Raw genomic sequence first — 144,179 nt, forward strand, 5'->3', positions numbered from 1 at the left:
GAATTCTTGCCCTCCTGTTTTACCCTACCATAGTCTAAACAACTAACTAAGGTCTGTGTGTATATGTACATGTGCACATGTGGGTGTACCTATGTGTGCATGTGTGTGTGTGTGTGTGTGTGTGTGTGAGAGAGGTACCTGTGTGTGCACATGTGTGGAGGTCAGAGAGTAACCTTAAGTGTTAATAACTCAGGAGCTGCCCACCTTGGTTTGTGAGACGGGGTCTTTTACTAGGTCAGAGTTCACCAGATAGGTCAGGCCAGTCTGGAGGGATTTGTTCTCAACTTACCAGGACTGAAATTACAAGTGTGTGCCACCATGCATTTTTTCCTTTTTAAACAAGATTTACTTTAGTTTTGATTGTGGTGTGTGTATGTGTGTGTGTGAGAGAGACAGACAGACAGAGCACATCACAGAGGCTAGGAGCAAGGAACAGGTCCTCTGTGTACAGAGGAGGTTGGCGAGAGCTGGGAACCTGACTATGGTTCTCTGGAAGAGCTAAAAGTATTTGCTGGCCGAGTCATCTCTTCAGCTCCGCCTGGATACTTTTTCTTTTTTAAAAACAAACAAACAAAACCCAATCAAATGAACAGCAACAACAAACCCCAAGAAACAAAACAAGGTTGTTTCAGGCCAAGCATCTGTGGCACACGCCTTTAATCCCAGCACTTGGGAGGCAGAGGCAGGCAGATCTCTAAAAGTTTGAGGCCAGCCTGGTCTACAGAGCAAGTTTCTGGACAGCCGAGGCTACACAGAGAACCCTCTCTCAAAACAAAACAAAACCCTTTCAAACAAAGGGTGGGAGGAGGTATAAGATGACGTTCAGTGAAAGCTAACCTTGCATCCTTCCTGTGGTGTCTCATGTAGAATTAGTACCTATAGTTATCTCTGGCAAGTGATTGACAGACCCCTATCTTGAGTCACCTTCCACGTTGGGCAGTGGTAATGCATGCATTTGATCCCAGCTCTAGGGAGATAGAGGCAGGCAGATCTCTGAATTTAAGGTTAGCCTCGTCTATAGAGTAAGTTCCAGGATAGCTAAGGGTACACAGAGAAACTATCTCTGAAAACCAAAACAAAACAAACAAAAGGGCTCTGGAGTGTGCCCCCCCCCAGCCGGATCGATTTAACTGCGGGCAGTTATACTGGAGAATGAACTCAGGTTTATAGGCTGAACCTTTTCCTGAAGCCTCCTCCCTGCCTCCATTTAAAAAAAAAAAAAAAGATTCTCTCTGCATAGCCTAGCCTGACTTTGAACTGTAATCCTCTTGCCCTCGATTTTCCAGTGGTATTACTACAGGCACGTGCAGAAATTAGGATTCAGAATATATATGTTTCTATACATATGTTTACATACATCTTTTAATACTACACCAACATCTAGTATGCAATCCTTCTTGTCAGATGTCTATTTGTATGCTGTTACATGCCATTAGTATGTTTTATTTTTTGGAGAAATCGTCCCTGGAGCATTCTAGGACTGTATCCTGCTTTTCCCATTATTGGGCAGCCTATGTGGTGAAAGAGGCAGTAGACTCGAGGACCAGCAGACCTATTAAAATACTGCAATTATTGCTGAAAATGTAGCCGTCCCCTACACGGCTGAGACTTTTTTCTTTCTCCTTCCTACCCTCTGCCTAAAGTGGCTGTCACACCAGTTCCATCATTTCAAGGTCTGATCACTACTTTGCTATGCACTGAAAAGAGAAGGCTTCTTTTAAAAACAGCAAGAACAGGAAAAATGGATTTTAAATCAAGAGTCTTCATTGTCTTAAGCAGGGTTTCCACTGCACAAAACAAAACAAAACAATAAAAGTTAATTCGGTGAAAAATTTACATCACCTAGGGCAGAATCCTAATAACCAGCGTGAGACGAACAGCGTCCTGAGATTAGGGAACACGAATGAGTTGGCGCTGATGAGGTGACAGGAGCCTTAGCTCTGCACCGACCTGGAGACCTCCCCAGGGAGAAGATTCTAGTCTTTCTCTCGGCCCCGAGACTGCGCCTGCGCGCCGCGGGGGGCGGGGTCCTGGTCGCCATCTTGGCGCGCGCGGGCTTCCCTCCCGGGCCGCCCACTGGAGTGCGCTGTGTTCCGCTTCCCGTGGCATCCCGCTGAGGTAACCCGCGGCCCGGGTCCCGGCTGGTCGGTCCAGCAGGCCTCCCCATCGCCGCGATGCCCTGCGTGCAGCTGCCCGCCAAGGAGAGCGCCCTCTTCAAGCGCGTGCTGGTGAGCGGCGGCCCAGCCGACCTCTGCGCGCTTTCTTTACCACTGAGCCGGGCTCTCCTCCGGCTGCTTCTCCTCCCCTTCCCCGCGGCGCTCCCGGTCCCTCTCTTCCCCCCGCGGCGCTCCCTCCAAGTCTCTGTATGGCGTGCGGGGCTGGCCCCGCTGCGGGAGCTTTCCAGAAACTTCCCTGGCAAAGCCGCCCCGCAGAGCAGTCAGAGCTGTTTCGGGGCGGGCTGGGCCGACCACCGCTGCTTGGGGGTGCGGGGAATTGGAGCCCGCGAGCCTAGGGAGCCCATGCCTCTGGGCGGGAGAGTTTGCACGTTCGTGCTGGCCCCGTTTTGGAAGCAACTTGCCAGAAACTTGCTTCTAACTGGTCCTTGTGCTGAGAGCTGCAGAGACTTTGCGCTTGAGACTATTTACGTGGCTTTGAAATAAGCCTTAATAATAACAACAACAACAACAACAATAATAGCCTTGGTCATGTCAGACCCATGTCAAGCGTTTAAAAGATGTTCGGTTTTACGTTTTTTAAATTTTACTTAAGACGTGGTCACTCTGTAGCTCTGGCTGGCCCTGATCTCTCCAGGCAGACAAAGCTAGCCTAGATTTTCGAGCTGCTCTTTTTGCCTCCTGAGTGTTTGGCTAAAAGGCATTTGCCACTATGCCCAGACAAGAAGTTTTTCTCTGGGAGGTGTGCCAGCATATCTGCCACCTTGGCACCTTTACCGTTTTCCAGATTATATTCTTTGAGGGAGGAGAGAGGTGACATGCTTGTCAGTATGGCCTGGGGCGCTAAGATTTAGAAAACAATTATGAGTTAACAGCTGTGTTTTCTAAGATGCCCTTTAAATTTTGAAAATGTGGTACTTGCAGGGCAAGCTTTTAGATTTCAGGGTGAATTCATATTGAGAGCACATGGCTGAATAACAGTTAGCATTAATGAACTTTACTGTAAGTAAAACTGACCATAGAGTACTTCATTGCCATCACCTGACAAAAATTTATAGTAGTACTGGTTGAAGCCAACAGAAACTTGACATAGTATTGAGAATGTTAGCAGTGATCAATGTACAAGTGGACTGGGGGACTTTTTTGTTTTGTTTTGTTTTTGAGATGGGCATATATCTCAGGTTGACCAGAGACAACCTTGAACTCATTTTACAGTTCTGGATATCACATCTAGCCTTGGGATGAATAGTTCAGATCTCAGTTTGATACAGTTAAGTAGAGAAGCATGTTTGGCAAATAAATGACAAAAAGTGTTCACTCCTTTGGTGACTGTCAAAGATCAGTATTATTTAAAGAACACTTGATACTCTTCCTCCGAAGTTTCTCCTGCTATATCCCACTGTCTTTGTTAATTGTCAAGTGAACCTCTATAGTCAAAGTTGGATCTTTAAAAAATTTTTTTATTACATTTATTTGTGTGCATGTGCACACACCATGATGTCTGCAGAGCTCAGAGGACAGCTTTCTTCCAGGGGTTGGTTGTCCCTTCCCACAGTCATAGGCTGTCAGGCTTGGTGCAAAGCATCTTTCCTAACTGACCCATTTCTCTGGCCCTATTTTATTTTACTTACTTTGAGATTAGGTTTCAGAGTTTCACTCTAGCCCACAGTAGGTTGTATAATCTAGGATAGCCTAGAACTCAGGGCAGGCCTTTTGTCTCAACTTAACTTCCTAAGGACTGGGATTGGTTGATTATAGGAAATGAGCCACCAGGCTTGGCCACATTTAATTTATTCATATGGTTCAATATTTTTTTCTGTTACTTTTGTCTTCTAACCATTTACTAATCTTCCCAGAGCCAATCAAGAAAATTCAGTTTAAATATATTTTAATGATGACTTTCAAATTATCACCTCCACATACAAAATCTGCTGCAAGAATTAGCTATACCCTTGGTGCTGTTTTGCTTTGAATCTAGGAGGATGGTTTTATTGAATAGCTCTTGATTACTTGTCTAGCGTAAAGAAGTCTAGACAAGAATTCATCCTGGGGGGGCTGGAGAGAAGGCTCAGTGGTTAAGAGCACTGACTGCTCTTCCAGAGGTCCTGAGTTCAATTCCCAGCAACCACATGGTGGCTCACAACCATCTGTAGTGGAACCCAATGGGCTCTTCTAAAATAGCTGCAGTGTATTCATATACATAACATAAATACAAAAAGAATTCATTCTCTTAGAGTTCACAAGATGGTTCTGAAGATGGTAAATAAATAGAATGTCAGAGGCAATAGAGTGATAGCACTGTGTAGCAGATGAAAGCGAGTAATCCATAGAATGGATAGGCAGAGGTGTAGCATGGTCAAGTAGGTGAAGAGTGGCTTAGGTCATAAGGAACAGCCAAGGAAAGGTTGAGGGAAGAACGTTTTAGTTAAAAGGAATATAGTATAGAAGCCCTGCAGTGGAGGGAAAGCTTGAATACTGAGGGATGGGACATCTAGTCTGAACAGTAAAATTGATAAGGAAGTGGGGAGGAGCCTGACTTGTGTGATTCGGGAGTGAAGATGCCTTTTATGCTAGCAGTAGATGACTGATAGTCTTTGTAGCTGGACCACAGTTTGCAGCAACCGTAGGTTTGTATCTCTGTTCAGAGGTTCACTTTCCACATTAGTAAAGTGAGATACACTTTACTATCACTTTAAAGGAATTTTTATAAGAACTAAATAAAATTAAGAAGACAAAAGAGAAGTATTGGCAAAGTCGAAGAGAAAATGGAACCTTTGCACATTGTTTTTGGTAATGGAAGTCAGTACTGCCAATATAGAAAACAGTGTGGTGGGGCAGTGAGATGGCTTAGCAGGTAAAGTGCTTGGACCAGAGTTCAATCCCTAGAGCCTGTAGAAAGGTAGAAAAAGAGGACCAACTATATAAATTGTCTTCTGATCTGTACACACACACACACACACACACACACACACACACTTAAAAAAAACTATATGGAGGAAGTTTCTAAAAGCAAACTAAAATAAGAATACCCATAGAATTACCATATGATCCTGCTGTCCCGCTGCTGGGAATATCCAAAGGAATTGAGATCATTATGTTGGAGAGCCGTCTGTAGTGTTTATTGCAGCACTCTTCAACATCATGCATGATAGCCAATGACTGGAAACAATCTAGATGCCCTTCAATTGATACATGGTTAAAACACTGTGGCACATACAATGAGATAGTAATCAGCTAGAAAGAATGAAAATATAGTATTTTCAGCAACATGGCTGAAATTAGACATGGTAAGTGAAATAAGCCAGGCATAGACAGACTCTTCAGGGACTTGAGGGCCCAACCAAAAAAAGTTGATACCAGAGAAGTTGAACAGAAGTAACCAGAGGTGGATCCGAATGACTGGAGGAAGGCACTGGGGAGAGTCGTTCAGTGTGTACTAAGTCACAGTTATGTGGCTTTAAATTTCTCTCTTCTGTTTCAGTGTTAGTTGATGATTATGCATCTATTGAGTTTATTCTTCATTTATGTCTTTATCTCTTATAATAGTGGAAATGCTATGTGTCAAGGCATATATAACTGCACTTAATGCTGTGATTAATACAAACAGAAGAACATGTCATCACATTTTAAACTTTGGATCTTGAATTTATATGATATGAAAATTGCTTCATTATTTTATTTTATTATTTTTTTATTTTTTTATTTTTTTTCGTTTTTTTGGATTTGGTTTTTTCAAGACAGGGTTTCTCTGTATTGCCCTGGCTGTCCTGAAATTCACTCTGTGGACCAGACTGGCCTTGAACTCAGAAATCCGCCTGCCTCTGCCTCCCAGAGTGCTGGGATTACAGGCGGGCGTGTGCCACCACCTCACGGCACTGCTTCATTATTTTATAAAATAACCTGCTGTTTCCTTTTAGAAATGTTATGAACAGAAGCAGTACAAAAATGGCCTCAAGTTTTGCAAGATGATTCTTTCGAACCCGAAGTTTGCTGAACATGGAGGTACTGTCTCATCTGTTGCAATGTTGCTTTGGGAGAATATAATTCTAAAACTAGGCAGGACTTTTGACAGTGAGGGAATACTCAGATTCTAAAGCTGTGACTCTACACATGAATGCTTAGCATTTTTGGTTATATTTCAAGTTGAGCTGGTTTCATGCTTTAGTATATGTGGTGCCTTTATTTTTAGGTGAGGAAGTCGGTGAGAGACAGATGAGCTAATGTGCATGTTACCATCCCCCTTCAGAAGGGCTTCAGATACCAGACGAGTTCAGATTTCGAATTAATTGTTTAGATTACCAGTTATACACACCAATTCAGAAAATCTTGAAATTCTAGATTCAGATCTTGGCTCATTAGAATTTGGGACTTTTGGACTAGGGATGCTTAGTTTATAGGTTAGAGTTCTTTCATCTGTCACTCTGACTAGATTCTAATACTTCAGTTTCTTGCATATAAAAGTAGGCTCTTGTTTGCAGTATAGAATAGTGTGAAGATAAAGACATACATTTTATTCTTTGAGTTGTTTTTATTATTTCTATGTTTATTTATTGTGTGTGTGAGTGTCTACTAGTTGCATGCATTCCACAGTACATGGGTGGAGGTCCAAGAACAACTTCAGAGAATTGGTTTTCTTCTACCGTGTGGGTTCCCTGGGTTGAACTCAGGTTTTCCGGCTTGGTGTCAAGTGTGTACTCACTAAGCCATGTGGCTGCTCCTATTTACCTAGTCTTTATATAAATATGTTAACATCGATTCATAATTAGGTTGTTAGGGGTTTTTTAAAATTATTCCTTAAAAAAGTCTACATTTATTTTTTTTTCATCATTTTTACTAGTTGGGATTGTTTGTTGAGAAGATCAGATTGGTCTTGAAAAATTATGGTTCATAACATTGCTAACTACTAAGTTCTCGCAGAACACTAGGACAACTTTTAAGACCATTTAATTAGGAAAATAGGCAGATACAGTTCACCTTTCTAAAACTGTTAGGTAAATCTTTTGAAGGAAATGTAAGTTTTCATTTTATGAAGTTCTGGATGTGTGAACTCAGGTCTTTACAATTGCTCAGTATTGCCCCTACTGAGACCAAGTCTAACCAATCATAAGCTAAAGTTTTTATTATTTATTTATTTATTTATTTATTTATTTATTTGGTTTTTCGAGACAGGGTTTCTCTGTGTAGCCCTGGCTGTCCTGGAACTCACTCTGTAGAGCAGGATGGCCTCGAACTCAGAAATCCGCCTGCCTCTGACTCCCAAGCGCTGGGATTAAAGGCGTGCGCCACCACTGCCCTGCAAGTTTTTATTTTTTATTTTTTAATTTTTCTATTTTTTTTGTTTTTTTAAGACAGGATTTCTTTGTATAATGGAACACTGTTCTGAAAACTACAGTTTCCAGAGATCAGTTTGAAAATCACTGCTGCTATCTAAGTCCTTTGTGGATTTTTCAGAGAAATACTTTATAATAGATCATCTTCATCTTTCATTAACTTTGTAACTTTTTCTTGGGTTGCTCTTCTATAGTATAGTGTTATGCTGTCCAAATGCAAACTAGTGTTAATTAGCTTAAGTAGAATTATTAAAGTAAGTTTGTTGACAACAGAGAATCTGTTTAATATTGAATATGGTGATAATGATTACAACATATATTTTTAATTAAGTACAGTCACTCTTTTTGTGAGGTATAAATTAGATTATGAGCCATGCATTGGTGGTGCATTCCTTTAATCAAGGCCAGCCTGGTCTGCACCGTGAGTTCAAAGCTAGCCAGGGCTATACAAAGAAACCCTGTCTTAAACAAACAAACAAATAAACAAACAAACAAAAATTAGATTATGATTGGTTAGAATTGGTCTCAGTGGGGTGGGGCAATACTTGATGGTCAGTGTGCTTCTGAGCAGTTGCAAAGACCTGCATTCACCTATTCAGAACCCATGTAAAAGCCAGGTATGGGGTCTGTAATTCAGTGCCTTAGCAGTAAGCTGGGATGTGGGGATAGGAGAATCTCTGGAAGCTCGTGGACCAGCTAGCCTGGCGAAAAGCAGAGAGATCCTTCTTTAATAAAGTAAGTGAACATTGAGGAATAGCATCTGAAGCTGTCCTCCGATTTCCACATGCATGCCTGATGGATTCACCTGCACTCACATAAACATATAGACACCAAAGAAAGGAACTGGCCTTGAGAAAGTATAGAATTACTGTACATTTAATTCAAAAGGACTGGGATGCCTGCTTTGTTAGGATTTTCAGAGGACAATATAAATCCCTCCATATAGAGTCTTCTAAAGGGTAGAACTCTATTTCAGTCTAAGGCATTTTAGAATAGGACTTAGGTTAAAGAAAATCTGTTCTGTATTGAATATGGTGATAATGATTACAGTGTATGTATTTAGGTAGTCTTTTTGTGAGGTATAAATTAGATTATGATTGGTTAAAATTGGTTTCAGTTTGGGGAGGAGATGCTTCAAGCCAATAGTAAGTTCTGCTTTATCATTTGTACCTTTGTGATGAAGATAAAAGCCGGGGTAAGAGTAGTTAGTACTTCAGTAGATCTCAGGTCCTAGATAACAAAGTCCTAGGGGAGTAACTTGAATCTTTGATTTGTAAACAGATTAAAATTATTTTTCAGAGACTTTGGCCATGAAAGGGTTAACATTGAACTGTTTAGGAAAAAGAGAAGAGGCATATGAATTTGTTCGTAAAGGACTTCGCAGTGACGTCAGGAGTCATGTCTGTATCCTTTTGCCTTAGTTTCATGGATTTGTTTTCATTTACTTGTCTTTTCTAATTCAAATTTTACAACTTTTCTGTGAATCATTGAAATCTTAGGAATTTTTGTTTGTTTCTTTTGTTTTTTTGAGACAGGGCTTCTCTGTGTAGTCCTGGCTGTCCTGGAACTCACTTTGTAGACCAGGCTGGCCTCGAATTCAGAAATCTACCTGCTTCTGCCTCCCGAGTGCTGGGATTAAAAGCATGCGCCACCGCTGCCTGGAAATCTTAAGAATTTTAATGAAGTCTATGTATTTACCCATTACTCATCATCAGTAATTAGCAATATTTTGTTCCTTATTCCTTTTTGGAGTATTTTAAAGAAAATCTTCATAGAGAAACAGAGACCAGTTCTTGCCTTAAACATCCATGAATTGATATTTCCCTATTTCAGAAAATGAATTTTAGTTTTTTGATCTATATAAATATTTGTGTTTCTTGATTTTTTTGTAAGTTTTAGAAGAAATTTTTTTTAAAAAAATATTTATTCATTTATGTTACATACACTGTAGCTGTCTTCAGATGCACCAGGAGAGGGCATCAGATCTCTTTACAGGTGGTTGTGAGCCACCATGTGGTTGCTGGGATTTGAACTCGGGACCTCTGGAAGAGTAGTCACTGCTTGTACCCGCTGAGCCATCTCTCCAGCCCTAGAAGAAAATTTTAATTAATTAATTTATTTTTTTGGAATTTTTTTTTTTTGGATTTGTTTTTTTTTTTTTTTTTTTTTTTTTTTAAAGACAGGGTTTCTCTGTATAGCCCTGGCTGTCCTGGAACTCACTCTGTAGACCAGGCGAAATTTTTAATTTAGAAGAAACCTATTTTAAAATAAATTTATCTGTATCTGTAGCTCAGTAGTAGAATGTTTGCCCAGTGTGTGCAAGATGTCCTGGGAATAACCCCCAGCGCTGCAAAACTAGCAAATGAAAACCAGTCTTTATTTTGTGTCAGGAAAAACTGGTTCTTTAGCTTGAATTCTGTTAACAGAGACATAACATTTACTTCACTGAATCTTTACAGTACTTTCCATTTGCTACTATTTCAACATGTAAACCACTTTTAAAAAAAACGTTAAAGAAGGATTTTTGGAATTTTTTCATTTCCTATGTTCATGTTGGTCTTTTAACTTATTACCCTTGTGTATCTGACATTTAATTCATGTCAGAAGGCTACTATTTGCCATGCATAGTCTCTGTATTCTCACATATTTAACTTAGGGGTCTCTCAAAATACTAAGTGGTTATTTTCTTATCCCAGAGTTTACCCTACAGGGTAGAGAAAGGTTGTATAAGTATGGCTGTTTTGGGGGCTTGGCATAAGATAAGCTAAGAGAATAAAACTTAATTTTGTGTCTTTTAATATCACTAGTGAATTAAATGGTGGCTATATTACTTAGAATTGGGTAATATCTACACTTATTTTAGAAAATAATGACAGTCTTTATTAAGTGAATTTTGAGATTGTTTGGTTACAAAAGTAAGGGAATTGAATCACCCAGCTTGAATAGTCAAGGGTTGGCTGTTTTTATTTATCCTATTTGCCTGTTTCTAATTGTCCTTTCCCTCCGATCCAGATCATTGTGAAACAGATTCCAGATGAAAAAAAATTTGAGGTTTTTGCATAGTATATCTTAGTGTCTGTGGATGTCTGTATTTCCTTAACTTGATAGGTTGGCATGTATATGGCCTCCTGCAACGTTCTGATAAGAAGTATGATGAAGCCATTAAGTGCTACCGAAATGCCCTCAAATTAGATAAAGATAACTTGCAAATCTTGAGGGATCTCTCCCTATTGCAGATTCAGATGAGAGATCTTGAAGGTTATCGAGTAAGTAGTCTTAAATGTACTTTTTAAATACAGGGGTTTATTTATTTATTTATTTATTTATTTTGAAGAATGGGATTGAAGGTGTGTGCCACAACATTTGGGGTAAGGATTACATTTTTGATACCATGTGAATTCAGAATGCAGTAAGCCTAAGACAAGATTGTTATACCTATTTAGACTGTCCTATGATAATAGTTACAGAGTCCTCATTCTTGAGCACTAAATAAGGGTAAATTGAGATGGCTCAATGGGTAAAGACACTTGCCACCTACTTTTATGACCTGAGTAGCATCCCTGGGACTTAAACTATGGAAGGAGAGAACAGACTTCTGAAAGTTGTCTTCTGGTTCCACAGGTGTACTATGGCACATACACATTCACTCATGCATGCACACAAACACACACAATTTAAAAAAAATATATTTTCTTTGGTGTAAAAATATTATACTTTTTATATTATATTATTTTGTTTTAACATTTTTGCTAAACTGAAAATAGATTTGACATTCAGCTTTTACTGAAATCTCGAAGATTACTTAGCTTTTTTTAAAGTTAGTAAGCATAAAATAATATGTAAAGGTTTGCCATGAAGATCCATTTTTCTCTTTAGTTTTGTAAATGGTATTGTGTCTGTCTGTCCATAGGAGTTTAGGTACCTATGGAGGCTACAAGAGGGCACTGGACTCCATAGAATTAACACTGTAGGCCATTTTGAGTTGCCCAGTGTGCGTCCGGGAACTGAACTTGGGCCCACATTAGTACTGTGTTTGCCAGAGACAAAAACTGACCCATACTTTAATGAAGGAGAGAGTGACAGAGAAGTGAGAGTGAAAGTAAGATTAAAATGATGTAACTTGATGTTCTGTGGAAAGGGGCCAGACATGGCTAAGGATCTGAAAACGGTGGTGGCCTCCTTTGCACCACTTGACTGCCGTGGAACAGTCAGCAAAGTTAAAAGACATTTTTTAGATTCAGTTTGCCGAAAACACTGAGAAAGAAATGAGCTACTTTTGGGAGCTAGGGTCCCTGTGGAGAAGTTGGATTTTCTGCTACCTAACCTTGGTTTTTCTAGGGTATCCATGGAAGAGTTTCTGATATTTTATTCATAATATTACAGAAATTCAGCTGCTTCATATTGGCAGTGGGTATTCCATTGGAGAGCCCCATAGCGTCTCCCCTGTGTCCGCCCTGTACTCGGGACCACTTATAGCAGTGTAAATAAGCTGGGCTCATTTGATATTTCTAAAAATCTAGTATAACCAAAAGGTATCCTAATTTTATAACAGCCTCACAGTAAGGACTACGAGACACAGACAATTTAAACTAGAAATGTGAAACACATCTTTTATCATCTTTTAGAACTGATACTTGTTGATTGAAGTAATTACAGTGTCATTAAAGATTATTACAATTCAGATGAAATATAAGCATGTTAGATAAAGAAAAAATATTCTTTCCTAGGAGACAAGATACCAGCTTCTTCAGTTGCGCCCGACACAGCGTGCTTCCTGGATTGGATATGCCATTGCTTACCATTTGCTGAAAGATTATGATACAGCGCTAAAACTATTAGAAGAATTTAGACAAACACAGCAAGTAAGAACTTTTATATTTTTTCCCTAATATTGCAGACTAAAATAGTTGAGTTTTACCTTTCAGATTTTCTTAGAAAAGTATGAAAAAATTGAAAAATATTTCAAAATAATTAGGAAAAAAGTATAAAATTCCCAGTATTAAATAAACTAATTCTTAAGTTTTATGGGCAGTAATCCCAATATTCTGATAGATAAATAAAATATGACCGGTAATGGATCTTATCTTGTAGGTTGTGTTATGGGTGCATAGTCCTGGGTCAATCCTCAGAATTAGAAAAAATAGTAAAATGAAATGAATTTGGAAGTTGGGGGATTGTTTTTATGACATATATTACTTTAGTTGTGAATATGGAAATGGTATGTGTGTTTTTGTTTTATGATAATGTATTTGGAATATCTAGAACACTTACCTGTTTTATAAAGCATATTAGCTCATTTAAATGTTAACATTTTTTTATAATTGTTAGGTTTTACTTAAAAAGTAAAATATATAGAAGTAGCTTAAGTTTTTCCTGCACCTTTCCAGAGGTAAGCACTAATCTGAAATTAGTATAGAGATTCCTTTTCATATATGCATGCCATGCATAAATCTGTAAAAGATACAGACTTGTTTATATATTTAAGAATTTACCTGAGAGTTTTTGTTTGCTTGTTTGTTTTTAAGGTAGGGTCTCATAGTGTAGTCCTGGCTGGCCTTGAACTCAAGATCCTCTAAGCTTACCTTTCTTGATGCTGAATTCTCTGGCATCTGCTTCTTTGAGCATTGGATTACAGTTGTGTGTGCTGACAGTACTCCGCTATGCCCTGTTTCACAGTATTTTCTTGAAGAAATTTTGTATAAAACTTTGCTAAATTTTATTATTGGTTCTGTTTTTTCTTTAAAAATTCTTGGCAGATTCCTTAAGATCTGTCATCTACTTTTATATCTGGATCTAAGATCTGTTCCTCTTCATTTAGCCTTATAAACCTGTTTTATTTTAAAGATGGAATTAATCATTTGTTAACCTATATTTAACTGCTTCTGGATTAAATCTGCTAATGAATCCTGAGTAAAAAAACAATTAAAGATCTGTAACTAATTTATAAGATGATTTGATTGTTTTCTTCTAGGTTCCTCCCAACAAAATAGCTTATGAATATAGCGAACTGTTACTATATCAGAATCAAGTGATGAGAGAGGCAAATTTATTTCAGGAATCTTTGGAACATATAGAAACATATGAGAAGCTGATATGTGATAAACTTTTGGTGGAAGAAATTAAGGGTAAGTTGATTTGGTGGTGGTGGTTGTTATTTTGTTTTTTGTTTAATTTTGTTTTATTTAGTGGCCCTTTAATTTTTGTTCGAACACTTAAGTAACCCTGTGTATTTGGTGGCTGTCTAAGCATTTTGTTACTAAATCATTATTAATTTAATCACCATGACATTCTTTTGATGACGGGGGGTACTGAGGAGCTGTTGTCCTCTTGGTAATATGTAACATTTTCTGACTTGGGTTTCTAGTTATTTTATGTATATGAACGTTTGTATGTATGTTTGTATGTATGTTTGTGTACCATGTGCATGACTGATGCTTTCAGAAACTTTCATAAGTGTTTGGTCCTCTGGAATTGGAGGTTTTGATGGTTGTAAGCTGCTGTGTGGGTGCTAGAAATTGAACCCAGGTCCTCTCCAAGACTAGTCTATGCTCTTAACCACTGAGCCCATATCTTCAGCCTCTAGTTGTTTTTTGCCTGTTTAAGATTTGTTTATTTTTTTATTATTTTTTTTAAAGGCCTTTTGGTTTTTTTGTTTGGTTTTTTTGTTTGGTTTTTTTTTGTTGTTTTTTTGTTTTTTTGAGGCAGGGTTTCTCTGTGTAGCCCTGGCTGTCCTGGAACTCACTTTGTAGACCAGGCTGGCCTTGACCTCAGAAATCTGCCTGCCTCTGCCTCCCAAGTGCTGGGATTACAGGCGTGCGCCACCACGCCCGGCTTGTTTATTATTTTTAACTGTGTAGATGTGTGTGTCTATATGTGGGTATAATAGGTGAGTACAGTTGTCAGGGATGCAAGAGGCATTGGATTCCCTGAAGCTGCAGTTATAGTTGGTTGGTTGTAAGCAGCTCAGTTTGAGTGCTGGTACTAAACTTAAATTCTCTGCAAGAGCAATACATGCTCTTAAGCACCTAGCCAGCTTCCTAATACCCAACTTAGAAATTTATTATAATTAATATGAGTATCAGTATTAGTGATGACACTTTTTCAAATTATCAATAAAATATAATCAAGTATTCTCTTTATTTTTATTATTCTACTGCCTGTAATTGATGGAAGCAAAGAAAAAGGGAATTATTTTTCCTTCTTGGTATGTTATTGATATTTTTGTGATTAAATATTAATATTAATCAAATAAACAGGCAGTTGTTTCTCTGTGGCTTTCTTTGTCTCATAGCATTAAGAAAGAATATAGTTGGGGCTGGAGAGATGGCTCAGCGGTTAAGAGCGCTGGCTGCTCTTCTGAAGGTCCTGAGTTCAAATTCCAGCAACCTCATGGTGTCTCAAACCATCTGTAATGAGATCTGACGCCCTCTTCAGGTGTGTCTGAAGATAGCTCAGTATAGTTAGCTATAACAATAAATAAAATCTTTTAAAAAGAAAAGAAAGAAGTTATTACAAAATAAAGTAGTTATTACAAAATAAGTATGATACAGTGACATTGGTGTCATTTAAAAAAATCTTGTAAGTAGCTTTATTATCACATTCATTCATATGTTGGTAGTAAAGATTTGTGGAGCTCTAATCTTGAATAAAATAACCAGTTCTCAATATGGCTTATAGAGGTGGTGGGCTATGTTATTTTTTCCAGTGAACTTTGTAGGTCCATTTAATATTCCTAATGTCATTTGTAATCATTAGTTTATTAAGATCCTTTCAAAAATTGTGAACGTTAGTAGATTTTCAGTTAGTTGATGATCTATGTGCACTGTTTTGTTCTGTGTGTGCTTTCTCTGCTCCATGGTAGTAGCAGGTAACATGTTTATGGGAGAGAACATACGCTGTTGCCAGTTATATATGGGGTAGGCAGGACAGTGATTTGAAATATAGTTGTGCAGGAGTAAACATGTTAGGGCATGTTTACTGTTTCTCTATTACCCAACAGCTATGTCTGCGCATTTTGTATCAGGCCTGACTACTTGCTCACGTTCACAAAGTGCTATGTGTGATGTAATTATACCTAGTTTAATTTTATTTTGGAAATTGATTATATAAAATGGAAAAATACTAAGAATAAATTATATGCCATCGACCCCAGTATGATGAATGTTAAGTAATATCACAGAGAGATTCCCAAGCCTTTTTTTTTCCTTTGAATTTGGTTCCTTGGGGAATTTGGTTCCTTGGGGAATTATTGGGAATGGGAATTAATGTGTTGTATATTCATTTAAGAGAAGCCTCTTTTACCTTAGTTTAAGTGTACTTCCCATCGTGTCTAAAGGCTTTTAGAGCCTTATTTTCCAGACCCACATGCGATTTTTGTAAAAAAATGTTTGACCCTAAAAGACAGTGAATGCACTTGTCAACATGGCTTATTTGGTTGCTTGCTGTGAAATATGTTAGATAATTGTGCTAAGTTAACCTAAACAATTTTAATGATCTAGAAAAGAAACCAAGAGAATGGACAGTTATTTAATACAGGAGCTCATCAAAGAAGACATATTTAAATTTTACAGTAATAAGGTTGGCATATTTCATTTGGATGATTTGCCAGTTGGATTTTCTTGTTTTGCTTTAGTTATATCCAAGAGGCCATAAAAATATGTATAATGAAAAGATACTTTTTTTTAAACTAAGAAGTTAGTATCTGTATATATATTTAGGGAATGGGAAGGAGTCAAAAATGAAAGTGGTTTATTTCTGAAGTCAAACTATATATTAATTAATATATAACATACCCTAAGGGAACCACACAGAATTGAGGTTTTCCTAAAATATTTGTTTACTAATAATGCTTAGAGAATTCTCTTGGGTCAGAAAAGTAATGTTTAAGTAAAATGTATCTTTTAATTAATTTTAGGGGAAATGCTGTTGAAATTGGGAAGACTAAAAGAAGCCAGTGAAGTATTCAAAAACTTGATTTTTTGGAATGCAGAAAATCGGTGTTATTATGAAGGCTTGGAGAAGGCCTTGCAACTCCGTATGTGATGATTCTCTCCTACTTCCTTAACTCGCTTTGAAGTGTGCTAAAATGAAAACTGTACTAGTCTCTAAGAATGGATAATTTTAGCATTAACAGTTGTTTTTCCATGTAATAAAGTTACAGATTATATGTGGGCATGAAAATTAACTAAAATGTTCATACTTAAATAACAATGCTAGTAGATGCTTTTAGATTCCTTGTTTGAAATCTTTTTCTCTTTTTAAAAAAAATTTATATTAGGGTCTGTATTAATCAGGGTCTCTAGAGGAACCAAACTGATAGAATGAATATGTATTTATATAAAATTGGATTTATTAGAGCAGCTTGCAGGCTGTGGTCCAGCTATTGAACAATGGTTATCTCCTGATAGAAAGTCCAGGAATCCAGTGAGTCCAGTTCATTCCATGAGGCTGGATGTCTCAGCTGGTTTTCTTCAGTACATTAGAATCTGAAGAACTAGACTCTGAACTTGCCAGTGAGACTAAGGGTCATTTAAGAGTTTAACAAACAAGACTCAAGCATGGTGATACATGTCTGTAATCCTAGGAAGCTAAGGTAGGAGACTTAATAGTTCAAGGGCAGCCTGAGCTATGCATTAAGACCCTCTTTCAGAAACAAATACAGGCCTGGAAAGAGGCCTCAGTGTATAAAGTGTTTGCTGAGGAAGTGTGAGTGCTTGAGGTTAGATATCCAGAACTCTTGTAAATCTAGACTTGGTAATGTTTGCTATCTCTGGAAGCTTGGTGGCCAGGTATGCAGTGTATGCAGCAGTGAACAATAGACCCTGTCTCAAACAAGGTAGAAGGTGAGGACTAACACAAGAGATTGTCCTCTCGCCTCTTACAGATACCATGCCATGCACATGCCAGCACTTACACATATGAGCATGTAAAAACATACATATACACATGTCATACACATACTCAAAACACAGAAAAGCTAACTAAAGAAATGAGGAAGAAAATGAGCATTTCCTTTCTGGAAAATGCATAATTAATATTATATCACTAAAGATCTTAGACTTTAAATATAATGATTGAGTGAAAGAATACTCACTGAGGTTATATGGTATAGAAAGGCAATATAAAAATCATTCTTTTACTTTCAAGCCAAGTCAGTTTGTGGAAAATGAAAAATACGTATCTTGAAATTAGACAGTTGTGACAATTTTGAGAACTCCTGAGGTTGTTATTTCAAATTTTATCTAACATTTGTAGAATTAAATGTTGGTAGGAACAGTTACTATTCCTAAAATCATAGTTATAATTTTATTTCGTTTTGTTTTATTGAGACAAAGTCTTGTAGCTTAGGCTAGCTTTGAACTTGGTATATAACTGGGATTGACCTTGAACTCTATTCTTCTGTTCCAAGTTCTAGGATTATAGGCACATATCACCAGGCCCAACTTAAAATGCTATTTATTTGCAGAAAATGTGTCTGAAATAGTTACAACATTTTAAAATTTTTCTTTAAATAGACCTTTTTAGGAAAATGATTAAAATTAAAATATTGACTAAATATTTTTCAAAAACAAAACAAGAAATGACATGTATTCTGGTTGGAAATTTAAAATAACTGTGGCTTTTATCTTTAAATGCCTAGTTATCAACTAATGCCTTGTCACTAGAGAAAAACGAGGAAGGTTTATTTTGGCCCACCCTTAGGCGTGGGGCTGGGGCAGTGAAGTGGCTAGTGACAGGCAGCAGAGGTGATTTACATGCGTACTCAGCTAGCTTTCCCTGCTCCCATTCCACCCTTGGAGTCCAGCCCGTGGTGCTGCTGCTCATAGTCTCTGGGTTTTCCCTTGTCTGTTTAACCTCTTTTGTTGCTCTCAAAGTCAGACTTAGAGGTTTGTTTTAGGTGGTTCCAAGTCCATTCAAGTTGGCAGTGAAGGCTAACCACCACAGTGGCATAGCAATTAATAATAGAGTCCTTAAATGTTTTAGTAAAATAAGTGTACCATAGTTCACATTTTAAGGTGCTTGACAGTGTAAACTATTGCTTTTAGAACTACTTATACCACCTATGCTTTTAGATTCTTTCAGGTGTTTCCCCCATGGTAACTTCTGTAGTTCCAGCTTGTTACTTCAAATAGGGTGTTAAAATAGTACTATGTTACTACTAATTTAACTACATATGTAAGACTTGTTTTTATCTGGAGTGCAATGCAGAAATATCTCTTTTTCTTAATATACTTAGTAGCCTTCATTAAGTATTTTAGCTAAAGGTCCTTAATGTTCTGTGAAGTCTCTAAATTGTTAACAGAATATGAAAAAAAAATTCAGAGATCCCCATTTTAAAAAATCTAACCATATTAGCACTCCAAAACATAGTACGGGGGGTAGACATGAGTCTACATAAATTCCTTCAAATTACTCAAATCTTACCAGATAACGTCTTCAAATACAATCTTTTATAATCTTGATACAAATAGCTCATTTACTGTGAAGATAACCTGTTTGCATTTACCAAGGACTGATTGATTGTTTGATTAGAAACAGTATCTTCAATATAGCCTTAGTTGTATTGGAACTCCTATGTAGACCAAGGCTAGACTTGAAATCAGAGATACCCACTGTCTTAGTCAGGGTTTCAATTCCTGCACAAACATCATGACCAAGAAGCAAGTTGGGGAGGAAAGGGTTTATTCAGTTTATACTTCCACATTGCAGTTCATCACCAAAGGAGGTCAGTACTGGAACTCAAGCGGATCAGGAAGCAGGAACTGATGCAGAGGCCATGGAGGGATGTTCCTTACTGGCTTGCTTCCCCTGGCTTGCTAAGCTTGCTTTTTCATAGAACCCAGGACTATCAGCCCAGGGATGGCACCACCCACAAGGGGCCTTGATCACTAATTGAGAAAATGCCCCACAGCTGGATTTCATGGAGGCACTTTCCCATGGTAGCTCCTTTCCCTGTGATAATTGCAGCCTGTGTCAAGTTGACACACAAAGCCAGCCAGTACACCCACCTGCTCCTGCCTCTCTAGTACTGGGTTTAAAGGAATGTGGCACCTTGCCTGGGACTATGGGTTATTCTTAAAAATTGCATTTTTTGATCTGAATTATTACTATTATTATTATTATTATTATTATTATTATTATTATTATTTTGGTGTTTTTTGAGATAGGGTTTCTCTGTGTAGCCCTGGCTGTCCTGGAACTCTGTAGACCAGGCTGGCCTCGAACTCAGACATCTGCCTGCCTCTGTCTCAAGTGCTGGGATTAAAGGCGTGCACCACCACCACCCGGCTGAATTATTATTTTCTTTAAAGATTTATTTATTGTTATATGTAAGTACACTGTAGCTGTCTTCAAACACACCAGAAGAGGACGTCAGATCTCATTACGGATGGTTGTGAGCCACTATGTGGTTGCTGGGATTTGAACTCAGGACCTTTGGAAGAGCAGTCTTAACTGCTGAGTGATCTCTCCAGCCCGATCTGAATTATAATATACTTGAAACATTAAAGCCTAAATAGATTTAATTTTTCTTTAAAATATTACTATAGGTAGTTTGATATTATAGTATCTCTATAAATTATGCAGGAATTACATGGTTTCTATTCTGGATATAGTATGTCATTCTTCTGTGGATTTTCTTTATGGTACTAAAAGGTAAATGATTCTTGGATGGAATTTATTACATCTGTTATGTTATTTAGGATAAATAGTTTCCACTTTAAGGAATATTCTTTTTTTGTGTTGTTTTAGACTGATCTATATTTTATGTGCGTGAATGTCTGCTTATATGTCTGTACCTGGTATTCAAAGATGCCAGAAGAGGGTGCTAGATCCTCTGGATTAGAATTAGAGACACTATGTGGGTGCTGGAAATTAAGCCCAGTTATTTTGCAAGAGAAACAAGTACTATTAATGGCTGAGTCATCTCTGTTGCCTCTATAAAGAAACTCTTTTAATAATGTTTTTTGTTTTGTTTAGTTTTGTTTCATATGGAGTTTCCTTGAAGATTTTTAAGTGTCAAAGAAGTTGAGAAATATCATTCATTTTTAAACTAAAACATGAGTACAATCCTAAAACTGTTATTTAAGCTTAATAGGTACTGTAGACTTTTAGGGGGAGGCCCCATCAGTTTAGAGGATTTATATAAGATATATTGTAAATAATAAGTTATAAAATGATTTTCTTTTTTACGGGTTGGAAACTAAGGAATAGAGGAGAAATGCAGCTTCACTGTATGACTTGATGTAAGTGATTTAGTTGAGTGGTATGTAGAATTTGTAGTCAAGAAAAGATGGTTTGGTTTTTCCTGGAGATTTGGTTTCAGAGAATAGTTTTAAGATGTGGCACATGCATTTAATCCTAGTATGTGGGAGGCAGAGTCAGGTGAATCTCTGAGTTTAGTGGCTGAACTGGTCTATATAGGGAACTTTTAGTCAACCAGGGTTATGTGGTAAGATCCTGTCTAAAAAAACAAACAAACAAAACAGGAAACCACATCCACCCTGCACGCATCTACATATACAGGATAATGATTTCCTGATTTTAGTATTTTTACCACCACAGTTTTAAATGATTTTTTTTTTACAAAATTGTGAGCAGCTTTGATACCAACAATGCAATTTTTATCTTAAAGTTCATTACTGTTTTAAATAAAAGTTATGATACTATACTCTCACATTTTTACTGATACTAGGTTCTTTAGACGAGAGGCTTCAGATTTATGAAGAAATTAGTAAGCAGCACCCCAGAGCAGTTTCGCCGAGAAGATTACCACTGAATTTTGTCCCAGGTAATACTAGGATATCTTTGTACTGCTAATAATACTTTTGAAATTAGTAGATACCATTAGTGTTTTAAGTTTTCTTTCTCTTCTAGAGTTTATGTCTGTCTGTCTGTAAAAGTAACTTTCATTCTCCTGCTTAATTGTTGTCTCTGAGGCTTACTGCCTTCATTTGCTAATGTAGCCTCCATAGAATCTTATCTAGGCCTAGAATGTCTTGCCTCTGACTGCTGAATAACCTCGCCCTTTCCAGTTAGTCAGCTGGGCTTAGGCAGGCAGACATGTCTGATTTCTTCCCTACAGTGATTATTATAAGTCAACGAGGAAGAAGAGAGATGATTGTAAAGTGAGTAAATAGTAAAAGTAGTTTGTTTATATAGTTACAAATTAAAGGAGTAAGTGGCCTTCTTTTCTGCCACTGACTACCAAATTAATTTGTTACTATGCTACCCTTGTTTGGGCCATATCATAATGCTTTTGATACTACTTGGTGTAGTCTAGGTTTACTTGAAGAAACTAGGTGTAGTGGACTCAGTCCAAGAACATACACAAAGTAGAAATATGCATATTTTAAGCCACTGCCTCTTACTGTTACCATAATATCGCTAATTCCTCTGGTTGTCTGAGGAAATGCTAGGGAAATAGGATAGAGCTATTTTTGGTTTTAAGGGAAGTACAGATCTAACTATAAATGTTAATGTTAGTTTGTGGCTTTTAAAAGATGAATGCATAGGATTTAATATGAGATTAGAAATCTGAAAATACTATAATAAAGTTTTCTTTCATTTTCTTGATTATTTAATGATATTGCTCATGTGCATTTTACTTAGTGTAGTCAGCTTAACCCAATAACCAATCTAGTCTGTTCGTTTGGGATTGCTGCGATTTATTGTGCAATGTTATTATTCTTATTCACAAATGTATATTGGCATATGATACCGCGTAAAAAATGTTTAATTTGTGTGTGTGTTAAATGGGTGTGGGGTGGGGTTGTCTGTGTGTATATGCTACAGTGTACATGTGGAGGTCAGCTCTGTGTGTGTGTGTGTGTTAGATGGGTGTGGGGTGGGGTTGTCTTTGTGTATATGCTACAGTGTACGTGTGGAGGTCAGCATTGTGAGTGTGTTAGATGGGTGTGGGGTGGGGTTGTCTGTGTGTATATGCTACAGTGTACGTGTGGAGGTCAGCATTGTATGTGTGTTAGATGGGTGTGGGGTGGGGTTGTCTGTGTGTATATGCTACAGTGTACGTGTGGAGGTCAGCATTGTGTGTGTGTTAGATGGGTGTGGGGTGGGGTTGTCTGTGTATATGCTACAGTGTACGTGTGGAGGTCAGCATTGTGTGTGTGTTAGATAGGTGTGGGGTGGGGTTGTCTGTATATGCTACAGTGTACGTGTGGAGGTCAGCATTGTGTATGTGTTAGATGGGTGTGGGGTGGGGTTGTCTGTGTGTATATGCTACAGTGTACGTGTGGAGGTCAGCATTGTGTGTGTGTTAGATGGGTGTGGGGTGGGGTTGTCTGTGTATATGCTACAGTGTACATGTGGAGGTCAGCATTGTATGTGTGTTAGATGGGTGTGGGGTGGGGTTATCTGTGTGTATATCCTACAGTGTACGCGTGGAGGTCAGCATTGTGTGTGTGTTAGATGGGTGTGGGGTGGGGTTGTCTGTGTATATGCTACAGTGTACGCGTGGAGGTCAGCATTGTGTGTGTGTTAGATGGGTGTGGGGTGGGGTTGTCTGTGTGTATATGCTACAGTGTACGTGTGGAGGTCGGCATTGTATGTGTGTTAGATGGGTGTGGGGTGGGGTTGTCTGTGTGTATATGCTACAGTGTACGTGTGGAGGTCAGCATTGTGTAGCTGGCTCTCTTTTTACCATGCAGGCTCTAGAGATTGAACCTGGGTTATTAGCTTTGTCAACACACACCTTTACCCACCGAGTAATCTTACTGACCCATGTTTTTGTCTTTAATGAATGAATAGGCTCAAGTCTTACTGTCATTAGGTTTATATATCTTCATTTAAAAGTAGATTTCTTTGAGAATCTTTCCCTCCTCTCATCACCTCTTCCCTCCATTCCCTCCCTCTTATCCTCTTCATTTTCTGCCATTCTGCCGTTTTCTTCTCCTTTTCCTTGTCTTTCCCAGTCTGGTTTCCAGTTAGCCAAGGATGGCTGTGAATATCTAATTCTTTGTCCCCACCTCCCTAGTGCTGGGAATAGAGGCATTAACAGCCACAACCTGTTTATTGCAGTGCTAGGGATAGAATTTAAGGCCTTTGTGCTCACAGTGGATGCTCTTACCAACTAGGATACATTTTTATCCCCTTTGAATGTTTCTGTTTAGAAAAGAGTGACACCATCTGCTTCTACCACAGCACGCAGGAGGATGTTAGGAAGATGTTAAGGTTGGTAGGAGCCAACCTGAGCTACAGCAAGCTTCTGTCTCATAAAACAACCAAAAATTCTAGAAATTTTTGTTACAGGTAGCAATAATAGGAAATGTACTTGTTTGATGTACAAGTAAGGTGTATATATACACAGACAACCCCACCCCACACCCATCTCGTACACCTTGATAGGGCATTTATTATTTCATAGTTAGTTCAGTCTAATATGTAACATTCTTTTAGTGTCATTCTCTAGAAGATGTTCTCTGTTGTAAATACTTGTAAATTTTTATAACAATCAGTGCTATATCACCAGTACCTGAAATAATGCTAGGGGGGTAGTAGGATGCCTGACACATGACTGAGGAATGAACAGATGTTGAAATTGCTGAAGCCACTGTAGTGTTTAAGAAAATAATTTGGTTATTTCTTGAATGTAGTACTGTCATAGAGTATGTGGCCAACACTGTATCTGTTGTCTTGAGGAGTTCAGACCAAGTTTATGTTCGGGAGAGATTAGGAAGACTACTTGCTCTTGTGATTATAGTCAAGTAGCCAGTAAATTATACTTAGTATTGCATCATCATTTCATTTGCCTGTTTCTGAGTATTCCTTGAAGGTACTTTGAATGGAAATTAGAAGTGTCAACTGAAACATTGCTATTATGCTTTTTTATGTGACAAGATAGTGCTGACTTTGGGGGCTTAAATCTGATGGCAGAATAACTGTTCTGAAGGAGCTTTTATCTGTTCAGTTCTTTAAGAATTGACTCAATCAACCACAGTTTGCTTTTATCTCTAGGTAAAAAATTTCGAGAACTTATGGATAAGTTCCTGAGACCAAACTTCAGCAAAGGGTGTCCACCTCTGTTCACTACTTTGAAATCTTTGTATTGTAATACGGAAAAGGTAAGTTTGGTTTTTATGCAGATTTGCTATTATTACAACAAGATTTCTATAAGCTATGTTATGATTTAATTATTTTCTCTATTATACCAAGTTTCCCTTTTTATCTTCTATACCAAATAATTGTACCTGATATATCAGTTCTATATACCGAAAGTATATGCATATAGTATAAGTGATAACAAAGGAATTACTGTGCTGTAAAGTTTAGAGAAAAGAAAAGTATTTTCAAGATACTGAGATATGCTGAGCGATGGCGGTGCACCTCTAACTCTAGCCTGAGGGAGGCAGAGCTGAGGTCAGGGCCATCCTGGTCTACAGAGCAAGCTCTGGGTCAGCCAGTACTACAGAAAGAAATCTTGTCCCAATAAAAACAAAAAGAAAAATGATATACAGCCAGATGTGATGCAACACACTTGTAATCCTAGCCCTTGATAGGCTGAGGCAGAAGAATTGTCAAGAATATGAAGCTAGCTTGACTTTCACAGTTAATTCCAGGTCTGTCTGGGCTACATAGTGAAACCTGCTCTCAAACAACAACAGCAAACAGCAACAAAATAATAATAATAATACCAAAACAAAAGTCATTATATATTTCACAGTCTAGGGTTTTTTCCCCTCCCAGTTTGTAATCATATTAAAGTTAGAATGGATAGTTGAATTTAACAGTAAAGTACCATTAGGTCAGTGGAATAGGAGTGACTAGTTTTAATTAATAGTTTAAATTCTAATAGGTCTAATAGTTTTAGGAGTTGGAGTGATGGCTCATTCAGCAGTGTAGAACTTGCCGTATGAGCATGAATGTAAAAAATGGGCATGGTCTCAAAATCCAGTACTGGGGAGATGGAGATTCCGGGGGCTTGTGGGCCAAGTGGTCTTGCATAAGTAACTAGTCCCAGGTTTCAAACAACAGGGCACATGCACAAGCATCACACTCATATTCTCTTTCTCACATTCATACTCTCTCTCTCTCTCTCTCTCTCTCTCTCTCTCTCTCTCTCTCTCTCTCTCTCTCTCTCTCTCTCTCTCTCTCTCTCCTTCATATACATACCCTCTCTCACCCTCCCCTCATGTGCATCTGCATACAAGTAAGTATGGTAAAGAAACTGTCTCTACACTTAAGTCTTAGTTTTAAATTTGAAAGATAAATGGATAATTAGAATCAGATAGGACAGCCAGGTGTTGTAGCACATACTTGCAGTTCCTGTTGCTTAGGACATAAAGCAGGAGGATCACTTCAGCTTAGGGTCTGAGACTTAACTTATGCAATATAGCTCCCTCCCCACTAAAAAGGGGAAAAGAGCTAATAGGAAGAAAGTTATACTTTATTCCTAAGCATTGTTTTTTACTTACTAAGGTCTGAAATATTGTGGCTGGTCTTTTTGTAGTCAAACATTTTAAAAGGCACTGTTGGGTATTAAGGTTTCCATCAAATTTCTTTCAGGTCATTTAGGTTTGATCCATACTTTTAAAAGTAATACTTGTGGGTAATAAAATGTTGGAAATAAGATCATTGAAGAGAACATCTGATTGGCTCATGAAACATTGAGGTTCCCACTCAAACCATTTTTGATTTTTTTCTTTTTTTTCTTTTCTTGGAGTCAGGGTTTCTCTGTGTAGCCCTGGCTGTCCTGGAACTCACTCTGTAGACCAGGCTGGCCTCGAACTCAGAAATCTGCCTGCCTCTGCCTCCCGAGTGCTGGGACTAAAGGCGTGTGCCACCACCGCCCAGGCTCAAACCATTTTTAAACCACAGTGGTGGTGAGTTATTATAGTCCTCTCAAGTTCCATTTGTAGGCAGGTTCTAGTGTAGTGGAATCATAGCTTGTTGGGAATTCTAACTCTGTCATTCATCTGTTTGAGCTTAAGTCCTAAAGACCTTAAAGGCCACACAAAGGCCATGCTTTAGGAAGTTACCTCTGCAATAGGCACAAATATTTTCCCAGGCTGGATTTTAATGAAGCTGTAATAGAGTTTCTTTTAATTTAATAATTGAAATTTAATAGAGTTCTTTAGTCGTAATCAGATATAACTGCTTGAAGAAAATACTTAACAGGAGAGGATGGTTGGAATTAGAAGGTTTAAAGTTTGTAAAGTGTTTGAAATATTGTGTTGGTTTCCATCACTGTGAGAAAAATCAGTGATAATCAGCTTCAGATAAGGAAAGGCTTATTTGGGTTCATAGTTTTATGTATATATAAATATATATATATTTATATATATTTTTATATATATATATATATATATATATATATATATTTATATATATATATATGCACACTGTTGCTGTCTTCAGACACACACCAGAAGAGAGCGTCAGATCTCATTACAGATGGTTTTGAGCCACCATGTGGTTGCTGGGAATTGAACTCAGGACCTCTGGAAGAGCAGTCAGTGCTCTTAACCACTGAGCCATCTCTCCAGCCCCATGGGGGGTTCATAGTTTTAAGGTTTGGTCTGTGGTTTCTTGGCTCTGGCAAAACTGAATGTCTTGGTGAGGGGAATGTGTAAGGAGCAGACTTGATTATATAATGGCAGGCCAGCAGAAATTGAAAAGGGAAGGGAAATGGCTGGAATATCAATATACTATGAAAGACATGCATTGCCAGTGAGTCACCTTTCCTCACACATAGGCCTTTCCTAAAATTGCTGGTGTCTTCCAATAGTGACATCAGTTAGGAATTAAAGTAGAGGACCTAAGTTTGAATTCCAGCACCTAATTAAAAAGCTAGGTATAGCTGTGCTTTCCCATAATTCTCAAATTCTCAGTGTCCCATAGTCTAGCTTGATAAGTGAGCTAGTTTACTGGGAAACACCCTGTCTAAAGGTAATAAGGCAGAGTGACAGAGGAAAATACCAGATGTCTTGTTCTGGCTCTATTCATGTACACCTTCACACTCAGGTACACATACCACACACAACATACACCTCGCACACAAAGTAAGCTTTTAGTATATAACAAATGGATGGGCTGATTTTTACTATTACATTTTACCTGCTTGATATGGAAATAGTGAAATGAAGTGGGTTCCTATGAGAAAAACTTAAATTTTAAATTATTTCTGTGTGTGTAAAGTATGAGTACGGGTGTGCACATGCCAGGACACCCTGGTGAAAGTCAAAGGACAGCTCTAGGAGTTGATTGTCTTTTTATCATGGGTTCAAGGGGTTGAACTTGGGACATTGAGCTTGTGAGGCAAGTCCAGACCCACTGAGCTGTTTTGCCAGTCCCAAATTGTCATTTTTGATAAAAAATTTTCTGGTGCAGTCTCAACTATGTGATTCTGGCTGTCCTGAAACTCACTGTGTAGACCAGATTGACCCTGAACTCAAGGAGGTCTGCCTCCGCCTCCGGAGTGCTGAGATTAAAGGCCTGTTCACTATATCTAAATTGTTAGTTGTACTTAAGTTATTTAAAATTGGTTCAGAAAGTGTGCTTTAGTCCAGAACCTTATGGTAAATCCTATTTAAAATCCGTGTTGGGGGTTGGAAAGATGGTTCAGCAGGTTAGTGGCTATTGCCAACAAGCCTAATAACCTGAGTTAGGTTCCTGGGATACACATGATAGAATAAGAGGAGACTCTTGGAGGCTTCCCAGATAACCTCCACGTGTGCTATGATCTTGGCTGGGGAAGGGAATACCAGCATGCATATACACACAAAGAAAGTAAATATGAAAAAAAATTAAATCTATGCTAGCTACAGTGGTTAGCCAATCAGTAGATGGCACTGTAAGTTAATTGAAAACAAAAATAATTGTCACATTCTTAAAACAATTTGAACACTAAATTTCTAAGCCTGAAAGATATTTTAAGTTGCAAGTATTCTAAGAAAGATTGGTGGGATGGTTATGCCTCCTCTCCCATTACAGGGGCATTTAGATCACAGGCACATGCTATGCAGCCCAGCTTTTGTGAGAGCTCTAGGATTAGTAGGGTTTGCCTACCGAGCCGTCTCAGCTTACCTTCTGCCTTTCACAGCTGATTGGTATTTTGGTTTTATATTTTGTCAATGTTGAGAATACTGTTCTACGTAAATATAAAGGACAAAATGACAGAAGTATATTCATGGCTTTTCAGAAATATTTGGAAATTTTGTCCTAATCTCAAACCAAAATTCATTGAATTCTTTTTTTAAGATTTATTTTTATGTGTATGGGTGCTTTGCCTGAATGTATATCTGTGAAACACATGCATACATGGTTCTCAAAGAGGCCAGAAGAGAACATCAGATCCCTGAAACTGGAGTCAGAGGATTGTGAGCTACCTGAGCCAATGCTTGGAACTGAACTCTGGTCTTTTGAAAAAGCAGCCAGTGCTCTTTACTCCCGAGTCATCTCTCTCGCCCCCGTTGAATGTTTGTTTGTTTGTTTTTTTTTTTTTTTTAAATTTTTAGTGAAACTCATGTTAGTAACTTACATATGCATACATGGTTCTCAAAGAGGCCAGAAGAGAACATCAGATCCCTGAAACTGGAGTCAGAGGATTGTGAGCTACCTGAGCCAATGCTTGGAACTGAACTCTGGTCTTTTGAAAAAGCAGCCAGTGCTCTTTACTCCCGAGTCATCTCTCTCGCCCCGTTGAATGTTTGTTTTTTTAATTTTTAGTGAAACTCATGTTAGTAACTTACATAGCAATTTAAGAATTATTCTTATAATAGAATCCAAAGACATAACTAATATTTGATCCTTAGAGGCTGAGGAATGATGGTAAAATATTGAATGACTTTTTGCAATTAAGTCATAATGTTGCTATAAGAACAGGAATGATGGTAGGAAAAATATTGAATGACTTTTTGCAGTTAAGTCATAATGTTGCTATAAGAACAGACATTTTTGTGTATAAAAATGTGTAATCCATAGCATAGTTGTCTTAGTTTGAGCAAAGGTGTTTCAGGCAGCGTGTGTTGCCGTGGTGTGCTGTGGTGTGCTGTGGTGTGGTGTGATAGTTAGCAGTGCAAAGTGTTTCTGTTGCACGGCGAGAGATGCCCAGCATTCACTGGTGTCTGGGCTCTTTGATTTGGATCATTGCACATTCAGCAACCTTTAAACATTACCACCTTGAGTCTTCCACATTTGTGGCCCTGGAGGCTACAATCCACAGTTTAGTAAGTGTTAGAGCAGTAGACTATACTCTTCTTCTCTGGTTTTTGTTTTGTTTGTTTATTTTTGTTTTCTTCTTCTTTTTCGAGACAGGGTTTCTCTGTATAGCCCTGGCTGTCCTGGAACTCACTCTGTAGACCAGGCTGGCCTTGAACTCAGAAATTTGCCTGCCTCTGCCTCCCAAGTGCTGGGATTAAAGGCGTGCGCCACTACTGCCCTGTGATTCTCCTGTTTCAGTAGCTGCTGCATCTTTCTGTATTCATCTGTATTCAGTACCTATTATATCAGCCTACCGTCCCTCACTCCTCTGGACCTCTAGTGAAAATAATTCTGTTCCCATGAAGTCAGCTTTTTGGATTTCACATCAGAGACACACCTCTTGTCTTCCAAGACATGAACTTACTGTGTAGTCTATGTGGGTCTCAAGCTTACCACCCTCCTGAGCGCCTAGATTGGGTTTGCACATGCACACATACTCCCCAGCCTCAAATAGTAGTTCAGTGGACATATTGCCACTTGCTTGTAATCCCAGCAGTTAGAAGGATGTGAAAGGAAAGATTGCTTTGACTTTGAGGGCAGGGCTATGTAGGAATTCCAGACCCGCCAGTCCTATATACCTAGACTCTATTAAAATCAACCCAAAACAAAGTTATTTAAACTAAACACTCATTAGCTTTAAAGGATCATTTTAGCCAGTTTCTACTAATGCCACATTTTCATTAGATATGCTTGACTGTATTCTTTTGTTTGTTTTTATTTCATTTTATTTTATGTGCTAGATGTTTTGCTTTCATGCATGTATGTGTACTATGTGTATGTAGTGCTCTCAGCAGCCTGAAAAAGGGAACCAGATCCCCTGGAACTAGAGTTATGGACAGTTGTATAGTAAGCCTGAGAAGTGTTTTATTTTCGTTTCCCTCCACCCCTTTGCAATAAAGGGTTGGGCAGTGATGTGATTCATGGCTCCATGGATGCTATTCTGTGACTTTGTGTGGTACCGGTTAATTGGATTCAAAATGAAGACAATTAAATTATTCTGTCTTAGCAGAATGCATGTAGACAGTTCCTTCTACATGCTGTAGCTACCAAAACCTGCTCTGGACTTTATGATGCATGGTCTATTCTTCACTGGCAGGGAATGTGGGAATGGTACAGTTATACAATTCAGCTCATGAAAGAGGCATGGGGAAAGAAAATGAATTTAATTGTTTTAAAAATCAAAATATTTTAATGTTCCAATTTTCATAAAATAGTAAGCTGTTTTAGACCTTGCTTTAGCAGTATTTAGATAAGGAAATTAGAAGAAAAGACCTCTAATTGTATTATGCACAGATTCTACTTTCTGCTCTGAGTTAACAATAGTAAACAAAATAATAGAGTCATTAAAAAATATGTTTTGTTTGTATATGAAGTTTGTACATGGTCCTGAGTTTGTGCCCCTGTGCATGCAGGTGCATGAGTTGTGTGTGTACATGTGTTTTCCTCAGTTAGTCTCCATTTTATTTTTTGAGACAGGGACTCTAGTTGAGCCTAGAGCTCACTGATTTGACTAAGCTGCTGGCCAGTGAGTTCCGGGGTCCGCCTGTCTCCACCCCATCAGCTTGGTGGCACAGCTGCAAGCTGTGTGGCTATTGCCAGCTTGTGTGAGAGTGCTGCAGTGAACTCAGCTCTTCATGCTTAAATGGGACAAACTCTCTGACTGACTGAGCTGTCATTTTTAATGTGTAAACTTTTAAACTTTGGATCATTTCACTTTTTTATAAGTAGTGACATTTTGTAAAATCTAAACATTTTTATAGTGGTTTCTAAGCTTACAGACCAAAACAGGGAAACAAAGACAATTATCATGCAAGTGTGGTAATTTGTTCTTAAGAATGTCAGGATTCTGGAATTGGGAACCTAGTTCACTGGTGGATGCTTTGAAAACCCTGGGTTCATTTTGATCCTCAGTTCTGGTATTGGGGCAAGGGAAATGGCACCAAAGCCAAACAAACTAAAAAATTCCTCAGGCTTTTTCTTGACTTGAGAATTTACGGAGGTGTTTTTGCTTTTTTCTTTCTAAAACCATTAATACAGACAGCAATGCATTTTTTTTCTCAGTCTTCTAAATGTTCTGATTGGGAGATTGGAGAAAATAGTATTTTAATTCCTATAGTTTAGTTAACTTATGTTTTTGGAATGTGTTGTTTTAGGGCTGTAGAAATGGTTTAGTGATTAAGAATACTTGACGTTCATTCTAAGGACCTGAGTTTGGTTCCCAGCATACATGTCATACAGTTCAAAAGAAGCACAGATTCTACTTCTTGTTCCTTACTGGGGTTAACAATAGTAAACAAAATATAGTTTAAAAATATGCTTTGTTTGTATATGTCTTGTTTGTACATGTTCCTGTGAGTTTGCCTTAAGTCCAGTTTCAGGGGATTGGGTGCCCTCCTTCAGTCTTTCGAAGCATCTGCATACAGATGTCTTACACACAAACTGACACACACATATCAGTAAAAGTAAAATGCAAGTTGTTGTTCCAGTCACATCAGTCCACAAGTAAAAATGCCTTCAGTGAAGCGATTTTAAATTTTAAAAAATATGTTTCTTTAACAGGTTTCAATAATCCAGGAACTTGTTACTAATTATGAAGCTTCTCTTAAAATGAATGGCTTTTTTAGCCCTTATGGTAAGTTTAACCTAGACTAAATTAGAATTTTATTGCTCATTTCAATCTAATTTTAATCACAGAAATACTATTTTACATTTATTATGTGTGTGCTACATAAATGACTAATTCAATGGTTTTGAATTAGTAAATGAAAGTATTTTTAGTGTTATTTCATTTAAAATTTTCATAATCTTTTTGGCTGGGAGTTAGCCTTGGTTAACAAGGAAAACAGACTTAAGAGGTTGAATGGCTTGTCCAATATTTAGTTGAATTAGAACCCTTTTCACTGAATCCTTAAATTCTCTACTTTTCTATTTTATTAATTGTAATCATCTCTGATTTGGCTCTTTGACTCTCTGTGGAGACATGTAAAGGAAGACAATTTGATTTAGAGAATCCTATAGAAGGCATAAAGTATGGGATAATTTCTTTAGGTTCTTCATGTGTCATTTTCAAATTGCACTTGGAGTTTGGAGTTTTTTGTTTCTTAATTTCTGAATTAAAAAATATGAATGTTTTACCTGCATGCATGGTGCTCCATGGAGGCCAGAAGAGAGAGCATTAGATCCTTTGAAACTGGAGTTTAAGACAGTTGTGAGCTGCCATGCGGATGCTGGGACTTGAACCTGGGTTCTCTGGAAGAGCAGCAAGTTCTCTAAACTGCTGAGCTATTTCTCCTAACTCCACACCATCACCTTAAAGTATTTTAAGGCAACGTCCAAACATTATTTTACCTGTAAAGACCTTAATATGCATCTTTGTTTAAAACACACAAAATTAACCTCATATGCAATACCTGTCCACATATATATTTTTATCCCGCTGTCCAAAATTGGTGTTTAATTGGTTTATTTTAATCTACTTTAATTGGTTTACCTTAATCTAGTTAAGACCCATGGTTTGTATTTGATGGGTTTTGTGTACTTTTAATATATTGTATGATCTCTCTTTCCTTTAAGATAAAATGCCTTTTGTTGAAACTCATTTGTTTTGAGATCCAAGAAAGAATCTCATGGATTTGACTGATTTCTTTCTCTTGGCATCATTGTGTGTTTCACTGTCATTTCTTTCCTTTTTTTTTTTTTTAAAGATTTGTTTATTTATTATATGTAAGTACACTGTAGTTGTCTTCAGACACCACAGAAGAGGGCATCTGATCTCATTACAGATGGTTGTGAGCCACCATATGATTGCTGGAATTTGAACTCAGGACCTTCAGTAGAGCAGTCAGTGCTCTTAACCTCTGAGCAATCTCTCCAGCTCACTGTCATTTCTATTTCATGTAACATTGGTAGTGAGATTAATAGATTTCAGTTGTTTGAATATTTCACAGATGGTGCCTTGTGTTTGAGGTTGTATCATATCAGAAGGCTTGAGGCATTCTGGCTATCTCTGATGCTTGGTTTCTTATCAGGCTGATGTTCCTGTTATAAAGTTCCTCTGACCTAAGGCTTTAGGCAATCATTGAAGATTCCTTATTTCATTCTTACTCCCCATCTATTAGCTGGGCAGGCCAGGTCGTCAGTTGAACCCAGGGCCTTATCTATGCTAGACAAGTGTTATGCCACTGACTTATAACCCCAGTTCTGAATTTATTTTAAGAAACCTTCCTTTATATACTTTGGTCTCCTGAATTAGATAGCATATGTGGAAGAAAAATATTTGATTTTTTTTGTTCTTATTTGCATTTTTCCTGCATTTCCTGAAAATTTGCATTTTTCTATTGCCATGACAAAACACCATGACCAAGGCAACTAACTTTTAAAACAATAAAAAAAAAAACCAACAAACACTTAATATGGGTTTATGGATGGGTTTATGATTCTAGAGGATTATAATCCATGACCATTAAGACAGCGAACATGGTAACAGGCAGGCAGACAGCCAGACAGGCAGACAGGCATGCAGGCAGACAGGCATGCAGGCAGACAGGCAGACAGGCATGGTGCTGGAGTAGTAGCTGAGAGCACTAGGCAGAGAGAACTGCCTGGGAATGTCATGGGCTTTGAAACCTCTAAGCCAGGTTCTCTAACAAGGTTGGTCACACCTCCTGATTCTTTCAAATAGTTTTAGCAACTGATGCTCAAGCATTCAAATATATGAGTGTATTGGGGCCCATTTTCATTCAAACCACCACAGCTTTCTAATTTATGTTTCAGTGTGTTTGCATTATTGTCTTGTCATTTGATTAGTTGCCTACATATGCTAGGAGATCTTCTGTTGAGATAATACAGCAAATTCGCTCTGCTTCACTGTAGACATATCTGCCATTCTGCAGGCCATTTTGATTGTTTCTTAGTACAGTATAGGGAACAGAATAGAGCTCAAATAACATATGTTCTGTGGCTGCTTTTGTTAGCTGACTTTGGCCTATGTGCCCTAATCTTGGATTTCTGGCATATCCGATTTTTATTTTTTTAATCTCATGGGGTATATTCTTTGAGTCATATTCTTTTTGTTTTGTTTTTGTTTTTCAAGACAGGGTTTCTTTGTGTAGTCCTGGCTGTCCTGGAACTCACTCTGTAGACCAGGCTGGCCTCGAATTCAGAAATCCACCTGCCTCTGCCTCCCAAGTGCTGGGATTACAGGTATGCACCACCACGCCCGGCTGAGTCATATTCTTCACTTCACCATATTCTTCACCAGAGCCAGGATGCTCTAGCTGTGTTAAAGCTTCTACTGCGTGTCTTAGTTAGGGTTGCATCTGTGAACAGACACCGTGACCAAGGCAACTTTTTTTTTTTTCATCAAAACAGACATGTTGATCAATGGAATTTATTTGAAGGGCCAGAAATAAACCCACCACCTCCTAGGGGCACTTGATTTTTGACAAAGAAGCCAAAAGTCCATAATGGAAAATATAGCATCTTCAACAGATGGTGCTGATCTACGTTGATGTGTGCATGTAAAAGAATGTGAATAGAGCCATATTTGTTAGTCAGTACAAGCTCAAGACCATGTAGATCAAAGGTCTCAACATAAAACTGGATACAATAAATCTAATAGATGAGAAAATGGGGGAAAGCTTTGAACACCCTACTACAGGAGAGTTTCTGGAACAGAACACTGATAGCTCAAGCAGTAGAACAATTAATAAATGGGACCTCATGAAACTAAAAAGCTTCCATGAGGCAAAGGCACTGTCAAAATGACAATATAGCAGCCTACAGAATGGAAAAAGATCTTCACCAAACCCCCATCCCACAGAGGGCTAATATCTAAAATAGACAGATCTTAAAATATTCAACAAATTGAATAATCCAATAAAAAATTGTATATAAAGCTAAACAGAGAAGGATGTAACAACAGATTTGCATCATGGGAGTTTTCTTTTAATTTTGAGACATTACTCTACATAATATATTTACTGACTTCCAGAGGCTTCTACATGTATGGGTACACATCATGTGTACTGAATGCATAGACATTCATTTAAACATACAGTTTATTGCATGCACATGAATAACGAGGAAGAAGAAATGAGATGAGAATTCAGGTTATCTCTTCTGCTTCCTTTTCCACTAGTCAAATTCTTTTCTGTAGAGGGGCTTTTGCATTCTCAATAAGATAGTAATAATGTTCATATTACTAACCATTTGTCCCAAGGCCAGTTTCTTTTTCTATTGTCCAAAACCCAGCATCTTTATGGAAAAAATTTTTTTACTGTTCATGAACCACTTCCAAATTCTCATTGGTAACAATTCTGTGAAATCATGCAGTACTCCAAAATTAAAAGGGGATTTTTTGCTTAAAAACACCTTGAAGATTTTTTTAACTGTTCATTTGTTGTTATGACCAAGCTGAACATATATAAGAATATAAAACGAATGTTTATCCTCTGGAAAACAACTAAATGGTAACTGCAAGAAGCACCTGCCAATGCAAAATGAGATATGCAAATAGGAATAGTGTCTCATGACTTTCACTACAGTCTCTTGGGAAACTTTGTAATGTACAGTACCCGTGGAACGGAGTAATTCTAGACTGTGTGCAACATCAAAGCAGCTTGACTCTGTGTAATGACTTTCTTACCCAGTGCCACAGTCAGTGTGAAGAACAGCACCTTAGAGGAAACCCTAATGTCATGTAAAAGATAAAACAGGTGAACTTCAGGCTTCAAGGAAATATTATTGGGTAATTTATCAAAACTTTTTGCATAGTTCCATAAATCTGATACAGTTTTTTTTTTTTTAACACCTAGTATATCTCATGCTTTGGAATATTTTCAGCAAAGTACTTTGACTTCTGACCTACAGCTGGAAAACTTCATAATCTCTAAACTTTATATACCATACCCACTTACTACAGGATCTCAATGCCTAGAGGTCAGAATCAACCTGAGCATGGGAGATAACAGTTGCTAGAGCCCTGACCCTGTAGAGCCCTGACCCTGTAGAGCCCTGACCCTGTGGATCTAGAGCTCCAGGAGGACTATGGGCATTCATGACAGAATCCCTCTGTTCTGTGTGCCTCCTACCATACCTCACTGACCACTCTCACCTTGGATGGTCAAGATCCTGAAACCCTTACATACAATTCCTAAGTGACCAAGGCAACTTTTAAAAGGACATTTAATTGGGGCTGGCTTACAGGTTCAGAGGTTCAGTCTATTATCGTCAAGGTGGGAGCATGGCAGTGTCCAGGCAGACATGGTATAGGAGGAGCTGAGAGTTCATCTGAAGGCTGCTAGAAGACTGGCTTCTAGGGTGTTAAAGCCCACACCACAGCGACACACCTACTCCAGCAAGACCACACTTCCTAATAGTGCCACTTACTGGGCCAAGCCTATTCAGACCATCACACTATGCTAATTGAGACAGCGAGACACTCTTGTGGTAACCCTTGTAAACTTGGAACGCATTCCCCTGCTTCTGTTATATGTGTGCTAGGAGCACAGATTTTGCACATGTGGGCTGTGTGTAATATGGCAGTTCTTGCTTCTGAAGTCATGCAGTGGTAGGAAGATAGTTTTCTCCAAGTTCCTTTTTTTGATTCTTTTTCTGGTTCACTGCATTTTCCTTTCAGCCAGAATTAGATAGATTGATTTTTCTCTAGTACTGTTTATTTGGAAGTAGTTAGGGGTTAGAAGTCTCTTAAACTACGATTTTATTTCTCTGCATGGCTGTCACCTTTGAATTTGATGTCACAGAGTCATACCTGTTTCTGTTGAGACTGATCATTTTTGCTAAACTTTTGCTCTTAATAATAGCAATGGATTTCATTCTGAATTGTGGAGAGAAAACTTTACTTAGCATTCTTCCTATAACAATTTAATATTTGTTTGATTGCAGAGAATGGGGAGAAGGAACCCCCAACAACTCTAGTCTGGGTCCAGTATTTCCTAGCACAGCATTTTGATAAACTTGGACAGTATTTTTTGGCTTTGGAATATATTAATGCTGTGATTGCTAGTACTCCAACTCTAATAGAATTATTCTACATGAAAGCAAAAATTTACAAGGTAAGTTTTTAATCTTGATTTTTGAATAGTTGGAATTGGGTCATTTTCAAAAAGACTTGAAGTAACAGTAACTCCTAGGATTCTCTGGCAGTTTTTTCTATAGTCTAATAATCCTAAAGAATTCTTTATTGTGTAATCAATGTTAGCCATTTGGTTCAGTTCTTAGTTTTTAGTTAATTATGTCAAACTGACAAAATCATGTCAAACTTTGAACCATTTTTATACATTGCTTTCCATTTCCATGACACTCCTTTTCTCTTGCTCATAAATGTTTTTTCCTAATGCTTCCTCTCCTGCAGCATATGGGTAATCTCAAAGAAGCTGCACAGTGGATGGATGAAGCACAGTCTTTGGACACCGCTGATAGATTCATCAATTCCAAATGTGCCAAATACATGCTTCGAGCAAATATGATAAAAGAAGCAGAGGAAATGTGCTCCAGGTTCACAAGGGTAGGGAATAACATCTAAGTATGGAATCGCCTGAGTTAGGAAAGTTGAACTTCTCTGATAAGTTTGTTGTTAAATTCATAAGAATGCCTATTTGTTAATCTGTGTTCTAACTATGGTTTCTTACCGTGATGTGCTTGTGTGTGCTCCTGGCTACAAAATTCAGTCTGTGCCTAGGTATGGTGGTGCATACCTTTAATCCCAGCATGCAGGAGGAAGAAGCAGGCTGATCTTTGTGAATTCAAGGCCAGGCTGGTTTTCATAGTGAGATCCATAGTGAGATGACACCATGCCTTAAAGTAAATAAACTTTAAAAATTTAGTTTATATCTCAAGTATGTTTTCTTTATAATGTATGATTTCTCTTTAATTTTCTATTAAGTCATCTTCAAATTGCTCAGATTTCTTTGTATTTTCTGTTACAGTATTAACTTTAAGTTGTCTAATAGTTTGGCTAAATATTTGTCCTATATTTTTCTCCTTTATCATCTATCCCTCTGTTATTCTTTTAAAAGTAAAGATGAAATTGCAAAGATAGTCATTTGTGTTGAAAAATATTAAATGACATCCATAGCTTACAGTGCACACACACCAGTTTCAGATGGACTAGAGAGCTAAGTATAGGAAACAAACTCTCCAGATATTTGGAAGGATTCAGCAGAAGTCTGTTTAGGATATAGAATGTTCTTTATGCTTGAAGGGGAAGAAGCACTCTTTATTTTCCAAAGGAGCAAGACGGCATAGATAAGGGGAGAAAAATTTTTTCATTCTTTCTAGGGTTTTGTCTTAGGATTTATATTGCTGTGAAGAAACCACGACCATGGCAGCTGTTATTAAGGACAGCATTTAATCGGGGCTGGCTTACAGTTCAGAGGTTTGCTACATTGTCATCATGTGGGAAGCTTGGTAGGACACAGGCAGACATGCTGCTGGAGTTTTGTACCCCAATCAGCAGACAGCAGGAAGAGAGAGTGATGCTAGTCCTGGCTTGAGCATCAGAGTCCTCAAAAGCTCAGCCCCAGTCACATATACTTTTTCCAATTAGGCCACATTTCCTAATAGTAACATTTGCTGTGAACTTATAGGGGCCATTTTCATTCAACCACCGCTTTTTTCTATTTATATTTATTTGTATGTCGTTAATACACTGTTTTCCTACCTTTCTGCACTTTAGTGATCATCTTTTTTAGTTATTTAACTCTTCGAGACAGACTCAAGTAGCCCAGGCTGGTCTACATCAGTGTGTAGGAATGATAATCTTGAACTGATCCTCCTGTCTCTACCTTCTGAGTGCTAGGGCTGCCAAATTTGTCCCAACATGCCCAGTTTTCTGTGGTGCTGTGGGTTGAACTCAGGGCTTCATTTATAGTATGGGAACACTCTACCAACTGAGCTACAGCATTTTCAGTTCTACTAATTAAATTTTTATTGGCATATGATAGTAATGTGCATTAATGGGATGCAGTGGTTATTTACATGAACATGTATAACATGAACTGATCAAATTCAGTCACCCTAGAAGTGTTTCAAATAAAGTGTGAATAGCATTGATATATTTGACTGTATTATAATTTAAGTATGTGTTTAACAAAATAGTCTTATATAAGTTAGAATTAGACAATGTATCCAGCCTATGATGATGACAAAATCTTTGGCAAGAACTTTGGGGCTGGAGAGATGGCTCAGTGGTTAAGTCTATGAGTTACTCTTCATGAGGACCTAAGTTTTGATTTCTAACACCCGTGCTAGATGACTCAACTTCTTGGATGCCTCTGATCTCAGATAACCATATACCCATGATTAAAACTAAAATAAATCTTTAAAAGGAAAAAAAAAGAAATCCTAAGAATTCACTGAAGTAAATGTCTAATACACACTAAATGAGACATTGATCCCTAGTAGGGAAACCATATTTACAAGTTAAAGATCTGAGTTTTCAGTTAAGACTTTGAGATGAACAGTCTGCATCTCAAAGATAGACATTATATAGTAAGAAGAAGGCTCAATGCTGGATGACAAAAAGGTACTACTGTGTCCTGTGGTGCTGGGGCATCGCTGGAGCAAACCCCTCCCCCTGCCATGCACATATACATGCTGAAATGTTAACTAGATTCTAATTGTGTTTTGATAATTAGGAAAACTCTTATAATTGAGACTCTGCAAGAATAGCATTGCTTACTATCAAATAATACTTCTACTTGGAAAAATGCTCTAGAAATATAAACGTAAAAAAGAAAAAAGTCACAAGACACTGAAAGGAAGGGCAGAGGAAAGGAGTAATTCACAGAAGTGGAGAATGGAATAACTAAAACTTGTCTTCTTTAGTAATCAGCAAAGTATGATTAAAGTGCTAATAAGCATTTTTGTACTCATAAAAACAGACTGAATTTTAAAATCTGACATGACTAATTATTGGCAGGTGATTTGGTGATTTTTACACACACACACACACACACACACTAATGTGTTCTCTCTTTTTCACTCTCAACTTTTATTGAAGAAAACTTGTTGATTGCTATAAAAATAACCTTTTTCTTTCCTCCTTTTAGATGCATTGCCCTGATATACAATATTTGCAGTAGTCCTAACAATTTATTTACTCATAAAGGGAAATAGAAAAATAGCTTTAATGCTTCTGAGTACTAAGCTAAGTGCTTTATATACATGATTTCATTTAATCAACAGTTTTGTATATCATCAGCTACATGATACAATTAAAATGTTTAGAAGTCAAATACTTCCCTGGCCAAACTACCTTGCTAGTTGTCATTTGGAGCCAATACTTTGCATTGGAAGTCTTTAATTCTAAGCCCATGTTTTCTTGTTTTTTGTTTGTTTGTTTTTTGTGCTAAATGGAAGTCAAAATAATTTTATTTATTTATTTATTTATTTATTTATTTATTTATTTAATATTGCAAATGATTTCCCCTTTTCTGGGTCCCCACTCCCCGCAAGTCCCATAAGCCCTCTTCTGTCCCCCTATTCTTCCCTCTACCCCTTCTCACTTCCCTGTTCTGGAATTCCCCTATACTCTTTGAAGTCAAAATTATGTAACCATAGTGGAAGCTCTAGTAAGTAGTGTGTCTGAAGCTGAGATGTCATAGACTCAATAGCATATACAAAGTGGTACACGCAGTATTGGGAGAGGGTTATTGATGGATAGTAGGGGAAAAATGAATCAGAAAAGTAGTAATATTGCTTATGTTCACATAGCACATACTCAGGTGTCTGATGTTTTACAGAATAGTAACTGAAGCTTGGAGAGAATACTCAGATGGCCCTTGGTCATACTGTGGTTCTCCACTCCGTCATCACAGGTGCCAAGGTGAGAAGAGACTAAAACAAAGAGGCATGAAAATCATTAGGCTTTTAGAGAAAGACACTGTCTGGAAGGTGGAAGTAGGGATTAGAATTACACAAATGTGGGTGCTCGTGGCCAAACATTGGACTGAGCACTGGGACCCCAATGGGGGAGTTAGGGCAAGGACTGAAGGAGGAGCTGAAGGGGTTTGCAACCCCATAGGAAGAACAACAGTATCAACCAATCAGAGCTCCCAGGGTCTAAACCACCAACCAAAGAGTTCACATGGAGGGACCCATGGCTCCAGCTGGTTATGTAGCAGAGGATGGCCTTGCCGGGCATCACTGGGAGGGGAGCCCTTGGTCCTGTGGGCCTGATGACCCAGGGTAGGGAAATGCTAGGGCACTGAGGCAGGAATGGGTAGATGGGTGGAGGAGCACCCTCATAGGGGCAATGGGGAGAAGGGAAAGGGGGTTTGTGGAGGAAAAACTGGGAAGGGTGATAACATTTGAAATGTAAAAAAATAATATAACCAATAAAAAATTAATTTATAAAATTTAAATTAAATTTCAGTCCAGCAATTTAAGCTGACAGCTAACATGTAGCTTCAGGGGCATAGGAGATCGAGAAACAGGTCAGTCTGAGTGAGTGAGTGAGTGAGTGAGTGAGTGAGTGAGTGAGTGAGTGAGTGCGTGACATCTCCCATCTACAGATCGTTCACAGTGTAGAATTACAGGGAATCACATGTGCTTATTCAGTAGTTCTGTATGGTAACGTTTTTACGATGACATAGTTTTTTGTGAAGATTGAGTCAGAAAATGGAAAATACACATAGCTGTAAAGGAGAACGAAGATACATCTTTTTAAATCTGGAGATAATAAATTTTTAGACTTTAGACTTTTTTTGAGACAGGCTCTTGCTGTATAAGCTCATGGTGGCCTTACACTGACGTGCTTTTGTCTTTACCTCCTAAGCAGAGGGACGTTTAATGAATTCCAAGAATTGAATTGATAATGGAGAGTGGGCTAAAGGGACCAAAGACTGAAAACATTTATGAAAATGTTTTCATAAATATACTTTGGTTATCTTTCTTGAAATCACACAAATGTTTAAAATAAATATATTCCAACCAGTGGCAAAAATATAATGCCCTACATTGAAGTTAAGAACATATATATATGTTCTTATACTTACCTTTAAGCCTGAACTAACAAATATTTGGAACAATTCCAGGTATCTCTCTTTCTGTCTCAGGCTGATTTTGAACTCAAAATCCTCCTGCCCAGGTGCTGGGCTGATAAGCATGCACCACCATGCCCAGTGTTGCTTAGTTTTAATAACACGTGGCAGAGGAGAGCTGGAGAAGTAAGACTTGTTCTAACCAACAGGTGCATGAGCAGAGAGGTAGCTGCCCACAGGAGGGAGGTGGGGACTGAACCGTGCTGAGAAGGGTGACGATAGCCTTAGATCTTTGCAATAGTGATCTTGAATCAGCAAGAAAGTGTTAAATAGCAGAAAGACAGAGAGGGTTAAAAGAAGATGCTATTGTTTTAAAATAGTTAAAATAAGAGCTTTGATGCTTAGAAATAGTCTTAGTCATCTGGAGCCCGTTCTGTTAAACTAGCGAGCGTGCCAGTGGAGCAGGGCTGCAGAGATGGCTCAGCGAGGAAGGTGCGTGCCACCAGGACCCGCAGGTAGATCTCTAAGACCCAAAGGGGAAAAGCATTGCCTTCCTCAAATTGTGCTCTGACTTCCAAAAGTGCCTTGTATGTATGTATACACACATACAAAATAGATTAATAAATCGTTGAAAATATCACAAGCTTCAATGTTACTTATGCTCATTGCATATATTGGTGTAATACTTGTGGTCAGAGTTGGAAAAGAAAAGGTCAGGATTTTTCTTGTCAGGATTTGAACCCAAGGCTTTAAACTTAAATGTACATTTTTTTTAAAAATGTGATTTGGGGAGTGGTTTTTTGCTTGCTGCTTTGTGTTTATGCACGTTTCTGTTTCAGGAAGGAGCATCTGCCACGGAGAACCTAACTGAAATGCAGTGCATGTGGTTTGAGACGGAGTGCATTTCTGCCTATCAGCGCCTGGGGCGGTATGGGGATGCCTTGAAGAAGTGCCACCAAGTAGAAAGGGTGAGTCGTGAGGGCGTGGGCTCCGCTGCCATCTGTCAGGGACAAGAAAAGCAGGGCACCTCTGCACTGGATCGTCTGCCTCTGCTGACTGACAGCTTCATTTGAAAACAGGTCTTTATATTTAGTATTGTGAGTAATGTGGAGTAAATAATTACTTTTTTGATGCTTTTGACTTCTGAAGAGAAAAACAAAACAATTTAGTAAAAGCAGTTTGTGCTATCACTGATATACATTCACGGTTTCTCGTCCCTGATCCGGCCATTACTTAACTTTTCATCAGCAGCCTAAGAGGACACAGAGCTGGTGGCAGCCTCTTTCCCCTAAGTGTCAGGATCTGGTCCACAGTCAGCCTCTCTCCAGTTCGTCTTCCCAGGATGTTTGTTTTCCCGTTCAATACCCTGTATGTGGATTGGCCAGTTCACAGGCTTATTTTATTACTTGCTTTTAGAATTGTGTGTGTGATATGCCTTAGCGAGGGCACTTTTCTTTTCCTTTGTGTGAATTTTTGTTTTCCTGTTCTTTGTCATCTCTGAAGCACTCTCCTTCTACATGGACCACAGGAGGAAAGGAGCCGCAAATGCACCCCTGAGGCAGTCCTCAGCAGCCCTCAGTTGTGGGGCACTCGGCACCACTCTTCCCCTGCTGACGCAGTATAAAACCACAGGCGTCGTAGTCAGGTGAGCCTGATGTCTGCACCGTGCAGTCACTGTGGCCTTCTTCCCATGTGGGACTCCTGAGCTTACCCAGAGGACGGCTCTGTCTTAGGGGGTGGCTTTCCATGGGAAGTGGAACTAGGATTATACTAGAACCTTTATAGAAATCACCAAAGTTTGCTTTGTTTTTTGTTTTTGTTTTTCTTGCCCTTTGTATATCTAGGGGAAAGACTTCGCATTTTCCCTTTGAGGATTATAAGCCTCTTGGATTATATGTTAAATATCCAAACATTGTAGTTTAAATCAGGTACCTATTTCTGTGGTGAAATTGTAGGACAGAATTAGGACTGGTGGTGCAGGCCGAACTCGGGAGGATCATAAGTTTGAAGCTAGCCTGAGTTGCAAATGGTTTTCAACGGCAACCTAGGTGACATAGTGAGATGTTGTCATAACAAAAAAGGGACAGGAGATGGATTGGTGTATAAATTGCTTGTTGTACAAGCCTGTTGACTTGAATATAGATCCCTGGGATCCCTGACACCTGAACATGGTGGTGTGTGTCAGAAACCCCTGTGGTGAGTTGGGAAGTGGATAGGAAGTGGAGACTGGAAAGTCCTGTGGAACTTGTGGGGCCAGCTAGCCTGGACAGACAGCAAAAGAGACACAGAAAGCAAGAGAGACACAGACAGCAAGAGAGACACAGACAGCAAGAGAGACACTGACAGCAAGAGAGAGCCTTAAAAAAAAGGCCTAGGGGCTGGAGAGATGTGACCGGTGTTTGATGCCCAGCGCCACATGGTGCTTTCTTCCTATCTAAGTCTAGGGTATCTGGTGCCATCTTCTGACCTTCATGAACACCACACATGCACATGCTGCACAGGCATACATGCAGGCAAAACACACACACATAAAATACATAAAGGGGAATGAACCAGCAAAACAAAAGGAAGTGGAATGTGAGAACACAGGTTACCCTCTGATTTCCACATATGTGCCATGGTACATACATGCCATCATATACAAATGTGAATACAAACAATAACACAAAGACGAGCAGAAGCTAGCAGGGGAAAATACTGACTATTAGTACTTTGTGTCAGTGCTCCCTAGAGTCTGCCAGTTAAAAAGCCTCCTGCTTGTTAAGGACATTTCATGTGCCCATTGTCAATGGGATGTGGCTCTTTTGTTTTGTTTTGGTTTGGTTTTTTTGAGACAGGGTTTCTCTGTGTAGCCCTGGCTGTTCTGGAACTCACTCTGTAGACCAGGCTGGCCTCAAACTCAGAAATCCGCCTGCCTCTGCCTCCCAAGTGCTGGGATTAAAGTTGTGTGCCACCACTGCCCGGCTGGGATGTTGCTCTTTACTGAGCATTTACAGATTAGTACTTTGAACAAGGATGCAACTAGAGACATATTTATTTTTCTGTAGAAGTTTAATTTAAATGTTCGTAGGCTTGTTATAGTTGGAACCTTTGTGACTTAAGTCCCATTCTTCTTAATATTAATTCCTGTGTTGCTTTATGATATTCAGTATTTCATATATTGCCAAATTATGTTGAATATATCTTCTGTAACTGTGTCATTAAGTTTATAGTGACTTTCGCTGGGTAACATGAATAAAATTCTTAAATAACTTCTAGTTCAAAAAATAATTTAATTGATTTCTTTAATAATTAATTAAAGTATATTTGAAGGAAAAGGTTATGTTAATTACCAGAGATTAAAATGTAGAAATCAATACCTTCTGGTCATGTGGCATAATTATTTTTATTTAAAAATATAACTATCTTTATTCAGAGTTTGCTATTGGATTTCACTCTGTGAAAAATCTGAAACATAAGAAAAGTGCCACTTCTCATGTCACTTGTGATGATTATTTTAATATTAAAAATAAAAATGCTTAACTCATGAATAACATGCATATTCTACATATATCTAGAAATGTGTTTAGTTTAATAAGTCCATTAAATACTTAATGACAGATTTCTAATAAAATTAATAATTACTAATGTCATTGGAAAAGACTTAAGAGTATAAATTTCAGGCTGGTGTGCTGGGGAGATGGCTTAGTGGTTAAGGTACCTGTTGTACATGCATAAGGTCTGAGTTCAAATATCCAGCACGGACACAGGAACAAACAAACAGCAAAACCAGGCATAGAGGCACACATCCGAGAGGATGAGGCAGACAGACCCCTGGGGCTTCCTAGCTAGGTAGTCTAGCCGAAAGTGAGCTCCAGCGACGACAGTGAGTGACCTTGTCTCAACAACCCAGTGGGGGGACAGTTGAGGAAGCTCCTCCCTTTAATATTTCTACATGAACCCCCAGAGAAAAGTACACACACACACACACAGGGGGGACAGTTGAGGAAGCTCCTCCCTTTAATATCTCTACATGAACCCCCAGAGAAAAGTACACACACACACACACAGCACTTGCCTTGCTAGTGTAAGGTCGTGAGTTTGGATCCTCTGAATCCATGGGGAAAGTATGGTAGAATGATGTGCTCCTATAATCCCAGCAGTGATGGAATGGGTTGCAGAGACAGGTGGATCTCTGGAAGCTACTGGATCTGTTAGCCTGACCAACATGACAGATTTCTGGCCAGTGAGAAACACTGAGTCAAAGGCACCTGAAAACAGACATCTGTGCATCTTCAAGAATGCCCATATGCCCACATGTGCACAAGTATAAATTCAAAGATGATTTTCTTTTTTTTGAGACAGGGTTTCACTATGCATGTTTTCCTAACTTTCATGTAGACCATGTTAGCCTCATACTCAGATATCTCACTGCCTCTGCCTCTTGAGTGCTGAGATTTAAGGCATGCACCACCACACCCATCTTTCAAACATGATATATAACTACTTCATAAGTTAATTTATACCTAGCTTCTTATATTTTAATAAGGAAATTAATACCGATCGCAAATAAAATTTTGCATTTTATCTTTTAAATAGAAGTTAAGCTAAGAATAAGGGACAAGTATTTGTGCTTTAACAATTTCAATCAAGGACTCTCTCATTAAAAGCAGTTTTGGCTTTCACATACTGTTTTGACTTCTTAGAAATTGGAGTTGAAATTTTAGCATTCTGGAATGGTCCATAGTACCTTTTCTGTCTTCATTTTGGCCCTCTCAGTGGATTTTATGATTATATGTAAAGGTCATGTGGCCCAGTCCAATCTGATGCTTAAGTTTTTTAAAAAACAAAACAGCTGTTTTGTGTTTAAATATTGACTGGGATCTCTTTTTAGTGTGCTGGCTTATAATTGGGTCAGGGCAATATATATTGCATATAATATTATATTATTTCTTACTGTTTATTTACTCTAGGATTTCTGGCTGAATAAGACATACATCTTTTTTAAGTTTTCACAGGCTTTATAATCACAAATTCTTTACAACAAAAGGATTTTTCTTTCTGTCTATCTACCTATCTGTCTATCTATATCTATATCTAACTATCCATCTATCTGCCTATTCATCCATCCAATCCTATCTATACACACACATCCATCCATCCATTCATCCATCCATCTACCCACCCACCAAACAACACCCATTGTCTTAGTCAGGGTTTCTATTCCTGCACACACATCATGACCAAGAAGCAAGTTGGGGAGGAAAGGGTTTATTGAGCTTACACTTCCATGTTGCAGTTCATCACTAAAGGAAGTCAGGACTGGAACTCAAGCAGGTCAGGAAGCAGGAGCTGATGCAGAGGCCATGGAGGGTTGTTTCTTACTGGCTTGCTTCCCCTGGCTTGCTTAAGCTGCTCTCTTATAGAACCCAAGAATACCAGCCCAAAGGTGGTACCACCCACAAGGGGCCCTCCCCCCTTGATCATTAATTGAGAAAATGCCCCACAGTTGGATCTAATGGAGGCACTTCCCCAACTGAAGCTCCTTTCTCTGTGATAACTCCAGCCTGTGTCAAGTTGACACACAAAACCAGCCAGTACACCCACCCACCCACCCACCCACCCATCCATCCATCCATCCATCCATCCATCCATCAGCCAGCCAGCCAGCCAGCCAATCATCCATCCAATCTATCCTATCCACACATCCATCCTTTCATTCATCCACCCACCCAACAACACCCATCCATCCATCCATTCATCCATCTATCTATCCACCCATCCACCCACCCACCCATTCATCCATCTATCCACCCATCCATCCTCCTCTTTGCGCAGTACATCCTGACTGCGGTTTCCCCTCCCTCCACTCCTCCCAGTCATGCCGCCTCCCCATTTCACAATTTTTTTCCTTTTTTTTTTTTATTCGATATATTTTTTATTTACATTTCAAATGATATCCCCCTTTTCTGGCTCCCCAGTCCCCAAAAGTCCCATAAGCCCCCTTCCCTTCCCCTGTTCTCCCACCTACCCCTTCCCACTTCTGTTCTGGTTTTGTCTTATACTGCTACACTGAGTCTTTCCAGAACAAGGGGCCACTCCTACGTTCTTCTTGTACCTCATTTGATGTGTGGATTATGTTTTGGGTATTCCAGTTTTCTAGGCTAATATCCACTTATTAGTGAGTGCATACCATGATTGATCTTTTGAGACTGGGTTACTTCACTTAGTATGATGTTCTCTAGCTCCATCCATTTGCCTAAGAATTTCATGAATTCATTGTTTCTAATGGCTGAATTATACTCCATTGTGTATATATACCACATTTTTTTGCGTCCATTCTTCTGTTGAGGGATACCTGGGTTCTTTCCAGCTTCTGGCTATTATAAATAGGGCTGCTATGAACATAGTGGAGCACGTATCCTTATTACATGCTGGGGAATCCTCTGGGTATATGCCCAGGAGCATTTCACAATTTTTAAGAGCAGACACTTTGTTGTTTACTCTGTTGAAAGTCTTAATTGTCTCAGTCAAGGATTCAGAAACATAACAGACAGGGGAGGGCTGGAAGAGGGCATCACCCAGTCCCTGAATCAAGTCAGAGTCTGAAGTTCTGATGGCGCTTTCCTAAGTCCTTGTCAACTAGTCTTACATCAAGCTCATCTTTTTCTGTTTTTTGTTTTGTTGAGAGAGGGTCTTGCTATGTACTCAGTGCTAGCTTCAAAGTTTTTGGTCAAGCCTAATTTTGACCATCTGCCAACAGTGGCTGCCAGGCAAGGGGAGAAAGGGGTTAAGATTATTTATTTAGTTGCTTATGTAGTATTCTGTAGTACCCCTGTTTATTCCAAAGCAAAATATCAACAAACCATAGCTGTAGTAGTCTACTTTTTCTGATTTTATCTAGCTTCTAAAGATGTTTTTAAACAATCAAAAGCTATATAGAGTAAGTAAACACCCAGGTTTGCCTGTGGTTGAGTGGTTCCAAGACACAGTGTATTCACTGGAAAAATTGGGAAGATTTCTGGTAAACCGGGCTAAGCTGGTCACCCAGGTTATGGATGACATCAACTGGAGAGAGGCAGCCTGTGGGCTGTTACTGACAGAGAGGTGGGTTAAGTGGTTGTGGGTTCAGATTCCTTCTGAATGTGACTTAAAATCCATGTCACTGACATTACTAGAAATATCTTTTGAAGCTTGTCATCCCTCCCTCATGTGTTTCTCAACTTGAATAATGTTGTTCAGTCCCTTAGATGTTTTCATCTTACCGTGTTCCATTGATATAGCCTTGCTCTTTCCCTTAGCCAACTGTGTTGGATTTCAGTGTGTTACTCTCATGTCAACCTGGTCTACATTAAGAAGAAGCACTAACACCATTAGGAAGTATGTTAGCCTTTGATTTTTAAAAAAATAAATTGATGTCATTACTTACTAATTTATTTCTGAAAATTTAATTTTCAAATATATCATTAAAACATGATTTTCTAATAAGTGAACTAATATGAAACATTTGTTTTTTCCTGTTACTCATCCACTGTTACACTTTTATTCTTTTTAGAATTCTTTTCTTAAACTCTTAGGTATTTAGTGTGATTCTGTATATATAGCATGTTTCTAATTACCAAGATAACTAAAAGTATCAAGTGGCCAGGAATAATTGCTATAATGTGTCCTCTACAAAGTTACTAGCCCACCTCAGCACCCCGCCTCTGAGGGACTGTGGAGTACTTCATTTTCTATATGAGTAGAGTGGGGAAGCAGGGGTACAAATACATGTAGGGGTCAAAACTAAACCATGAAATTGTTTTGTGTACATATTGGAGGTGGATTTTCTTCTTTTCATAAAAGCAGTTATTGCTTAAGCTTTGGGGTTGGGGCAGTGAGTCATTTAGAAATCAGATGAAAGTGTTGAACTTACTTCTTAGGAAGAAGTTACTATTTTTGTTATTACAAAGACTTAAGATACAAGAATATTGAATATGCATACGTTAATGGGAACGTCTTCACTAAGAAAAAGTTATAATGCTGTCTTTGTAATAGCACTTTACTAATGAGAATAAACTTTAAAATGTGTTGCTTGATCAGTAACCTTAAGAAACTGCTATATAGATTTATTCCTAGCTTAGATTAAATAATTAAGGCACTAGAAATCAAAGACGTGTGCCTGATAAGCTCCTTCCTTCCAGTTGGTAGGTACTGTGTTATGTGTTACACTCTGCAGGAAGGAGGCTTAAAGATGGTGAGTCTTGCCCTCACAAGAGCACAGGGAGGAGTAGATGAGGCAGGTTTGTAAACATTTAGTGTGAACCTGCATGCAGTTAGTTTCAGGGTTGTGTTTAGCTCTGACTTGCTGTTTTTTATTGGAGTACGAGGTAAACTATATTAACAATCAATTTTGAGGGTTAAAACATAACCTGATACTTCTCTTGTGAACATAGAGTATCATCACAAATTACAATGTCAGGAGGTAGGGTGGATTATAGAAGAGCCTGTTAAGTTGAGATCAGGTGTGTCCAGAGTTTTGCAGCTGTAAAAAATGACACTGTAAGTTGGATGCAACCAGGTGAAACTGACTGTATTGTTCTGGAGACTTTCATAGTGTTTCTTTCTTATATAGTTTTCTTTTAAAAGGTAAAGTTATTGATATAAATGTAAGGGATAATCTTGTGGTTTTGTTTTTAAGCATTTTCTTGAGATAACCGATGATCAGTTTGACTTCCATACATACTGCATGAGAAAGATGACCCTCCGTGCTTATGTTGACCTCTTGAGATTAGAAGACACTCTCAGAAGACATACTTTTTATTTCAAGGCTGCTAGATCAGCTATCGAAATATATTTGAAATTACATGATAACCCTTTAACCAATGACAGCAAACAACAAGACATAGATTCAGGTAATGAAAAGATTTGAAAAGAATACTAAACTTAAGAATATTATCAGATATTAATGTATTACATAGAAAAGTGTATCAACACATGTTTAAGGAGATAAAAATGTTATCTACCCTGATCAATCATATACTGTATACTAGATCAAATTGTCTTGCCTCACTCCAAACGTTTGTATAACTAAAATAACAAAGACATGTTGTCAAATGCATGTGAAGACAGTATTGGCTAATTGATACTTTAGGGGAAAGCCAGAGATCCTTCAAATAAAGAGGGGGCTGATGTTCTTTGGCTGATATATCTCCATCCACCGAGTGAGTGGGCTTACATGTGTCCTCCTTCCCCCGTCTTTGCCCAGCTGCCCTCAATTCTTGATGTTTCTGCCTGAGCCTCCATATAGGTATGTACCACAGCATCAAATCAAGCACTGACTCTTTTGGCTTTGTTTTTAATAACATCAGTTTAGAAAGAGTATAAATGTCTGTGTGCTACTTTATTTTCAATAAATGGTAATTGAAGAAAAGGCTTTTGAGGGCTGGTGAGACAACTCAGCAGATAAGCTCTTGCCGCACAGGCCTCATGATCTGAGTTTGACTCCTGGAACCCCGGTAAAGAAGAAAACCAATTCCATTCTCCTGACCTTCATACATGCAGAAGGGGGTGCACCTCAGTCTCAGCCTCCTCTCTAACACTCCCACAAACACACTAATAAATGTTAATTAGAATATTTAATTTTATAATTACATATAATTAAATACATTTTTGTATAATTAAATGATTACATAATTTTAAAGCTTCAGGTACCTCAGAAAAAATACATGTTCTTACAGATTCTGTATGTGCTTTACTGAAAGTAAGATGGCCCTTATTGCTTGTCAGTCACTGGAGTCCCAGTGTCCACACAGAAGCCTATAGTGGTAGACAGAAACTTCAGGTTTCATTACATACATTCTCTCACCCCTGGAACATTCCAAGAGCATAGTTGGTACTTGTTTTGCAACTTGAAACTGAGGGGGGGGGGGGATAAAGTGATTTGCCTGTTATCTATTGTGTGGGTGACTCTATTTGTTTCCTTATTGTCATAAATTATGCTGGCAAAGGCAGCTAATGGGTAAAGGGCTTATTTTAACTCACAATTCCAGGGAATAATAATAGCAGGGGAAGACCAAGGCAGCAGGAACTTAAAACAACAGGTCATAGCCAGTCAAGAGCAAGGGGTGAATGCATACACAGCTCACAGCTCTTTCTTCTCTTTGATCAGTGTGGGATCCAGACCCAGGGAAGAGGGCCACTGACTTCCCACCTCACTTCACATCACTAAGACAGTCTCCCACAGACACTCCCACAGCCAGGCTAATCTACACAGTCTTGTGATTGTTGGCTGTTTCAAGCTGACACATAACGTTAAGAGGCAGGGCTTAATTGAAATTTTACTTATTAATGCAACTAACATTTACTGACTGCCTTTTGTGTGTCATGGTTTAGCTAGTCACAAGCATAGTTTCTAAAACCTTTTACATAGTTACCTCCCATTTTCTCTCAAAAGAAAGCTATAGTAATAGTGTATATTATTAAAAAGACACAAAATGAAAAGTGACAGTCACGTTTTGCACATTTGCATGTTTATAGGAAACCTGTCAGCCAAAGAACTGAAGAAAATGCTTAGCAAGCAAAGAAGAGCTCAGAAAAAGGCTAAGGAGGAAGAAGAGAGAAAGCACGCAGAAAGGGAACGGCAACAGAAGAATCAGAAGAAAAAAAGAGAAGACGACGAAGAAGTTACCAGTGGTCATAAGGAAGAACTTATTCCTGAAAAACTAGAGAGGGTGAGTTGAGGCTACAACTTTTTTTTTAATGGTAAAATTTATACTATTTGATTCTGTTCTGGCCGTAATATATTTAAATGCTTTAATAAAAAAGAAGCTACTTGGAATATTTCAAGTCATATAAGAGCACTGTGGTGCCGGGCTCTATATGCAATGGGCTATACAAAAATCTGGCTAATGCTAATTACATATAGAAATATTATAGGTCAGAGTATGGGGTCATCTAAAGGTATGTTCTAATTTGTAGAATATATCTACATGGCAAAGGGAAATTAGGACATCAAGTGGAATTTAAAGTTCTAATAAGCTGATCTTTTTTTGTTTGTTTGTTTTTTGTTTTTCCAGACAGAGTTTCTCTGTGTAGCCCTGGCTGTCCTGGAACTCACTCTGTAGACCAGGCTGGCCTCGAACTCAGAAATGCGCCTGCCTCTGCCTCCCAAGTGCTGGGGTTAAAGGCGTGTGCCACACTGCCGGCTCTATTAACTGATTTTAAGATGCAGCCATTGAAGCAGGTCCTTTGCTCTTGTATAGTATGGCTTCCTGACTGCGTGACTGTTTGCTGTTTTTGCTCTTTTCCTTGTCTTTGTTTTGTCCAGTTCTAGTGTGTTCTTTCTGTGTAATCTTATTCTATTCTATTTTATTATTATCCCTTAGAAGCCTGTTTCTTTTCTAATGAGAACAGAAAGGGGTGGATCTAGATAGAGTGGAGAAGAAGAGGAACTGGGAGGAGAGAGGGTGGAGGGTATCTGTAATCAGGATATATTATGTGAGGGGGAAAAATCTTTTCAATAAAAAGGAGATGGGACAGTTGAGATTGGTCTGAAATGTCCATATGGCCCAGCATAGTCAGACAGGACCTATCCTAGGTGGAGAAAAGCAGACCAGGATAGGGTGATGTACTGTGAGAATGACTTAATGTGCTGTTGCTGGCTTTTAAAGTAGAAAGAGAGGAATGTGGTCACCTTTAGAAGTAGAGAAAGGCCTGGAATTGGATTCTTTCCTAGAACCCATGAAAGGGAATGCAGTCCTCTGACATTTTGATTTTAACCCCATGAACAGACTAGTGTGGGGCTTATAATCTATAAAACTGAAAGAAAGTAGTTTTTAAAAAGACATGGAGTTTTTGGAATTTGTAGCAGCAGTATAATAGTCTATGAAGTCTAGAATCATGGGTTTAATATGTCTTACTCTATAAATTGTTGTGATGGTATAAATGTGCTTGGCCCAGGGAATGGCTATGTTAGGAGGTCTTGTTGTAGGAAGTGTGTCACTATGGGGGTGGGCCTCGAGGCTGTAATGCTCAGGTTCCACCCAGTGTGGAATGAGAGTCTCCTCCTGGCTGCCTTTCGATCAAGATACAAAATTCTTGGCTCCTCTGGCACCTTGTCTTCCTGGATCCTGCCATGTTTCCCACTATGATGATGATAGACTGAACTTCTGAAAGTATAAGCCAGCCCCAGTTAAATGTTTTATGTATAAGAGTTGCCTTGGTCTCTTTCCAATTAAGACAATGGTCTAGCTCTAAAAACAGTACTTTATCTCTAAGATGTTGTCAAAATGGTTATTTTGGGATCAGATTTAGAAGAATTTTTAAACTTTGATTCACTCGTTATAAATCTAATAAAAATTAAATTTTTTTATTACATTTTTCCCGCTATGATGTTTTCCTACTTATTTTTGACATTTGTAATATATAAGCCATTATCACTACTTGGTGTGTAATTTTATAAAATCTGTGGAATAATTTTAAATAGTTTTTGGTTTGTATAAAACTACCTTGATTTTTAGTTACAAAAATAATGTAGCTGTTTCTATTTTGAAAACTATTAGTCCTGTACCTTTATTAAAAAAAAAGATGCATTTTATTTTTTATGTGTTTATGTGTGTATGTAATGAGGTGGCTTATGGAGTGCAGTAGAGGGCACTGGATCTTCTGGAGCTGGAGTTAGAGGTGGTTGTGAGCCACCTACTGTGGTGCTGGGAGCTGGGTCCTCATAACAGCTGAACTTGCTCTCCATCTCCTGACCATGTTCTTTGAATGGTTTATAGGTGATAATTTTTAAATGTTTCATGCTTGTTTGGCTACATAAGAAAGTATTCAAATAGTTATATGCCTGTATGTGTAAACTTGAGGGGAATTTGGCTTGTGTTACTTGCTTTTTAAATACAAAAGCTTTCCTTTCTGCTTCAAAATAGGTTGACAATCCATTAGAAGAAGCCGTCAAGTTCCTCACTCCTCTAAAAACCCTTGCTGCCGATAACATTTATACTCACCTGCTGGCCTTTGAAATATATTTTAGAAAAGGTAACACATTGTTTTGAATTGAATTGGTTTTTTGTTTGTTTGTTTGTTTGTTTGTTTTTCAAGACAGGGTTTCTCTGTATATCCCTGGCTATCTTGGAACTTACTCTGTAGACCAGGCTGGCCTTGAACTCAGAAATCCACCTGCCTTTGCCTCCCAAGTGCTGGGATTAAAGGAGTGTGCCACCACTGCCCAGCTGAATTGAGGTTTGTGTATATCTGTTAATTGTTTTGTTTTTCATGGTATAGGGGCTGAACCCTCAGCCTCACTTGTGCTGGGCACATGCTTTTTCACAGTGCCACACACTCCTAGGCTTCAGTTAGAATTTTGATTCTGTTAGATTCCAATTTTGTGATTTAGATCAATTTTTGGTTTTTAGAGTTTTATTTCAACTTTCCACAAAGGTTCAATTCCCTTTTACTTTCCTGCTCAAAAATTTGCTGGAAAATGTATTAAAATATTACAATAAAATTTAGTGTGAGAATAGTGTGAATAATTATACATGTTGTTTACATGTGCTGGCTGGTTCTGTGTCAACACAGACTGAAGTCATTTGGGAGGAGGGAGTCTCACTTGAGAAAATGCCCTCACCAGATTGGCCTCTGGGCATTTTCTTGATTGATCCAGAAGAGTCCAGCTGGATGTGGTTCTTTAAGGTATAAGAAAGCAGGCTGAGCAAACCAGGAGGAACAACCCAGTAAGTAAAGTTCCTCCGTGGCCTCTGCCTCAGTTTCAGCCTCGGCGTTCCTGTCTTGAGATCTTCTCTGACTTCCCTGGATGATGAACTTCCAGCTATAAGATGAAATAAACCCTTTCCTCCCCAAGTTGCATGTGGTCATGTGTTTTATCACAGCAGTAGAAACCTAACAAAGAAAACAAATTTTAAAATTTTTCTTCAGAAAGCAAAAACTTGTCTTGGATTTTGCAAATTAATGTAAAATTTTCTCACACATGTTTTTTTAAAATTAAGTTCTTAAGTTGAATTTAAGTGAAGATAACACAGATACTCATACTGCATTTTTCTCTTTTGTTTTTCTGGCATAGGGAAGTTTTTGCTAATGTTGCAGTCTGTTAAACGAGCCTTTGCTATTGACAGTAATAATCCTTGGTTACATGAATGCTTGGTTAAATTTTCTAAATCAGGTAAGTTCAAGGAGATATTTATGTGCATGCAACTATGATAAGCAAATATAAGCCATCTTCCATTTATCTGGACGGGAGGAGACTGCAGAGATCTAGCCAAACCAAATGCTTGCCTGATCCTCAAATGGTGGTGTACCTGTAATTAAACAGTAGGGCATATAATTAGTGCATTTTTTTTACTAGACTATTAACATTCCAAAGGAGTAATAGAGTAATTTTAATACACACACACACACACACACACACACAGAGTTTAAAACCCTAAGTATAAAAATCTTTCAGTTGGTCCTCCCTCCAAGTACAGATGAAAACCAAATCCAAATGTTTTTGTTTTGTAGTATCTAATCACAGTAATCTTCCAGACATTGTGAGCAAAGTTCTAGCTCAAGAAATGAAGAAGATATTTGTCAACAAAGACTTGCACAGCTTTAATGAGGATTTTCTCAAACACAATGCTACCTCTCTTCAGCATCTACTTGCAGGTTTGTATTTGGAAAAGTACTCAGTCTAATTAATTTCCAAAGGAAAAAGGAAAATAGCATAAGACCAATCATAGGTTTTAATTGACCGGAGTGTTCTTGTTAAAAAGGAGAATAGAGTATATATTAAGCAGGACTCCTGGGTATGGTTCGCACAGTCGCTTAGGAAAGCAATTTGTTACACATTAGGGGCAGGGGAGATGGCTCAGCAGTTAAGCATACTGCTGCTCTTGTAGAGGACCCCAGTTTAGTTTTCAGAGCCCCACAAGGTAGCACACAACCATCCTTAACTCCAGTTCCACTAGGGGATCCAGTGCTCTCTTCTGACTTCTAAAGTGCACCAAACACACACACACACACACACTTAAAATACAAATAAAAATATTTTTTAAAAAGTTACACATTACCCATATCTTTTGGTTCTGTAGTCACACTTCTGTAAGCAACTTAATCCAACTACTACTGAGGGGTAGTAGTTTTCACCTATAATCCCTGGGACTCCACATGCTGATGCAGGAGGATGGTAAGTTTGAGGCCAGCCTTAGTCAGCTATATACACAGACCCTGGTTTAAACCAAATCATTCCAAGCAAAGAAAGCTTTCAGTGGAAAGATATCAACTGAAGTGGATGTAAGTTTTTGGGGAAAGAGAATAAACTAAAATGTATGTTCAGAGACACAGGAAATAGTAGTAAATAGAGTGGGATGCTAAGTGGTTATTTAAAGCAGTGCTTATTCACACAGTTTATAATACTAGTGAGTAAGTTGCCTTTTGTTTTTGTTTTGTTTTGAGATAAGGTCTCATGTAGCCCACGCTAGCTTTGAACCTAGTAAATAGCTAAGTTTGGGTTTAGTCTTCCTGCTGTGACCTAAGTGTTGGGATTACTCCTACCTGGTTAAAAATAACTCTTAGAATACATGTGTAATGCTTAGCAAACAGTAAATCTCAACTGCATAAAAATGTGCCTGGGGAAAAGTCTGAAAGGAAGTTTATACCAAAACTTTAACATTGACTTTGGATTATGAGTAAGGTTTTTTTCTCAAATCTTTATTGCTCTTATGCTTTTTGATAGGTTTTTTTTTTTTTTTTTGATGTATTGTTTAATATCATTCTGGTTGGCCATTTAAAGCCATGGATAACCTAGAACTTCTTACTGCTTTTACATCCTGAGTACTGAGATTATAACTGGGTGCCACCACATCCTGTTATGCAGTTCTGGGGATTGAGCCCAGCCTCATGCAAGTGAGGCAAGCAGTCCACCAGCCGTGCTGCATCCCTAGTCGTGCTACATGTACGTGTTGTCTTGAAAAGTTATTTGTATTCTGTCTTGTTATGGAAAGGATTTTAGGCAGCTTAGAAAAGCACCTAAAATGTCCAAGGCGGCATTAATGAAAACTAGATGAAAGATGATGGAAAAGGAGTTAAAGACAAAATGAAGGATGTACCAAAATTAACTGCTCTACTGTATGCCATAGATTAGAAATGGATGGATGGATGGATAATTTTAATCTGAACTTTGGTGTTAAAGCAAAAGTCTCCATTCTGACATACTTGGAAGAAATACTTACATTAATAAAAAATTACATTTCTAGGCAGGAAAGAGCAGAACTTCTCTTTAAGAACAGAAGACAGGCTGGAGAGGTGGCACGGCTGATAAGAGCATATATGCATTGCTCTTCCAGATGCTCTGAGTTAGACTTTCAACCTCTCAGCAGCAGCACCAGGTCACTCTAGCTCCAGGGGGAATTCAATACCTCTGGCCTCTTTGGCTCCCTGTACTCACATGCATAAGCCCCCACACAGAGAAACACATACATATCTTTAAAATAATTAAAAAAATATAAAGTACTAGGTGAAAGTAATAATTTTTAGAAAACCAGGATAATAGAAAACATTTCTTTTTAATAATTGTAAGAAATTTATTTTGAAAGATAAATGAAATTCTAAGGAAAAAAGTCTACCATATAAGAGTAAAACATAATGTCAAGGAGCAGCTGGGACACGAGCCTTCGGGACGCCATATGCACCAGGGAGCGAGGTGGCACCACAGCCTTCTGTGCACAGCCTGCTCTCTCCAATATCTCTCTGGAGGGGACAGCTAGGAATGCACAGGCCATACAATCAGTGGAACAACTGCTTCAGGAGCCTTCCAGGCACCATTTACACCAGGGAGCCAGGTCTACAGCCTTCTGTGCACAGACCTTGCCAAATGAGAGTTGGTGTCCCAGGAGTATAGACACAGGCTTACAGGTCCACAGTACAGACAAGCTCCAGCCAAAGACAGCAAGACCAACTAACACCAGAGATAACCAGGTGGTGAAAGGCAAGCACAAGAACCCTACCGCCAGAAACCAAGGTTACTTGGCAACATCAGAACCCAGTTCTCCCACCACAGCAAGTCCCGGATACCCCAACACACCGGAAAAGCAAGAGTTGGATTTAAAATCATATCTCATGATGCTGATAGAGGGCTTCAAGAAGGACATAAATAACTCCCTTAAAGAAATACAGGAGAAAAAAAACATACAGGAGAACATGGGTCAACAAGTAAAAGCCCTTAAAGAGGAAACACAAAATCCCTTAGAGAATTACAGGAAAACACAAATAAGTGAAGGAACTGAACAAAACCATCCAGGATCTAAAAGTGGAAGTAGAAACAGTGAAGAAATCACAAAGGGAGACATTTCTGGAGATAGAAAACCTTAGAAAGAATCCAGGAGTCATAGATGCAAGCATCAACAACAGAATACAAAAGATAGAAAATGGCCATATGTGCCATAGATACTATAGAAAAATTTTACTCAACAGTCAAAGAAAATGCAAAATGCATAAAACTTATAACCCAAACATCCAGGAAATCCAGGACACATGAGAAGACCAAACCTAAGGATTTTAGGTATAGAAGAGAAGATTTCCATCTTAAAGGGCCAGTAAATATCTTCAACAAAATTATAGAAGAAAATTTCCCTAACCTAAAGAAAGAGATGCTCATGAACATACAAGAGGCCTACAGAACTCCAAACAGACTGGACCAAACCATATAATAATAATCAAAACACCAGATGCACAAAACACCAGATGCACATAATAATCAAAACACCAGATGCACTAAACAAAGAATATCAAAAGCAGTAAGGGAAAAAGGGCAAGTAACTTATAAAGGCAGACCTATCAGAATCACACCAGACTTCTCACCTGAGATGATGAAAGCTAGAAGATCCTAGGCAGACTTCATACAGACCCTAAGAGAACACAAATGCCAGGCCAGACTACTATACCCAGCAAAACTCTCAGTAACCATAGATGGAGAAACTTAGATATTCCATGATAAAACTAAATTTACACAGTATCTTCCCACAAATCCAGCCCTACAAAGGATAACAGATGGAAAACACCAATGCAAGGAGGAAAACTACACCCTAGAAAAAGCAAGAAAGTAATCTTTTAGTAAACCCAAAAGAAGATACCCACACAAACATAAAAATATCAAAAATAACAGGAAGCAACAATCACTATTCCTTAATACCTCTTAACATCAATGGACTCAATTCCCCCAATAAAAAGACATTGGCTAACAGAAATATTTTTCATGTAAAACTTCAATTTTATCAGAAAATGTTTATAAATCCACTTTCAGTCAACTTAGAAATATTTTTAGGCTTACCGTTTTATCTGTATTTTCCATGATAATCTTCAGTTTTAACATGTTTTTCTATATATTTCTTCAATTTTATCAGAGATATTTTCCATGTAAATCTTCAGTTTTATAAAAAAGTGTTTAAAATTCCACTTTTAATCAACTTAGAAATATTTTTAGGCCCACCCTGTGTAATTTTCCATGATAATCTTCAATTTTAACATGTTATTCTATATTTTTCTACAATTTTATCAGAAATATTTTCCATGTAAATCTTCAATTCTATCATAAAATGTTTCTACTTTTTCAATTAATTTAGCAACTTTTTTGTCTACTATTTTACTCTTTAATTTTCCATGAAAATTGTCAATTTTCATGTCAGTTTTCTATATATTTCTTCAATTTTGGCAGAAATATTTCCTATGTAAATCTTCAATTTTACCATAAAATGTTTTTACTTCCTTTTTCAATAAAAAAACTGAAAAAAACATAAAGTAAAAAAACATTTTGTAACTGTAAGTTATAACATTCTTAACAAATTACTGCCAAATAATGTACATTATTAAGAATACAATGGGACTGTGAACCTAGACCATATTTATAGGGCATATATGATTGGGTTTAGTTTTATTTTAAATAGCTTTTAAAAATTACCTTCTTTATGATTATGGAAAGGTCTTTCTTTGAGCATGTATGCTTTCATGACAATAATTTGCACTTTAGATGCTTTACTTTAAGGTGCTATGCTGTTTAAAAGTACTTCTAGCTGAAATGATTGAGGGTATAGGATAGCCTTGTGAGTTCATAGTTTGAATCACATTGTTTCCAAGCACAGAAATGGTCAAATTAGTATTTTTTCAGTAAGTGTTTAATAACTGTGAAGGAAAAACTTTGATAATGTAGTTTTTAAAAAATGTTGTGTGTAATAGGTATTTACCTGTATGTATGTTGATCCACATGTATGCAGTGTCTGGAGGCCAGAAGAGGGGGTCTGATTCCCTGGAACAGATTCTGAGGTGCTCCATAGTGCTGGTAATCAAACCTGAATCCACTGTAAGAGCAGCAAGTGCTCTTACCCTCTCTTCTGACAGTTTGCTGTGGTAATTCATAGTCGTAATGTAACCGAAAGGTTCACTGAGATGTTTCAGAATAGGAAGAAATCGGGAAGAAGTGTCATAGTTGGCTGCCTGAAGCTGGTGGATGCCAGCTCTAGCCTGCCACTGATTGATTAAACACTTAAGCCACATTTGAATAGTCAGTGTAAGTCAGATGAAATGTAGCCTTGGGAGTTACTCATCTTTATAATGTCTTGGATTTCAGGTGCTAAAATGATGTATTTTCTGGACAAGTCAAGACAAGAGAAAGCAATTGCTACAGCCACTCGGTTGGATGAAACTATAAAAAATAAAAATGTGAAGGTAAGATTCTTCACAGCTTGCAGGATCTAACAAAACATATATCTGTACAACATAGTTTTAAGTGGGTCAAAGAGCTCAGCCTGAATGCAGATAAGATCTTGCCTCTGCCCGTTATTACCTGCGTGACTTCAGGCAAGTTATGGATGTGGAAGTGATACCTGTTATATAGCTGAGTTTGAGTTAACTGAAATAACAAAGCATGAGGTAAGTACCGCATCCTAGGTCATCCGTACATGCCTTTGTACACAGGACTTGAGGTTGGAATCCTATTTTACCCTCCTGAGCGCTGGGATCAGAGGGGCCTGTGCCTCCATGACCAGCTCAGAGTAGAATTGAACATTCTTTAATTGAAATGATTACTTACTGTAGGTAGGAAGAAGCAGCTGCAGTCTTACTGTGGGATACGTTGTCTTCTGTTGACTAATAGCTAAGCTACTTTATCTTTTTACAATTGGTCTTCTCTCCTTATGTCAATAGACTCTAATAAAGGTTGCTGAGGCGCTCCTGGATGGCAGCTTTGGGAACTGTAGCTCCCAGTATGAAGAGTATAGGAAGACCTGCCACAACCTCCTTCCACTTACCCCTGCTTTCCTGCCTGCTACGGACGAAGCCCTGGGGCTCAGCACTGAACTGAACCTCACAGCTGACCACAAGCTCTTAACAAACGAAATTTGAACCTTGTAGGAAGTTGCTCCTACAGACTCAAAGCTGAATCCATGTCAGGGTTTCTTTTTCACTGTACATTTTAAACTGGTATGAAATAAAATATTTGGATAGAAGTTTTAAATGGAATATTGTGTAAGTTTATTTTATGCTGTGCCTGGCCTTCAATTTGCATAGACATCTGCTACAATTACTTGTTTTTACTTAGTACAGTCTTACACTCCTGAATTATGAGTGTTGTTGCTTCTGTATTATACACTTCAGTTGCTGATTAAGGTGAAAACATCCATCTTACACTATTTTCTTTAGGTCCTAGTTTCAGAATCTGTTTTGACCTCTTGTTTAGTTGATTATTTTGAAGGGTTAACTGAATGTTAAAAAAATAGCCATATTTTCCATTTTGGTAGATAATGTGATTTGTTCCCTTTTTACCTTAACTTGTATGACTATTTCCTTTGTCTTAGCCATAAAAGTGATGCTTTATGGTTGAATAAGGATACACCAGTGTTGTGTTGATGGTTTAGAATGTGAAGACTGGTTAATTTAACCATTAAATTTATTGTGTATCTATTCTAGTCTTACAGACCATTGTGGAGGAATTGTGCTTTCTTGGTTGAGTTCTTAGAGACGCAGCCAGTGGCTTACCCTGAGAAACTTTCTTCAAGGGAGGATGATTTGGCAGAGTGAAAATTAAAACACAGCCCTATCTGTCTGACAACCATTCAGTGAGATTTTTAGATCTCTCAGATGAGAACTCAAAATACAATTAAACTATTAAATCATAGTGTTGTTGAACAGTATTTGGGGGGAGCACTTTTTGACATATCATATAATGGGATTACTATTTCTCAGTGTCTGTATGTCTGTAAATCTGATATAAACCCAGAAAGAAGATTTTATTTAGACAGTTGTAAGTAAAGTGGTTTTCCTTTATTTCTTTAGATTCATAGTTGTCAAAGAGGAAAAAAAGATCATTGTAAAATAATGTCAACCTAGGCAATGCTACAATAAATTATTTCATACATAGTTGCTTGTTTATATCTATTATTTTTATGTGTCCATATTAGAAAAATATTTTTTTGGAAAAGTAGAAACAATTATCTTAATCTTTTCAAGTTTATAGAAAATGTGATTATCAGTAGCAACTTCCAGATATGCTTTGGTGCCACAGTAAATAGGATTCTTTGATGTTTTAAAAGAATAGAAATAGGGCCAGGCATGGTGGTACACATCTTTTATCCCAGCACTAAGACAACAGGCTGGTGGATCTTTGAATTGGAGGCCAGTCCAGCCAGGGCTACATGGTGAGACACTATTCTCCACAACAAAAGATCTTCTGGGGGAATCACCATCCCTGACCTCAAGCTTGACTACAGAGCAATAGTGATAAAAACTTTGGTATTGGTATGTAGACAGGCAAGGAGATCAATGGAATAGAATTGACCCAGAAAAGAACCCACATGTACCTTCACTTGATATTTGACAAAGGAGCTAAAAACATCCAGTGGAAAAACAGCATTTTTAGCAAATGGTGCTGGATCAACTGGAGATCTGCATGCAGAAAAATGCAAATCGACCCATTCTTCTTGTACAAAGCTCAAGTCCAAGTAGATCAAGGATCTGTGAACAGAACACCAGTGGCTTATGGTCTAAGAACAAGAATCGACAAATGGGACCTCATAAAACTGCAAAGCTTCTGTAAGGCAATGGACACTGTCAATAGGACAAAACGGCAACCAACAGATTGGGAAAAGATCTTTACCAACCCTACATCCAGTAGAGGGCTAATATCCAGTGTATACAAAGAACTCAAGAAGTTAGTCTCCAGAGAGTCAAATAACCCTATTAAAAAATGGGGTGCAGAGCTAAACAGGGACTCCTCAACTGAGGAAACTCAATGGCTCTAAAGCACCTAAAGAAATGTTCAGCATCCTTAGTTATCAGGGAAATGCAAATGAAAACAACACTGAGATTCCACCTTATACCGGTGAGAATGGCTAAGATGAAAAACTCAGGGACAGCAGTTGCTGGAGAGGATGTGGGGGGAAAGGAACACTCCTCCACTGCTGGTGGGATTGCAAGCTGGTAAAACCACTCTGGAAATCAGTTTGGCGATTCCTCTGAAAATTAGACAGTACTACCTGCGGACCCAGCTATACCACTCCTGGGCATATTCCCAGAAGATGCTCCTACATGTAATAAGGACACATGCTCCACTATGTTCATAGCTGCCTTATTTATAGTAGCCAGAAGATGGAAAGAACCCAGATGTCCCTCAACAGAGGAATGGATACAGAAACTATGGTATATATACACAATGGAGTACTAGTACATTCAGCTATTAAAAACAATGAATTCATGAAATTTTTAGGCAAATGTATGGAACTAGAAAGTGTCATCCTGAGCGAGGCAACCCAATCACAAAGGAACACACATGGTATGCACTCATTAATAAGCGGATGTTAGCCCAAAAGCTCAAAATAAACAAGTTACAATTTGCCCAGCACAGGAAGCTCAAGAAGAAGGAGAACTTAGGGTGCTTTGGTTCCTCTAAGAAAGGTAACAAAATACAGGAGCAATAAGGGAGATAATGTGTGGAGCAGAGACTGAAGTAAAGGCCAACCAGAGACTGCCCTGCCTGGGGATTCATCCTATAAACAGTCACCAAACCCCAACACTTTTATGGGTGACAAGAAGTGCATACCAAAAGGAGCATGCCATGGTTGTCTCCAGAGGGGCCCTGCCAGAACCTTACAAATACAGAGGCAGATGCTAGCAATCAACTATTGGACTGGGCATGGAGTCCCCAATGGAGGAGCTGGAGGATGTTCCAGAGGAGCTGAAGGGGTTTATAGCCCCATGGGAAGAACAATGATTTCGGCCACCCAGATGCCCCAAGACTCCCAAGGATTGAACCATTAACCAAGGGGCACACATGGTTCCAGCCAAAAATGTGGCAGAGGAAGACCTTGTTGGGCATCAGTGGGAGGAATGGTCCTTGGTCAGGTAAAGGCTCAACAGAGGCCCCAAAAAAGGGAAACGGAGGAGGGGGAGATGGGAGTGTGTTGGGTGGAGGGGCATATACATGGAGGCAGGGGGAAGGAGGAGGGGGAATATTGGGAAAGGTTTCACCATTGGCAATGTAATTGCCTAATGGACATTTGTCATGAAATATTCTGGCAAGTAAGTAATTCATCTAAATACCAGCAGGATGCCATTTTCAGAAAGATGCTAGTTGACTACACTGGAAACTGCTTTCAACAGCAGCCTCTCCAAAGGGATTGGTGTGGAGGGTGGTACAGAGAGATGGCTCAGGAGTCAAGAGTACACACACGCCCAAGTTCTGTTCCTTGCACCCACTGTGGGTGGTTTCCAGCAGTCAGATGGCTCACAGCCAGGGAGCGCACTCCCTCATCCAGCCTCTGTAAGCACTTGCTCACATGCACAAACCTACACACATGGATAATAAAATTATTTTAAAAGTTTTTTTTTTAACTGTTTCCTTGGAGATAATTTAGTGGTTCTGAGAGTTCAGGGAATGTGCAGTTGAGATGTGAGTGGTCAGTTGTAGGCCCCGTGGTACTTCCTAAACTTCCCATACCTCAGCCAGAGCTGATGTGTGGGGTTGGATGGTGGGGGGTTGTGCTTGGCATTGGGATCCCCGGAACTACCATGCCAAGATCATGGTTTACCAGGCATATAACAGAAACTTAATCCAATTTAAAAGAAAAAGCCAATATAGGAAGATTTCTGTATATGTGCTGTCTTGGGGTTTCTATTCCTGCACAAAACATGACCAAGAAACAAGTTGGGGAGGAAAGGGTTTTTATTTAGCTTACACTTTTTTTTAAAGATGCTTATGAAGTTTTTTGTTTATTTTTGAGTATGTGCTTTATTTTTTATTGTTTTATTTCCTATATTCTTTGTTTACATTCCAAATGATTTCCCCTTTCCTGCTCCTCCCCCCCCCCCCCCTAAGTCTCTTAAGCCCTTTGGTGGTTTGAATAAAAATGGCTCCAAAAGCCCAGAGGGCATGTCATTACTAGGAGGTGTGACCTTTTTAGAGGAGGTGTGGCCTTGTTAGAATAGGTGTGGACTTACTGGAGGAAGTGTGTTACTGGGCATGAGATTTGAGGTCTCAGAAGCTCAAGCCAGGCTGGTGGCTCACTTCTCTCTTCCTGCTGCCTGTGGATCCAAATGTAGAACTCTTGGCTCCTTCTCCAGTCAGCCTGCATGCCACCATGCTTCCCACTGATAACAATGGACTTCTGAAACTGTAAGCCAGCCCCAATTAAATGTTTTTCTTTATAAGAGTTGCTATGGTCATGGTGTCTATTCACAGCAATAGAAACCCTAAGATAGGCTCCCATCATAAGGCAATACAAGTGTATTTGAAAGACAAACAGGTGCTGAAATAGGATTCTGCTCATAGGGCCAACTAGGGAAAAGTTTTCCCAGCCTCAGCTGTGCAGGTACTTGGAAGCTGCAGTAGCTCTGGTCTGTGGGAACCAGCTACTTTGGAATTGGTGGCACAGGTTGGCATTGTCTGTATATGGCACTGGTTTTGCAAGCATGCATTGTAAGAGTTACAGGGTCTCAGAAGCTTCAGCAACATTTGAGACAAGCTGTTGAAGACAGCCAGTGAGTAGTGGGGCTAAAGTCCCTGCAAGGAATCCCCAAGCAGGCTAGGCCTCAGTTCTAAGTTGTAGAGTGATTATAGGATGTTGAAGATGCCAGAAATATAGATGTTTGTTTGCTGGGGGAAAAAAAAGCTGTGGACTTTCAGTGAAGCTGCGCCCAAGGGAGTAGTCACATGTGCTGTGAATGGTTGGTCTGGGTAAATAGCTCTTCAGACCTCAGGCCATGCTACCACGTGACCCTGATGTCACACAGAGCTGCAGGGTTCCGTGTTTTCTCTGCGAGTGTTCAGTCTTGCTTCACTATCCCCTTGCTGTGTCTCATTCTTTCCTCTTGGACTAGGAATGGTGACCAGGAATGAATTTATAGGGAGTATGCACAACTTGTTTTTCGATTTTACAGAATTTCCAACTAAGAGAATGTTTTCGAATATCAGAAGGTATTTTAGACCTTTGAGCAGTACTGAGAACTTATTAGGAGCATGGAGACTTGAAGTTGGACTGAATATATTTTAAATTAGGGGATTTGCATTATGAAAGGAGAGCTGTGGATTGAGCTATGGTTTGAATCAGAAATGTTCCTCACTGGCTTGTGTGTATGCGTTCTAGTCCCCAGCTTGTGCTATTTCAAATGCTGAGGAGCCTTTAGGAGTTGGCAGCAGTTAAGTCATTAGGCCCGTTGAAGACAATACCGCCTCTGCTGCCTGTATGCCATCCTGTGTGTCATCATGAATGCCTCCACCCATGTGTTCTGCTTTGATGGACTGAGGCCTCTGAAACCATGATCCACAGCAAACCTCTCCTCCCAAGTTGATTTTGGGATGTATTTGGGTCATTATGATATAAAAGTAGTTAATAAGTCTATTCATGAACCTGGGATTTCACCCAAGCCTGCTAAATGGCAAAGCCAAATCAGACCCAGGGGTGGGGGTGGGGGTGGGGCGTGGCATTCTTGCCTGCATGATTCATTCCTGGTGCTCTTGCTCTGGCCCAGACCTTCACAGGTAGCCAGAGCAACTGCAGGAGCCTTAGCTGCTTTCTGGTACTGCAGGTTCCAGTTCTCCCTGCCTGTGACCTGCAGGAGCACTTCTGACAGTCCAACTCAGGGTCAAGCGGTTGAGACTTTAATGGCATGAGGGTATCAGATGTTGGCCTGTCTCGTCATTTTCCTTTCCTGGTCTTGAAGTTGTCCCAAGCAGCACCCAGTGCTGAATAATTTGCTTAGGCTTGCTAAGATTTAGTTATCCTGTCAAATGGGGGTTATAATTTCTACCTCAGATTGTGTGTGTGTGTGTGTGTGTACATGAATGTAGTAACTAACACATAACTGATGAATAAATACCAATACCTTAACATTTTCATTTATTTATTTATTTATGTGTATGTGAAAGACAAACAAGGACAGAGACAGACGGGGGGGAGAGAGAGAGAGAGAGAGAGAGAGAGAGAGAGAGAGAGAGAGAGAGAGAGAGAGAGAGAAGAGAAGAGAAGAGAAGAGAAGAGAAGAGAAGAGAAGAGAAGAGAAGAGAAGAGAAGAGAAGAGAGGAGAAAGCAGGCACACGTGTGCCACAGTTCTTGTGTGGACCTCAGAGGACTCTTGGTATTGATTTTTGCCTCCCACCATGGGTTCCAGGGATCAAGGTCATGCTGTTGTACAGATTCTGTTTATCTCTAAACACCCCATGTTTTCCTTCTGGTGTACCTTATTAGCCTGTGCTTCCTGTCTATGGTGCATTTCAGGCATTTTTCCCACCCCCAGAAAACCTCTATGGTCTGGTCTGATTGAGGAATCCTCTGTTCTGTATTTCCATCCCTCCTCCTCCCAGAAACGTTTCCTATTGTACTCTAGTAACGTACGGTTTTCATATCTATTACTATTTTACCACCCATCACAAAAATAACACCCAGCATTCATTAGGTGTCTTTTGTGCAGCTAGTACGGTGGTCAGCCCTTGGTGCACATTTTCACAACAGTCCTACACAGCAGTGCATTCATTTTTACACTCCCGATACTAACATGCTCCTGGTATATCTCTATATGTATTCTAAAAATGCTTGTTGAATGAGAAAATACTGTGTTTCTTCTTCTTCTTCCATCCTAAATGAAGTAGGTTAAAATTATTTATGATAGTTAGGAAAACAGATAATAAAGAATTTTGTTTCAAATAAAAGAAATAAAGCTAAATAAATAAAAGTTATTAATAGTATCTGCATCGCCCACTGGCAGACATTTTATTTTTTTATTGGGCCATTACTTTTCTTCCATCTTGTAGGTTTTATTTAGTTATTCTTATGTTTTGAAATTATTACATTATTTCCCCCTTCCATTTTTTCCTTCTAAACCCTCCCATATAACTCTCCTTGCTGTCTTTCAAATCCATAGTCAACTGTATTAATTGGTGTTATATGCTTATGTGTATATGTATATACCTATATTCTCTTCTTAAAAATGTATTTATTTACATCCCATATGCTGTCCCCTTTCAGTTCTCCCTCACAAAGGCTCTCCCTATCTCTCATCCCCTCTTCTCTGAGAGAGGGGGGGCCTGTGGGTATTCCCCAACCCTGGGACATCAAGGCTCTACAGAGTTAGACTTAACCCTCTCCCACTGAGGCCAGACAAGGAAGTCCCATTGGGGAACAGATTCCACAGTCAGGCAACAGCTTTACAAACAGGCCAGCTCCAGTTTTTGAGGAACCCACATGGAGACTGAACCAAATTTATCTGGTACATTTATGTCAGGAGCCTCAGACCAACCCATATAACTCTTTGGTTGGTGTGTTAGTCTCTGTGAGCTCCCAGTATTTACCAACAGGTTAAGTTGACCAACAGGGAAGACCAACAGGTTAGTTGACTCTGATGGTCTTCCTGTAGAGTTCCTATCCCCTTCAGGTCCTTCAGTCCTTCCCTCAGCTCTTCCATAAGAGTCCCTGACCTCTGTCCGATGTTTGGCTGTGGGTATCTGCATTTGTCTCAGTCAGCTGCTGCATAGAGCCTCTCAGAGGACAGTTATCCTAAACTCCTGTCTGCAAGCACAACAAGAGTATCACTAATCGTGTGAAGGATTGGTGCTTGCCCATGAGATGGGTCTTGAGTTGGGCCAGCTATTGATCGACCATTCCTCCAGTCTTGGCTCCATCTTTGTCCCTTTATTTCTTTTAGACAGGACAAATTTTGGGTTAAAAGTTTTGTGAGTGGGTTGATGTCGTTATCTTTCCACTGGGGGGTGCTGTCTGGCTATAGGAGGTGGCCTCTTCAGGTTCCATATTCCCACTGTTCGGTGGCTCAGGGAAGGTCACCGCATTGACTCATACCTATATTATGTCTTAAATACAACCTTCTCAGTCTGTATAATGTTACTTGTATTATGTTTGTAGGGCTGACCATTTGGTATAGGATAACCAGTTGGTGTGCTTTTCCCTGAGGAAAACTATTTCTCCGACTTTCAGCATTCCTTAGTTGCATGTAATTCTTTATGGAGAGTGTAGGGTTTTTTTGTTTTTTGTTTTTTGTTTTTTTTAAGGAAATTAGTAATTATAAAAATTGAAAAACTACAAAATAAATAGAGAAAAATTTTACTGTACAACCTGTGGCAACCCAAGAAGTCAACTCAGTTAAAGACTGAAGAGATTCTGATGTGACACTAATTACATGTGTTAGAAGTTTACTGGTTAAAACTCATGGTTTAACCACTAGAAGACTCGAGATTCTTATTGCATTAATTGCTAATAAGAAGCACAACTGAAGCTACAATTTGAAGTAAAAGAACAGAAATAGATAAAGCAGGCTAAGATGAGACAGAAAGAAGTAATCCAAACCAAACTTAAGCCAAACGTGACTAGTTTAGAAAGACAAGATGAGGCGGCCACTGTTGACTTTCATGTGCTCACTGCTGCAAGGTATCAAGTTATTCTAACCATAGGAAGTCAAAGACAGAGAAAACCCTACATAAATAAAACCCACATTTCTTCCAGAGGGAAAAGATAACAGTCAGCATCAAAGTTCCTTCCACGAATCAAACAGAAAAGAGAGTGGGTGAGATATAAAAGGATTGAGAAAAAAAAACTGAAATGTTGTGTCCAGCAAAAGTGTCCTTCAGGTGAGGAGAGGGCAAGGTTCAAACAAACAAGTCTGACTTGGTCCTTAGTAGATCCATCTGCTACAGCTGTTAAGCATTCTTAAGAGAGAAGGAAAACCGAACAGGTTAGAAACAAGTGTCCAGAGTGGTAGAGACAGGATAATCTAAGGCAAAATTGTCCTTTTCCTTTCTTGTTTAATTTGTAGAGCTTTCGGAATACAACAATAGGTTGGATGATTGTAATCTAGGGATTCATGGGATGGGCCATGGGGATGAGGGAAGGATGGAGGAGATGGGAGCTCTGGTCCAAGGCGCCTGTGTGACCAAGGATTTATGGTACAGTGATACTTTAAAGGCGACCAAGATCAGCTGTAAAGCTATGTTGCGAACACCAAGGCAACTACTGTTCAAGAAACGTCTATTTGAGAAAATAGAAGTGTAGTTGATCGACTGATGGAGGATGCACAGTGAGAAATGCTGCACTAAAGCCAGAGAAGGTGAAAAGGCTAGAGGTTAAAGGAAAACCTCTAGGAGGAGGAAAGTGGGGACAGGAGGTTGGGGGAAACAGAAGGATGGATGGAAGGGAGAGAGGAAGGAAGGAAAGAAAAGAGATGATAAATAAATCCAACACCATCAAAGAGGAAAAGCATACAACACACAAGACAACAATACATACAGCTGCCTGACATCCTTACTGTGCAGCTGGGGAATTCTGGTCACATGTGGATGACTACTTACCATTGAAATATGACCAGTGAGCATAGAAATCGGTTTTCCACTTTTAATTTTTTTGAATTTTTATTAGATATTTTCTTTATTTACATTACAAATGTTTCCCCTCCGAAAACCCCCTATCCCGTCCACCCTCCCCCTGCTTCTATGAAGGTGTTTCCTCTACCCATCCACCCACTCCTGCTTCCCTGTCCTGGCATTCCCCTATGCTGGAGGATTGAGCCTTCACAGGATCAAGAGCCTCTCATCCCATAGATGTCCTACAAAGCCATCTTCTGCTACATATGTGGCTGGAGCCATGGGTCTCTCCATGTGTACTCTTTGGTTGGTGGTTTAGTCCCAGGGAGTACTAGGGGTTCTGGTTGGTTCATATTGTTCCTCGTATGGGGCAGCAAACCCCTTCAGCTCCTTCAGTCCTTTCTCTAACTCATCCATTGGGAACCCCATGCTCAGTCTAAAGGTTGTCTGCAATCATCCACTTCTATATTTGTCAGGCTCTGGCAGAGCCTCTCAGGGGACATCTATATCAGGTTCCTGTCAGCAAGCACTTCTTGGCATCCACAATAGTGTCTGGGTTGGGTAACTGTATGTGGGATGGATCCCCAGGTGGGTCAGTCTCTGGATGGTCTTTCCTTCAGTCTCTGCTCCACAGTTTGCCTCCATATCTCCTCCCATGAGTATTTTGTTCCCCCTTCTAAGAAGGACTGAAGCATCCACACTTTGGTCTTCCTTCTTCTTGAGCTTGTGGTCTGTGAATTGTATCTTGGGTATTCTGAGCTTCTGGGCTAATAACCACTTATCAGTGAGTGCATACCAAGTGTGTTATTTTTTGATTGGGTTACCTCACTCAGGATGATATTTTCTAGTTCTGTCCATTTGCCTAAGAATTTCATGAAGTCATTGTTTTTAATAGCTGAGTAGTACTCCATTGTGTAAATGTACCACATTTTCTGTATCCATTCCTCTGTTGAAGGACATCTATTTTTTTTCCCAGCTTCTGCCTATTATAAATAAGGATGCTATGAACATAATGGAGCACATGTCCTTGTTATATATTGGAGCATCTTTGGGGTATATGCCCCGGGGTGGTATAGCTAGGTCTTCAGGTAATACTCTGTCCAATTATCTGAGGAGCTGCCAAACTGATTTCCAGAGTGGTTGTACCAGCTTGCAATCCTACCAACAATGGAGGAGTGTTCTTCTTTCTCCACATCCTTGTCAGCATCTGCAAGCACCTGAGTTTTTGATCTTAGCCATTCAGACTGGTGTGAGGTAGAATCTCAGGGTTGTTTGATTCTCATTTCCCTGATGACTAAAAATGTTGAACATTTCTTTAGGTACACCTCAACCATTTTGGTATTCCTCAGTCTAGAATTCTTTGTTTAGCTCTGTACCCCATTTTTTAATAGGATTATTTGGTTGTTTGGAGTCTAACTTCTTGAGTTCTTTGGATATATTGGATATTAGCCCTCTATCGGATGTGATATTGGTAGAGATCTTTTCCCAATCTGTTGGTTGTCATTTTGTCCTATTGATAGTGTCCTTTGCCTTAAAGAAGCTTTGCAATTATATGAGGACCCGTTTGTCAATTCTTGATCTTAGAGTGTAAGCCATTGGTGTTCCATTCAGGAAAATTTCCCCTGTGCCCATGTGCTCAAGACTCTTCCCAACTTTGTCTTCTGTTAGTTTCAGTGTATCTGGTTTTATATGAAGGTCCTTGATCCACTTGGACTTGAGCTTTATACAAGGAGATAAGAATGGGTTGATTTGCATTCTTCTACATGCTGACTGCCAGTTGAACCAGCACCATTTGTTGAAAAAGCACCCCCAGAGCTCCCAGGGACTAAACCACCAACCAAAGAGTACACATGGAGGGACCCATGGCACCAGCCACATGTGTAGCAGAGGATGGCCTTGTTGGACATCAATGAGAGGAGAGGTCCTTGGTCCAGTGAGAGCTCATTGTTCCAGTGTAAGGGAATGCCAGGGCAGTGTTAGTGAGTAGGGGGAGGAAGAATGGGATAGGGGGTTTTGGGAGGGGAAATGAGGAAAGGGGATAACATTTGAAATGTAAATAAAGAAAATATCTAAAAAAAATAAGAAATAGAATTGAAGAGGAGGAGGAGAAGGAGAAGAAGAAGAAAGAAGAAGAAGGAGGAGGAGGAGGAGGAGGAGGAGGAAGAAGAAGAAGAAGAAGAAGAAGAAGAAGAAGAAGAAGAAGAAGAAGAAGAAGAAGAAGAAGAAGAAGAAGAAGAAGAAAATGTTGTCTTTTTTCCTTATTTCCACTGGATGGTTTTAGCTCCTTTGTCAAAGATCAAGTGACCATGGGTTCATTTCTGAATCTATCTTCCCATCTCTGTAACAATACCATGCAGTTTTTATCACTATTGTTCTGTAATACAGCTTGAGGTCAGGGATGGTGATTTCCCCAGATGTTCTTTTATTGTTGAGAACAGTTTTTGCTATCCTGGGTTTTATGTTATTCTAAATGAATTTGCAAATTACTCTTTCTAACTCTATGAAATTGAGTTGAAATTTTGATGGGGATTGCATTGAATGTGTAGATTACTTTAGGCAAGATGGCCATTTTTATTGTATTAATCCTGCCAATCCATGAGCATGGGAGATCTTTCCATCTTCTGAGATATTCTTCAATTTTTTTCTTCAGAGACTTGAAATTCTTGTCATACAGACCTTTCACTTGCTTGGTTAGAGTCACACCAAGGTATATTATTTGTGATTATTGCGGAGGGTGTTGTCTCTCTAATTTCTTTCTCAACCTGTTTATTCTTTGATTATAGGAAGGCAACTAATTTGTTTGAGTTAATGTTTTATCTAGCCACTTTGCTAAAGTTGTTTATCACCTCTAGGAATTTTCTGGTGGAATTTTTGGGGTCACTTAATTATACTATCATATCATCTGCAAATAGTGATATTTTGACTTCTTCCTTTCCAATTTGTATCCCTTTGACCTCTTTTTATTGTCTAATTGCTCTGGCTAGGACTTTCTAATGAAATTCTAGAAATGAAACACATTTCTAATGAAATGACAATGTGTTTTTTTTCATTGAGTTTGTTTATATAGTGGATTAGGTTGATGGATTTCTGTATATTGAACCATCTCTGCATCCCTGGGATGAAGCCTTCTTGTTCATGATGGATGATCGTTTTGATGTGTTTTTGTGTTGTTTGTGAGAATTTTACTGAATATTTTTGCATTGATATTTGCAAGGGAAATTGGTCTGAAGTTTTCTTCTTTGGGTTTTTGTCTGGTTTAGGTATAAGCGTAATTGTGGCTTCATAGAATGAATTGGGTAGTGTTCCTTCTGTTTCTATTTTGTGGAATAGTTTGAAGAGTATTGGTATTATGGCTTCTTTGAAGGTCTGATAGAACTCTGCACTAAACCCATCTGGTCCTGGACTTTGTGTGTGTGTGTGTGTGTGTGTGTGGTTGGGAGACTATTAATGACTGCTTCTTTTTCTTTAGGGGTTATGGGACTGTTTAGATGGTTTATCTAACCTAATTCAACTTTGGTACCTGGTATCTATCTAGAAAATTATCCATTTCATCCTTTCATCCAGATTTTCCAGTTGTGTTGAGTATAGGCTTTTGTAGTAGGATCTGATGATTTTTTTTTGGATTTCCTCGGTTTCTGTTGTTATGTCTCCCTTTTCATTTCTGATTATGTTAATTTGGATACTGTGGCCTCTGGTTAGTTTGGCTAAGGGTTTATCTATCTTATTGATTTTCTAAAAGAACCAGTTCCTGGTTTTGTTGATTCTTTATATGGTTCTTTTTGTTTCTACTTGGTTGATTTCAGCCCTGAGTTTGATGATTTCCTGCCTTCTATTCCTCTTGGGTATATTTGCTTCTTTTTGTTCTACAGCTTTCTGCTGTGCTGTCAAGCTGCTAGTGTATGCTCTCTCCAGTTTCTTGTTGGAGGTACTCAGAACTAGGAGTTTTCCTCTTAGCACTGCTTTCATTGTATTCCATTAAGTTTGGGTATGTTGTGCCTTCATTTTCATTGAATCCTAAGAAATCTTTGATTTCTTTCTTTATTTCTTCCTTGACCAAGTTATCATTGAGTAGAGTGTTGTTCAGCTTCCATGTGTGTGGGGGCTTTCTGTTGTTTTTGTTGTTATTGAAGACCAGCCTTAGTGCGTGGTGATCTGATAGGATGCATGGGGTTATTTCAATCTTGTGCCTGTTGAGGTCTGTTTTGTGACCTTATATGGTCAATTTTGGAGAAGCTGCCATGAGGTGCTGAGAAGAAGGTATATTCTTTTGTTTTAGGATAAAATGTTCTGTAGATATTTGTTAAATCCATTTGGTTGATAACTTCTGTTAGTTTCTCTGAATCTCCGTTTAGTTTCTGTTTCCATGATCTGCCTATTGATGAGAGTTGGATGTTGAAGTCTCCCACTATTATTGTGTGAGGTACAATGTGTGCTTTGAGCTTTAGTAATGTTTCTTACTACTGTGGGTACCCTTGCATTTGGAGCAGGGATGTTCAGAACTGAGAATTTATCTTGGTAGATTTTTCCTTTGATGAGTATGAAATGTTCCTCCTTATCTTTTTTGATAACTTTTGGTTAAAAGTCAATTTTATCCGATATTAGAATGGCTACTTCAGCTTGTTTCTTGGATCATTTGCTTGGAAAATTTGTTTTCCAGCCTTTTACTCTGAGATAGTGTCTGTTTTTGACACTGAGATACGTTTCCTGTATGCAACAAAATGCTGGGTCTTGTTTATGTATCCAGTCCATTAGTCTATGTCTTTTTATTGGGGAATTGAGTCCATTGATGTTAAGAGGTATTAAGGACTAGTGATTGTTGTTTCCTGTTATTTTTGTTGTTAGAGGTGAAATTATGTTTGTGTCGATATTATCTTTTAGGTTTGTTGAAGGATTACTCTTTTTTTTTCTATATTCTTTGTTTATATTTCAAATGATTTTCCCTTTCCCGGTTCCCCCCTCCCCATAAGTCCCATAAGCCCTCTTCCCTCCGCCCATTCCCTAATCAACCCCCTCCCCTTCTCTGTATTGGCAATCACCTACAGTGCTGCATCAAGCCTTTCCAGGACCAAGTCCCTCTCCTTCTTTCTTCTTGGGAATGATTTGATATGTGAGTTGTATCTTGGGTATTAAGAGCTTCTGGGCTAATATCCACTTATTAGTGACTGCATTCCATGTGTGTTCAGAAGGATTACTTTCTTGCTTATTCTAGAGTGTAGTTTCCCTCCTTGTGATGGAGTTTTCTATTACTCTTTGTAGGTAGGGCTGGATTTGTGGAAAGATATTGTATCAATTTGTTTTTGTCATGGAATATCTTGGTTTCTCCATCTATGGTGATTGAGAGTTTTACTGGATATAATAGCCTGGGCTGGCATTTGTGTTCTCGTAGGGTCTGTATGAGATCTGCCCAGGATCTTCTAGCTTTCATCATCTCTGGTGAGAAGTCTGGTGTAATTCTGATAGGTCTGTCTTTTTATGTTACTTGACCTTTTTCCCTTACTGCTTTTAATATTCTTTCTTGGTTTTGTGCATTTGGTGTTTTGACTATTATGTGATTCAAGGAATTTATTTTCTGGTCCAATCTGTTTGGAGTTCTTTAGACTTCTTTATTGTTCACAGGCATTTCTTTCTTTTGGTTAGGGAAGTTTCTTCTATAATTTTGTTGAAGATATTTACTAGCCCTTTAAGCTGGGAATCTTCACTTTCTTCTATACTTATTAGCCTTAGGTTGGGTCTTCTTATTGTGTCCTGGATTTTCCGGAGTTTTGGGTTAGGAGCTTTTTGCATTTTGGATTTTCTCTGACTGTTGTGTTGATATTTTCTATGGTATCTTCTGCACCTGATATTTTCTCTTCTATCTTTTGTATTCTGTTGGTGATGCTTGTATCTATGACTCCTGATCTCTTTCCTAGGTTTTCTATCTCTAGAGTTGTCTCTCTTTGTGATTTCTTAATTTTTTTATTTCCATTTTTAGATCCTGAATTTTGTTCAATTCCTTCACCTGATTGGTTGTATTTTCCTGTCATTCTATAAGAGATTTTGGTGTTTCCTCTTTAAGGGTTTCTACCTGTTTACCTGTGTTCTCCTGTATTTCTTTAAGGGAGTTATCTATGTCTTTCTTAACGTCCTCTATCATCATCATCATCATCATCATCATCATCATCATCATGAGATATGAGTTTAAATTAGCTTCTTGCTTTTCTGGTGTGTTGGGGTGTCCAGGGCCTGCTTGGGTTCTTATGATTCCAAGTAGCCTTGGTTTCTGTTGCTTATGTTCTTGCCCTTGCCTCTCACCATCTGGGTCTCTCTGGTGTTAGCTGGTCTTGCTGTCTCTGACTGTGGCTTGTCCCTCCTGCAAGCCTGTGTGTCAGTACTCCTGGGAGACCAGTTCTCTCCAGGATGAATTCGAGTATGGAGAGCTGTGGCACGGGGTCAGCTGCAGGGCGCAGATAGAAACCTGAAGGATCCTATCCCAGGATCCTTGGTTGCTCCTTTTGGCTCCTTCACTGGTAGCATCCCAGAATAAGTCCTACAGGGTAAGACGGAATGGTTTGTTTCTTTTCTTTTCTTTTCTTTTCTTTTCTTTTCTTTTCTTTTCTTTTCTTTTCTTTTCTTCTCTTCTCTTCTCTTCTCTTCTCTTCACTTCTCTTCTTTCTTTCTTTCTTTCTTTCTTTCTTTCTTTCTTTCTTTCTTTTTTTTGTTTTTGTTTTTTTAAGACAGGGTTTCTCTGTATAGCCCTGGCTGTCCTGGAACTCACTCTATAGACCAGGCTGGCCTCAAACTCAGAAATCCGCCTGCCTCTGCCTCCCAAGTGCTGGGATTAAAGGCGTGCACCACCACTGCCTGGCTGAAATGGTTTGTTTCTTAACAACCCAGAACACTCTAAACAAGCATTGGGTATTTTTTCCCCCACAAAGACCAGGTCCCTGATACTAGCTGAGTATCTTATACTTCATCTCAATTTTGACCCTGACTGCCTGAACTTAGTAGTATCAGCTACCACAGATTAAGGGCTCCAGTCCCACAAGTTGGCTGAAGTCAAGACATCCAGTGCTTCTTACTGACTGGCTGGAAACCAGAGGCCCATGTTCCTCACCTTCAGCTGGATCATTTGTTAGAATGGTCCTAGAGCTCAGGGAAGCATGCACGAACTTGTCCCTTATAGAATATTAGAAAGGATGCAGATGTTCAGTCAGAAGTGAAGAGAGATGTGGGAAGAAGATGAGAGTAGAGACATCGCTCTTTCACAAGTTTGGGGTGCTCCACTCTGCTAGCACTTCCAGAGGTCTATGGGAACCTAGGAGGCTCCCATTAGGTATGGTAGACTTAAAATTGGCCATTGGTAATCAAGCCTATATTTTGACTGCTCTTCTCCCTGCAGATGGGATGGTCTGGGGTCAAAACCCAAGCTGTCTAACCCTGTCATTGGTTTTCTCTCACAGCCCCAGTGTGAGGCCCCACAGGATCCTCAGTCACCAGTCACCTCGTTAGCGCATGGCGCCAAAGCATCATCTGGGGGCTGGGGTTGCAGAAAACAGCATCAGGACCAAAAATTTTGTCAACATTTTGCAATTGATTTAATTAGGAGTAATTTTGCGTCACACATTCATCCTGTGCACAGAACACTGCCTGGTATGTAAATATTTGTTGAGTAAGAAATCTTGTAATTGAAACATTCATTTGGCTGTTTAAAAGGCATTTCACAGAATTGTATTTATTTGTTGTCTTTCAAAATTATTCTTTTGGTTATCATTCAAAGGAGTGGGTTGGTTTCCTTGTGATATTTTTGTGCATACATATTTTTATTTTGTCTTGTTCTTTATCTCTCTTGCCTGCCTCCAGCCATGCTCTGATTTCTTCAACATTATACTAATAAAAGGAGCAGTCTATCAAGAATATGCAATACTTGTAAATCTGTACATACCAAACATTAGGACTCCTAGGCTTATAATACAAACATTAACGGAGCATAGTGGTGCGTGCCTTTGATCCCCGGCACAGGCGAGCGGGAGGGGAGTCAGGCAGGCAGAAGGATCTCTCTGTTCTACATCGTGAGCTCCATGACACCAGTGCAACATAGAAAGACTTTCAAAAAACAAGCTAACAAAAATCAGATACAACTTGGAGAATGTAAGCCAGAGCTTTGAGCCTTGCACATAGTTCCGCCCTCCCTTTTTAAATATGGTATCTGCATACTCAGAAATGAACAAAAGAGAGAAAGAAAGAAAACTCAGACTCCTGTGTAGAAGCAGACAAAGGTCCAGGGACACTGACTTTCTAGTCTGTGGTTTTCTCTCCTTCACGCATCCTCTGTAGTGTCTGAAACACAAGGGACCTGCTGTTCGGTTTCCCTCCCTTTAGAATCTCCTACTTCTCTCCAGTGTTGCTGAGATCACAAAGCCTACCTTTTCAATACATAATGCTCAAGTCCAGCGGGAGGGTTCTGATTAGTAATGAGCGCATTACACACGCTGCTCTGTAGAGCCGTGGGCAGAATTCCAAGTCGTCTTGAGTTGAGCTTCAAGCGTTGGGGGGTGGAGGGGAGCAGAGATGAGGAAAGTTGACCAGCTGGCAAGGTGGCAATGTTATCCTTGCAATCTGAATGGTAAAACCTGAACTCAGATTTCACCACTTCTCTAGCTGCCTTCCCTCAGAGTTTGCCAGCTTTATACGTGCTCCATTCTTGTCCACAGGGAACTAGGTCAGAACAAACCACTTGAGGCTTCCTTCTCCAACTGTTCATTAAACCAAAACGCTTAGTTCTTGTTCAGTGGACATTGCCCGGCACTCCCGAACCCTGCTGCTCCTTATGCTGCTGTTTGGGGAAAACGTCCCAGGATGCAGCGCTTCTCTTGCTAATGTCTATGATGGCTCCTTAAACTAGTTTATTTCAGAGTCTGTGGTCTCTAGCCCGTGCATGAGTGTGAGTGTGTGTGTGTATGAGTGTGAGTGTGTGTGTGTGTCTGTGAGTGCAAGTATGTGTGAGTGCAAGTGTGTGTGTGTGTGTGTGTATGAGTGTTAGTGTATGTGTCTGTATGAGTGTGTGTATGTGTGTGTATGAGTGTGAGTGTGTATATGTGTGAATGTGTGTGAGTGTGTATCTTTATGAGTGTGTGAGTGCAAGTGTGCGTATGTGTGTGTGAGAGTGTGAGTGTGTATGTGTGTGTGTGTGTCTGTATGAGTGTGTGTGTGAGTGCAAGTGTGTGTGAGTGCATGCGTGTATGTGTGTGTGTGTGCACGTGCGCGCGCGCGCACGCACACACACACACACATACACAACTCCATCTCCCGCCCACAGCATCTGTTTCATAATTTCTCACCCTTAATTAAATAGAACTGGTGAAGGGAAGAAAAAGTAAAGGAGATCTGATTGCACTCAGATGGGTTGGGAGGAGGTAGGAAGGGAGGCCAGAGCAGGAGCTTGGGGCTGCAAAATGCTGAAGTCCCCTGAAGGCAGGCAGGCTGCAGCTTCCACTCATCCCAAGCTGTCACTTGATGGCTGTGTTTGCCACTTCCCAAGGTGTGCATGTTGACATTAGGGGCTAGTGCCAACAGGAATGGGGTAATATTTGCTGAAAGTCAATTGTGCATATTTTAAATAAGGGGGTGTGTCTGATAAGGAGAATGTATTGGCTTTCTAGTATAAACAGTCCAACAACATTGGGCTGCCTGGATCCCATAAGAGCCCCTCTGGCACACCCCTGGAAGCTATGCCCAGAAGAGAGTGACAGCTTCTACCCTCTTCATAAGGTTGTTCTAATATCAACAAAATGACATTTTGCAAGTCAGTTGCAGAAAATCAGAGTTAGTGTTGGTTGAAGGACGAAGAGACCTTAAGAGTTTCCAAAGGGACAAGGTCAGAAAAGAGGAGGCACCGCGCAAGACATTAATGACAGGGAACACCTACATTTCGATGCAATCAAAGAGCTTTAATTCTAGCACTTGGGAGGCAGAGGCAGGCAGATCTCTGAGTTCAAGCCCTGCCTAGCCTACAAAGTGAGTTTTAAGACAGCCAGAGCTACACAGAGAGAGAGACCCTGTCTCTAATCTCTCCCCCCCCCCCCCGCCAAAAGAAACACCACGATCAAAGCAACTTATTAAAATAAAAAGCATTTAACTGGGGACTTGCTTTTAGTTTCAGAGGGTGAGTCTGTGAACATAATGAGGAGCACGGCAGGCAGGCTGCAGCTGTAGCCGAGTGCTCACATCTGAGCCACAAGTCAGAGACAGAGAATGCTAACCGGAAGTGGCCTGGGATTTTTGAATCCTCAAAGTCTATCCCCCAGTGACACATGGAACCTTGACGGCATGCAAGCAGACATGCTGCTGGAGAAGGAGCTGGGGGTCCCCATCTTGATACGAAGGCAGCAAGGAGGGACTGTGGTGTGCCACACTGGGTGTAGCTTGAGCATAGGGGACCTCAAAGCTCACCCATAGAGCGGCATGCTTCCACCAACAAGGCCACATCCACACCAACAAGGCCACACCCATACCAACAAGGCCACACCTCCTAATAGCACCATTCTTTTTTTTTTAATTTTTTTTATTCGATATAATTTATTTACATTTCAAATGATTTCCCCTTTTCTAGCCCCCCCACTCCCCGAAAGTCCCGTAAACCCCCTTCTCTTCCCCTGTCCTCCCTCCCACCCCTTCCCACTTCCCCGTTCTGGTTTTGCCGAATACTGTTTCACTGAGTCTTTCCAGAACCAGGGGCCACTCCTCCTTTCTTCTTGTACCTCATTTGATGTGTGGATTATGTTTTGGGTATTCCAGTTTTCTAGGTTAATATCCACTTATTAGTGAGTGCATACCATGATTCACCTTTTGAGTCTGGGTTACCTCACTTAGTATGATGTTCTCTAGCTCCATCCATTTGCCTAAGAATTTCATGAATTCATTGTTTCTAATGGCTGATTAGTACTCCATTGTGTAGATATACCACATTTTTTGCATCCACTCTTCTGTTGAGGGATACCTGGGTTCTTTCCAGCATCTGGCAATTATAAATAGGGCTGCTATGAACATAGTAGAGCATGTATCCTTATTACATGGTGGGGAATCCTCTGGATATATGCCCAGGAGTGGTATAGCAGGATCTTCTGGAAGTGAGGTGCCCAGTTTTCGGAGGAACCGCCAGACTGATTTCCAGAGTGGTTGTACCAATTTGCAACCCCACCAGCAGTGGAGGAGTGTTCCTCTTTCTCCACACCCTCTCCAACACCTGCTGTCTCCTGAATTTTTAATCTTAGCCATTCTGACTGGTGTAAGATGAAATCTTAGGGTTGTTTTGATTTGCATTTCCCTAATGACTAATGAAGTTGAGCATTTTTTAAGATGCTTCTCCGCCATCCGAAGTTCTTCAGGTGAGAATTCTTTGTTTAACTCTGTACCCCATTTTTTAATAGGGTTGTTCGGTTTTCTGGAGTCTAACTTCTTGAGTTCTTTATATATATTGGATATTAGCCCTCTATCTGATGTAGGATTGGTGAAGATCTTTTCCCAATTTGTTGGTTGCCGATCTGTCCTCTTGATGGTGTCCTTTGCCTTACAGAAACTCTGTAACCTTATGAGGTCCCATTTGTCAATTCTTGCTCTTAGAGCATACGCTATTGGTGTTCTGTTCAGAAACTTTCTCCCTGTACCGATGTCCTCAAGGGTCTTCCCCAGTTTCTTTTCTATTAGCTTCAGTGTGTCTGGCTTTATGTGGAGGTCCTTGATCCATTTGGATTTGAGCTTAGTACAAGGAGACAAGGATGGATCAATTCACATTCTTCTGCATGCTGACCTCCAGTTGAACCAGCACCATTTGTTGAAAAGGCTATCTTTTTTCCATTGGATGTTTTCAGCCTCTTTGTCGAGGATCAAGTGGCCATAGGTGTGTGGGTTCATTTCTGGATCTTCAATCCTGTTCCATTGATCCTCCTGCCTGTCACTGTACCAATACCATGCAGTTTTTAACACTATTGCTCTGTAGTATTGCTTGAGGTCAGGGATACTGATTCCCCCAGATTTTCTTTTGTTGCTGAGAATAGTTTTAGCTATCCTGGGTTTTTTGTTGTTCCAGATGAATTTGATAATTGCTCTTTCTAACTCTGTGAAGAATTGAGTTGGGATTTTGATGGGTATTGCATTGAATCTGTATATTGCTTTTGGCAAAATGGCCATTTTAACTATATTGATTCTACCGATCCATGAGCATGGGAGGTTTTCCCATTTTTTGAGGTCTTCTTCCATTTCCTTCTTCAGAGTCTTGAAGTTCTTGTCATACAGATCTTTCATATGTTTGGTAAGAGTCACCCCAAGATACTTTATACAGTTTGTGGCTATTGTGAAGGGGGTCATTTCCCTAATTTCTTTCTCAGCCTTGAGAAAGGAACCTTGGAACCTTGATGGCATGCAAGCAGACATGCTGCTGGAGAAGGAGCTGGGGGTCCCCATCTTGATACGAAGGCAGCAAGGAGGGACTGTGTGCCACACTGGGTGTAGCTTGAGCATAGGGGACCTCAAAGCTCACCCATAGAGCGGCATGCTTTCACCAACAAGGCCACACCCACACCAACAAGCCACACCCACACCAACAAGGCCACACCTATACCAACAAGGTCACACCTCCTAATAGCGCCATTCTTATGGGCCAAGCATTCAAACACATGAGTCTACGGAGGCCATTCCTATTCAAACCACCACAGGAACCACTGTCATTCAAACCCCACTATTTCTATTCCTAGAGAGATGAGATTCCATCTCCACACAGTTGTTGGCAACAGCACTATTTGTAACAGCCAAAAGGAAAGAACATTGTCCCAAGAGCGGCTGAGGTGATCAGTGAGTTGTGCGTATCTCTACAATGGGATGTTGTCTGGCAGTGAGAGGCTGAAGTGCTGGCACGTGCTTCAGAATGGATGACCCTTTCAATGTCCAGAGGAGACAAACCGTAGAGACGGAGTCGACCGATGGCGCTTGAGAGCTGGCTGTGTGCGTGCAGAGAGGATGGGGAGGGAATGTCGATGGAGTGGATTTCTTTCTGCAGGCTTGAAATTTCCCTAAAGATGGGACCAGCAAGAGGGCTCAGTGGGAGAAGGGGCTTGTCACCAAATGTGGTGGCCTGAGATGGATTCTTGGAACCTACATTGTTAGAGAACTGACCCCTGCAACTTATTCTCTGAGGACCTCATGCATGCTGTGGCACACACACACACACACACAGACACAGATGGGGAGACGTCATAAAATGAATAGAATTGCTATGAGGTTTATCCAGTACAGTGATTTTAAAAAGAGGATTGGAGCTGTGAAGGCTATGTATGTGCTTCATAAAGACAGTACAGAAATACCCCCACACCAAGGGGGGCACCGGAGGCTGGCTCCTCAGGGAGACAAACTGTCTGTACTCATCCATGCCAGTGGCATTCTCCGCTGTGTTACTCAGGGACACAAATATGCCAGTCCAGTTTGGGCCTAGACCAGTAGCTGCACTACTCAATCTGTTTAAAAATATATAACTGCAGAATATAGCCTGTGAAGTACTGAGGCAGGGATGCCAATGGGTGCTAAAGAAATTCAAAATGCTCATCAGACCACTGCCTGGAAGGAAAGAGGGGACTAATTTCATGAGGGAGTGTGTGAGGTACTTCTCTCTCAAAGCTGATCGTGCCACAGAGACACAGTGCAAGTTCACCACACATCTTCCATGATGAGTCTGCTCAGAGCCTTTTGAAGAGTCTTTTGGGGTGGTCACAGTTTATTCCCTCAAAAACATACCATTTCAAAAGGATGGATTCAGCATAAGAGTTAGTGTATTGGATTTCTACATAAAAGAAACATGTATGAGACCAGGGATATGTGTGTGTGTGTGTTTGTGTGTAGTGCAGCTTAGTGTGAAGCTCTGGCTTCCCATGTGAGCCCTGAGGTCCAGCCCTAGAACTGAAACAAAAGAACAAAATGGACAAAAAATAAACACAAAAAATATTGAAAACAATAAGAATCTGGGCTAAGGGATCCGGCTTTCCTGTGGGTGTCTTTGGGGGAGTCCTCACCTTTGAAAATTATTTACTGTGTACTCCTCTGCTCTCTAAAATAATTTTAGGATGCCTCCTACACTTCCCATTCTAAGCCAGCAGAGTCCATTGCACCTGAGAGTTCCTGGGTCTGGTGGTGTCGAGAGCGGAATCTACCTCTAGGTGGAGACAGCCCTTGCTCCTGTGTTAAGGGTTAACTCAGCACTGTGGCAGGCCAGGGACAAGGCTGGCGAGGGGACCATAAAAAGGCTGCTCTCCTTAGACGAAGGGCTTGTTCTGTCCAGACTTGCTCCCCCACCCCCACCCAAGCCCAAGGCCACAGTGTAGCCCCTACAGCCGGCTAAGTGCCAGGAGGCTCAGGGGTCTGTCCCTGTCGGACGGCAGACGTAGAACACAGAACTATTTTTCTTTTCTGCGGTAGGACCAGGACCTAGGTATGCCTTATAAACTCCTCAACCAAAGCTTGGGCTTCCTAACACCTTTTCTAAACACGCCCCACCCTACCCGGTGCTTGGCTGGCTGCCTCCAGGTTGCTGACCCCAGGCTGCCGTTTCTCAAATAGCTTGGCTGCTTCTCATCTTTCCTCCCTTCCGGGCAGCCAGGAGATTTGCAGCTTGCCTGCCCTAGGGTTCTCCTTCTAGACTCTAAAAACGGTCCTCGGGCTTCTGTGTGTTCGGGGTGGGGTGGGGGTGGGGGTGGATATATATGGATTCTGTTTGTGTCCCTACTTCTATTCAGGAAACTAGAGGGGAACTTGATTTCCCAAGTGTCATATGACCATGGATGGCCAACGCCCACCCTCCCAGACACTGGCCTCACTCTGTCCTACTTTTAAATTTTTTTAATTAGCAAAACACCCATGTACAGAAAATAAAAATACATCTCAAAAAATTAATTAAAGAAACCCAAGATTCCAGGTCAACCTGGGCTATATAATGAGACCCTGTCAATCAAGAGTCGGAGAGAGATCTCCATCAACCTTACTCCCTTACGTAGTAGAATCTAAATTCATGTACTAAATCCACATATTACGTATTTAAAAGGGGGGAGGGGCTAGAAGGATGGCTCAGAGGTTAAGAGCACTAACTGCTCTTCCAGAGGTCCTGAGTTCAAACCCCAGCAACCATCTGTAATGGGATCTGATGCCCTCTTCTGGCGTGTCCCGAGACAGCTACAGTGTACTCATATACATAAAATAAATAAAATCTTTTTTTTTTTAAAGCAAGCACTCTGCTGACAATGACATAATCTTTCCTTTCACCTTATTTTTCCATACCAAATTCTCCATTTTGTTTTTGATCAAGGAGTTTTTATAATTCTCTAGAACCCAAAACCCTATATAAATTAAAATTTGAAAAATTTACACTTGTGAGGAGTACCAGGTTGTAAACAATTTAAAATAATTTACGTGTGTTAAATGTTTTCAATAAATGGCCAACATAAAAGTAAATTTTTATTAGGCTTTTGAACTCATAATCCATGAATCCTATGACAAATACTGCATATTAATGGATATCATTTGTTTCTCTTTACTTCACACACACACACACACACACACACACACACACACACAATATATAGTGATTAACTAAGTATATAAAAGTGCACGTGAGGGGCAGGTGGTGTCCATTTGTTAGATTGTAGTTGCCACTTCGTCACACGTAACATTGTTTCTTTGAAGTTCTCAACCCTTCTTCTTTTTTTTTGTTTGTTTTGGTAAAAATCCAGTTTTTATGGATGTTTTTCATGGAACACTCCAGCAGCTCCTTCCCAGTGAGGTAAACAGTGAAGGGGACGAGATGAGTTGGCCTGTGCTGACGGTCAGCAGGGAATCGTCCTCTCACCCCCACCTCCCTCTATAGGCTGCAACGTGGGAGAGGCCAGGCTCAGTCCCCAGAGGTGTGTGTGTAAATAGCTCTGTTCCTGGCCTCTCGTGCCCTGAGATGTGGGCTACGCCAGCTCCCAGAATTCCCTTTTTTAATGACTTCAATTAATGTTTCCATAATACTAAAAATCATCCATATTGCAATAGGCAGTTGTTCATTTTCTCTGCTGTATATTATTTCACATTGTGAGTGTATCACAGTTTTCTACTCTAGTCTCCTATATAACGAGGGTCGGTTTTCACATCTCGCATAGTGGGTCTTTTCTTTTGTGGTTCTTTTCTGGCACACACTTGGGGTCTTAGTCCATTTGTGCCTCAGTGGAGCCCCCCTGTAAGTCCTGTACTAGGATCTCTGTGAGTTTAAGACCACCCGCTGTACATACTGAGATCCTGTCTCCAAACAAAGGAACAATAAAAAAGTGCCTGTTAGAAGAAAACAGGATACTTTAAATACATAATTTCTAGCCCTTGCATCCCTCTAGTCCTCCCCTTTTTTCCGTCTCCGCCCCCTCTCCTCCTCTCCCTCCCTCCCTTCTCCCATCACTATTTTTATAGTTTAAGATGAAGCAAGCGTCTAGAGAAACAAACCACAGACTCAACATCCACCCAACTCAGAAAAAGTGCTAGATCTAAAGGGAGCTAGAATCTTTGTCGATTTTTTTTCTTGGTTTTTCAGCTCCGGAGGTCTAACCAAGCATTTTACAAGTGCTAGACAAATGCTCCACTCCTGAGCTGGCCCCAGCCCGGTCAATGTATTCAGGTGTGTTCTCTGTTTATCCCACCACAGTGTACATCACTGGCACCCAACACTAGTTTACAAGCTGATCGATCCACTACACTGGATTTTTTTGTATATCTAACTCTGATTTCTTTCCGATTGAGAACAGATGGGAACAGACATGCTTTTAAGACATTAAACAACACAGGAGGTAATTTTTCTGCCTCTGGGTTTTGTGTCCTGTTAGCGATAAGACTAAAGCAGCCACTTGCAAGAAGAGATGGGAGTTAATCTGAAAGACGCGTGTAGCTATGTAAAGTCCAGAGAGAGGCTTATGGCTGAAAACAGTGCTTAATGGGAACCCTCAGAACAAAATGGTGTGGACGAGAATGGGTGCTCACAGGCTGCCGCGGTATTGGCCTGGCAGCAGCTCCAAGGACCTTTAGATTGCTTTAATTTGTTAATGTATACATTTTATTTATTGATTTTGGGGGGGGAGATTGGATTTTTTGCTTTGTTTTGTTTTGTTTTGAGACAAGGTCTGTATTCTATAGCCTAGGCTGCTGGCACTCCTCTAACCTCTGCCCCCTCCTGTCCAGAGGTTTCACACTTTCTACCATCAAATCCCACCACAGTGAATTCTTTCTTTTTATCCAGTGCTCAGGATCGAACCCAGAGCCTCACATGCTCTGGACAAGTACTGTGTGTCTGGGCCACATCCCAGCTCTGAACCCAATTCTATACAACAGATGTCACATTGTGAGGTGGCACCTCAGGGACACTGATTTGGGTGACAACCCAGAAAGTAGTGGCTTCTGTTCCATTAATATATTACGATTTCTGTAGATTGGTCAGGAAGACAATACTAAATAAAAATGGACAGAAGGACAGTAGTCCGTTATGCTGTCTGCAGAGGGCTGGAAGAGAGTGGAAGAACCCTCACTGATCTATGTATAAATTCACACAAGAGAAATGTAACCTCTATGAATATATTCTTGAGCTGGCGAGAGGTTGCAGGGGATAAGGACACTTGTCACTAAAGACCTGAATTAGACCCCCAGAACTCACATTGCAGAAGGAGAGAACAGACCTCCACAAAGTTGCCTTCTGACATCTACACACACACACACACACACACACACACACACAAATAACTTTAAACAGGAAAATCTGGAATGAGTTTAGATATATAAACCCTAGAATATTTGCTGAAGTATGACTTTTTAATAATAAACATGGAGGAAAGATAAGTGTTAAAAAGTAGGGTATTTTTACCCATTTTAACCTAGTTGTTTTGTATTTGGTGCCCTTTCTTTGCCCAGACATCTATTAAAAGGAAGGAGAAACGCTGCTCAACGGCATGGGAACTGATCATGTGATTCTGCATCATAAACAGAGCGGAATTCGGGTTGACCAAGGGATGCCTGAGGGTAACAAGCTTAAGTTGGATCCCAAGAAGAGAGGAGGGGGTCACAGCACTGAGAGGGCCGCAGAATGTGGGTGGTGGGGGTGGGGACTGTGGCAGCAACAGTGAGCACAGCACTGGAAACAAAAGGTGAAAAATCTGAGGGAAGATGTGAGCATGTGTTGACCCCAAGAAAGCAAGGCAGGAAGGCCATCAGAAACAGATTATAAAAACCATCCAGCCCAAAGCAGGAAACCAGCTGCTCATGCAGCTGGGGAAGAGTTGGTCCCCTAAAGAGCATGTCTGACGATAGTCAATGTTCAGAAAAACATGTTACATCTAAGCATCCGTTGTGATCTAAGCACCTGCAGGTGCCACGGTAGACAGAGTTGGTGTATTCTTCCCCATAAGTATCCTAGAAAGGCCAGAGGTCGAGGTTTCATGTGTTTGTAACTTAGAACTACACCCTGACCTGCCTTAGATCAAAACTGGTATGGCACAGCAAGGAAGAAATGGTTGAAAACAACCAGTAATTGTAAAATTAATCATCGTAATTCTGAACTGGATCCAGGCAGTGTGGGGACAGCTCAGCCAAGTATGGGTGCCTTATCAAATGTTTCAAACAACAACAACAACAACAACAACAACAACACACACACACACAAAACAGTGTTGGGTACCATCTCTAAAGGCAAATAGCACACATTGGATATAATTCCGAGTAAATGTCAAAACCCAGGGTGGTCTGCGCCATCAGATGTGCTCTCTTTGTGCCCTCATGTGGGAGGACTGGAGGTGATTGTTCAACCCCTATGGACGAACAGTGAACCTATAACGAGCTTTTGTGTCAAGAAGAGCCATCCCCTCTATTATGTCTTGATTAGCAAAACAATATTTTCTTCTTATAAATATTTTGAACAGTTAGCAGTCTCTTAAAATTTAAGATCACTGGGCTTGGGTGTAACTGACTGGCAGAGCATTTTACCTAGCTCGAATGAAACCCTTGCTCGGTTCCCAGAATTGTGTACAAATAGGATATGTTATTTCCTAACCTAGTTATAAATGACTTTCATAACTAATACATTTAGATTTTTGAACATTGTTAAAATATTTTTACATTTATTTATTTGAGTGTGTGCATCCTGCACATTTCTGAGTGTGTGCACATTCCCATGTGTGTGTGCGTGCCTGCTTGCATGTGTGCTTGCATCTGTATGTGCCATGGCATACGTGTAGAGGAGGTCAACTTTTGGAGTTGGTACATGGGTTCCAGAGATCAAACTCAGGCTGTCAGCTTTGGCAGAAAGTGCCCTTACCCACTGAGCCACTTTGCTGGCCCCAAAGTTTGAAGTTTTGACAGAGTAAGATCCTTATCTATCAGAGGTGCGTGTGGTGGAGCGCACCTTTAGCCACAGAACTCTGAAAGAAGGCAGAGGCAGGTGGAGCTCTGTGCTGGAAGCCAGCCTGGTCTACAGAGTGAGTTCCAGTTGAGCCAGAGCTGTACAGTGAGGCCCTGTCTGAAAAGCAAACAACAGAACAAACGAAATCTTTATCAACCTTAAGTAAGAAACTCTCATCAACATTTCCCAAACACTTAAGACACTGACTAGTTAATAGACAAGCAAAAGACGAAGAGCAGCGTATTCGTGCTCTGACGCAGAGGTCCTTTCCTGTACTCTCTTTGAGATCCATCTATACTGTGGCGTGCATCAGTAATTCAGCCTCTCGTTGAAATGTACTGCTTCTTTGTTCCTGCTCACAGACTTTGGGCTCTTAGGAATCAAACCATTCTTAGCTAGCCACGCCTTGCTAGATCCTATGCTGCTATCTCGTTCTTGCATCCTAGCGTCCTAGGTGAGTGTGGGAAGTAGTAGCCTCTGTCCCGACTGTTTCTGCTTCTTCCCCCTATGGCTGCAGCGATCTTACAGATTCTAAAAGTGAAAAACCAAAATCAGGTCGGACCTTCTGTAGTTTCGGGATCTCTGTTGCAGACCGGTTCTAGGTTTGAGAGCTCAGCTCAAACTGCGTCTTTAGTCAGGGAGACAGAACCAGAACCACTGGACCACAGCTGGGTGACTGAGAGACTCAAGTCTCATTCTGTTTTACCCACAGGAGTTCTCAGACCTACTCTCTCTTGGGTTCTAGCCTGCTCTGAAAGAAACGGTATCCGGTTGGGCTTCATCTGGTGAGCCTCGCCAAGCTCATCCTGCGCTGTTGCATGGTAATCGGTTCATTTGTTTTCCTTTTCCAGCACTTGGAACCTAACACAAGTGCTCTACTATTGAGCTACATCTCCAGCCTCTTCTTTTTTTGCTTTTTAACTGAAGACACACTGTCCCATGAATATTTATTACGGCGAATTGTTTAACTTTTTGGTCTTAGTTTTTGTGTTTGGGCTTTAGGAAATAGAGAAGGCAACACTCCTCCCTTTTAGGCTGTTTGCCTAGTTTATGGATTTGGAGCAGGGCATTTTGTTTGGTGATAGTGTCCTGCTGCTGTTGACTGACTCCTGGCCCCTTGCTGCTGTGTTATTTCACTCACAGCTGGTGCCGTTTAGTTTTATCTGCTTTGGGGACAGTGCCTGCATTTTTGGAGTGGTTTCACTATTTGTGGGTTTTCCGTGAGTGTTCACTTGTTGATTATCTGGATGGTAAGTGAACTACACTTTCTAAGCCAACACATCAAAAGAGACCTAGGCATCCTTATATATTAATAGCTGTAATGGTGTTTTGCAATTGCCTTTCTGTGCACTTTATATTCATTTTTATCTCTTCTGAGTATTGGGATAAGTCCCCTGATAAGACTTATCCAGTTGACTTACAGTTTCTAGCTATAGTGTGTAAGTTGTGGTCACTGGGGATACATTAGAAATGGAGATTCTGTCTGTCTGTCTGTCTGTCTGTCTTTTGTTGTTGTTGTTTAGCGTTTCAAGGCAGCTGTTTCTCTGTGTGTCCCTGGCTGCCCTGAAAGCTTGTTTTGTAGATCACACTGGCCTCGAACTCACAGAGATCTGCCTGCCTCTGCCCCCCAGTGCTGAGTGCTGAGTGCTGGGACTAAAGGCATGTACCACCACGCCCAGCCAGAAATGCAGATTCTTAAGTCCCAAGTCAGATGTAGCAAACTTGCTAGATTTAGCACTCTGGAGATGGGCCAGGTCGTGGGCTTCCACACTCGTAGTTCTTACTGATGCTCTCTTGAGTTTGTGAACCTTAGTCGGCGCTTCCCCTGGGTCATTCCATACCACCACTCCCTTTCTTGTGTGTGATGTGTGTGTGTGTGAACGTGTGTGTATGCACTTTGCCTGTGCAAGTGAACCTGGAGGCCAGAGGCTGATGTCAGGTGCCCCTCCCCCATCAACCTCCCCTTTATTGACCGAGGCAGGGTCTCATGCAGAACCCAGAGGGCAGGAACTTGTCTGAGCTAGCGAGCCAGCCTTCCCAGAATCCACCTGGCTTTGCTGTGGTCCTCAGGCTTCTGTGACAGACACTTTGTTTGTGGTGTCTTCTCCCTAGTGCTCACACCAAGTATTTTTTTTTAAAAAAAGAATCATTGCTTTCTGGGAACAGTACAATAGTCCAGATTAAAGGTGATCTTTTTTCCCTCCCTGAGACATTCGATCGGCTTCTCTTCTCCACAGTGTTTTCTTTAGTGAAGGTAGAGGACGATATCTCAGTGCCAGTGACACACATGAAAGAGACAATCTAAGGGACAGCTCCAGAGAGAGCACCTGCAGCCCCTGTCCGGTTTACCCAAGTCACTCACCGAGTTTCTTTGTTTGTGTGAGGTTGAATATGGCTTTAATGGCTTTAACGTTCTCCAGGTCGACTACCAGGACCTTCCTCACTTTCTTTTCCAAGCGAAATTACCCAAACTGCTCTTGGGGTTTGAGAAGTTGTTAAGTTAGACTGCATTTCCTTCTGCAGAGGTCCTTCTTTTGAAGAGCAGTTCAACTGGGGAGACCAGAGGTGCTTTGCAGTGAACTTCCCTCTCTTGCACAGTGTGACAGAATGGGGGATGGGAAGGATATGTCCCCATATCCTCGGAACCCCTGCAGCCAGTCTGGTTCTTATTACTGAGATCTCTGCCTTGCCTAGCTTTCATTGTAATTATATGGCCATCTTAAAGTTCTCTCTATCATCGGGGGATTCTGAAACAGAGTGTTGCTCAGGAGGGAATTTTGCATTCTTTTCCGTATCTCCCTCCCCCCTCATCCCTGCAATGCCAGGCCCACGGTTTACCACTGACCTACATTCCAGATCCCACAATATGGTTGTTGTCATTGTTTCTTTTGTTTTAGAGACGGTCTAACTTTGTAGCATCTGCTCGCCTGAAGCTTGCCTCCTGACTCTGATTCCTGACTTCCGGGGATTACAGGTTAACGCCAGCCACCATCTCCCACTGCTGCATTCGCCTCTCCACACAAAGCGCCACTGACCCCGCTGATTCCCGTGAGTCCATCTAATGACTTCCACTCGTGTGAGTGCCTGTGCCAGGAATGTGCATGGCAATGATGTATTCATGCATCACATAGTTAAGGTTACCATCGCTGTGGTGACACACCCTGGGGGGTGAAGGGTTTATTTGGCTTTCGCTTCCACATCTGTAGTCCATCACTGAAGTCGGGGCAGGAACTCAAACAGGGCAGGAACTTAGAGGCAGGAGCTGAAGCAGAGGCCATGTGTGTGTGGGGGGTGCTGCTTACTAACTCACTTACCATGCCTTCCTCAGCCTGCTTTCTTCTTCTTCTTATTTTTTGTTTAAACATGTTTATTACAGTAGGTACAGCTCACATCTGACTAGCGTTGCTCTCCTTTCCCCTCCCACAGCCACGTTCACTGACCACTTCCTTGTATTTGAGCTGTCAGTGTCCTTTCAGCACGCCTGCCCAGCAGTACTTTTAAGTCCATTCTTACAGAGTGAAAATGGACTTTGAAAATTTATACAAACATGGGTTATGCCAATCACTGAGCCTTCCAGCTACTGTGTATACTCTCACAGTAATGAGAAGGTTATAGAAAACCGCCAACGGTGCCCAAAGAAAGGAAGGGGGCACCTTTAAAAAAATGGATAAAATCAGGCCAAGGGACTTCAGGGGGAATGGAACATACAGGAAATGAAAACATTTCTTCGCAAAACAAATGGAGCGGCACTGCTGTGGATCAGGTGCAAGGGCTGATCAGTTGTCTCCTGATATTTGTACACTGCTCATAAGGTTCAACATCGTATCCTCAGACACAGGTCACCTGGCGCTTGCATTGGACTTTTGAAAATGCAAGATTTCTGAATGATAAATTAACCCCCCCCCCCAATTTTTTTCTTTTTTCTTTTCTTTTTTAAAAAGCCAATTTTGCAGACAGGCTTCCGTGTGAAAGGCTAGGTATTTAGCCACCTCAGCATTGATTAGTTTCAGATGTCTAAGCTCGGTTACGCGGGGCTTCCCATGGCTTCATGCTACAAAACGTATTTACAACGTGAAGATACATCTACAAGAAATCTACGTTTCAAGGGTTTTACAAATCAATCTTGTATCTTCCCCCTGAATTGACTCTCACAGACCCTGTTCCTTGTCATTTCAGTTGTCCAGCTTAATGGTCCGTGGCCTACTTAAATGCAGCTCAAAATGTTATGACTGGGCAGCAGATTTACAGTTCCTCTATGAGATCATGTGCAATTATTCATATCTTTAAACCATGAAGGAATTCTGAGTTTTTAGCTTTTCGAGTTCCTTAATTTGTTGTCTCAAAAACAGTATCCTCTGCTCTCTCAAAGTTGCTTGAATTGCACATACTCGAACTAATGATATCAAATTTTTTAACTCAGTACATATTTCTGACATGTGTACACTTCCCATATTATGGGCTTCTTCACACAATCTTGATGCCTGTTTCTCTGCAGGGTCTGCAGGCCAATCTTGAACATGTTTTATGAGATTATCATTGAAGTGCGCTGCTTGGGTTGGTGGTAATGAGCACACAGGCCTAGCAGATGCTTTCTGCCGTACGACATTTGCAGTTGATGCGCTACTACTACAGGTGTGATTAGGACCAGGTGATGGACTTCTCTGGCTACCTCAGTGTGAAGACTTCATGGAGAAAGCTGGGCAGCTTCAGAAATCAGCGAGGTGACGTCCAGCAATAAGAAACTTGTGGATGATAGACCACAGGGAAGCTTGTGTTACGGCTGCTGTAAGAACTTCATGTATTTTGGATATGTCCACATTAGAATTATTAAGCTGTAGCGTGGTTAGCTTGCTTTCTTAAAAAATCCAAGTGCACCTGCCCGGGGATGGCCCCGCCCACAATGGGCGGGGCCATCCCGCAGCAATCACTAATTAAGAAAATGTCTAACAGCTGGGTCTTAAGGAGGCATTTCCTCAACTAAGTTTCCCTTCTTTCCGATGACTCTAGCTTCATGTCAAGTTGACAGAAAACTAGCCAGGGACATTCAACAAATGAGAATTTAGTATTTATCATGGGCCAGATAGGGTACAAAAATACCACACACACACACACACACACACACACACACACACACACACACACACACAAGCACGCACACGCACACGCACACGCGCACACACATACACATACACATACACGCACACACACGCACGAATGTACACACACACACACACACACACACACACTCGCGTACTGATTTGGATTGCAAATAACATGCTGCCTCATTTCTGGTGTTTGAAATTTAATTTCCCCTCTGGAACATTAGGATGCTACTTCCGGAACAGTACCTCTAGTAGGTTTAAGGTCACATGTGCCCAATGTTAGGATTCTGTCTAAGCTCCACCCCACAGTTACCTGGCAACAACCAGGTAGGTCTGGCCCACAATAAAAGGGGCTTCTTGCCCCTCCTCTCTCTCTTGCCAGTTCTTTTTCTTTTTTCTTTTTTTGATTTTGGTTTTTTTCGAGACAGGGTTTCTCTGTATAGCCCTGGCTGTCCTGGAACTTACTCTGTAGACCAGGCTGGCCTCGAACTCAGAAATCTGCCTGCCGCTGACTCCCAAGCGCTGGGATTACAGGCGTGTGCCACCACGGCCTGGCTGCCTCCTAGCTTCTTGTTCTCTTGTTCTCTGTTGCTCTCTTGGGATCTTCCTTTCCCCCTCCCCTCCCTCCTCTCTCCACGTGGTCATGGCCGGCCTCTACTTCTCTACTCTCTCTTTCTCTCTGCATTTCTCTGCCTCTACTACCCCCTTAACTCCCCTCCCCATGCCCTGAATAAACTCTATTCTATACTATACAATCTTGTGTCTGGTCCTCAGGGGGAAGGAATGTCTCAGCATGGGTCTGCTAAGGGACCCCCTTCCCCTATACCTCCCTACAACATATTCTTATGCCTCTGGACAGATCTTGTGTCGGGGCTGGACTCCTGGAGTCAGCTCTCTTTTCGTTTGGTTTCCCAGAGAGTGACAGCAGGAAGTTAGAGAGTCCACCTCTGGGCATCTCTGGCTTGAAGGCCACCCCCCAGGAAGTGCTGTGCGCTGTTTTGGTGGCACAAGACTATTATACCAGCACGGAGGAGGCTGAGACAGAGGGCATAAGTTTGAGGGCAGCCTCACATAACAAGACCCTGTCAAGGGGGGGCGGGGCTGGAGATAGGTCTGCCGTTAAGAGTACTGGCTGCTCTTCCAGAGGACCTGGGTTCAATTCCCGTCACCCACATGGCAACTCACAACTGTCTGTAATCCTGTTCCAAGTGGTGTGACACCTTCACACAGACACACATGCAAGCAAAACACCGAATGCATGTAATAAATAAATCATTTAAAAAACAAAAAAGCTAGTCACAAACCTGCCATATGAGCCAGTCTTTCTACCCTTAGATTTATTCTAGAAAAACAGATGCCCCTACTTGCATACTGGCTTTATTTGTAATAGATCAATCCAGTAACAACCCAGAAGCCATCGACAAATGAGTAACCAGGATAAATCCACACCAGTAAAGCCCATCAGTAAAAAGGAATCACGCAGCAGCACAGGTGAGTCCCAACACCATTATAGAAGAGTACACATGATTGGTTCCACTAATGGAAGGCGACAAAAGAGAGGCAGGGTTGCAGGGGTGACAGGGGAATGAAGGAGATTAAGATGGGGTCATAACAGGGCAGGAAATAAAACCTGTGTATGTCTATGTTCAAGATCTCGTGAGTGTATGCCAACATTTGTCAGTTTTTTGACCCTCTAAATTTGTGGAGCTACTTGTGTATAAACTGTACTGAGAGACAAATATGGAAAAAAAGAATCACAGTAATGTCGTTTTCTGTCTTTTAAAATTCTCTTGTGGTGGGCATGGTGGCACGTGCCTATGATCCCAGCACTTGGGAAGTGGTAGCTGGAGAAATAGGAGTTCAAGTCCAGGCTGGACCAAGAGTAAGACCTGGGCTTAAAAACAAATTGACTAGGGCTGTGGGGAGCTCAGTGGCTGATGCCTACATGCACAGGGTCCTGGATTTGATACCCTGCACTATGAAAAAGACACTACTACCCCCTTAAAACCAACAAACACAGAAGAGGATCTCTTTCCTTCTCTGCCATGCCCAGCCATACTAAAGGAACACCTTAACCTCTGGAGTACTCTACTTAACTTCATTGATTGTTTGTGTTGGAGTTAGGGAGGCCATGGGCAGCCATCCAGGGTCATGAGAAGGACGCACTGGGGTGTGAGCTGATATGGACCTGAGCACAGACTCCATTAACTGGGTCACATGGACAGGGCTGCTTTTGCATTTGTAAAACAAAGATCCTAATACTAACTTCATGAATTTGTCACCAGGGCCCAAGAAGAGAAACATTAAGGATCTGTCTGATAAGTATCGAGGGCTAGGATTGTTTCTAAAGACTGTTGGGGACACCAGCTTGTTATTCTAGAAATCTTTGGGCTTTTCTGGAATTGTATTAGGATAGCTAGAGAAATGTCGTCTGTGGCTGGAAGATGGTGATTTGTGAGTCTGTGACGAAGGGTGAGTGCTTACTGTTGGAAGGTCCTCAGAGTGTGGAAAAGTAGCTGCTCAGTGGCTCCTGTTTCCACGAGTATATTTTACATCCAGTCACGTGCACACTAAGTCTTATGGCTTATTTTTGTTGTTGTTTTTGTATACTGTAAGTATTAAACACACAAATGGAGACACAGAACATTTCCTAGACATTCCCTTGGTGTCCCCCCTTTTATTTTTAAAGAGAAAAAACATTTTTCTATTGCTATGACAAGACACCATGTCCAAGAAAACTTATAAAATAACAGTTCCATGATTCCATGGTTACAAAAGATAGTAAAGCACATGGCTATCATGTGTGGAACATGGGAGCAGGCAGGCATGGTTCTGGATCAATAGCTGAGAGATTACAAGATGAGACAAAAACTGAGGAAAGGCAGGAAGGAGAGGGAGAGAGGGAGAGGGGGAGAGAGGAGTAGAGGGGGAGAGAGAGAGAGAGAGAGAGAGAGAGAGAGAGAGAGAGAGAGAGAGAGAGGGAGAGAGGGAGAAAGAGATGGAGAGAGAGACAGGGAGACAGGGAGAGAGGGGAACACTCATGGGAAATTACATGGGCTTTTGAAAAGCCCATATAGGATTGTAGCCACAATGCCAAATGAACTTAGTCCAAATTCAAAAGTCTGCATAGTCTTTCAGTCTCAAGACTGTTTAAAAATCCAAAGTTTGTTCTGAGACTCAAGGCAATCTCTTAAAATGTAATCCTGTATAAAATAAAAAAAAAAAAACTAAATTACACATACCATTGCACAGAACACACATGATCATTTCCAAAGAGAAAAAAATGAGAACATGGTGAGGAAATACTGCCCTTGGCCCCCTTTTTATGGCGATGTGCTGTCCCTGAGGCTCTGGTTCAGATCTCTTCTGATCCTTTTTGTCCATATTTGAACTTCGATTCATTTAGATCGAATCATGCAGTATACAGCCCTGTCAGCATTCTCGCTACTGCTGTGACAAGTGACCACACAAATACACATCTTACAGCTTTTGTGTTAGAAGCCCAACGAGGAACTAGGTATGGCAATAGGCTCCTGAAACCCCAGCCCTCAGGAGGCAGAAGAGAGAACACTGTGCATCCTGGGTACCCTAAGCTACTGAGCTATAAAGCAAAACAAAAGCAGAAAAGAAATTCTTCAAGGGTTTTGCTGGGCTGGAGTCCATGTGCCGGCAAGGCTGCAATCTTTTCTATATCCTTAACTTGAGACACACTCCCCTACCTCTACCCTTCCCCCCCCCCCCACCATCACCTTGACATTTCTTGACCCATGACTCCTTTTCCAGTCTTCAAAATTAGCAACGACACATCCCTTAGCCCTATCCTCCACGCCCATTATCTTCCCTTGGCCATGGCCAGGAAGCATTCTCTGCTGTTAGAGATTCCTGTTATCAGACTGGGCCCTGCCTGGCTTCAGTATGTGATCCCTGTAGACTTGTATAGTGTGATCTTTGTTTCTAATGTGGTGATATTGGGAGGTGGTGTGATCTTGAAGAGGTGATGTTTAGTGGGAAGTAGTTAGGTCACCGGGGACCCTGTCCTAAGAAGGGACTAATGTAGTTCTCTGGTGACTCTGGTTATCTCCCCAAATGAATTATTATCAACATAATAATAAACAAGCAAAAAAAAAAAAACCCACCCTGCATTTTCCTGACTTTTTGTCTGTCAGTATTATTTCTCTTAGATAAGTTCATACCACAGTGCTATCTGCGGTGTGACGTAGCAAGGACTCTCACTAGAGGTGGAAGCTGTAAAGTTGGCCAGTGGTGGACTTCTAGCTTCCAACTGTGAGCAGAACACCTCCCATTTACCTGTAAGGTACTTAGAGCCAGGTAGTCTGTTACAGCCACAGAAAATAAATCAATGCAGCCTGTCTTAGTTAGGGTTTCTATAATTGTGAAGAGACACCATGGAGACTCTTATAAAGGAAAACATTTAATTGGGGCTGGCTTATATTCCAGAGGTTCAGCCCCCTATCATCATGTCAGGAAGCAGGGCAGCAGGCAGGCAGGCATGGTGCCGGAAATGAAGATTCTACATCAGGACTGCAGGCAGCAGGAAGAGACTGAAAAAACACGCTAGGTCTGGCTTGAGCTTCTGAGACCTCAAAGCCTGAGACACTTTTCCTCCAACAAAGCCACACCTACTCCAGCAAGGCCACACCTCCTAATAGTGCCACTCCCTGTGAGCCAATGGGGGTGGGGCGCCAGGGGCAGGGGGCGGGGCATTTTTTCAAACTACCACTCAGGCTCACTCAGATGATCCACAGTTTATCTCCCATCACAAGAGCTTCAGCCCCTATTGTAAGTTCTTTGCCAGGTTCCATAGCTGGTGCATCCACTCAGGATGATGGGGTACAGACAGAGCTTTGAGGGGCAAGAGTGATGCTTCTCCGCCTCGCCCACTTTGCTGTGGCGTCCCGCTGGTGAGTGGCTTGGTATTGCACGTTTTTTTTTTTTTTTGTTTGTTTGTTTGTTTGTTTGTTTTTTTTTTTTTTTTTTTTTTTGCGTTCCTGCCTTTGAAGGATGTTCGGGCTGTTAGAAACCAGGGCTATTACAAATAAAAAACGTTCTCTTACCTGGCATTTCGTTTCACTTGTAGGGAATTGCTAACCAATGGGAGACTGTAGGCTAGATTTTGTGTGCTCATGGGTCCCTAACATCTCTTTTTTTGTGAGGTATATCTTTGAGCGTCTTGGCCGTTACATTTTTGTCGGGTTGTCATTTTATTATGAATTTGTAGAAGATTGCTCTATGCTTTAAAAACAGACTATTTGTCACATGCGTGCAACGCGCATGTATGCATATGTGGGTAGGGTTGGTTCTTCCTGCTTACATTTTTCTTTTTTGCATAATGTCTGAAATCACTGAGTCGTGAGGATCTGCTCCTGTTCCCGACTGAAAGTGTCTTAGTTTTAGTTCATCTGCTGTAGGTCTATATTCTATTTCAAATCAGTTTTTTGAGTCTGGTCTGTGGTGGATAATTATGCCAGTATCATTGTCGAAAGGACTTTTCTCATCATATTGTTACTTCTTAGAAGCCACTTTATACATTTGTATTCATTTGGGGATTCTATCCTGTTCCAAGGAGTCATTTCCTTACTCTTTTATTGTGAAACAGAGTATCACTGATTTCAAAGCCAGTACCCAAGCTGGCCTTGAATTGGTAATCCTCCTGCCTCAGCCTCCTGCACTACTATCCTTCGCCAAATTAATCTTTTTCCCCCCTCTGTGGTGCTGGGACCTGTGCAAGCAGTCTGCTGTTAAGCTGCATCTAAACCCAGCTTTCTTCATCGTAGCTTTATATTAAGTCTTGACTCTATCTTTTCTAATATGTCTTTCATTAATGAAGGTCCATTTGGGGTTTATATCGTTGGCTTGGGTTAAATTGTGTCGCACTCTCAGATTTGCTCAAGTACCTATAGGATGTGACCTACTTGGAAATAGGGTCATTGGAGAGATGGAGATAGGGTATGGCCATCCAAAGTTATGGTAAGCCTAATCCGTGTAAGGTAGTAGTTGCTACCCTTAAAAGAAGAGAAGAGATCCAAGCAGACATACAGGGGATATCGTGTGACAACTAGAAAATCAGGGTGACACACTGACAGGCATGAGATCCTGAGGATGACTTGCACACATCCAAGAACCAAGCAGAGGCCTGGAGCAGATCCTCCTCACAGGCCTTCAGAGGAAGCCAGCCCAGGCAGCCCGTGATCACAGGTTTCCAGTCTTGAGAGCTCTGGGAGAGAACACACATCTGTTGTTCTAACTTATGAGCAGATACTGAAACATGACTCAAGATAGCCTAGGGAAGAAGAAGATTCTGTCTCAAGAAGGAAAGCCCTTCTCTTAAGAGTTACAGGACCAGAACTGCTAGGAGTGTTGTTTGTCTCCCCTCCCCTCCCCCACCCCACCCCTGGAGCTGAGGACTGAACCCAGGGCCTTGTGCTTGCTAGGCAAGCACTCTACCACTGAGCTAAATCCCCAACCCTCAGAAGTGTTATTTATGTGATACAGGAGGCATTAAGGCTAAAGTTGAATTGTAAAGATCAGAACATACCCCTCCCCTATAGGAGCTTATGCAAGATGGCAATTTCAGTATACTTATTTATTTTTGGTAGTTTTGAGGCTCTAATCCAGAATCCCACATGCTTGGCACGTGTTTAGCACATGTTTAGCTCATGTTTAGCACATGCTTAGCACATGCTTGTTCACTGAGCTACATCTCCAGGCCCTGATTGGTTTATTTTGTTTTTCTCCTGTAAATGTTGTTTACCCAGAGTTGGTTAACATAGCTGCTTCATGACATCAGAGACCCAAGACACTTTTATATTTCTGCTGCCGTTCTAGGAAAGTGACCTCTACCTCAGGGCTAAAGGCCAGCTCCGAAGCCCTGCCTGTCATCCTGGAGGAGAAAGTCAAATGGGGGAGACTTACTCAGAAGGCCACATAGGGCATCTCTGTGGGCTGCCCAAAATTTTAGTCACATCACCAATTTTAACTCAAGATAGACTGGAAATATACTGTTTCAGGAATGCATGAGTCTACTTGTTTATTTACAGAACCAACTAGAAGCTTCTTCCATAGAGTATTTGTGGAGGAATATCAAGTGCTAAAGTCCCATGGGTAATTGCAGATAAGACATTCAAGGAGAGGAAAATCAGTTCTGACGGTAAAAATATTAAAGCGAATGACTTTTAGTTATACATTCCCAAGAGGAGGGTGAGATGGCTAAGAGAAAGTAAAGCGGAGAAGGAAGGATCCAGGAGAGGCAGGCCAGAGGCCGGAGTTCAGCCATGTTGACCTGGAGGATTCAGAAAGATGAGGCCCTCAGGTGATGCTCTGGAGAGTTTCATGAAAAGAGTGGCCAGCAGTGTGCAGAGAAGAGGCGGCTACGGTCTGAATACGTCAGACCTTGGGGTGGTCTGAACACTGCAATCTAATCACAAGTTTAATCCTGTCAAACAGCAGGGCCTTTGTGAACTGGCTATCACCAGAGTAGAGCTCTCCCAGATGGAAGTAGGGATTAGCAAAGGGCTTGAAGTGAGGGCCATTTGCTCTCTTCCCTTCCTTTTGCCCTGTGAACAATCAGCAAACCCTCACCAATCAGCAAGCCCTCACCAGACAGCAAGCTCTCACCAGACAGCACTGGGAGTCTTGATCTTAGACCTCCTGGCCTTCAGAACAGTGGGGAAGAAATTTCTGTTCACCAATTACCTAGCCTGTGATATTTTTATTATATGATGGCAAAGTAGACCAAGGGAGAGACTAATTAAAATAAAGACCAAGTCTTTACAGCACAAGAAGTCCTGACTTTCCTGTTGGAAATCAAAGGTGACATCAAGTATTTTTCTTGAGGCCATTGCATCCAGTGACCGAATGACCTTTTGAAACTTGGAAGCTAGGTAAATCTCAGTGAGTAGGTAAAAGATACAGTTCCTCCGCCCCCTCCCCCCCCCCAGGGACAGGTCACACCTGAACACTGAGGTCATCGACTATCTCTGTCACCACTGTCAGGTGGGTGGGGACCATAAAAGGCCCTAGGATATGGAGCCCAACCAGAAGGCTCTGAGGCTAAGGGTTTAAATCTCTACCAGGTTCTGAGGAAGAAATCAAGGTCAACACATGTGCAGCACTGAGGCCTGTGCACTGAGATGCCCGCGAGGATGGGCTGAGGGCAACCCAGTTGCCCACCAGCTGGCCTGTGGACAAATGAACTGTGCTCCATGTACTAACTGAACACGCATTTGGCTGCACCTTCCAGATTGGCTGCTGCTGTGGGCTGAGGGCTTGAACAGTGGGTGCCATGGGCGAATCAGAAACAATGCTTTGGGAGAGAGAGAAGAAAGGGGAGGAGCTGGTGAAAGAAGGCGGTGCCCTGCCTGGGGCTTCTGAAGCCTGGGTTATCTGCTTTGGGGCTTCGTGCCTCCCTTGACTGTTCTCCACCCTGGGGAGACAGGGTGTGGCTAACCTCAAAGAGGCGCTGAAAAGAGACAGGCCTGCCCTCTATTAAACCACTAAGGGGCCGGCAAGCTACTTAACTGCCTGACTCCAGTTTTCACACCTGCCGACCCGACCATTGGCAATGATTATAATATTCTCCAGGGAGCGACCTGGTGCACACCACTTTCAGACACGGAGGAAGGTTGGAAGATGGCCTCACATAACACTGTCCAAAGATTGTGTGGTACCGGCCGTTGATCTAGTGTCTAGTGTAGTTAAGGGACCCAAAATTTTCATTTTATTCAATTTTGATAGTTTTACATTTATGAGGAGAATTTATTTATTTATTTTGCAGGTCTGAGGATGAGCTTTTGAACTCAGGGCTTACCCATACTAGGCAAGCACTTTGTCACCAAATCATATTCCCAGCCTCCACTTACGCCCTTACTTTATTTAGTGTGTGTGTGTATGTGTGTGTGTCTGTGTGTGTGTCTGTGTGTGTGTGTGTGTAGCAGGTATGCACACAGGTGTATGTTGGGCCTGTCCAAGTCAGAGGTCAACCTCAAATGTGATTGGCTCCCCGGGGCAACTCCATTTTTAAGATACAGCTTTTCATTGGCCTGGAGGAATCACGTTGGGATAGGCGGGGATCCCCAGGGATTTGCTAGCCTCTGCCTCTCAGGGCTGGGATTGTAAGTGGGTGTCCATCCAGTTTGGATTTTTCTTTTTATGTGGACTTTGGCGCTTGAACGCAGATCTTCATGCGCGCACAGTGAACGCTTTACAGGCAGGATGGTGCTATGCAGTTTTGTTACGCTGTAGTCCCCACATCTCCATTCTCTTGCCTAGACCCCGCTTCTACCATCCTCCTTATAGCTGGGACTATAGGCACGGGCGGGCGCCAGCAGGCCTCTTATTTTACTTTTAAGTAACTCTCTGGGGCAAAGGGCACTCGGTCACCTGAAGCAGGAACTATACTGGGCTGTGCTAAGTACAGATGTCCAATCATATGGATCCTCTACCAGAATACATCTGTCCATGTGGTACTATGCGCTCTGAGATCATCTCAACTGAAGACTGGATTCACCTCAACCCACGGCCCTCAGCTGTCCACTGTGTCCACGCACAATCGTGTGAATTCCTTGAGAAAATCAGACGGAGTCTGGTTCCTCCTCGGTTCCTTTATTTTTGCAGTAAGCAAGGAGCCTCTGCATTTGCAGTTCAATTTCATAAATGTGGAACCTGAGGCTCAAGGAGGCTTGGCCAGAAGGCGGGAAACTCTTGGAGAGCTCTGATGCCCGCAAAAACACTTCCTGGGGTCGGGTTGTCAGGGTGGTGGAGAAAGCGGCGGGTAAATATTTGGGGCGGTAACCGGGGCTCCGGCGACACCAGTCGTCACTGCGGTTCTCCGGAGGCCGGCGCGTGGCTAGGGCGGTGCCGGGGGTAGGGGGTGGGAGGACAGGGGCCTCCCCTAGGTCGTCTGGGACTTGCTCAGCGGCCCCGCCCCACCCCGCCCCTGTCCGTGGCTATAAGACTGTGTAGCTGGCGGGTGGCGGCGCAGGCGAGTAGCTAGCGCTCAGGCTCAGCCCGGAGCAAAGCAGAGCCACCGGAGCAGACCGCAGTGCAGGCGGCAGCCACCAGGGCCAACACCTCGCAGCATCTCTGCAACGCGTGTCATTGAGCAGCCTCCCCATGAAGCCGCCCTCGGCGCAGAGCAGCCCCGCGGTGGTCGCCGCCGCAGGTGAGTGCCTATTTGGAGGTGTCCTCTCCACCTCTGCACCCCGGGATCGAAGCTTGGGACTGCGTCCACGCTAAGCTACACTCAGCTCCGGGGCCCCTGAGAGCCGGAGCCTGCAGGTTAGGGGCGAGAGAACAGAGGTCGCTACGGTGTCCTTCCACTGCCCACCCTTCTACCCTCCATCACCCTGGCATCCCGTCCCTGAATCGCTCGTCCGATGCAGGTTTAGCTTAGTTTCCCACGCGGGACAAGGGACCTGAGCCTGACACGTAACGGATGCTTGCTGACTCAGACTTCCCGACGCCACGCGCTCCAGGGAGCGAGCGTGGGCACAAGTAGGAAAGCGCGTGGGGTGGGCTCGGTGACTTCCAGACTTTCCAGCTCCACCCACGGAGGCCGCTTCTCGTCTGCGCCTGGTGACAGGCGCTTTAGAGGGTGGCTGGGAGGTTACGAAGTAACTGACTGCGTGGCTGTCACTGGCTAAGGCAGAGTGAGGTTAGCCATCCTAGGGACGGCTGGCCGGCCTCTCCAGATCCCCTCTGTGCCCGCCCCCAGCCCCGGCCATGGACTCCGCGGCCGCCGCAGACCTGACGGACGTGCTGTGCGAGTTCGACGCGGTGCTGGCCGACTTCGCGTCCCCCTTCCACGAGCGCCACTTCCACTATGAGGAGCACCTGGAGCGCATGAAGCGGCGCAGCAGCGCCAGCGTCAGCGACAGCAGCGGCTTCAGCGACTCCGAGAGTAAGTGCAGCCCGCTTGAAGTCAGTAACCCCAGGGCTCAGGCTTCCCGGAGGGGAGTTCTCGAGTCACCTGGGTTATCTGTAAACTGAGGCACGGTGTCTGGGGAAACTCAGACCCGAGGATCTGCACCGGCTCTGAGATGCCTGGAGAGTTGACTTTCTGAGTCTTTAGCCCAGGTGTGCTGGGGAGGGGGTAGGGGAGGCTTAAGGCGGTCTTGGGGGGGAAGGCACGGGGTGGGGGGCTCTTGAAGAGCCTGTGGGTCTACCTGTCATGGCAGGTGTGTATCATGAAGCCTGAGGGGTTGTGCAGTCAGCCAGATCTCCTGGGAGTCCAGCCAGGCCTCCCAACAGTTTTCCCGCCTTTCTCCCCGCTCTTCATTCTTCTTTTTATTTTATTGAGACCCTCCTAAGATGATCTGTGTGGCCGAGGATGATCTGGAACCTCTGATCCTCCTTCCTTGGGCTTCAGGGTGCTGGGATTACAGCGGAATGTCACCACATTTAGGCACACCAGTTTAGGCAATGCTGGGGGTCAGACCTAGGGCTTCTTGCGCGCTAGGCAAACACTAGACCAACAGCGCCCTCTCTTTCCCTTTCCAGAATGAGTGTTGGGGGACTTGGGGACAAGGGTGAGCACAATAAGGAAACATTTGTGAAACCAAAACGATTTCATAAGCTGCTGGTTTTGGAATGTTTGAAATAACTTCGTTCACTTTCTGCTGAACTCCCGGGGCTCTTTCGCCACTCCAGGCACTTTTGAAACAACCTCCCGCTGGGCTGCTGAGTTCAAGTACAGGGTTTCAGGCATGCCCACCCTCCAGGTTACCCGCAGAGGTTCATCCTAGTAACCTTTCCCACAATGCCTCTGGAGAGGGAGGGAAGGAGAGAGGGAAGGAGGGAGAGAGGGTGGAAGAAGAGAGAGGAGAGTTGGTTTTCAGTGACCTGCAAGAACAATGAATTTGGTGACTTTTTATTATTATATAATTGTTTTCAAATCTTGGCTTATTCACTGTTTTTCAATGTGACTTAAAATTCTGTTTGTCCATGTGCCCTTAGTCCCTTGATACAGGTTCAGACGCCGCCATTTGTGATGTCCCCGATAGATACTGGGAGTAAAAGTCATAATGTTGTTTTGGAATCTAGAAAGTTCTTTTGTTACTGGGTGAAGATTCTGAGCTTGAGCTGTCCTCCTAAGAAGGGATAATGCTTGCCATCCTGGTCAGGATTTGAACCTGAAACCCGAGCTCCAGTTTGGTTTTCCTTAGCAGCCTGTATAGATCACCATGTGACTTAGGAGGTGGAGGGGGGGGATGGGAGAGGTCTGGTGAGCTGTTCATTTCCATTTAGAATTTTTGTGTTTTGATGCCAATGATCTGGTCACTTGTTTTCAGCGTTCAAGTGAAGCCTTACTTTGGAAATTTGTCTCCATAGCTGTTGCGTAACTTGAATATATTTCTTTCCATTGGGTCAAGGAACAAGTTTTTCATTGTGTATAAATTCTCTTCTCCACAGAAGAGAAGGCTAGGTCTGCCCCTGCTGCTCTAGTCAAGGACAGCTCCTTGCTAAGCCACAGCCTCAGTCTAGATTAGAGTCTGAGTTTGTGCAGTGATGTTGAACAGCCCCACCTGTTCTGCCAGGACGGGTTTCGGATCCAGGGCGTGTTCTTAGGAGTCTTAAAAAGACAATTCGCTACAGACAGTTTCTTAACAGTTTGAGAGAGAGAGAGTTGATAGAATTTGCAGTTTTCTTAGGCATATCTCTGTGCATGTTGCTTTCTGCTTTTGTTGTTAACTTAAGCTTTTTTACTGTGGTGGTTAGAGAAGTAACGGGAAGGATCTAAAAAGCCCAGATGACCTTGGTCTTTGCTGTCAATGTGGTCTATTCCCTGCACGCTTAGAAATGGTCTTGGTGGGATTTGTGTACATCTAAGTAATACTTTCTTAAGGACACATAATATGTGTGTCTTAATTGTCTCCAGGAATGGAGTGCAGACATTCCTAATACTCACCTGTCTGTTTGGTGGAAGTGAATGTCTGGAGGAGGTGCAGCCCATTGAAACTTAGCTCTCCTAAGCAAGCCAATCAGGTTTATCATGGCGGCGGTAGCAGCGAGCTTACTTTTAGCAAGGCCTCACTGGGGTTGCTGTGATTGTAACGTGACAGCTCTTGTTATCAGCCATCTCTGGCTGTTCTTTGAATGTTATCACACAAAATCTTTACCACAGTCCAATAAGTTAGGCACCTTTATCTTCATTAGTTTTGTTGGTAAAATAATACAGCCTCAATGGCCTTGCTCGGCCTTCTCCAGGAAGGGCAGGCTAGCATGTGAACCAGAACTTGGGAAGCCTGGCATTCCCTCAAGCTCAGATCACACATCTTTTTATATGTAGTGCTGCAGGTCTTCAAGGCTTCCAGGATCAAAGGTCCATGGACCTAGGTGATGAATAGTCCTCATTTTTGAAAAATACCTTTTTTCCCCTCATTATCCCCCCCCCCCCAAAAAAACATGTTGTGGGACTGGAGTGATGACTCAGAGGTTAAGGACAGGTATTGCTTTTCAAAAGGTCCAGACTTCGGTTCCGGACACCCCTGTTGACAGCTCACAACTGCCCTGCCTGCAACTCTAGCTCCAAGGGATCTGACACCTTTGGCCTCCCAAGGCACCGTGCTCAAATGCATAGACACACTCCTTCACATTGAGGATAAGTGACAATGGGTGTTTTAAAAGGCTGTGTCTTTCCCATAGCACTCTGTTAGGAACAGGTTTAAGACGCTCGATAAAAGGGCATTGCAGTTGGGAGTTAGAAAAGTAGTCTTCAGGCTCGAGCCTTTGGGGTGCTATAGATGTTGAGTGTCTTTGAGTTTATTTATTTAGGTTATTTCAAGCCAGGGTGTAACTATGTAGCTCTCTTTGGCTATCCTGGAACTCACTATATAAACCAGATTGGCCTCAGACTCACAGAGATCCAAGTGATGGGATTAAAGGTGTGTACCACCATGCCCAGCTTTTTTTCAGTATATATATATATATATATATATATATATATATATATATATATATATATATAGCTTTAAAAGTACAGCATGAGAAAGTGGGTTTAATAAAATTTTCACTCATTCTGTTCCAAATTTTAACCCATGCATTTATTTTTGCTTCTACTGGTTGAGTTTGTAAATGGTTTGTTATATTGACTTAAGCCTTTAAAGAGGAAACCGAGGTGTGATTCTTATATATCGGGACTTCACATAAATCATCCTGTGACAGGGCAAGTGTGCTGCTATTTAGTAGGAAAGGTTTGCAGTCTACTGTCCATGCTGTTGCTACAATGAAATTGTAGATATTTGGGGAGAATAAGGAACTGGGTTCTTTAGCCTAGATTTAGAGCATCTACATATGTTTGCTTAGAATATTCTGGTCTGGCCCTGAGAGAGGAGACCTTGGGGATCCTAGAAACCTGAATGACAGTTACCAAGAAAGTGGTTGATGGAGCTGAGGAGTCAGGAGTTTAAACTTGTCAGGATGTGAGAGGATGAGGCCAGGTAGGAGCCCTCCAGATGCTTGGTATCACACTAGGAACTGAGTAAGTGACAGGCCTTATTCTCTGATATCTGGCAAGCTGTCTTAGAGGGCCATTCCAGAGGGTGTCTGGGGCACAATGGTCAAACAGAGACCCGGGATTCTTTGTCACTGGGCCACGCCTCACTGAAGCTGTCAGAATTTAGAATTGGAGGAGAAGAAAGAGCCCCCCCCCCCCCGTGCCTGCCTTTCCCCGAGGGAACGGTGCCACGGACCCAGGACTTCCTTTTCCTTGGTTAATTACTGTAGTTCACTTGCTGCACATGTGTGGGATAGTTCTATATTTACAGGCACTCTGGGCAAGGCTCACTGTCCGTGGTTTTACTTTTCTTTGGGTAGCATGTGTCAGTTCTAACCCTAAATTACCTTTCTCCCAACCCCCAAACTAAAAAAAAATAATCTATGCCTTTATTTTAAACAAAGCTTCTGTTTATACTATGGACTTTTTTTTATACTTGATGAGCATACCTAAAGTTAGGAGTTGTATATATAATATGCTTTTGTTTATTTTTTGATGGTCCCTTAGGAGACCCAATCCCAGAATCTGAGATTTCAATGCATTAAATGCATCAGGAATTGCAAGGATAGTTGTAGTGGGGATTTGATTCTAGTGAGGAGGGCCTTCAAGGCAGTGTAAAGCAGATGCCTTAAGGTCTGCCTTACTACATACGAAGGCTCCTCAGATCCTCACTGGGTCCCTTGATCGTGACAACACCAGAAAGCAGGGTGGGGCAGGAGTACTCTTCTGCTCTATCAGCCAGAGGCACACCGCTGTCATTTTATCAGTCTGGCTGAATATTACTTTTGCAAGAACTAGAGTTCGAAGGGAGTGAACACAGCAGGAGGCTGGACCTGGCTTGCCTAACCATCTACCATAACCTCTAGCATGAGATTCTGTTCATGCAGGTTTCTTAGTAAAAGCTTCTTTGGGGGAAGGAAATACTGGGTAAAGAAACTGAGAGTCTGGGTATCTCTGTGTGTTGTGGGTATCTTCTTGGTTAATTACCTCTGAAGAGAGAAACTTAAAAAAAAAAAACAAACAATAATCTGAAAATAGTGGGAAGCCAGGGCTCAGAATCTTGGTTCTTTTTCTTCTCGGTGATGATGTCCTCCTTCCTGGACCTGCTGTCCTCCGTTTTCCTAGGAACTCAAAAATCAAATCATTATGAAGCCACTGCATCCTACTCAGAATGCATAGGTTGTTACCGCCTTTCCTGTGGGCTCTGGTCCCCACCCTCTCTCCAGCGGCGGAGTTTCTGGTACTTAGGGCCGGACAAAGCAGAGCCTGGGGTTGGCCTAGGGTATGTGAAGACATGGAAAGCAGGTAGAACCGTGGTAAGGTAATGAGCTGACAGGATGTGAGACTGCGTGAGCGTGTGCGTGCGTGCGTGCGTGTGTGTGTGTGTGTGTGTGTGTGTGTGTGTGTGTGTGTGGTGGGGGTGTGAACACAGCCTATGCCGACCTGCCTCGGTATGTGTATGTTATATAGATGCCGTATTTTATCCCCTCTTCCTGCCTCGTTGTGAGAGCAGTATGGGTTCCTCAGCAATGAGGCAACCACGGATCAGACAGTCTGGCTCACAACTGAATTGATTTGTCCTGTCAAAACCAGATTCTGCCTTTATTTCCAGACCTTGAGGGAAATGTGTAGGTTAAGGAATTTATCATATGGACTAGATTTTGAAGGATCAAAGGCAAGCAGGATGGTCCCCTGAGACTGTGGCTTCTTCCCCACAGCCTCTCCAAGCTGTCAGCGATGAGGTTCCCCTCCTCCTGTGTGGGTGTTCTTTACTCTGGCCTTCTCTTTTGTAATAATAGCCTTTTCCATGTTGAGGTTATTGCCTCTTTAAACAGCCAATAGTAGTTGGCTCAATTGTTTAGAAGGTGAACCAGCCTGATTTGATGTGCATGTGAAATTTCTGGAGATTTGGAGCCGAACAGATACGAAGTTCAAAGCTAAGGCCAGGACTGCAGTGTCTGCAGGGAGGGGTGGAATGAGGTGTGGTATTGAACGTGGCTCTTAAGTGCCAGCTGTTCTGAGAGATAGAGGGCAGGGAGGAGTGGCCTTAAGCTCTGGGCCACTGAGTCTCAGAGCTGGAACTCCAGTCTAAGAATGGGACGATATTCTTGGATGTCTTTAAGACACAAGGGTATCAGCAAGGGGCTTGGTATTCCCTCCTGACTTATAGCCTGCTTCCCCTGGGTCTCTCTGTGGCTTTTTTGCCACCAAAGATGACTCTATCTTCCCTTCATATGTTTCTCAGTCTGTGTGTGGGGATCCCCCTCCCCCATGGTTATTGACAGACAACATTGATACTCCTCCAGGGATCTACAATGGATGTGCGCGGTGTACTTTCCTGTGTGCAGGGGGTGGCATTGCTACTGTTCTACAGGTGGATTCAGCTGGGGGGGAAAAGCAAGCAGAAGGGCTCCCAAGTCAAATTCTAGAGAGTTCCACATCCTAAGAGATATGAATAGGAGGGTACAAAGTGTCCCATTGTCACGTACACTTGGGAAGTGGGGCTGAGGTCAGACCTGTAGACCAGAAGTGATCACACTTCTCAGGGTAGTCACAGTGGGAGGGATCAGTGGTGTTCTTGCTGTCACCAGAACAGTTGGTCTCACATTTCAAGGACCAACATTCTGGGGGTGGGAGGTAGGAATGAGTTCTAACATTTTTGGAGGGGAAGTCTGGGTTTAAGGTTCAGTGTTGAAGATCTCAGTATGGGTTCGTCATCAAAGCCCTGAAAAAATGACTGTGGTCCTTTAAGGTGATCTGGGCTAGAACTCTTAAAGGAAGGAAAGACTGTGAGGGCTGCTCATGAGGATCTTCTGGACATGTTTGGACAAGTGGGGTGGGTGGGTATATAGGCCAGAGACGATGACAGGAAGGTGGTTGGACGGCAGAGGAACCGAGGCCAAACAAGACAACAACTTGAGAGGCGTGGCAGCCTCGAGAGGAGGGATAGAGCCCAATTCTCACATGACTAGAAACTTCTCTCAGAAGCCTGATTTTTCTTTTATTCGAGCACATTAAGAAATAATTTAGACAAGTTCATTCTGTGTTAGTGGAACTGGAGCAAGATGTGTTTCCTCTCCCTAAACGGAGGGCAACAGCTTGAAGCCCAGGAGCCTCGGGCGGCAGGGACCTGGCCCAGCTCTCCCAGCTGCTTACCTCAAGGGCCTTTCCAGAGGGCCTGCAGCACCCTGGCTGGCTTTGCTTTCCTTTCCACTTTACCCAGACAATTGGCTTCCTCACTGCCACCTCTGGGGCCACATCCTGCTTCCGTTAACCTCTGTCTTTGAGCCTCCGTGTTCCATGGTCTCTTTTTTAGCACCTCTGAGCGTGTAGAAGCTGGCCCAGGTGCAGCGTGGCAGGGACTCAGGCGACTGCTGCTTTGACATTTGGGGCATAGGAATAGAAGGAGCCGTGAAGTCCCTTGATTGTAATGGATGAACAGACAAGAACAAAACAATCTTTGTTTTGGACTCCAGGACAGGAGTGCAGAATCTCGGGAACTGTGTGATCAAGACTCATGAGCAAGGAAGGGAGATTAATTCGATACGGGGGCCCAACATTGCGCTTGTATTTGAAAAAATGTTTAGAAGGAAGAGGACATTTTTTTTTCATGAAAAATATACTATATTTTGAGTGTTTAAATTTGACTTATGTGTATGAGTGTTTTGCCCATATGTGTGTGGTGCCCGAGGAGGCCAGAAAAGGGCATTAGATCCCTAGGACTGTAGTTTCAGATTGTTGGGAGCTGTGAGGTTGGTACTGGGAATTGGATCCATGTCCTGTGGAAAAGCAGCCAGCTCTTAACTGATGAATCATCCCTTTGGTCCCTGCTCCCTATTTTTTTTTTTAAAGACAAAGCCTCACGTATTCCGTGTCAGGCTGGCCTCAAACTCAGTATGCAGCTAAGGATGACCTTGAATTTCCGATCCCCCTATTTATACGTCCAGAGTGTTAGGATCACCAGTGTGCCACTGACCGCTGGGCCACTCATCCAGTCCAGGGCTCCTCCTTGGGTTTGTCTTCTCTGCCATTTGAAGCAGGAAAACATCCTGAATGCAGCAGGAGCCGCAGAGAAATCTCAAATACTGCAAACAGGAGCAGGCAGAATTAGCACTCAAAAAATGGTGGGGGGTGGGGGGTGAGGAAACACGGACATGTGTTAGACACACAGAAAAAGACCCTCTAGAGAGCAGATGCCGGATTGTTGTTTATAAGACTACAGGGTTTCCTTCCCCTAGTTTAGGGCTGGTCAGTTGGAAGAAGGTAGGATGGTTGAAGGGCCCACAGCTGTTGCGGAACCTGTCCCGATCCAGACTTGAACTTGTTGAGCCAGTCTGTTAGGGGAGAGGCTGCAGGTGGGAGACGAAAGCCTACAAGGCCTTCTGCTTGAACTGCCAGGTTTTTGTTTCAACCTGAGGAAGAAGCCAGTCATCTTGGGAGTTTACTACCTTTATTATCTAACCATGGCTCCTCTGCCTATCTGGCTGCCTACAAGGAAATCTGTCTAACTCCTAGTCTTTCACCACTGTGCCTAATTTATGTGGCTCTGGGAACAGAACCCAGGGTTTCAGGCCTTCTGGACGAGCACCCTACCAACTAGTCTATGTCATATTCCATCCCTCATCCCATCAGCCAGGATCTGCCCAGTAGACTCCTGTGTAGCAGAGGTCTGGCCCTATTAATTGATTACACTTTTTTTTTTTTTTAAAGAGGAACAAAGGTTTTCAGTGGACTTGACTTACATGCACACACACACACACACACACACACACACACACAGACACACACACAGTTCCCTGCCTAACATCATTTAGGGCCTAGATTGGGAACTGATCTGCTCTTTTAAAATATAGATCTGTAACATTTGGTTCTCTGGGAGATTAACTGCTGGGTACTGTAGACAGACTGGCAAGCGTGCAGTTGGATGAGGACAGCTCCTAATGAATATGGCTTCCTTCCTTAAAGGTGCAGACTCACTGTACAGGGACAGCTTCACCTTCAGTGATGAGAAGCTGAATTCTCCAACCGACCCCCCTCCAGCTCTCCTGTCCTCTGCTGCCACGCCTCGGAAAGGTGAGCTCACCCACTGGACTGCTTTTCTTTTCTGCTCCTTTATCCCACCCTATATCCTCGACGAGGCTTTCCCTTCGCAGCATACAAAGCAAATAGATGAGGCAAATGGTTTTGGGCGGCACAGTGCAGAGTCAATGAGTTGTTCCGTGGGATTTTGGCTGTGTGTCTTGTGGCAGAAGGGAGAGCTTCTCATCCTCCCAGACTTGGGTCCGGAAGGTCAAACTCAGCAAGTTGGCTTTGCAACAATGAGAAGATTCTTTTTTGATTTCATGAACTGCTTACCCCAGGACTTTTGGGTGGCAAAATTTAGTTGAATGATCTAACATAGGACCACTGGAGAGGCTCAGTGGGAAAGGGTGCTTGCTGCCAAGCTCAACAAGCTGAGTTTGATCTCTGGAACCTCCTTGGTAGATATCCTCTGATCCCCACTGTGTAGACATGCATACACACATGCATACACACATGCATACACACATGCATACACACATGCATACACACATGCATACACACATGCATACACACATGCATACACACATGCATACACACATGCAAATACACATACATACACACATGCATACACACATACACACATACATACACACATGCATACACACACATACACACATGCATACACACATGCATACACACATACATACACACATGCATACACACATGCATACACACAGGCATACACACATACATACACACATGCATACACACACATACACATACACACACATGCATACATACATACATACATACACACATGCATACACACATGCATACACACATACATACACACATGCATACAAACATACCAAATATATATCTATTTTAATATAGATCAATAACATCTACATACAGATGTTACAAACATACACATATACACACATACACACATGCATACCCGCATACACACATGCATACACACATGCATACACACACACATGCATACACACACATACACATACACACATACATACACACACATACACACATGCATACACACATACCAAATATATATCTATTTTAATATCGATCAATAACATCTACATACAGATGTTACAAACATCTATGTTTAAAACATTTTTTTTTTAAAAAAAAGTGGACATAGCCGGGTGGTGGTGGTGCACGCCTGTAATCCCAGCACTCTGGGAGGCAGAGGCAGGTGGATTTCTGAGTTTGAGGCCAGCCTGGTCTACAGAGTGAGTTCCAGGACAGCCAGGGCTACACAGAGAAACCCTGTCTTGAAAAAAACCAAAAAAAAAAAAAAAAAAAAGGTGGACATGATTCAAAACAATAGCTCCACCCTCTCTCCTCTTAGGTCTTAGCAGACTAAAGAGGGGTTAAAGTTTGTGACTCGGTTCTTAGTTTTTGGAACTGGCCAAGTCTCACGAGCTAGAGAGCTGATGAGCGTTCTGTTACATTGGACAGGAGCCCTTCTGAGAACAGGAAGTTCCCCCTTCCAAGGAAAGTTGAACCTGCTGAAAATAGTTGCAAAAGACAATAAAACTGGAGCCAACTTTTAAAGACATGTGAAGATCCCACCACTTGTTTCCATGTGGCATCCAAATAGGACTTCCCTCTTTCTTGAAAGAGATATTTTTAAATTCCCTTCCCAGTGCAAATGTTAGCAGCCACGGGGGGATTCAGCCATTGTTCAGCTCCGATCTGTACTGGCTCTGTGCCCGCCAGGGAGGGAGCAGTCTAGAGGATGGCTTAAATACTGCTCAGGTCTGCTACCTAATCCTCCAGAGGTGAGGGTTACAGAAGGAGAAACGGCCCTCGTGCCCAGTGGACTTGAGAGCCAAGAACGATGATCTACTGTAGGCAGCAAGGAAGACTAAGAACAATATTTGCAACGTGTTTCAAGGAAGTCATGAATGACGGACTAAGCGTGTGCCTCTGGCTGCAGAGGCAGCAATGTCTAGACACAAGCTCTGTGCTATTTTGGATCTGTTAAGTAAGACTGTCATGTTCCACCTTCCACTTTGACGAGAAACAGTAGTAGTTTTACGCTCACGTCACATTGGAGGACCACACTATTGTCTTCCAGTAACAGTACAATTTGCCCCCCCACCCCCACCCCAGCAACTTTTATGACACTGAGAGACCAGTATTCCAGGATAGGGAGGTGGATGGGTTGGTGGGTAGGGTGGTGGCTGAGAATGATAAAGAACTACAGGAGAAACAGGCTAGCCTCCAGACGACAGGATCTGGTGTGTGTGGACAGGGGAGAGGCATTCTGGTGAGGTCTCTGAAGACAACAGGTTTCCATAATCCCTGGGAAAGTCCCCTATCAGCTGTGTCCGACGAGAGGGAAGCTGAACCCTTTTCTGTTTTGCAGCCAAATTAGGTGACACTAAAGAACTTGAAGACTTCATTGCTGACCTGGACAGAACCTTAGCAAGTGAGTACACGCTTGGTGTTTAAAACATCGCCCAACGGAACACTGAGCCACGCCTTTGATAATGTGCAGTGCTGTTTCCCAGCATGCCCTGGGGGTAGGAAGTTACACCATAAGGCTGCTCTAGGTATAGTAACGGGATCTCATTGGCTCAGAAGGCAGTTTGGAAGATAAGCCTGCAGAAAAGTAGCCGAGTTGCTTCCCCAACTGTGCAAACAAGTCAGCAGTGCACAGTGACATGTTTAGACAACGGTGAGAGCTTTGCTGAGGTCCGGTCCACACAGGATGTCCAGTCCTGAGAAAAGAGAGCTGATTGGTCACATATGCCTTCCTCTGGCCAGCCACAGGGGTCTAGTCTGATCAGGGTCATTTCCCTGGGTCTGATGCAGGAGTCTGGTGAGGTCTGACCCACACCAACTCGCCAGCAACCCAGATTCACTATGTGTTCCTTATTTGGGAATTTCATTGTCATTATCATTTTGTGTGAATCCCAAACGGGAGATTTTAAATCAAAATTGCAACGGGGGGTGCGGTGGGGACCTGTGCTAGAGGAAGGAACTGCCCCACTATCTGCATGCTCTACCTCAAAAGGACAGGATTGCAGGAGGCAGAAGGACCAGCCCCAGCCTGCAGGATTGGGTGCTGGTGTCAGCATTTCTTGGGGGGGGGGAGGGGTGGACTTGCTAAGCCTTGGAGAATTTGTGCTCTGGTTTAATTACTTAGTGAAAGTGACCACTTTTTTTTTTCTGTAAAAAATATTCTATGTTTTTATTCTGCCAAGTAGGTAGAAATCTAAAAAGTTAGATGCGATAGCTAGTTTTTAAACAGTCCGTTTAAAATACCCATGCTCTTAGCACTTTATCGTTCTGGATTTGCTTGCTGGTTTTATTGCCTCCTTTTGCGCCATCCGCTGTTTTGACAGAGATGTAGGCCTGTTTTGACAGAGATGATTCTAATTGCAGCACAATTTGTAATCAGTCCATGCAACAGGTCTGTCTACTTTATGCAAATTGCAGCTGGCCTCCTAGTCATTCTAGTCAGCCAGCCATACATTGCCCGGGAAGCCTGCCGTTCATTAATTTTGCTTTTGATGCTCGTCTGAGACTGTGATGTGGTTAAGCACGGGAGTTGTGAGCCTCTGGCAGGGGTAATTCTTCTGTGCCCTCTTCTCAGGTATGTGAAGCAAGGAGTTTGGGGTCCAGAAGGCTCCGAGGACCTGGCAAGTCGGCTACTGGAATCTGCTGCAGGAGAGGGCGGCGCCGAGTCTCCTGCCATCAGTCGGGGCCATTCTCGGTTCCCTCTAACATTAGCCTTTGGGTCCCCCTCTGGGCAGGTCACACAGCGGAGCTGACTTGGTTTACCTACCTGCAGCATACTCAACAGATGATCTATCTAATGTGTTTTTACTCCTTTAGACATAGCTCTTCTATAATTTAAAATGCTCTTATGGAAATATTTGTAATTACTTATATATAGTTGGAGGTCATAATAAGGTTTCCCATCATAATATATTTTTGTATACAAATAAAATTTAAACTGGGATCTGTAACTTTGAAAGCTGTCTTATTTCTGTCAGTGTATTCCCATTCAGTAACTTCTTTTTTCTTTTTTTTCTTTTTGTTGTTGTTGTTGTTGTTTTGTTTTGTTTTTCGAGACAGGGTTTCTCTGTGTAGTCTGGGCTGTCCTGGAACTCACTCTGTAGACCAGGCTGGCCTTGAACTCAGAAATCCACTTGCCTCTGCCTCCCATTCAGTAGTTTGCTAGTGGTTTGACAGCCATCTGGTTTCCTGGTGGACATCCTATGTGCCGTGCTTACATAGACTCCTTACGTTCTTAAAACCTTTTCTTTGTGGGGCTGGAGAGAAGGCTCTGTGGTTCTTAGCACTGGCTGCTCTTCTAGAGCACCCACACCTGTCATAAACTCCAGTGCCAGGGGACAGGATGCTGTCTTCTGGCTTCCTCTGGTACTGCATGCATGTGGTGCACAAACACTTAGGCAAACACTCATAAAAAAATAAAATACATAATCATACATAAAAAAATAAATAAAATCTCAAAAAATAATTTCCCTTTGGAGCTGGAGAGATGGCTCAGCAGGTAAGAGCACTGGTTGCTCTTCCAGAAGACCCAGATGGAATTCTTGACACCCATAGGCTGCTCACAATTATCTGTAACTCTAGTTGAAGGGGAATCTAATACAACTGTGATTTCCTCAGGCAGCAGACATACATGTGCTTCCCAGAAATACATGCAGACAAAAAAAACCACTCAAACACATAAAAATAAATAAATCTTTTTAGAAAGCCTTTGACTTATTTTTCCTTTATTGTTTGATAGTTGTCATGTCTTTACGTAATACATTTTGGTCATTGTCACATATTCCCCAATCCCTCCCTCATCCTCTTCCTCTCCTGCTGAACCCTAGCTCAGCAAGTCACCTTCCTTGCAAGTCTTCTTTTTGGGTGGTTGAGAGTTGATTAGAGTTTCTTGCCCTAGCATTCTTTATTCCAGAGGGAGAGCAACTTCTCAGTGGCTATACCGCTGAGGAAAATGCAAACCGTGGACCAACCAGTTCATGACTTTCTGTGTCATCCTCATCCAGGGCCTGTGCTGAACTTAGTCTGTTCCAGTCTTGGCATGTGTGCTGCTGACACAGCACCCATCCTTACGTTCTCTGTGCTGGTTGGGTATGTAAGCTTGGGTAGACAATAGTCACCTGGGAGAGGGAACCTGTGCCTGTGGGCACATCTTCGGGGCTTTTGCTTGGTTAATGGTTGACATGGGAGGGTCTGGCCCGTGCTGGGCCGTGCTATCACTGAGCAGGCGATCCTGGCAGCTTTCGGAAAGCAGACGGTGAGAGCCACTGAGGGTGAGCAGCATTTCTCCATGACTCCCGCCTCTGCTCCGACTTCAGTTCCTGCACTGAGTTTTCCTTAGGAATCGGGACACGTAAGCCACATACATCCCCTTTCCCCCCCAAACTGCTTTTGGTCACGATTTTAGCGCAGTAACAGAAAGCAAGTTAGGAGCATAAGTGTAGTCACACGGTGCAGAGTGACCTTCCTGAGTTCCTGTGGATGACAGACCACAGTTGATGACGGTCCTATAGATTACAACAGAACTGGAAGTGTTCCATCGTGGTGTCATAGCCACCATGCTGGTGGTGCAGGGGGATCCAGTAGATACTTGTGGTGATGCTGGTGTAAACCCACTCTGCTTCAGGTCATGTATAGTGTCACGTACGGTCACAAGATTTGTCATTGACACTAACAGTCACACTACTCGCTGGCTCGTGCAGCCATTACCTTCTTTCCACGGTTAGAGGTCACAGGCTTCAGGTATTCAAGTTTACTTTGCACGGTCTCTGTTGGATCGCCAGCTGCTCCTCACATCAGTTACCAATTTTCTTGATTGTATGAAGAAGTTACACTTGGTCAACATATGCTGCTCAGGTTTGTCTTGAGTCCTTTCTGTGACGCTCCTGCAGTGGTAAAAATCACTCAGCAGTGACTGTTTGAAAACCAAAAAGATCTGATCTTTTTTTAGGGTATTGTGAAAGGATACCTTTTGTTTTCTTTTCCTCAGTCTTCTAAGAAAACTTTGTGATGTAAACATTTTCTCTTGCTTTTTAAATTTAAGAACGTGTGTGTGTGTGTGTGTGTGTGTGTGTGTGTGTGTGAGAGAGAGAGAGAGAGAGAGAGAGAGAGAGAGAGAGATATGGTGCATGTGTGGAGGTTGGAATACATCTTTGTGAGGTAGTTGTTTCCCTCTACCTCTACCTTTGGATGGGTTCTCAGGATTAAATTCAAGTCAGTAGGCTAGTGCAGCCTTTTACTGACTGAGCTATCTCACTGCCCCCCTCTTTTTTTTTTTTTCTTTAAAGCGAAATTTTAGTTTCAAGGCTCTTAGCATATCCACAGATATTACAGCCATCATCGCCACTCGTTGTCTGTATAAATCTGTCTACTCTAGATACATCACATGAAATTATACACGTTCCTCTGTTAGCTTATTTCCAAGGTTAATCCATATGGCATTCCTTTGAATAACAAAATAATATTCTGCCATGTGGATATGTCACATTCTGTTTATATAACCATCACTTAGTTAATGAATGGCGTTTGGGTTTCTACTTTTGATCTACTAACACTCTCATTAGTATCCATGAGCAAGTATTTGGAGGTCTCTTTTACTCTTCTTGGGTATAGAAGTAGAACTAGAGTTATGGGTTCAGATGAAGCTCTGTGCTGACTTTCTGAGGAACTGGTGAATGTCATGGAAGCAGCCACATCTTGTCACATTCCCAAGGCCTCCCCCTGGCCGTGTCCTCATCCACCGTGATGGTGTCTCTATCTGAAGAGCGTCCCACTGGGCCAGAGTCCGGTCTCACTTGTCTTGCAGTTCCCGTCTCATCGATGAAGTCTTCTCTTGTGTTTACTGGCTTTCGAGCTTGAGCTGCAGAAAGTTATCGAGCTTTCTGGATACAGGTTCCTTCCCAGACATGTGACTTGAAAGGCACTCTCTCATTTGTGAGCTTCTTGTACAGCGCTGTCTGGCCACCATCTTCAGGAGTTCATCTGGGCCTGCTTATAAAAGATACTATTGACTTGTTACCTTCCCTCTTAGGAAGAGGGTGGGGAGGGTCATGGAATCCTCTCGTGGTTCTCAACTGCCCCACATCCCAACCAGCTGAATGCAGTTCTTCCTAATTGCAGATGACCTTAGGGTATGCAGGCAGGGTTAGAGGCTATCTAGTTAGATGACCAAGGAAGGGGACTTCATCTGCATAGCCAGGGGGAAGCTATCTTCCCTGTTGTGTTCAGACCTCCAGTGCAGCTGCCTTAGGGTCACCTCTATCCTTCCCATAACCTCTCACCCACTGCTCTGTAAGTAGGCCTAATGAACACATTGGTTACCCCTGGTGAACTTTGGTAGAACTGTGGAATTGCACCTTGATTTGTTAATGACGCTTTAGGGACAGGGTTACACACGGTTTACATCTCTCCACAGAAGGACTTTAGTGATAGAGCTATATTTTCAAGTTTCTGTCCTTGAAGCAACAAAAGTTTTGATTTTGAAATCCGATATCTTTTTCCTTCTGTTGCTTGCAGTTGTGGTGTTCTTTCTAAGAAACCAATCAAGTCCCAGCTCCTAAACATTTGCTCCTAGTCTTTCTTTTAATAATTTCATCGTCTTTAACTTGGGCATAGTGGTTCTATGATCTGTGACTGTGATCCCAGCAGTGGGACACTGAGGCATGTTCATCTCGGGTGCAGGGCGAGTGTGAGTTCAAGGACTACATAGTGAGAAACCATCTCAAAATGAAACAAAAGTTAAAAACCAGGCCTCCGGAGAGAAATATCAGTAAAGTGCATGCTTTGAGAACATCAAGACCCAAGTTTTATGTCCAAAGCACACACTCAAATGTTGGGCACTGGGGCATGCTTGTAATTCCACTGCAGGGCAGGTGGAGACAGGCAGGTCCTCAGGGTTCAGGCACCAGTCAGTTAATCCAACTTGCCAAGTTCCAGCCCAGTGAGAGACTTTGGTTCCAAAACCTAGGTGGGTGGGACTGTGGCTGCGGCTCAGTCAGTAGTGGCTCCCTTGCCTTACTAGAATGGTGTTTTAGGCTCAATCCTCAGTACTGAAAAGGAAGAAAGTAAAAAAGTTTCCTGAGATTGTTCTCTGCCATTTCCATGCACACACACAACACATAGTCACACTGTTAGCATTTTCCCTAGGTTCTGTCCAACTGTTGCCTAGCAACAGCCAATAAGGACTCTCTCTCTCTCTCCTCTGTCTTTCTCTGTTGCCTTACTCAGCCTCTACCTCCTTCTCCAGGTCTGAAATAAAACCCCTTTTATATTAAGCCTGTCGAATGACTTGACTGTTTGGGGCGGGGGACTTCACCTTGGCAGGGCCCACCAAGGCACCTCCTCACACCACCATTTTATGAAGCACAGCACACACTCAATGCTCACATATACACACTAAACAAAATAAATCGTAGCTTTAGCTTTTGCATTTAGGTCTGATTTACTTTGAGTTAAGTGGCACAAAATTAGTTCCAACATCCAACCAGTTGTCACAATACCACTTTTTGAGAATACATTTCCCTGTATTGAGTCAGAGTGGTGCCACTGTGGAACAGCAGCTGGCCTTGAACTCAGAAATTCACCTGCCTCTGCCTCCCAAGTGCTGGGATTAAAGGCATGTGTCACCACTGCCCAGTTAAGGCCACACCTCTTAATCCTTCTAATCTTTTCAAATAGTACCACTTCTTGATGACTAAACATTCAGCAATATGAGCCTGGGGGGGGCACCATTCTTGTTTAAGTCACCCCACTAAGTATTCTGATACTATTAAAAATAGAGAGCTTGGTTAGTGGGGTAAAGCACTTGCCATACCAGCCTGACAGTCTGAGATTAATCTGACAGCCCAAAGATTAATGATGGAAGTAAAGATGGAAGGAGAGAACCCATCTGTAAAGTTGTCCTCTGACCTTCACATGTGCACTGTGGTACACACAGACCCACACTCATATATCAGGAGCACACACTCACACAACAAAAACATAAAACTAATACAAACTTTTAAAAAGAAAATAGATTTTTTTAATGAAGTTTAAAGTTAGACTTTCTTCATTGGTAGTGAATAGAACTGCATCAATTTTGTGTATGTTGGTCCCATGTGCTGTGTTTATTATACCTCTGGTGTGTGTGTTACAAACATGACATCACCCTGTAAGTACTGATGTCTTTGCTTCTCCACTGACATTCTGAATGCCTTCCCATTTCTTTATTGCATTGGTTGGATCTTCCACCTTGTTAAAAACAAGTGCTGAAAAGTCACTTCCCTCCCTTGGTTTGTGGTCTTAAAGAACAAGCTTGTACCATTGTGCAAGATGGCATGATGGCCCTGTTGTAAAGTGTTACATTGGTTAAGTTTCTTATTTTTAAAACAATGTATTTATTTTTATTTTATGTGTATAGGTATTCTACTTGTGTATATGTCCATGCAGCATGTGTGTACAATGCCCCTTCTATTGAGATTATAGACTCCATGTTGTGGACTGCCACGTATGGGTTGGGAACCAAACCCAGGTCCTCTGGCACAGAAGCAGAGATGGCTTGTAACCACTGAGCTAATCTCTTCAGCCCACTTTTGGATCAAACAAGCGCTCAGCTTCTTTTCTCGATTTTGTCTTTCCCATTGTGTGGGTCTGACTCTTGTCCACAGTTCCTATTCTTTATCTCCTGTGGATAGTTTTTTCTCATCAGGACACCGACGGCTCTTTGCTTTCTCCATGTGTTTTGATGCTGAAGCCGAGGAGCTAGCTACACTGCAGGTCTTTCTTTTGGGGCTCCTAAGACTTGGCTTCCAAGCTAGACAGGCAGGAGGCTCTGCAGCCTGGTGTGCATGATAAGCTTGGGGAAAAGGAATGGATTGTTTTCTGTCAGTGGGTAGGAGGGGTGGCTTATGCTCTATGGGCCTTGGTTGGATAATGACTTAGGGACAAGTGGCCTGAGTCAGGGCCTGAGGTTCTGGGAATGTTAAGTGTTTTCAGAGTTCCATAAGATGTGTTTCAAGGAGCAAGGCCCTCACTTGTTTTGAAAAACAGGTGTTATGTCATCTGGGCTTGAGTAGCACGAATGCTTGGTCCCCACCTGAAGATTTGTCACGGACATTTCTGCGTGCGATTCTTGGGCGTTGTTCTAAGTCATTGGATTAGAGATTTTTTCTCACCAATTTTCTAGAGGTGAGCAGGGCAGGGTTGTTCCCTGATCAGAAGGATGACTAGGCCTCTAGCACTCACATTTCTCTGTCAGCCAGAGGAAAGGAGGGAAAGCTAATCAAGCCCCAGGCTTGTCCCTTTCTGTAGCATTTGTTGAAGACACACATCATCTCTGCTCACGTGGAGTCCCTTGTTTAAGTCTTAGTCACAGGTTAAAACTAACCTTCTCCATGACCTGGAATGTCCCTGAACACCACTTACCGTGACCTATAGGTCAGCTAGAAGCCTTTCTGGGGACATAGGAAGACTGGATTCTGTGCGGGCAATGCAGGTGTTGTTTTCCTTTTTTTTTTTTTGTTGTTGTTGTTTTGTTTTGTTTGTTTCTTGTTTTTTTGTTGTTGTTGTTTTTGTTGTTGTTCTTGAGTGGAAATATTCCGTTCTAGTTTTTGAGAGGAATGAGCAAGAAAAACAAAACAAAATATTTCACACCCACAAGTAAGATGATTTAGTACCAGCTCAAGTATTCATGTGCCAACCCAGCCTCTGGAATGGGGTGGAAGGGCCAAGTATGTGTTGCTTCCTCAGGAACCGACATGCCTGAGGGAATCTCTATCACATTTGCCTCAGGTGTGAGAAATCACATCTGAGCTGAGGGGGACGGTGTTGCTGATGAGCCATTGATGTCAAGGTTGGGTATTGAAACTTCTCCACGGATCTCTCTCTCTCTCTCTCTCTCTCTCTGTTGATTGATAAAGGATAAATTTTAATTCTAAACCATGTTGAGCTCTCATCAATACTGTGTAGTAGCTATGGGACCATGAGCAAGCTATTTCACACCCAGCATCTCTATTTGTGAAGTGGAGACGTGAGTCCTTGTTTCCTAGAGTCATGACAAAAATCAATCAGAGCCAATGAATTGTGTCCAACATGCCTTCTCTTCATATCACAGGCACAACGGATTCCTATACCTGAGGTAAAATTAAGCTTCAGCTGCAGTGTGTACCATGTACCTGGGAGCCCAAGTCCCATTGCTGCCTAGGACTCCTCCCCTCTGCAGGCCTTATATCCCTTAAGAGCAGGATGGTCAGTCCAGGGTCTTTTATACCATCTTGGTTGACATGTGCTGGCCCCACAGTTGCTTGGTCTTTAATGTCTTTCTCCTGTATAGTTCACCTTCTCTGCCTGGTTTGGTAGTAAATGCAGAGATGAGTGGAAAGGAAAGGGAAGCACATTTTTAGAAGGGAACATTTTTTTTCAAGTTCAAAGTTCACTGAATGCTAAGATTTAAAACTAGCCACAGTGATCATGCTAGAGACTCTTTCTGTCAACAGAACCTCCGTGCACACAATTCCTACAGCCCAGAATGTAACTCCTGCCCCATTTCTACCTAATTCTATAATAGTTTTTTGGAATCAATTCTAGTATCCCTCCTTTAGACCTTCCTTGCTCCCTGGTCTAGGTTGGCTCATTGGTACTATATTCTTCTAGAACTTTCCATAACTCCACTCATCTTGTTTTGCAATGAAATGCTTATTTGCATCTGTGAGTCAGGAACACTCCCCACAGGCTGACATGGTTTTTAACACTTGGTCCTCAGCTAATGGCACTGTTTTGGGAAAGTGTGGAATCTTGGGGGTCTGCTGGTGGAGGTGGCTGGTTGGAAGAAGATACTGAGGGTTATACTAGTCTCTGCTCTCTATGCCTCCTGGTCCAGCAGGAGCTGAGGCGTCTCTATCATATCCCCTTGCTGCCACAGACTCCATCTTCTCTCCTTTGCCATGCTGGACTGAAGTCCCTTAGAGTCTGTGAGCCCTAAGCCCCTTCTCTTCCCTCAGGCTATTTCTGTTGGGTGCTTTGTCACCCCTGTGAGAAAAGTAACCAGTGCAGTGTAACTTTTGTTGTTACCCTCGTGTCCTGCAGCTGGATAAGTTCCATGAGAGCGCGGATCTTGTTTGGTTCAGCCTCACAGACTACCATAGCGCTGGCTGTAAGCATAGTCCACGTCCATCGAGTGGAGAAGTTCTCTCAACTCTACAACACAGGCCGTCTGGATATGGCAGAGGGCAGTGGGTACTTGCACAGAGTTTGCTGCTTCCTCTTCTGCAGGCCCTTCCCCCCTTCCTACTATTGATTATGAGACATTCATTTAGAACCAACACTGCTATTAGAACCCACAACAGTCCCTTCTCCAGCTAGTCTATTTCACAAGGAAAGAAGAGGCCCCTGGAAAACTGAGAAATCATGCAGGCCCAAAGAAATGAATTCATGGGTGTGGGGATTTCAGGACCTTAAGTGTCAGTGAAGAGATCCCCCTTGATCTCAACGGAGTTTATATTTTCCTGTAGAATAGAGACTCTAAAGTCAGCTCTATTTTTGGAGACTTTTGTATAGACTATATTATACTGGGTGGGTGGATGTGTATGTGGTGTGCCACATGCACAATCATACCCAGGTATTCATGTATTTATAAATTATGCAGCTAATAAAAGGAATAAAAGAATAGTAGATTAGGATGTAGGTTCCGGTTTGGAGGATCTGGGCCTTGAGGGACTGGTTGTAGTGGCTTCCTGGGCTGGCCTAGAGGGCGGTGACAGTACCCAGACCTGGCACTGGGGCAGCCTCATCTCCTGCAAACTTGCCTTTGCTTGTTACCTTAAAGAACAGAATTCAATTCGTAGCTAGGGTTTCACACATCACATGGGAAGGGCCCATTTCCACGTGCACCCTGGAAGTCTTCGGACCTGTTGTCCTAGGCCAGAAGCCAAAGTATGTTCTGGAACCAGAAATGTCAGGGCTTGGCTGTGGATTCTGAGCCAGAGGAAGCCCCCACCCAGCTGAGAACAGGTTTGGGAAGGGCAGGAGCAGAGTGTGACCCTTCTCTTGTCATAGATGTCTTGAGAGTGAGGGCAGAGGTTGCAGAAAGGAGAAGTCCAGGGGAGGTGACAGCAGGGTCACCAGGCATTCCAGGGCGGACTTAAGGTGAGGGGCATTGAGAGTCAGAGAAAGTTCATGGAATGGCTCAGACAGCTACAAGAGGGCAGAGAAATTCCTGTGATAGCTCAGCTGGCTAGAGAGGAATTTTAGAAACAGGATTATTCAGTGAAGCTACTGACACATAAACAGACTCAAGGAAAGGAAATGGCCAAGGTAACCTTAAAAGAATAAAGTATCAAATGACTCTAGTACTGACTTGGAAATAGCTGAGCTACAGTGGGAAGAACAGGGGCCGGCAGCAGGAGCATGCCCAGCTCTAACCTTTGGCCTACGGGAGGAGGAGGGTGAGGTAAGGGGAAATCTGTATGGAGAGAATGAGAAGGGTCACAGCACATATTTTGAAATGGCCACCCTTGGCCTCGGTGATTAATAACAAGAGTGACATGGTCTGAGGTTAACAGATGGTTTCTGGGCAGATGTCCTTGTAGAAGTTCTTTGGGTATAAGGTTGTGGTGGCCTTTGTGGACTCCTGCTTGGAAGAATCTTTGGATTATTCTTAGGCCAAACGTTAGTGTCTGATTCTTAGTCCAGTGCTACCTCTATTGGCTGGCTTTCTTTGAGCTGATCTATAAACAAAACAAGCAAGCAAACAAAGTGGAATTTAGACCAATCTCCTTATTTTAGAGACTGGAAAACAGAGGCTGGCTCCTAAGAATGAGGTGTCTATCAGATGTTGTAACTCTTAAACAAAAAACAAAACAAAACACAAGCAAAAACCAAATAAACAAGCGGCCAGTGGTAGTGGCACAGCCTTTAGTCTGAGTACTGGGGAGGCAGGGGCAGGCACATACTGGACAGCCAAGACTACACCTCGTCTTGAAAGACAAACAGACAAAACAAACAAAAAGTAACAAAAAAAAAAAAAGAAAGAAAAACAACAAATCCCATAAATAAAAACCAGGAGGGTGAAATCAGGACTTTGGGGAGCTGAGCTCCGCAGTTCAAACAGAAGGAACCACCACAATCTTAGGGGATCTGAGCTGACCAGGCTGTTAACTGTTCCCAGAAGGACATCCATTTACTAGGTGCTTGGGTGCAGATAAGAAAGGCTGCCTAGGGCAGAAGGCCAGGGAGCCTCCAGCTCCAAGAAGAAAAACATTTGGGAAGGGAGGTCACCTTGAGAGGAAGCCCTATTGTGCTAAGTATAGAGGGGTTATGAAATGGGTCATGCCTGGCCCCTGGAGACCCAAGATACAAGGGAAAATGAAATCTGGGTCCTTCAGCACAGTGAAGAAATAAAAGAAGGCTTGTCAGAGAAAGCAAAGGATCGGCTTCTCACGGGCAGGCAGCTAGCTCGACAGAGGAGGCCAACGCAGCCAGCCAGCCAGCTGTCACTGTTTCTTCGTTTGCTTTTTTCTTGCTTGTTTTGTTTATGGACATCTACGAGACAGGGCTCCTGTGCTGGTGGCTCTGCGTGCCTGTGAGATCTGCTGGTTTTGTCTTGTCTGTTCCCAGGTCCAGGATCCATCCCTGAGTATACACCAAGGCCTGTTTTGAAAGACACACTGTCCTCAGTGAGAATAAAGAGCTTGTCAACAGCGTCCCCCTGGTCTCAAGGGTCAGCTCAGCATTTCCTCCAGATAATCAGGAGGGCCCCGGACAGTCACTGCTTTCTTTCTTTTAAGATGTCAGATACCTGCCTTGTTTCTTTCTTTGGAGTCTGGGTTCTTACTTTCTGATGCTTTTGGTTGGATAATCCAGGAGAGAGAGATGCAGGGACATAGAACAGGAGGGTTTCGAGTAAAGTCTTCCTTCCAAAGAGCTGTCCTGTACAACAGGACAGTGGCAATTTAAAACCCCTGGGCTTCAGCCAGTTACCTTATTGCCAAGGAGGGAGCAAGAGACTCACAGTGAAGTGACAGCGTGGGCATCCAGTGGGCATTTGAGTTAGACACACGTCTTCTTTTTTCTTTTATTAGATACATTCATTATTTCAAATATTGTCCCCTTTCCTGGTCCCCCCCCCCCCCGAAAATCCCCTAACCCATCCCCCCTCCCCCTGCTCACCAATCCACTCACTCCCGCTTCCCTGTCCTGGCATTCTCCTATACTGGGACAACCAGCTTTCTCAGGACCAAGGGTCTCTCCTCCCTTTGATATCCAACAAGGCCATCCTCTGCTGCATATGCATTTGGAGCCCTGGGACCCTCCATGTGTATACTTCGGTTGATGGTTTAGTTCCTGGGAGCTCTGGGGGTACTGAGTGGCTCATATTGTTGGTCCTCTTATGGCGCTGCAAACCCCTTCAGCTTCAGGGCCTTTCTCTAGCTCCTACATTGGGGACCCTGTGCTCAGTTCAATGGTTGGCTGAGAGTGTCCCTCTCTGTATTTGTCAAGCACTGGCAGAGCCTCCCAGGTAACAGCTATACCAGGCTCCTGTCAGCCAGCACTTGTCAGCATCCACAATAGTGTCTGGGTTTTGTAACTGTATATGGGATGGATCACTAGGTGGGGCAGTCTCTAGAAGGTCTTTCCCTCAGTCTCTGCTCCATACTTTGTCTCTGTATCTCCTCCCGTGGATATCTTGTTCCCTATTCTAAGAAGGACCAGAGTGGGGCTGGATAGATGGCTCAGTGGTTAAGAGCACTGGCTGCTCTTCCGAAGGTCCTGAGTTCAAATCCCAGCAACCATATGGTGGCTCACAACCATCTATAGTAGGATCCTATACCCTCTCCTGGTGTGTCAAGGACAGTATGGTCATATACATAAAATAAATAAATAAATCTTAAAAAAAAAAAGACGGACCAGAGCATCCATCCTTTTAGACACACTTCTTAAGTAGCTGGATGGCCACTGGGAGCTGGAAAGCTGTGGAGCATGACTCCTCCTTCACAACCAGCTCTCCACCTCCTTAAAGTTAACATATGTGAAAGGGTGGAGGTGTCGGCGCTTGGCCGAAGCCCATTAAGCTTCTCCTCCTGGTCAACAGAATGGGATCTGGCCTTACCTCCGGCCCCAGTGGAGGCATGACATTGTAAGCTGCCCCGGAGATCAGAACATTGCATATGGTTGTCTCCGTCAAGGGCGAAACAGCTGGGCCTTTCAGTCACGGGGCCAGACAGCTGTGCACGGAGGCTGATTTACCTGAAGAGAGCAGAGGGGATGGGGTAATTATCTCCTTCAGGAAACGGTGCACTTTGTCACCATCTAGGGATCTTGACGTGGCTCCACTGGGTTTTGTTTTCCTCTGTCAATTAGTGAAAGAGGCAGGAAAATAGGAAGTAGGTACATCTTCGATGTATCAGACGGAAGGAATGAGGAAATGCACAGAGCATGCGCACACCGCCACACTCAAAGATAAAGACCCTCGGCAGAGCAGGTGGACTCTGGGAGCTGAAACCTGGGCTCTCCCTGAAGGTTGATGGTTTGCTTTTGTTTTGCTTTTTGTGACTTTTTTGTTTGTTTGTTTTTAAACAGGGTTTCTCTTGTATAGCCCTGACTGTCCTGGAATTTGCTTCGTAGACCAGGCCAGTCTCAAATTCAGAGATCTGCCTATCAAGTACTGAGATTAAATGTGTGAACCATCACTGCCCAGCAAGATTGGTAGTTTCAAGGGTCCTTAGGAGGGGGATCTTCCCTCTTCAATTTAGGTTTGGTCAGTTAGAACACAGACTTGGAGGCTAATAGGCCCATTGGTTTGGGGATAAACAAACACACTGTGTGGTCTGGCCTAGAACTTGTCAGGTGGTTCCACAGACAGGGGGGCCCTGTTGGTGGGAGGAAAAGCCTCCCAGGCTCTGGTCTCAGGTCAGGAGGGTGATACTTTTGTATCGGTGGCATGATGGGACCATGCTGAGGCACCCCTGTCCCCCCAGGTTTCAGTCATCAGTGTCTAATATAAAATGAAGTTTATTTGGGATATGAGAAGGGGGTGTGGGGAAGGGAGGAGAGGCAGAGAAAGAAAGGGGACAGAGAAGGACAGAAAGAGAGAGGAGAGAGAAACAGGGGAAGAGGCCTGCAGGAAATATGGGGATGGTGGGCGGATGGTAAGGGGGCAGTGGGGGGAGAGGGAGAGAGATGGTGGGGAGTGAGAGATGATGGGGGTGGTGGTGGGGAGAGGCCAGAGAGAGAGGGGGGGGGAGGGAGGAAGACAGAGAAGCCAGATCAGTTTTTTTTTTATGTGTGTGCCTTTTTATGTACTGTTGCTAGGTAACTGTTAGGCAGAGCCTAGAAGAACTACTAACAGAGGGTTGGGAAGAAGCCGGCCATCTTGGAAGCTGATGAGCTTGATTAGCTAGTTATGGCCTCTCTCCCTGTCTGTCTGTCCTGGGGAATCTGACTCCTGATTGCTCGTTTTCACACACCCAGGAGCCCCTACAGCCTACAGGTAGTTGCTCGCCCATCTTCCTTGCTAAGCTTTCCTACCTTTCCGACTTAGAAAGCACAGCTTCTTCCTTCTCTTCCTTTTCTTTCCCTTCGTTGGATACTGTTCAAAATCCTGAGCACAATGGCTCGTTCTAACCCTCTGGATGCTCTCACTTTCAGCCTGTGCCACGGGACCTGCCTGCTGTCCTGGCCCTGAACTCAAAACCCGATCCTTCCTCTTAGCCATCCTTCTGCCAGCAGCTGCCAAGACCTGCAGTTTGCCTACTGAAAGGTCAACGGGAAGGAAAGACAAAGGACAAGTGACTTCAGACAGCTCTTTGTTATGGTGTAAAGCCTGCAGCCGGGTCTGTTAGAATCTCTCAGATCTTGCAGGCCACTTCTTGGGTAGATATGTGTGTGTGGTTTCCCCTTGTGCCTGGAGACTGACTTTGCTGGCTGTGACCAAAGGAAGGGGGCGTAGTGAGTGAAAGAACATCAGGGGACCTGCCACCATCAGGGGTCTGCAGCCTTAGGAAAGCTACTGTGGAATGTTAATCACTGGAAATCCACCACTTCATGGAATGGAGGAACATTTCAAAGTGTCCTTCCCATGGTTAACATCTGCTCCGTTATTCTTTGAAATCTACTAAATGGTTCTTCCCAGTTTTTTCTCTTTTTAAAAGACTGGGCAGTGGTGATGTATAATCCCATCACTTGGGAGGCAGAGGCAGGTGGGGTCTCTGTGAGAAAGACTGGTCTATAGGACAGCCAGGACTACACAAAGAGAAACCCTGTATGGGTATAGCAGTGCGTGGAGTGTGTGTGTGTGTGTGGGGTGGGGGGCAGCCTCCCAAAACAACAACAAAAAAGACAGAGCATCACTATGTAGCCTTGGCTGAGCAGGAACTTGACCTGTTGGCCTCCCGCAGTGCTGGTATTTAAGGTGAGGCTACCACGCCTGGCCTGAATACTTTCACAAATGAGACTAAGAATCCACTAGAAGAAACCTCAGGTCCCTCCCAACACTCAGAGGACATGGTAGGGGGGAGGGGTGAACTTTGTTGGCTTCAAATCCTGGCTTTTTTTTTTCTTTTACATTTTTAGGAAATTTCCTCCATCTGAGTGTCTCGCCTGTATGTATGCCTATGTACCACAAGTATCTGGTAACATAGGAAGAGGATGTGAGATTCTCTGGGACAAACATCACAGAACCACTGGGTGGGTGCTAGGAATTAAACCCAAGTCCTCTGCCAAAACAGTCAGTGCTCTTGATTGCTGAGCTGTAAGACATGCGCCTTTTATAGAAAGATTGTAATGTGCTCAAATGGATGTTGGGAAGCCCCCTTCCGAGGGCAGGAGGTGTATCAGCTGGCGAGACTTTCTCTGCACTGCTCCTCCCAGGGTTCCATTCCCCACATGGGCCTCTTGTGATGTTGGACATTGGCAAACTGAATGACAGTTCCTCACTGGAGCTGCGCAGAGCCTGCTAGGCAGTCTAAAAGGAGCACAGACCAGAGAACACCTTCGTCACCTTTCTAGGCAGTACAGGAAGAGGGGACTGTCACATGAAATATGCCTGCTTGGCACGGAAGCTTCAGAAGTCACTTCAGGGTTTCTGAGGACAAAGACATCCTGTTCTGGGATTTAAATAGAGAGATCGAGCATCTAAATGTGAAGTCGCCTTCAGAGGGCCACTTGTGAGGGATGTTTATGCGGATGTGACTGCAGGAGAACCCACCGCAGTTTGGAAAGCTGTGCTCTGGTGGCCTCTTGAGAATGGGACTCAAGTGCAGTTGTCCCAGGGGCACGGCACTTGACACAGGTGACTCATTTGTTCTCAGAGCAGCCCCACTAGGCAGGCAGTTGTCATCCCCAGAGTGCAGACAGGAAGCACTTCAGTCAGGACTGTGCAGAGGCAGGGATGCTCCATGCTCCTTCTGTCATGCCAGAAGATCTTGTTCCCACTCACGGCTTCCTGCCATTCAGAGCTCAGGGGTCGGCTTCCTGGGGACGCTGATCCAAATAGGATCTCGTAAACCTTGCCCCTTGGCATGAAGTTCAGCTTTTCCCTTCTTCATCCTGCCACAACCTGACAGTCTCAGACGGAACCTGGGTCAATGTTGTCATGGTTACGTTAGGACTTCTGAGGAGGGAATTGATAATAAACCCCCAGGCTTATTCCCTTTGGCTTTTCAGGCTGTGTCCAGAGGTTCTGTAGAAAAAGAGAAAAAGAGAAAAGGGGAAAATGTATAAAATTCATTTCTTTAGACTTCAAGCAACAGGGACATATAATTTAGAAGCCACTTAGCTTGGTCCCCAACACGGCTAAGTATATTGGAAATGAAATTTTTTTTGTCTGTTTTTGATCCAGGGTCTTAATGCAGGCCAGACCAGAGTGGATTTGCTATGTATCTAAAGATAACCTTGAATTTCTAATCCTCCTGCCTCCACCTCCTCCAAGTGCTGGGATTTCAAGTTTGTACTACCACACAGTTTATACCTCGCTGGGGAGCCAACCCAGGGCTTTTGTGCATGCCGGGAGAGCATCCTATCAACCTGACTCAGGGACAGCCCCAGCCCTGGGCATAAGACCCTGCTGCCTGACCACACCTGATCTCTCTGCCCTTAGAGTCTCCTGCATTCTGCCTTCCTGGACCTGCTTATCCCAGGGGCAGCCTAGCTCACTGTCTCCTCCACTCTCCCTGAGCTGCTGGAAGCTATGACTGTTTTCTCACCAAGTCCCAAGGCTACCATGGTAGATGTAGCCTGGCTGACCTGAGCTGAAATGATTTCAAGTTGTTAGCAGCTGTGTGTGCTTTTTAGACTGGTCTTGGCACAAATTGCAGCCTCAAAATCCTTTGTTCAAAGAAAGGTCAATGCCTCCCCTATTTCCAAATTAGCTTGGGGCAATGAGAAAACTGAACTGGGAACCCGAGAACTGATTGAAATCTTGGCCCTTCCACTTTCTAGTTGGAGAGTTGGGGTAAGTCTTTAACCTGTGTTGGAACTTGAGTATTTGGTGTAAATATCATAAGCAACCTAAGACTTTATTAAGAGAGAAAACACATAGAACTCATCCATGAAGAAAAACAAAGGAGGGAGTTTTTGTGTTATTGAAAAATTTATAATGAGTAAGATTAGTTATGACGAAGGCCTAAGGTATGGCTTTAAATTTTGAATGCTGCCCATCCTCCAGAAAGCCCTTTAGGGGAGACTCTTCATAGTCAAAACCTAGTAAAGGTAACTCCACACTGCATGTTCCGACTTAGAGACTAGGGAGGATCTGAAAGTTCTTCCTGGTTTGGGCTCTCTCCTCTGCCCTAGTTCCTCCTTCCTGGACTTCCAGTCTGCAAGGCCAATGGGTATTTTTCCCAGGAAAAGTTGCACTGATACCTGATAGCTGCAAGGCCAGCCCCAGGTCCTTCAGACCCTGGAGGAGGAAGCCCAGGCTGCAGGCCTTTCCTCACCTCCATGCTGACTGTACCCAGGCTGCAGGCCCCTCCTCACCTCCAGGCTGACTGTACCCTTCCTGCCTCGGTCACCAAATTTGGCAATCTTACCTCATCTGCCTTAAGGGAGCCTGTGGGCTCTCTAAAGACACTGGTGCCCCTTTCATTCTGATGCCAAGATCTCTGGCACATAGTAAGTACTCAGGAAACCCAACTGAGTTATAGACTTGGGTATAGGACCGGATGTCAAACTGCCAGGTGTTAATTCATGCCTGAACTTCAGTGGAACTTGTTCCGAGTATATGGAAATAGCTTTGGCTGTGCAGTTACTAATATTGTAAAAGAAAAACAACCAAAAGGCACAACTCAGATTGGCAGGGGAGGCACTGGTGTGCTGTGACAAGAATTTGCTTCATCTTTCAGTGATGAAAGGACACATTCCTGGGAGGTGACCCATCTCATGGGTCCTCCATGGCCAAGATGGGTCAGAGACTCCCCTTACTGGGCGGGCTCTGCCTGGGCAGCTGGTACCTTCTTTCTATGCAGTTGCCTTGTCTTAGTTAGGGTTTCTATTGTTGTGAAGAGCCACCATGACCACTGCAACTCTTATAAAGGAAAACATTTAATTGGGGCTGGCTTACAGTTAAGAGGTTTAGCTCATTATCATCATGGCGGGAAACATAGTGACCTGCAGGCAGACATGGTGCTGGTGGCCACACCTGCTAATAGTGCTACTCGTTTTGAGCCTATAGAGGCCATTTTATTTTCAACCACCACAGGCCACCAGCATCAATCAACTCCTCACTGTTAGGGCTCACTGGGCTCATGGGGTTTTTTCTCTGTTGTCCTCACTGTTAAACTGAAGACACCAGCTCTGTGTTGATGCCTCATTGGGTCACTGCTGCTTGCCCAAAGCGTCTCCATGCTTCTTGTCTTAAGATAGACTTGTAAACAAACAAACAAAACAGTGTCATTAAGTGAAGCTCATTTACTATAGAGTCTCTCTGTGTGCGCGTCTGTTCTTGAGTGCAGCCACAGGGCTTGGCCCCCATCCCTACTGATTCCAGAACAGTCCCATCACCCTCAAAAGGAAACTGATCCCCACCAGTGCTCACCTCTTCCCCATCCCTTGGCAGCCCCCTAGCTGCTTCTCCTCTGATTCTGTTGTGTCTAGATGGGATCATGCATTATGTGGCCTTTGTGGCTAGCTTCTTTTATTAGCACAGTGTTTTCAAGGGTCATTCATGTATAATCATACGTAGATAATACTCCTTTATGGCCAAATAGTATTTCAATGTGTAGATTTTGTTTAACTCATTTATCTGTTGATAGATATTTCAGTTGTTTCTCCTTTTGGAAACTTTGAAATATGCTGTTGAATACAGTTGTGTTCATGGGTTATATAAGCAAATGTTTTCAGTTATTTATGTACTTATGAATGAAATTCCTAGGCATTTGGTATTTAAGGAGTTGTTTCGATTTCTTAACTGAGGGACAAGTATTCTACACATTGAGGTCTATAAGGGGTTCTTGTAGAGTCCTAGAACCTTCTCCTTTCTCTTGGATCATCTCATACCTGGACACCTCCTGCAACCCATTGCCTGGCACAGCCTGCCTGTAACCTCTTAATGGAAATAACTCATCCAAGCTCTTCTCAGACAAATAGGTGTTGCAGGATATTTGATCACACTATGAACCCCAAGATTATTGTTGACTGGAAAAACCTGTTTCTAGTTGTGGTGTGACTCAGCCTTAGCACATATCTTTAATCCCGCTGGGTGAAATATAGACATATCTTCAGTATATACCTTTAATCCCAAACAATGAAAGTAAAGTTAATTTGTAGAAGGAAGTGCCCATGTTTGAAAGTGATGTCTAAATGAGTGGCAGACAAAGTCAAAGTGACGAATCAGAGAAAGATTTGACAGAATAGGATATGCCCAATTCTCACAAGAAGAGAGAGGAAAGGGAAGCTACTTGAGGGGCAGTGCAGAGAGGAGAAGGAGGCAGTTTTACCTGGAGAGTTTTATAGCGACAAGTTGAAAACAGAGCAAGTTAAACACCGGTAAAGACAGAATGAGCCAGGAAATGAGAAGGAGCCAGAAGATTAGAACAGATTGCCAAAGTTAGTATGAGGCCAAGCAGAGCAATTCAGGAGAGGCAGAGAGAAGCCAGATGGAATCTGTCATCTTGGAGAGGAGTTTGAGCCAAAACAGCTGAGTTGAGCAAGCCAGCCAGAGCTCAGAAAGAACTAGGAAGGGGTGAGTTTATTCACCAACAAGTCTCAGAGGCTGAGAACATTGTAGGCCTAGATTAGATTGTAAGGAGGCTAGACGTTTCCAGGATTAGCCCTAGGTTAGCAGATGAAGGCAGTAAGCCTTGAGACAACCATTACATCAGGTAAATTAAAAAAAAAATGCAATTACAACTAGGGATTCTTCTGTAAAGAAAGCAACCTTTTCCCCCACGCCTGTGGAACTCCTTCCTAATAGTGGGAGGAAATGGGCAAACAAATACAATTCTATTAATAGGCACACATGTGCAGAGCTGGCTAGCTACCAAACTGTTTCCTTAGTAACCGTGGAACCACTCCTGTCTCAGCAGGCACAGAGATCACATTTTCTGTTTTTTCTCTTTCTGTGATCTAATCTATGACCAGGTGTGAACATATGAATAGCCTTTGGAAATGAGATGGGAATAGAAGTTACCATTGTCTTCTGGAAGAGGCTTTAAAAAAAATAGATGGACCTGTGTTTAGGGGGGTCTTTGAGACCACTGGGGATGCCAGGTCCAAGATGCAAGGAACTGGAGGCCTAAATCATCACATAGACTGAAACGCTGGACTCATTTCTTGAAGCAGGTAGCATTTTCCTAATAATAAGATTTCCTAATAATAAGACTTTCCCATCAACTCTAACCAAGCAGGCCCATATTTTCTAGAAGCATCTAAGATACTTTGACATCCACTTCCTGCTTCGTGCCTTCTGTATCAGGATCCTCTAAGCTAACCCCTTTCTACCCATGTAGAGCATTTCCCAGAGCATGCTCTGTAGAGCTGACCAACTGAGAGGGATCACAGACACTGGGGAGTGGGGAAAGGAGGATATTAGTATATTATATTATTTACATTACAAATCCTTCTCTAGTCGTCCCAAGACTCTCCACCAATCACACAGCTCTATTATCAGACAGTTCCTATTTTGGAGTTCCAGAACTTGCAAAAACTAGCTAGCGGAGATCTCCCCAGGTGAGGCCCCTGTTCGTCCCAAGCCAGGCTCTGCAGTGTGTACAACTGCCACTTCCTGAGTGTGGAAAACTAGTGAGCCACACGGAGGGAGCCACGGGAGGGAGTTACGTCACACAGGAATCACTAAGGCCTCTTCTCTTCCCTCACATCTGCTCCAGGTTCCCCTCAGTCCCTTCTTCCTCTCCTTCCCCGCCATCTCAGCCTTCTTACCTCTGCTTCCCCATTGCCCAGAAGCCTTCCAGCCCTCTCCCAAGTTTGGAGTCTTCACTGCTTCTAGCTTTTACTCCTTTTTTTCCTCACAAAAAAAAAAAAAAAAAAATCAATTTCTCCCACTGTGCCCCATAACCTGTGATCCCCAACACATGTGCTCCCCCTCAGGACATACTCGTCCTAAAGCCAACAAAGGGGTTTATAAAGAGCCGTGAATTCGACTGTCCTAGTAGACATTCATATCATGGCTGCTTTCTGCCTTTTAGGGTTTGACACATCTGTCACAAGCGAAACATTCCATACACCTGTATCAAATTCAATCAAGGGTGCTTGGAAATTTATCAGAAACATCAGATTTCCTGGAAGGCGGCACAAGTTAGTTTGAAAAGAAATGTTTTGTTATAGCAGCTCGCATCCTTACCTCTTCGTGAGTCTAAATAGAGTCAGACATGGTGGTGCAAACCTGTAATCTCAGCGCTTGGGATGCAGAGATCTAGATCACTCCGGAAGAAACTAGATGGTCAGATCTAGAGTTTGAGGCCAGCCTGGGCTGCATAGTGCATGTCAGGCCATTACGACTTGCAAAGCAAGAACCTGTCTCAAACAAACAAACAAAACCCAAACTGAAACCAAACCCCACGTGATTCAGTTGGTGGTATAGAAGGAAGGCTGGTTGGCTCCTGTGAAGCAGCCAACGGAGAGCAGCAGGTGTTCCTGCCCCTGCCACAGATGTTTCTGGTTTCTTGCTGGGAGGGTTCCTTCTAAGCTCACAGACACCTGCATTTCTGCATGTTCTTGCTCAGACCACATTTCCGGTTATTTCTTCATTTCTTTGTTCAGTAGTGCTTAACTCTGAACCGGCCCTTCCTCACCCTTCCCAAGTAGGACCAACCTTTTAAGGGTTTCAGTAGACATGGGAGTCGTCGTGGTTCAGGGTTCCTGCTTCTCAGAGTTGAGATTTCCAGTTTCGTCCATGAGATTATTAGTTAGGCTTGTTCGACTTCTATATGTGGGAGGCACTGCAACCAGCACTTTCAAATTTTTATCTCAGGGATCCACATGATTATTTGAGGCATTAGCTGCTGTACCAACCCAGGAGGGGCTTCAGGGGCTAAACAATTTGTCTGAGGCCATGTGTTGAGCAGACGCTGTTCCCTCCAGGTCTCTGAGGCGCCAGAGCCCCATTCTCTTGGCCACTGTGTTTTGCAACAGAGGGTGAAAGTCATGACTTGCTCAGCCCTGGTTAACATTAGAAAGCAAATTCGATTCCGTTGCCTCTAGGGGGTCCCCCAGCAGTGTGACTGAGCTGGTTTTAGGATCCTGTTAAAAGGGCAGGTCTGCTTTGAAAGCGGACTTGCAGGGAAGAGAAGGGGAAGAACTCTCAGACTGCAATTAGCATATTCTTCATTGTGTTTCTTCTCTTTCTTAGTGCAGCCCTGGCTGTCCTAAAGCTAGCTCTGTAGACCAGGCTACCCTTGAACTCAGAGATCATCCTGCCTCTGCCTCCTGAGTGCTGGAATTAAAGGAGTGTTCCACCTAACACCTGGCTTTCTTTTCTTAATGCATGGGTGTTTTGCCTACATGTATGTCTGTGGGCCACATGTATGCAGCGCCTATGAAGACCAGAAAGAGGTGTTGCATCCCTTGGGACTGGAGTTACAGACGGTTGTGAGCCATCATGTGTGTGGTGGGAATGAGTCCCAGGTCTCCCGGAAGAGCAGGCTATGCTCTTAATTGTTGAGAGACCATTCTAGCCACGTATGTAGCTTATTCTAATGCTATTAATGATTTTTTTGTTTCTTTGTTTTTCCGTGTATTTCAGTAATGTTTCTTGCAATGACAGCCGACTCTTCAAAATGTTCAAATAGAAGTGATTTAACAGTGGATAGCTTAGTTTCCACCTCCAGGAAGGCTGGAGAGTTGACGCTGTGGACCTGTTTCTTCTCTTCTTGACAGGAATTGGCAGTGCAGAGCAGATGGACGACTGAGACCTGGCTCCAAGGTCTCCTCCGGAGGATATTTATAGGAGATGTGCCCAGCAATTGTCTCTCGGGGCTTTGAGGGTTGGTATTCAACAGAAATATTGAGAAAGTAACTCAGAATAGGAACTGCCTACAAGAATGTGACCCTTGAACATCATTTCCCCGCCATGTTGACACTTGGCTTCTTTCCCATCCTTTATTGGCCATGTGGACTGACTTCTGCCTCCTGCTCCCCACCACCTCCTGCAGTTAGTCACACATTCTCTCACCCAGCCACCCAGTCGTGGGGTTCTTCCCTTACTTGGCTCTTGGCTCTGCATTTGTTGTGTGACTTGTTTTAGTCAGTGGGTTGTAGCAGACATGGAAGCAAAGACCTGACATAGTTTCTCATGGTTGGCCTTGCCTTGTCTTTCTAGCATCTGCCAGGCTAGACACACGGGGCCGATCAGAATGCAGTCGGCCACACTCCGCCTGCATCAGATTGTATGGAGCCACTGTGTAAATGAATGAACAAAATGTGCGTATGGCCAAGAGCCTAATTACAGCCGCTGGCTGCTAACCCCAGTGAGTTTCTCCTAATGCGCTCCGCTCCAGCGTTCTCTTTGCTGAAGCCGAGAGTCAGAGTTTCTCAAACTTTGGTTGGGATGCATGTCTTCCCTCCAAGACTGAAGGGTGAGAGCAGGAGCTGTGGGCAAGTCTAGAAAGGAAGGAAGAGTTAGGAGATACGAATCGTTGTGGGGAAAGAATCTGTTACTGAAGAAACAGGTGGTTGTGAAATGAACGACTGTTTGATCTTCAGGTTAAAGCGTCTGGCTGGCCAACCCTTCTGGGCCACACTAGGACTGTGTGCCAGGAATTCACACAGTCTGACATGTGACATGGAGGGGGCTGCTGTATGTGAACTATGAGACCAGAGGTGACATAGAAGCCATCAAGCCCTTTCAGGAAGGAGGACCGCAGATGATCTGCATTGTGACAGATATGTATACATATGGAAAATACAGAAAATGATAAGGAAAAGTGAGACTCATCTATGATCTTTACCCAAAGATAACTACAATTGGCATTTGGAATTTTCTCTGAATTCTTAATGTTTTTTTATTCATCTTTAAAACAATTATGTTATATCTTAGTAATTCTTCCATACTGTTAAAAAACCTTGGAAAATACCAGTCTCAATGAGTGCTATTCTCCCATTGGCTGGCTATTTTGA

General features: G+C 42.2%; 2 protein-coding genes and 1 long non-coding RNA gene across 7 annotated transcripts; 2 read left to right on the forward strand and 1 right to left on the reverse strand.

The window, feature by feature from the left end:
• The first annotated feature begins 2,036 nt into the window (after nucleotides 1-2,036).
• Nucleotides 2,037-63,186, forward strand: Naa16 (N-alpha-acetyltransferase 16, NatA auxiliary subunit). Of its 5 annotated transcripts, XM_052190857.1 has the most exons (20): nucleotides 2,037-2,228; nucleotides 6,092-6,176; nucleotides 8,804-8,908; nucleotides 10,613-10,770; nucleotides 12,232-12,366; nucleotides 13,476-13,629; nucleotides 16,419-16,538; nucleotides 21,198-21,293; nucleotides 24,476-24,582; nucleotides 32,279-32,351; nucleotides 37,625-37,794; nucleotides 38,094-38,246; nucleotides 43,563-43,691; nucleotides 51,383-51,596; nucleotides 53,221-53,414; nucleotides 55,611-55,719; nucleotides 56,762-56,860; nucleotides 57,199-57,342; nucleotides 62,297-62,394; nucleotides 62,872-63,186. In XM_052190857.1, the coding sequence occupies exons 1-20, from the start codon at nucleotides 2,175-2,177 to the stop codon at nucleotides 63,067-63,069; spliced, it is 2,595 nt and encodes an 864-aa protein (XP_052046817.1). In that variant the 5' UTR covers nucleotides 2,037-2,174; the 3' UTR covers nucleotides 63,070-63,186. The 5 variants fall into 5 exon arrangements, 4 of the variants coding, with proteins under 4 accessions (XP_052046817.1, XP_052046818.1, XP_052046819.1 ...); XM_052190858.1 differs by lacking the exon at nucleotides 56,762-56,860; XR_007979222.1 differs by lacking the exons at nucleotides 53,221-53,414; nucleotides 55,611-55,719; nucleotides 56,762-56,860; ... (1 more) ...; nucleotides 62,297-62,394; nucleotides 62,872-63,186 and adding an exon at nucleotides 44,227-44,368 and having other exon boundaries at nucleotides 51,383-51,477.
• Nucleotides 63,187-107,034: 43,848 nt separating this feature from the next.
• Rgcc (regulator of cell cycle) lies at nucleotides 107,035-120,592 on the forward strand. Its single transcript, XM_052190875.1, has 5 exons — nucleotides 107,035-107,231; nucleotides 107,784-107,969; nucleotides 116,529-116,636; nucleotides 118,984-119,046; nucleotides 120,217-120,592. The coding sequence occupies exons 1-5, from the start codon at nucleotides 107,183-107,185 to the stop codon at nucleotides 120,222-120,224; spliced, it is 414 nt and encodes a 137-aa protein (XP_052046835.1). The 5' UTR covers nucleotides 107,035-107,182; the 3' UTR covers nucleotides 120,225-120,592.
• A 14,767-nt stretch (nucleotides 120,593-135,359) lies between these two features.
• Nucleotides 135,360-141,709, reverse strand: LOC127691256 (uncharacterized). Its single transcript, XR_007979224.1, has 2 exons — nucleotides 141,406-141,709; nucleotides 135,360-136,290 (listed from the first exon to the last, which is right to left on the reverse strand). It is a non-coding gene; the product is annotated as an uncharacterized LOC127691256 (long non-coding RNA).
• Between the last annotated feature and the right edge of the window lie 2,470 nt (nucleotides 141,710-144,179).

The sequence above is a fragment of the Apodemus sylvaticus genome, chromosome 8 (genome assembly GCF_947179515.1).
Source record: "Apodemus sylvaticus chromosome 8, mApoSyl1.1, whole genome shotgun sequence".
NCBI classification, from domain to species: domain Eukaryota; kingdom Metazoa; phylum Chordata; class Mammalia; order Rodentia; family Muridae; genus Apodemus; species Apodemus sylvaticus.

Bases quoted from the DNA above. Each gene is read 5' to 3' on its own strand.
- Naa16 (XM_052190857.1), top strand. From the start codon at position 2,175: ATGCCCTGCGTGCAGCTGCCCGCCAAGGAGAGCGCCCTCTTCAAGCGC. The intron at 2,229-6,091 runs GTGAGCGGCGGC...GTTTCCTTTTAG, and splicing joins CCCTCTTCAAGCGCGTGCTG to AAATGTTATGAACAGAAGCA. The intron at 62,395-62,871 runs GTAAGATTCTTC...TTATGTCAATAG, and splicing joins TAAAAAATAAAAATGTGAAG to ACTCTAATAAAGGTTGCTGA.
- Rgcc (XM_052190875.1), top strand. From the start codon at position 107,183: ATGAAGCCGCCCTCGGCGCAGAGCAGCCCCGCGGTGGTCGCCGCCGCA. The intron at 107,232-107,783 runs GTGAGTGCCTAT...GCCCGCCCCCAG, and splicing joins CGCGGTGGTCGCCGCCGCAG to CCCCGGCCATGGACTCCGCG. The intron at 116,637-118,983 runs GTGAGCTCACCC...TCTGTTTTGCAG, and splicing joins TGCTGCCACGCCTCGGAAAG to CCAAATTAGGTGACACTAAA.